Source organism: Balaenoptera ricei, chromosome 2 (genome assembly GCF_028023285.1).
Source record: "Balaenoptera ricei isolate mBalRic1 chromosome 2, mBalRic1.hap2, whole genome shotgun sequence".
In the NCBI taxonomy this organism is placed as follows: Eukaryota; Metazoa; Chordata; class Mammalia; order Artiodactyla; family Balaenopteridae; genus Balaenoptera; species Balaenoptera ricei.
The window spans coordinates 129,143,145-129,287,323 of record NC_082640.1 but is presented as its reverse complement, the minus strand read 5'-3'; positions in this window follow the sequence as shown (position 1 = coordinate 129,287,323).

Below are 144,179 nucleotides of genomic sequence, written 5' to 3'. Positions count from 1 at the left end.
CAATCCAAAAATGGGCAGAAGACCTAAAGAGACATTTCTCCAAAGAAGATGTACAGATTGCCAACAAGCACATGAAAGGATGCTCAACATCACCAGTTTTTCGAGAAATGCAAATCAAAACTACAATGAGGTATCACCTAACACCAGTCAGAATGGCCATCATCAAAAAATCTATGAACAATAAATGCTGGAGAGGGTGTGGACAAAAGGGAACCCTCTTGCACTGTTGGTGGGAACGTAAATTGATACAGCCACTATGGAGAACAGTATGGAGGTTCCTTAAAAAACTAAAAATAGAATTACCATATGACCCAGCAATCCCACTATTGGGCATATACCCTGAGAAAACCATAATTCAAAAAGAGTCATGTACGACAATGTTCATTGCAGCTGTATTTACAATAGCCAGGATGTGGAAGCAACATAAGTGTCCATCAACAGATGAATGGATAAAGAAGATGCGGCACATATATACAGTGGAATGTTACTCAGCCATAAGAAGAAACAAAATTGAGTTATTTGTAGTGAGGTGGATGGAGTTAGAGTCTGTCATACAGAGTGAAGTAAGTCAGAAAGAGAAAAATACCGTATGCTAACACATATATACGGCATCTAAAAAATATATAAAAATTAAAAAATGGTTCTGAAGAACCTAGGGGCAGGACAGGAATAAAGACGCAGACCTAGAAAATGCACTTGAGGACACGGTGGGGGGAAGGGTAAGCTGAGACGAAGTGAGAGAGTGGCATGGACATATATACACTACCAAATATAAAATAGCTAGCTAGTGGGAAGCAGCCACATAGCACAGGGAGATCAGCTTGGTGCACTGTGACCACCTAGAGGGGTGGGATAGGGAGGGTGGGAGGGAAACGCTAGATGGAGGAGATATGGGGAAATATGTATATGTATAGCTGATTCAGTTTGTTATAAAGCAGAAACTAACACACCATTGTAAAGTAATTATACTCCAATAAAGATGTTTAAAAAAATTTACTTGTTCATTTTCATTCCTTTTTTCTCACTTTAAAAAGAATCCTGTCCTTCATGACTTTTTTTGTATTTTCCACAAATATTTGTCTTTGTATTTGCAACTGCCAGTGGTAACTTTATTTCTGTAATTTTTTTATCTTCTAAGTATTCCCTGGCTTCTGTTTTTCACGCTACTTCTGCATCTGTGGTCTCACCCTATACTCCTGAGCTTTTATTTCTCAGCCATGAGTTTATGCTTGTTTTATTAAGTTATGCTCATTCATACTGGTGTTTTAAATCAGTTTATCTGATCATTGACAAGTTTTGGGGGTGAGTTTTCTTTATCCGTCTTGCCCTTTTCTTCTTTTTCCATGTAATATATTTACACTGACTGTTTTTTTTACCTTTTTTATTACCTTTATTGTCTTCAAATGAAATGAAATGTTTCTCTATCAGCATTTCTAGGGTACTTATTAGATTGACACTAGAGTAGGCTTACAAACTAGCAAGAATTTTCCCTGGGTTATGACATACATTGTCTTCATGCCCAGGTTGTTTTAACTTTATTTCTTCTCATTAAAAAGAGATCTCCAGCTACAGTGCTGCATATAACATCTTGCTATGACACATTTCCAATGCACTTATTTTTCCCTGTTACTCCATGGGGTCAGGGAGATGAAACATCCTGCCTGTGTAACCCATGCCCATTTCACAAAACAAAGATTGTTGTTTTGCTCCACAGAGTAAGAACTTCAGTCAGAGTGATTGAAGGCCACTTTTAGGGGCAGGACCAAGATGGCGGAGGAGGACAAAGGAGCTCACATTCTCCCACAGACACATTAAAAGTACATCTACAAGTGGAATGATTCACACAGAACATCTACTGAGCACCAGCAAAAGACCTGAGACTTCTGAAAGGGCAAGAAAACCTCCACGTAACCACGTAGGGCAAAAGGAAAAAGAAAAAGAGGGGAACCGGGATGGGGCCTGCACTCCAGGGAGGGTACTGTAAAGGAGGTAAAGTCCCTGCACCCTGGGAAGTCCCCTCACCAGCAGGGAGATCAGCCTGGATGGAGGGGGAGCTTTGGAGCCTAGGAGGAGAGCGCAGCAACCAATTTGCAGAAGGTGAAATGAAGAGTAACCTACACGGAAGGTCAGCATAACTGTCCTGCATTCCCCAGCCTGAGATGCTTGTCCATTGGTGCAGGTGGGGGTTGGGTGCTGAAGCTTAGGCTTCAGAGGTCAGACCCAGGGAGAGGACCAGGGTTGCCTGCACAGAGACAGCCTGAAGAGGCTGCACTGTGGCAACTGAGGGTGTACTCAGAAGAAGCCTGAGCCCACAGAGAGGAAAGGTGCCATTATTGGGGGGGTGCATGAAGAGAGGGGTGGGAACACCATAAGAGCTTCTTTCCCTGTGAGCACTCCTAGGCAACAGGACACTGCTTACAGGAGCTCCAGAGGTGGGCGCAGTCACTGCCGCCATTGTGGGCTCAAGGCAGGCACAGGCCCCCACTGCTATGAGACCTGCAAGCAGGCGCCAAACTCTGCCCCCACCATCCCAGGAGCACACAAGGGACGCCGCACCTGCACACTCCATATCAAGGGAATAACGAACAGCACACACTGAGGAAAGAAGCAGCAGGCATCCAAACTAAAAGCAGCCCCTTGATTCTGGACAAGATGGCAGAGTAGAAGGACTTGAGCTCACCTATCACAAAAACACCAAAATCACAACTAACTAACTGCTGAATAACCGTTGACAAAAAAAGACTAGAACTTACCAAAAAAGACATTTTACATTCAAAGACAAAGAAGAAGCCACAACAAGATGGAAGGAGGGGCACTTTTGCAACATAATCAAACCCCACACCTGCCAGGTAGGCAACCAACAAACTGGAAAATAATTATATCACAGGGATTCTCCCACAAGAGTGAGAGTCCTGAGCCCCACGTCATGCTCCCCAGGATGAGGGTCTGGCATCAGGAGGAGGAACCCCCAGAGCATTTGGCTATGAAGCCCAGCAGGGCTTGAGCGCAGGAGCGCCAAAGGACTGGGAGAAACAGAGATTCCACTCTTGGAGGGTGCACACAGGGTTTCATGTACACTGGGACCCAGAGCAGAGCAGTGACTACATAGGCAGTTGGGCTGGACCTGCCTGTGAGTTTTGGAGGGTCCTCTGGGGAGGCAGGGGTTGGCTGTGGCTCACTGGAGGTGCAAGGACACTGGTGGCAGAGGCCTCAGGGAATACTGATCAGCGTGAGCTCTCCTGGAGGTTGCCATTTTGGCATCAAGACGTGGCCCTACCCAACAGCCTACAGGCGCCTGTGCTGGAACACCTCAGGCCAAACAACCAGCAGGATATGAACAGAGACCCACCCATAAGCAGACAAGCTGCCTAAAGCCATACTGAGCTCACAAACACACTCCTGACACAGCCTTGCCCACCAGAGGGACAAGACCTAGCTCCACCCACCAGTGGGCAGGCACCAGTCCCTCTAAAAAGGAAGTCTGCCCAAGCCCCAGGACCAACCTCATCCACCAGGGGGCAGACACCAGAAGCAAGAGGAGTTATGATCCTGTACCCTGGGGAAAGGAAACCAGAAACACAGAAAGTTAGACAAAATGAGATGATGGCAGAGAAATATGTTCCAGATGAAGGAAAAATATAAAAATTCACAAGAACAACTAAGTGAAGTTGAGATAGGCAATCTACCTGAAAAATAAATTAGAGTAATAATGGTAAAGGTGATCCAAGAACTCGAAAAAAAGAATGGAGGCATAGACCAAGAAGATACAAGAAATGTTTAAAAAAGGGCTAGAAGATTTAAACAACAAACACACAGAGATGAACAATACAATAACTGAAATGAAAAATACACAAGAAGGAATCAATAGCAGAATAAATGAGACAGAAAAATGAATAAATGAGCTATAACACAGTGGTAAAAATCACTGCCATGGAACAGAATAAAGAAAAAGGAATGAAAAGAAATGAGGACAATCTCAAACTTCTGGGACAACATTAAACGTACCAACATTTCCATTATAGGAATCCCAGAAGGAGAAGAGAGAAAGGGCCTGAGAAAATATTTGAAGAGATTATAGCCAAAACTTCCCAAACATGAGAAAGAAAACACTCACTCAAGTCCAGGAAGCACAGAGAGTCCCCTACAAGATAAACCCACAGAAGAACATGCGAATACACATATTAATCAAACTGACAAAAATTAAAGACAGAGAAAAAATATTAAAAGCAAAAAAAACATACAAGGGAATCCCCATAAGGTTATCAGCTGATTTTTCAGCAGAAACTCTGCAGGCCAGAAGGGAGTGGCATGATATGTTTAAATTGATGAAACGAAAAAACCTACAACCAAGAATACTCCACCCAACAAGGCTCTCATTCAGAGTTGGTGGAGAAGTCAAAAGCTTTACAGACAAGGAAAAGCTAAAAGAATTCAGCACCACCAAACCAGCTTTACAACAAATCCTAAAGGAGCTTCTCTAGGCAGAAAAGAAAAGGCTACAACTAGATTCAAGAAAATTCTGAATGAGAAAGCTCAGTGGTAAAGGCAAACATAAAGTAAGGTAATAAATCATCAACACACGAATATATCAAAACTGGCAACTGTGAGAACAGGAGAGTACAAGTGCAGGATATTGGAAACACATTGGAAATTAAGAGACCAGCAACTTAAAACAATCTTATATATACATATAGACTTCTATATCAAAACCTCATGGGAACCACAAACTAAAAATCTGCAATAGATACACACACAAAAAAAGAAAAAGGAATCCAAACACAACACTAAAGATGGTCATCAAATCACAAGAGAAGAGAACAAAAGATGAAGGAAAGACATAAGACCTACAAAAACAAATTCAAAACAATTAACAAAATGGCAATAAGAACAGACATATTGATAATTACCTTAAGTGTAAACAGATTAAATGCTCCAATCAAAAGACACAGACTGGCTGAATGGATACAAAAACAAGACCTATATATATGCTGTCTACAAGAGACCCACATCAGATGTAGGGACATATACAGACTGAAAGTGAGGGGATGGAAAAAATATGCCATGCAAAGAGAAATCAAAAGAAAGCTGGAGTAGCAATACTCACATCAGACAAAAGAGACTGTAAAATAAAGACTGTTACAAGAGACAAGGAAGGACCCTACATAATGATCAAGGGATCAATCCAAGAAGATATAACAATTGTAAATATATATGCACCCAACATAGGAGCACCTCAACAAATAAGGCAAATACTAACAGCCATAAAAGGAGAAATTGACAGTAACACAGTAATAATGGGGAACTTTAACATCCCACTTTCATCAATGGACAGATCATCCAGAAAGAAAATCAATAAGGAATCACAGGCCTAAAAGACACATTAGACCAGATGGACTTAATTGATATTTATAAAACATTCCATCCAAAAGCAGCAGAATACACTTTCTTCCCAAGTGTACATGGAAAATTCCCCAGGATAGATCACATCTTGGGCCACAAATCAAGCCTCAGTAAATTTTAAAAAATTGAAATCGTATCAGGCATCTTTGCTGAGCACAATGCTATGTGATTAGAAATCATTTACAGGGGAAAAAAAACGTAAAAAAACACAAACACATGGAGACAAACAATACATTACTAAGCAAGCAATGGATCACTGAAGAAATCAAAGGGGAAACCAAAAAATACCTAGAGACGAATGACAAAACATAACAGTCCAAAACCAATGTGTTGCAGCAAAAACAGTTGTAAGAGGGAAATTTATAGCAATACAATCTTACCTCAGGAAACAAGAAAAATCTCAAATAAACAAACTAACCTTACACCTAAAGCAACTAGAGAAAGAAGAACAAACAAAACCCAAAGTTAGAGAAGGAAAGAAATCATAAAAATCAGAGCAGAAATAAATGAAATAGAAATGAAGAAAACAATAGAAAAGATCAATGAAACTAAAAGCTGTTTTTTGAAAAGATAAACAAAATTGATAAAACTTTAGTCAGACTCATCAAGAAAAAAAGGGAGAGGACTCAAATCAATAAAATGAGAAATGAAAAAGGAGAAGTTACAACTGACACTACAGAAATACAAAGGACCATAAGAGACTACTACAAGCAACTATACACCAGTAAACTGGACAACCTAGATGAAATGGACAAATTCTTTTAAAGGTACACCCTTCCAAGACTGAACCAGGAAGAAATAGCAAATATGAACAGGCCAATCACAAGTACTGAAATTCAAAGAGTCATTTAAAAAAATTCCAACAAATAAAAGTCCAGGACCAGATGGCTTCACAGGCGAATTCTATCAAACATTTAGAGAAGAGTTAACACTTACCCTTCTGAAACTATTTCAAAAAATTACAGAGGAAGGAACACTTCCAAATTCATTCTATGAGACCACTGTCACCCTGATATCAAAACCAGAAAAAAATAACACAAAAAAGAAAATTACAGGTCAATATCATTGATGAACATAGATGCAAAAGTCCTAAACAAAATACTACCAAATTGAATCCAACAACACATTAAAAGAATCATACACCATGACCAAGTGGGATTTATCCCAGGAATGCAAGTATTTTTTAATATCCACAAATCAATCAGTATGATACAGCACATCAGCAATTTGAAAAATAAAAAGCTTATGATCATCTCAACAGATGCAGAAAAGCTTTTTACAAAATTCAACATTTATGAAAAAAACTCTCCAGAAAGTGGGCATAGAGGGAACATACCTCAGGCCACATACAACAAACCCACAGCAAACATCATTCTCAATGGTGAAAAACTGAAAGCATTTCCTGTAAGATCAGGAGTAAGACAAGGATGTCCACTCTCACCACTATTATTCAACATAGTTTTAAAAAACCAGAACAAAGCATAATTTTGGAAGTCCTAGCCAAAGCAATAAGAGAACAAAAAGAAAGAAAAAGAATCCAAACTGGAAAAGAGGAAGTAAAACTGTCACTGTTTGCAGATGACATGATACTATAATAGAGAATCCTAAAGATGTTACCAGAAAACTACTAGGATTGATCAGTGAATTCGGTAAAGTTTCAGGATACAAGATTAATACACAGAAATCTCTTGCATTCCAGTACAATAACAGCAAAAAGTCAAAAAGAGAAATTAAGGAAACAATCCCATTTACCATTACAACAAAAAGAATAAAATACCTAGGAATAAATCTACCTAAGGAGGCAAAAGACCTGTAGTCAGAAAATTATAAGATACTGATGAAAGAAATAATAGATGACACAAACAGATGGAGAGATATACTACATTCTTGGATTGGACAAATCAATATTGTGAAAAGGACTCTACTACCCAAAGCAATCTGCAGATTAATGCAATCCGTATGAAATTACCAATTGCATTTTTCACAGAAGTTGAACAAAATGATTTTACACTTTGTATGAAAACACAAAGTACCGCAAATAGCCAAAGCAATCCTGAGAAAGATGAACAGAGCTGGAGGAACCACGCTTCCAGATTTCAGACTGTACTACAAAGCTACAGTCATACTAAGGCAGTATGGTACTGGCACAAAAACAGAAATTTAGATCAATGGAACAGCATAGAAAACCCAGAAATAAACCCATGCACCTATGGTCAATTAATCTATGGCAAAGGAGGCAAGACTATACAATGGAGAAAAGACAGTCTTTTCAATAAGTCGTGCTGGGAAAACTGGACAGCTACATGTAAAAGAATGAAATTAGAACACTCCCTAACACCAAACACGAAAATAAACTCAAAATGGATCAGCATCCTAAATGTAAATTCATACACTGTAAAACTCTTAGAGGAAAACAGGCAGAACTCTCTTTGACGTAAATCACAGCAAGATGTTTTATGATCCACCTCCTACAGTAATGAAAGTAAAAACAAAAATAAACAAATGGGACCTAATTAAACTTACAAGCTTTTACATAGCAAAGGAAACCATTAACAATACGAAAACATAACCCACAGAATGAGAGAAAAATTTGCAAATGAAGCAACTGACAAGGGATTAATTTCTAAAATATACAAACAGTTCAGGCAGCTCTATGTCAAAAAAAGACAACCCAATCAAAAAATGGGCAGAAGCTCTAAATAGACGTTTCTCCAGAGAAGACATACAGATGGCCAAAAAGCCCATGAAAAAGTGCTCAACATCACTAATTATCAGAGAAATGCAAGTCAAAACTACATGAAGTATCACATCACACCAGTCAGAATGGCCATTATCAACAAAATCTACAAACAATAAATGCTGGAGAGGGTGTGGAGAAAAGGGACCCTTTTACACTGTTGGTGGGAATGTAAATTGGTACAACCACTATGGAGAACAGAATGGATGTTCCTTAAAAAACTAAAAATAGAACTCCCATATGATGCAGCAATCCCACTCCTGGGCATATATCCAGAGAAAATCATAATTCGAAAAGATACATGCACCCCAGTGTTCATTGCAGCACTATTTACAATAGCCAGGACACGGAAGCAACCTAAATGTCCATCAACAGAGGAATGGATAAAGAAGATGTGGTACACATATACAACAGAATATTACTCAGATATATAAAAGAATGAAATAATGCCACTTGCAGTAACATGGATGGACCTAGAGATTATTATACTAAGTGAAGTGAGTCAGATAGAGAAAGTCAAATATCATATGATATCACTCATGTGGAATCTGATTTTTTTAAATGATACAAATGAACTTATTTACAAAACAGAAACAACCTCACAGATATTGAAAATAAACTTATGGTTACCAAAGGGGATACATCATGGGGAGGGATAAATCGGGAGCTTGGGATTAACATACACACACTACTATATATAAAATAGATAACCAACAGGGACCTACTGTATAGCACAGGGAACTCAATATTCTGTAATAACCTATATGGGAAAAGAATCTGAAACAGAAAAAATATATATGTATGTATTACTGATTCACTTCGCTGTACACCTGAAACTAACACAAAATTGTAAATCAAGTATACTCCAATAAATTTTTTTTTAAAACACCTTTCAGCATTTTTCCTACACCTGTAACAGCCCTTTTGGATATCTGATTGTTAAGGATACAGATGTCCTTAGTTTAATCAAATATAGAGCTTGCATTTCTTCTTCTTGTGCATTTTTGCTTGCTTGTTTCTAAAAAAAGAGAAGATGTTATAAAACCCTGTGTCTGTAAGCTCACGTTATTCAGGAGTGGCCTCAAACATAGTTTAGTATGATCTATAAAAGCACTAAACCAAGTTGTCCATATCTGAACATTTGTGTTTAGTTTAATTACCCGCTTCCATACCTAAGAAAACTTTAAGTAATAGAGTACTTTATATAGTACTGTTTTTACTAACCTTAGTCTATGACTCCACAATAAGCAAGCTTTTATAAGAATTCTGTAAGAATTCAAAGGTCAGTATGTCAACAGTAACCCTTAGAGAACCCTCTTGTTCAGTGCAGCACAGTACATCCTGGCTAAGAATATTAATGAGTAATCCCCATGAATTCAGTGGTTACTACATACCAAACATTAGGCTACCTACTAATGTTCACAGCTTTGTTTAAAATTGCCATGTGAAGTTATTATTATTATTATCACTTTATAAGAGTAGGAAATCAAGGATCAGAGTTTTCTAGTAATGTTATCAAGACCAGGTAGAAAGCAAGTGGCCTAGCCAGAATTAGATCTCTGCTATTTTCCAAAGCCTGTAATCCCTATCACTTCGTCTATGGAATATCCAAATACATTTTAACCATTTTCAAAGTTACTTCCATTATTCCAGTTTTGTGGAATCATAATATATAGACTCAGGACACATAGTAGATTTCTGGGGGACTTAATCTCATAATATTAGTTTCACTAAATAGTTATTCAGTGTAAAATTTATGGCCTGCAATGATGAGCTCAACATTTCCCAAAGTGCCCTAATCCAACTTTGAGAAATTTGTATATTTTTTCCCTTAGAGTAAACTAAAATCTATCATCCTGTGTTTCCCACACAGTGGTTTATTTTTAATCTTAGTGTCTATAATGGGAAAAGACTGCACACATGTGCATACACACATACACACACACAAACACACACACACAGGTAATATATGTAAGCAAGAATTTCTTTCCTCTAGTTTGAACATTTCTAGTTCCTTCAAATATTCCTCATATATGTGGTAACCATATAACTTACTATATGAGGAAACTTTTGAGAATGAAAGAGGACATTAACCAGCCAGTACATTGGGAAGACAGGAGCAAATTGAGACAGTCCTAGACACACTCATATGTCCTACCTATGTATATATGTAGTGGGTTTGGGGAATTTTTGGTTTTACAGGCCACAAACTCAGGTGTACAAATGTACAAACTGATTTGCAATTTAGGTAATAAAGAACTCTTACCTATAATATACAAAGAACTCCTAATAATTGACAACAACAGAAAAAGTATAAAATGCTATGAATTGGTAATTCACAGAAAAAATACACCAAATGATAAGATAAATTTAAAAATGCTCAAAATTTTCTAGTAGTCAGGAAAGTACACAATAAAATAGTTATGAGCAGCCATTTTACACCCACCAAAATAATGAAAGTTATATAAGAATGATAATTGTTGTTGGCATGAATGTAAGACACTCCACTTTATGAGTGAAAATATACATCATTACCACTAAAAAATAAATCTAGCAACATCTATTAAAATTACTTTATACATAATTATCAATCATGCTTTTAGTATTCTATACCATAGAACTGTGTCAGTATCTTAAAATATACACACAAGAATAGTTATCACAGAATTGTTTGTAGTTGTACATACATAGAAACAAAGTGATTTCACTTCACTTAAGAGAATGGCTAAGTAAATTGTGATAGATTCACACTATGTAATATAAGGCTATTAAAAAATATATTTACAAAAGTTGTTCTGGTGTACTTTCCACAAGGTATTGTTGATTAAGGTGGGTCTAGAGGAATATTTATTCCTTTATATTGAGGATCTGGTGACTCTACAGAGGTCACAGCTGAAAAATCAACATCAGGATAACCCAGACATACATACTGCAGAATTCTGTTTCTGGATATAAAGGGGTGAAGAAGAACTTTATCTCTGTGGTAACACCAAGAAAAATCTAGAAAACATGAAAACCATACTCATCTGTAGGATTATCAAAGAGTGGTAGATGTGAGAAAGCCTTGATAAACTGATCTCCATAGGGGTCTCCATCAGCAGCTTCCTTCAACAGCTTCTGGGAAAACACTAGGTCTGGGTTTAGACAGACCTACCAGAGATCCAGTGACTCTACCCATGGGGGAAGAAGTCTGGCAAGATACTGGCAACTGTTGAGCAGGCAGAAATGACTGGAGTCTGAGAAACCCCAAATACAGCAAAAATTTTCTTGGTATAATAATCATCCTGATCTCACTCTTTCCCAATTTTGCTGAGATAAAGACAGTGCAGTCAAGAGTGAAAAACAGAAATAACTTACAGTTTCAGAAATAACTTATTTGAAAAGCTCTATCAGCCATTCTAATAGTAGCTGGAGCCAGTAAATACAAAGGGGATACCTCTATCTAACTCTCTCCTGATTCCTCATTTGAATTCTGATAAAACAAAGAAAGCAGCTTCTCCACATTAATGTCAGTGGCAGCAGCCACAGATTGGATGTTTGGGGTTGGGCTAAATAGAAATGAGCTTAATCATAAAGCTATAACTCAGTTAATATAAGTTATTCAACAGTTGGTAAAATTTGAATGATCACTTTCTCATTTTAGCTACCAGACACAGAAAAGCTTGCATTCTCTGAGAAAACAAAACAGTAGTGTATCCCAATATCCCTGGCTCTTCTACATGAAGTGGCTGGCATGCAACAAAAGAATATCAAGAAAAAAGCTGGACCCTACAGTCAAGAAAAAAGCTTAAAAGAATCCAGTTTACAGATAACCTAGATATTGTAATAGTAAACATGAACTTTAAAATAACTATCCCCTTAAATAAGTACTAGGGATTAAAAAAAAAAAAACCTCCTTTTTTCCCCTTGTGCCTTTTAAATTTCTCTCTCCTGATTACAAAATTAGCAAACACAAATCTATTTTAGAGAGGAGCAAAAAATGTAAAGGAACAGAGAAATACTTGGTTTGTATGCAGTTACGCAGACTTAGCTATTATTTTGTCACATTATATTTCAACAGTACCATCAGTAATCCTGCTGAAACGAGCATAAATGGGTTTATAGAAACATATTTTATATGTATGAAATTTCTGGAAAATATAAGTAAATTACTATTTATACTGCTCATTTAAAAAATAAAAAATAAAAGAAATAAAATCACTATACCTTAAAGAAGATGTGGTGCACATATAGAATGACATACTACTCAGCCATAAAAAAGAATGAAATAATGCCATTTGCAGCAGCATGGATGGACCTAGAAATTATCATAATAAGTGAAGTAAGTCAGAAAATATGACACAAATGAACTTATCTATGAAACAGAAACAGACTCACAGACATAGAATTGTGGTTGCCAAGGAGGAGGGAGGGTGAGGGAGGGATGGGCAGGGAGTTTGGGATTAGCAAATGCAAACTATTATATATAGAATGGATAAACAACAAGGTCCTACTGTGTAGCACAGGGAACTATATTCAATATTCTGTGATAAACCATAATAGAAAAGAATGTATACATATATAAACTGAATCACTTTGCTGTACAGCAGAAATTAATACATTATAAATCAACTACACTTCAATAAAATAAATTTAAAAAAATAACTATCCTTCATAAGTACAAAGATTTATAGGACAGATATAAAATATGGATTAACAGATCTCAGCAGAGAAAAGAAAACTACTAAAGTATAGAATTCTAGAATCTGCAATACAAAATGGGCCTAACACTCAAACACTAGAATTAAATTCATTGCAGAAGAAATGATCAGTGAATTTAAAGACAGGTTGATAGGGCTTCCCTGGTGGCACAGTGGTTGAGAATCTGCCTGCTAATGCAGAGGACACGGGTTCGAGCCCTGGTCTGGGAAGATCCTACATGCCACGGAGCAACTAGGCCCGTGAGCCACAACTACTGAGCCTGCGCGTCTGGAGCCTGTGCTCCGCAACAAGAGAGGCCGCGACAGTGAGAGGCCCGCGCACCGCGATGAAGGGTGGCCCCCGCTTGCCGCAACTAGAGAAAGCCCTCGCACAGAAACGAAGACCCAACATAGCAATCAATCAATCAATAAATCTTTAAAAAATAAAATAAAATAAAGACAGGTTGATAAAGTTTACGCCAAAGGAATTAGAGAGGAAAAAATATGTAAAAACAACTGATCAGAATGATAATTACCTGTGGGAAGATTTCAGGCAATCTAAAATATGTGTAATTAGAAAATATATAATGGCTAAGTAGAGTTTATGCAGGAATTCAAGGTTATATTAACATTCAAAAATCAATGAATGTAATTCATTAAAAAGAATAAAGGAGATAAGTCATATGGTTATCTTAACAGGCCAAAAAAAAAAAAGTATTAGATAAAATCTAACACTCATTAATGATTAAAAAACCTCTCAGTATCTAGAAATAGAAGAAAATGCCTTCAATCTGAAAAAGAAAAAATATCTGTGGAAAACTTTCAGCTAACATCAGATTTATTGATGAAATATTAGACATGCCTCACCACCACTAAGATTGGGAAGAAGGAAAGGCTCTGAATTTTTCACCATTTTTATTCAACACTGTATTTTGGGATGGCAGTCTTAGTACATCTAAGGAAAAAGGGAGTGAGAGAGAAGGAGGGAGAAAGAAAAAAGTAACCTCTTTTTTCATAGACAGTAAAACATCCTAGATGTAATAGGTGAATTCAGCAAGGTCTTGGGATTCAGGATCAATATAAAAATCAATTATATTCTACAAAGTGGCAGCAAACAATTGGAAAATAAAATTTAAAAATCAATGGCATTCACAATATCATAAAAAATAAAACACCTAGGGATATATGTAATGAAAGCCGAGCAAGACCTCTACTCTGAAAACTACAAAACTTTGAGAGAAGTTTGAGCGGGCCCATATAAATATTGTAAAGACATCAATTTTCTCCAAATTAATCAAAGATAGAATACAATTTCAATCAATATCCTAACAGGCTTTCCTGTGATTACTGACAAACTAATACTAAAATATATATGGAAATGCAAAGGATCTATATAGAAGAGTCAAACATTATTGAAAAAGAAAATTTGAGGATTTATACTTCTTGACTTCAAGATTTACCATAAAGCTACTGTAACCAAGTCTATGGTGTGGGCATAATAAAATAGACAAGTAGATCAATGGAACAAAAGAGATTCCAGAAATAGCTCTACATAATTACAATCAAAAAATTTTTGACAGGCAACAAAGTAATTCACCGGGGAAAGAAAAACCTTTTCAGCAAGTGGTGTATTTAAGCAATGGAATAACGAATAGGGGACAAAATAAGTATTCACCCCTTCACACATCAGGCACAAAAACTGATTTGAGATGGATCAAAAACCTAAACATGGAATCTACAATTACAAAACATCTAAAAGAAATCAGAAGAGAGTTATAGTTGAGCAAGATCATGAATTATGAATGAGTTTATCAGCCATAGTGAGGAAACAAAGATCCAAATTAGAGAAAAATAATCCATGCAAAGATATGAAAAATGTATATTCATTGTTTGTTCTAGGAATGATGAGTAATCTAGTGTCCTTTCCTTATTAAGCACTGTCCTGTGCAAGTTGTTTTGCTAAGTGCAAAGGGTAAAAAATACCATGCAGTCCTTTTGTATCAGTAACTCCCATTATGAAGGGAGGAAAAGATATGAGGGGAATGATACATAATTCAATGAAATAAATTCTATTAAAGTTAACTACAATTTTTATGAAAACAGTGAGAACATAGCAATTAATACCATATCAATTTCTTGCAAGTTTGTGAAGATTTTGTAAGGTGAACAGGTTGAGTCTGGTGGCAGGGAAGATCACTCCATTCAGAAGAAATTAGTTGACCCTTGAACAGCACGGGTTTGAACTGCACAGGTCCACAATGCATGACTTTTTTTCAGTAAATATACAGTTGGACCTCAATATCCACGTATGCCAAACCAGCAGATATGGAGGGTCAACTGTATTCATTGCACTATGGCCATTTTATATAAAGGACTTGAGCATACATGGATTTCGGTATACAGTGTGGCTCCAGGAACCAATCCCCTGTGAATGCTGAAGGACACCTGCACAGGTGAAAAGCAAATACCTGAACAAGAGTGTGGGTTTATTCATGAAACCACTGGAAATCTGCGTGGCTGCAGGAAGCAGGCTTAGGGAAGAGTAGTAGTAATTGGGAGTGGAAATGAAAGTGGGGGCAGACTGTCGATGGCAAGTATACTACACTAAGAAACAATAAGATACATTGACCACTGAGTAGTCATTTTACATATTTTCTAATATTACAAAATTCTTTAATGGGTGTTTCCTGCTTTACATATGCAGGAACAGGCTTGGGAAGTTTTGGTGCACACTATTAAGGGTGGTTATGTCTTCTTGGAGAATTAACTCTGTTACCATTATGAAATGCCCTTCTTTATCCCTAATACATTTCCTGTTCTGAAGCCTGTTTTGTCTGAAAAGAACATAGCTTCTCCAGCTCCCTTTCACTTTAGTATATCGACACCCATCCCTTTACTTCTAACCTGTGTCTTTATATTTAAAGTGAGTTTCTTGTAGATAACATATTTGGTGTTGTTTTTTTTCCACTCTGACAATCTAATATATTTTCTAATATATTTAGAAAATTTACATTTTACTGACCTGGGTCATCTTTATTTTCTGTGAACAACTTTAACATTTCTTGCAGGGCAGGTTCAGTGGCAATAAACACCCTGTTGTTTTTGTCTCAGAAAGTCTTTAATCTCCTGCAATTTTGAAGAATAATGTCACTAAATTAGACTCCTGGATTGCTGAGTTTTTTCCTTTCAACATTTTAAATATTTTACTCCTCTCTCTTCTTGCTCACATAGTTTCTGTTGAGAAATTTGCTGTTAAACTTGTTTCTCCATAGGTAAAATGATCTTTTTTCCTTTGGCTTTTTTCAAGATGTTCTTTTAAATTGACTCACAGGTCTTGAATGTTCTGGGGAGTTTTTCTTTTTTTCTCTTTGCATTTCAGTTTGGTGACTTCTTATGGATCTATCTTCAGGCTCATTGATTCTTTCCTCATTTGTGTCCAGTCTACTGATAAACTCCTCAAAGGTATTCTTAATTTCAATTATTGTATTTTTTATTTCTAGCATTTAAAACTTCTTGCTTAGAGTTTCCATTTCTCTGTTCACATTACTTATCTTTTTTTGTTGTCTACATTTTCCATGGAAACTTATAACATTAATCATAGTTATTTAAAATTTTTACCATCTAATAATTCTAATATCTGTGTCATATCTGATTCTGGTTCTGATGATTGCTTTATCTCTTCAGACCATGTGTTTTCTTTCTTTTTAGCATGACTTTTAATTTTTTGTTGAATGATGGACATGAAGTATTGGATAATAGGAACAGAGGTAAATAGGCCTTTAGTTTGAGGATTTCTGTTAATCTGGCTAGGAGTTGGGCTGTGTTTGATGTTACTGTAGGTGCCATTGGCTTGAAATTCCTCTAGTTTCCTTGTTTTTGTTTCTCCTGTTGCCTTTAGGTTCCTGTAAGAACTCCTCTTTAGATAGTCTGTATTTCTCAGTTTTTTCATCTGTAATCCAAAGTTATTATACTGGAGCCCTGCTGATGCAGTGGTAAGATGTGGAAGAAGGAAAGCTTCCTATGGTCTTATAATTAAAATCAGTCTTTTCAGGGGACCTGTATCCGTGGGCCGTGTCCTTCACAAGTGTTACATAACTTCTCCCCACCTTGGTAAGACAGGAAAACTAGAGAGGGATGGAATTAGGAAAATACCTTTCCCTCAGGTGGAACAAGTGTCTGGTAGCCCTGACAGCAAGCCTTTGTTATGGAGACTGCTCTAAGCATAGTTCCCTAGGTTACTCTTCCCCTCTCCATCCCAGAGTCACTAGGGAATCTTAATCAGATCTTCACAGTGAGAACCTTGTAGGGTTCTTGGAATTAAAACACACAAAATTATAGAGTCTCCTAAGGCTGTGGTCCCTAAGTGTTTCTTACTCTCCTGCAAGTCCACACTCAGCCTCTGGCCATTTGTCTCAATTACCACTTAAGCGTCACTATCAGTTTATTTTTCCAGGGATTTCTGCTCCATCCAGGAAAGCATATCTCAGCCATGACCTTCTGGATTTGCCTGTCTCTCCATATTTCCTGGTGGTGATTTGCCCTGTGATCTCAGTTTTGTGATGGGTCCAAGAAAAGTAGTTAACTTTTGTCTAATTCAGCTATTTTCTTGTTGTAATAAGCTCTTTACATGTTGGAGTTGAAACCAGAAGTCTCCAGCTTAGGGAGTTTAAATACCCACAAAATTACCATTAAATTTATTATATTTTTCTCCAAAACCATGATATGAAACATTACTGTAGAACTCTCAAAATGTTTGACTATGACAGTCACATGATAACTTATTTTTTGATTACTCTGGTAACAGAGCATGGAATAGACTGACATATTTGAAAAAAGGAAATGATAGGAAGCTATTGGAAAAATAACCTCTGCAAGACTATGCAGTAGGCTTGAATTGAGGTAGAAACAAAGACACTGGAAATTAAGAGAGGGAGTTTAAATAAATAAAAAATATGAAGTAAAAGTAATAGGATTATTTGGTTATAGATCATGAGAAGGGAGGAATCGAAGCTAATTATGAGCATTCTCATTTGGACATGATGGTTACTTGAAGATTCTCCAAAACAAGGTAATAACATATTCTTATATAACATACATTACAGTTGTTCCAGAATATCCTCTTTGGGAAAATAACTGCTACTGAAAAATAATAAAGGTATTGAACTCATCATGCAGTTTCTCTATCAATTATTCTTTCCTGAATTACCTTTGATATGTCTTAGGTAGAGATTCTAAAATTAATTCTTTGAGCTCAGCAGTCTCGGGAATCTCATCAACGTGTCTTGACACAACCCAGCTGTCATTGCAAGTAGAGCATTTATTACATGAATCAGACAATAGCCTTTTTATTTGAGTAAATTATGAGATTAGAATCCGTGACAGAGACATATTCAAAAGCTTGGTATTAAAATTATCAATAGACCTTGAGAACTGCTCTTCTTTACCTATTCTGAAGAAAAATAAATAAGTTTTTAAAACTTCCTCTTATCACCAGAAAATACACTGTTTCAGGTAGTGGCAATAAACCCTGTAGAGCCCCAGTAAGAAACATAATAAAAAAAAAACCACCACTTTCAAACTCACTGTATTAGACTTTAAAGCCTAGCAGAGTAAAGGTGGAAAAGCACAATCATTATGCTTGTGCATGCTTAACATCTTTTTTCTTTAGTTCTGGCTGGAAAGCTTGCTTTAAAATATATAACTACTCTCAAAATCTTAAAATAATTTTAGAAAGGCCATCGTCAAAAACTTCCCTTTATCCTTACAGAAATATTTAGCACAATTGTTTTGTTTTTGATATTTTTGGTTTTGTCAAAAATTGGACGAATTTTGACCATCACACTCTCACATACTCACCAGTGATTCAAAAAAGGTAATGCTTCTGCAGTTCACTAGTCCCATGCCTGGAATTATCATCAAGCACAAGATTTCCAAGTAAATTTTGATACGATGTTATAGCTCTATAACTATCACCTTCTATGAATAACTTACATATCAAAACTTAGAAAAACATGTAATGTAAAATTTAAATTTGAAAGTCAGTTTTGATCTTATAAATAGTATAAGTGAAAATTTTTCTTTGAAAACTGAGAACTGTGAGGTCTGTCATTTTACAAATTGCATTGTAACTATAACCTTTTAAAAACAGCATTATTATCTAGAAGAAAAGAACTAAAGTAAAAACCAAAGTATACAATCTACTGCCTTTCACCAAAGTTCAAAAAACTGTAAACTGTAATAAAAGACAGTTTGCTCTATTTAGTGAAGCAGGAGGTTCTGGCTTATTAGAAGCGCATCTATTCTATGCTTAGAGAGTTTCTAACTATAGTTTCTAAGTGACTCTAGACAAGCCAAAAAAAAAAAAAAAAAAAAAAAAAAGGCCAGAGCAGATGTCAAACAAACCTATCCTTATTAGAAACTAATTGCCTGTTTGGTTGCCTTTATCATATGAAACGCATGGGAAATGAATATTGAGGATATGTGCATCAGCACTATAGAGTCTAAAACCAGTTTTCCAGTAGTTACTCTGAAAATCATCCAAAACCAACTGAAGACCAAAAAACCATTGCAAAATTTGATTCTAAAGGAAATTTTTTGATAAAGCTTATGAATTTGCATCATCAAATAACTTTAATGAAAGGTAGATAGATAGGCAATCTGAAACACTAAAAACTTTAAACTTAATCTTCCTTTAACCTATTAGGTAAGTATGTTTTAATTATTTAGATATCTGAATATTTAGATATCTGATCTGATGTGAAATTTTTAAAATATGAAAACAGGCTCACATTCATTAAATTCAATTTTATAGTACACCAGAGAGGAAAGCTCTAGTCTTCCTTAGTTATTTATTCCAAAATATTTCAGTGTTGACTGAATATACCCTAGCATTTTTTCACTTACTTAGCATTTATGACCTAAATTGTTTTTTTAATAGTCTTCTTATCTGTATTTATATGTGTTTTTTCCTAAATGGTAACCTCTGTAAGAGCAGTGACCACATCTTCATTTATTGATTGATTGATTCAATCATTCATCTATATAAACAAGTATTTAATAAATGTCTAATATGTACCAGGCATGGAGCTAGAAATTGTATTAACAGAATGAGCAAGAGAAAGAATGCCTGAGAGATGGGAGGGTTTATTTTACACTTAGTTGTACCCACTAATCTAATAAAATTAGAAGGAACTTTTTAATGTTTATTTTTAAATCTCAAGTCCCACATACTTTAACATTTTTTCTGATATTAAATTTAAAAGAATTCCTTTTCAAATATTAATACATTAAAGAAATGGACAAAATTGATTTACAATAATTAGTATGAATTCTTACAATTGCCATAAAGACTAAAGACTAAAGTCTAGTTTGAATTTTCTGAAAATATTTTTTCTGTCCTTCTTATAACAGTAGAGATTAATTTTGAATTTTAATATTTAAGTAGAAGAGATTTGGGGTGGTCAGTAGGCCATTTATATGCCTGAATAAATTCAGATTTTATCTACTCCATTGTTGTTGTTGTCTTATTAATTATCTTATTATTTAATCTCTGGAACTACCATCTTCAAATTACAACCTATCTAATGAAAAAGGAAAAAAATGTGACTTTTTAAACAAAATTTTGGGAGAGGACTCTTCCCTTTTATATCTAGGTAAAGCAACAAAAATGACCTGGGGTAAGGTAATAGGAACTGGTTGAATAACAAGAACAAGACTGGGTCCTTTTGAGAGAAGAGCAACACAGAAACACTACTACTCAGTTGATTGATAACTATTTGGTTAATAGGATAAAATTTTTAAAAAGAACTATATACAGACTTAAAAATTTTACTATAACCTAAAACATATTAATGAGCATTCATTCATTGATTCTTTGCAGTGGGATCAAGGCCTTTTCTTTGGTTATGACTCCCTAGAGTGGGATTTTGCATTGCCTTTCTTGTACAAAAAACACTTATTCTAATTCCTCATAGTTTATCTAATATTGGTTGCAAAGCAGTTTGAAAAAAGAACACCTATGGAATATCATGAATTTTTTCCCAAAACTGTTACAATTCCCTGACCAGACTCTGATGTGTGTGTGTGTGTGTGTGTGTGTGTGTGTGTGATATTTATCTCTTTGGAATGATTCCAAAGGATTTGACTTAATTTCTACAGATGTAACAACTTCTTTGCATAATCAAATTTCATCAGTTTATACACTAGTCAATTAAATTACATGATTACAATTAGTTAACACTTAAGTGTTTTTACTTATTGCCAATTTTTCATAATTCTCTTTATACTGTTCTAAGAGATTTATTTATATTTACACAAACAGTCCTCACAAGAGCCCGATGACATAGTTACTATTATTATCCCCATTTAATAAATGAGGAAGTACTACATAACAGAAGTAACCTTCCCAAGACCATACAGCTGGCACATAGCAGGCCAGGACTTAAACACGAATTGTCTACTCCAGAGTAGGTGCTTTACACCAGTGTATTATGTGGCTCCTAACTGGCATAGACAGGTTTAGAAACAGGTATAAGTGACTCTTGTTAAGATTGCAGCCCAAATGGTGGTACATCAGCATCATCAAAAATTCAGCATACAATAAATCTTAGTCATCATGCTTGCAAAGAAAACAGAATGTCCATTAATTCAACAAGCCTGTTAGGTGGAGGTTAGTTATACTAGATCTTCACTGTAATCACTCTGTGAGGATAGTTTCTTTAAAATAAAAAAAAATTGAGTAAAGATCCCATAAAATCTTGGGTATATGGTGTAACTTAGAAGTGCTCGAGGACAATTCAGTCCTAGTCACTTGCAGAGTTGCTAGGTGAAGGACTTTTCTTTCTATTTAATGTTAGATAAGCAAGAACTATGGCAAAAACTCCTAAGAGAATAAATATTTTTCTACCTATCTCCAAAATTAAGTACATGACTGTTTTAAGATCAGTCCTGGGGAAGTTGCCTTGATGAGAAGGATGCAGGGTGGTTCTTGCAGATGAGTAATATCTGCAAATAGAATGAACTTCTGCTCAGTCCCACAAAAGAAGCAACACAGATAGACAAAGTCTCCAGTGCACTCCCAGATATGCCAGTTAGAGAACAGGCTAAGCTGAAGTAAAAAGATTTCTTCCTCATGTCCAAAGGTATGTAAGCAGTCCAAGAAGAATACGGGGAATGACTCCATAAAGTTTTCCAAGGTTCCTTCTACATGTTCTACCTTTTCTAGAATGATGTCCCTTCATGAAAGTTACATCTGGCTCATCAGCATATCTGCTTTCTAGCCTGCAGCAAGGAGAAAGAGAAAATGAAGAGTTTCCATTTTCAGAAATTTAATTTCACACTATAATTGTATCCAACATTTCCACCGCTTCCCACTGTTTGGAATGTCTTCATACGCCCATACCTAGCTAAAAAGGAGACTGACAACATCACCTGGACCTGGATGGCTAAGGGCACAGCTTAACACTGAAGAAGGTGTAAGAGGGAAATAGATATCAGGACCACAAAGCCAATTCATTCAAAAATATTCCTTGTTAATTACTGCATGTTAGCCAAGGAACCAAGCATAGAGAATATAGAGATGGAAGATATAATTCCTGCTGTTGTGGAGTTCACAGACTAGTGACGGAGAAAAACAAGTAAAGGCAATAAAATGCAGATGCTGCTATGGTGAAATACGATATCCTAACTAAGATAGGATAGACCAGACCTATCAAGACCAGTGGGAAATGGACTAAAGGAAGCTCTTCCTGAAGGAGAAGATGTGGAAATGAGAAAGAAGGAAGGGGTGGGATGCTGGAAAGCCCTGGATATCCTACAAAATAGTTTGGATTTTATCCTGCAAGTCACTATTAGTTATTGAAGAATTTTTAAGTTAGGAAATGAGATTATTAAATATGCTTTTGGAGAGAGATCACTTTGTTGCTCTCCCCTCCCTAGGGAGAACAATTTAAAGGATGTGACATTGGAAACAGGAAAATTTGATTCAGGTAATTTGATATTTAAAAACAGATTACCTAGTAATTACCTGATGTCAAGAAGCCTACACCCTTAATGTTTCATTATATGAGCAAAGTGTACATCCCTCCCTTTCCAGAATAAGCTTCTTCAAGTACATGTGAGGGGAAGAGATTGGGAGGGTCTCAGTTACATATCGAACACACCAGTGAGTAAGTCCACACAGTCACCTGCTCCCCAAATGAAGCATGACTTCTACCCAAAATAATATTGCTGGTTCCATACAGCCTGGAGCTGACTTTAATGCCTTGCTTATAATAGTTTCTGAATATTTCCTAACACCACACATTTTTTTTTAAAACATCTTTATTGGAGTATAATTGCTTTACAATGGTGTGTTAGTTTCTGCTTTATAACAAAGTGAATCAGTTATACATATACATATGTTCCCATATCTCTTCCCTCTTGCATCTCCCTCCCTCCCACCCTCCCTATCCCACCCCTCTAGGTGGTCGCACAGCACCGAGCTGATCTCCCTGTGCTATGCAGCTGCTTCCCACTAGCAATCTATTTTACATTTGGTAGTGTATATATGTCTATGCCACTCTCTCACCCTGTCACATCTTACCCCTCCCCCTCCCCATATCCTCAAGTCCATTCTCTAGTAGGTCCGTGTCTTTATTCCCGTCTTGCCACTAGGTTCTCTTCATGACCTTTATTTTCCCGTAGATTCCATATATATGTGTTAGCATACTGTATTTGTTTTTCTCTTTCTGACTTACTTCACTCTGTATGACAGACTCTAACTCCATCCACCTCACTACAAATACCTCCATTTCATTTCTTTTCATGGCTGAGTAATATTCCATTGTATATATGTGCCACATCTTCTTTATCCATTCATCTGTTGATGGACACTTAGGTTGCTTCCATATCCTGGCTATTGTAAATAGAGCTGCAATGAACATTGTGGTACATGACTCTTTTTGAATTATGGTTTTCTCAGGGTATATGCCCAGTAGTGGGATTGCTGGGTCGTATAGTAGTTCTATTTTTAGATTTTTAAGGAACCTCCATACTGTTCTCCATAGTGGCTGTATCAACTTACATTCCCACCAACAGTGCAAGAGGGTTCCCTTTTCTCCACACCCTCTCCAGCATTTATTGTTTCTAGATTTTTTGATGATGGCCATTCTGACCAGTGTGAGATGATATCTCATTTTAGTTTTGATTTGCATTTCTCTAATGATTAATGATGTTGACCATTCTTTCATGTGTCTGTTGGCAATCTGTATATCTTCTTTGGAGAAATGTCTATTTAGGTCTTCTGCCCAATTTTGGATTGGGGTGTTTGTTTTTTTGATATTGAGCTGCATGAGCTGCTTGTAAATCTTGGAGATTAATCCTTTGTCAGTTGCTTCATTTGCAAATATTTTCTCCCATTCTGAGGGTTGTCTTTTGGTCTTGTTTATGGTTTCCTTTGCTGTGCAAAAGCTTTTACGTTTCATTAGGTCCCATTTGTTTATTTGTGTTTTTATTTCCATTTCTCTAGGAGGAGGGTCAAAAAGGATCTTGCTGTGATTTATGTTATAGAGTGTTCTGCCTATGTTTTCCTCTAAGGGTTTTATAGTGTCTGGCCTTACACTTAGGTCTTTAATCCATTTTGAGTTTATTTTTGTGTAAGGTGTCAGGGAGTGTTCTAATTTCATACTTTTACATGTACCTGTCCAATTTTCCCAGCACCACTTATTGAAGAGGCTGTCTTTTCTCCACTGTATATGCTTGCCTCCTTTATCAAAGATAAGGTGACCATATGTGCGAGGGTTTATCTCTGGGCTTTCTATCCTGTTCCATGGATCTATATTTCTATTTTTGTGCCAGTACCATACTGTCTTGATTACTGTAGCTTTGTAATATAGTCTGAAGTCAGGGAGCCTGATTCCTCCAGCTCCATTTTTCGTTCTCAATATTGCTTTGGCTATTCGGGGTCTTTTGTGTTTCCATACAAATTGTGAAATTTTTTGTTCTAATTCTGTGAAAAATGCCAGTGGTAGTTTGATAGGGATTGCATGGAATCTGTAGATTGCTTTGGGTAGTAGAGTCATTTTCACAATGTTGATTCTTCCAATCCAAGAACATGGTATATCTCTCCATCTATTTGTATCATCTTTAATTTCTTTCATCAGTGTCTTATAATTTTCTGCATACAGGTCTTTTGTCTCCTTAGGTAGGTTTATTCCTAGATATTTTATTCTTTTTGTTGCAATGGTAAACGGGACTGTTTTCTTAATTTCATTTTCAGATTTTTCGTCATTAGTGTATAGAAATGCAAGAGATTTCTGTGCATTAATTTTGTATCCTGCTACTTTACCAAATTCATTGATTAGCTCTAGGAGTTTTCTGGTAGCATCTTTAGGATTCTCTATGTATAGTATCATGTCATCTGCAAACAGTGACAGCTTTACTTCTTCTTTTCCGATTTGGATTCCTTTTATTTCTTTATCTTCTCTGATTGCTGTGGCTAACCCTTCCAAAACTATGTTGAATAACAGTGGTGAGAGTGGGCAACCTTGTCTTGTTCCTGATCTTAGTGGAAATGGTTTCAGTTTTTCACCATTGAGGACAATGTTGGCTGTGGGTTTGTCATATATGGCCTTTATTATGTTGAGGAAAGTTCCCTCTATGCCTACTTTCTGCAGGGCTTTTATCATAAATGGGTGTTGAATTTTGTCGAAAGCTTTCTCTGCATCTATTGAGATGATCATATGGTTTTTCTCCTTCAATTTGTTAATATGATGTATCACGTTGATTGATTTGCGTATATTGAAGAATCCTTGCATTCCTGGGATAAACCCCACTTGATCATGGTGTATGATGCTTTTAACGTGCTGTTGGATTCTGTTTGCTAGTATTTTGTTGAGGATTTTTGCATCTATGTTCATCAGTGATATTGGCCTGTAGTTTTCTTTCTTTGTGACATCTTTGTCTGGTTTTGGCATCAGGGTGATGGTGGCCTCGTAGAATGAGTTTGGGAGTGTTCCTCCCTCTGCAATATTTTGGAAGAGTTTGAGAAGGAAAGGTGTTAGCTCTTCTCTAAATGTTTGATAGAATTCGCCTGTGAAGCCATCTGGTCCTCGGCTTTTGTTTGTTGGAAGATTTTTAATCACAGTTTCAATTTCACTGCTTGTGATTGGTCTGTTCATATTTTCTATTTCTTCCTGGTTCAGTCTCGGCAGGTTGTGCATTTCTAAGAATCTGTCCATTTCTTCCAGGTTGTCCATTTTATTGGCATAGAGTTGCTTGTAGTAATCTCTCATGATCGTTTGTATTTCTACAGTGTCAGTGGTTACTTCTCCTTTTTCATTTCTAATTCTATTGATTTGAGTCTTCTCCCTTTTTCTCTTCATGAGTCTGGCTAATGGTTTATCAATTTTGTTTATCTTCTCAAAGAACCAGCTTTTAGTTTTATTGATCTTCGCTATTGTCTCCTTCATTTCTTTTTCATTTATTTCTGATCTGATCTTTATGATTTCTTTCCTTCTGCTAGCTTTGCGGTTTTTTTGTTCTTCTTTCTCTAATTGCTTTAGGTGCAAGGTTAGGTTGTTTATTCGAGATGTTTCCTGTTTCTTGAGGTAGGCTTGTATTGCTATAAACTTCCCTCTTAGCACTGCTTTTGCTGCATCCCATAGGTTTTGCGTCATCGTGTCTCCATTGTCATTTGTTTCTAGGTATTTTTGATTTCCCCTTTGATTTCTTCAATGATCACTTCGTTATTAAGTAGTGTATTGTGTAGCCTCCATGTGTTTGTATTTTTTACAGATCTTTTCCTGTAATTGATATCTAGTCTCATAGCATTGTGGTCGGAAAAGATACTTGATATGATTTCAATTTTCTTAAATTTACCAAGGCTTGATTTGTGACCCAAGATACGATCTATCCTGGAGAATGTTCCATGAGCACTTGAGAAAAATGTGTATTCTGTTGTTTTTGGGTGGAATGTCCTATAAATATCAATTAAGTCCATCTTGTTTAATGTATCATTTAAAGCTTGTGTTTCCTTATTTATTTTCATTTTGGATGATCTGTCCATTGGTGAAAGTGGGGTGTTAAAGTCCCCTACTATGATTGTGTTACTGTCGATTTCCCCTTTTGTGGCTGTTAGTATTTGCCTTATGTATTGAGGTGCTCCTATGTTGGGTGCATAAATATTTACAATTGTTATACCTTCCTCTTGGATCGATCCCTTGATCATTATGTAGTGTCCTTCTTTGTCTCTTGTAATAGTCTTTATTTTAAAGTCTATTTTGTCTGATATGAGAATTGCTACTCCAGCTTTCTTTTGATTTCCATTTGCATGGAATATCTTTTTCCATCCCCTCACTTTCAGTCTGTATGTGTCTCTAGGTCTGAAGTGGGTCTCTTGTAGACAGCATATATATGGGTCTTGTTTTGGTATCCAGCCAGTCTGTGTCTTTTGGTGGGAGCATTTAATCTATTTACATTTAAGGTAATTATCGATATGTATGTTCCTATTCCCATTTTCTTAAATGTTTTGGGTTTGTTATTGTAGGTGTTTTCCTTCTTTTGTGTTTCTTGCCTAGAGAAGTTCCTTTAGCATTTGTTGTAAAGCTGGTTTGGTGGTGCTGAACTCTCTCAGCTTTTGCTTGTCTGTAAAGGTTTTAATTTCTCCATCAAGTCTGAACGAGATCCTTGCTGGGTAGAGTAATCTTGGTTGTAGGTTTTTCTCCTTCATCACTTTAAGTATATCCTGCCACTCCCTTCTGGCTTGCAGAATTTCTGCTGAAAGATCAGCTGTTAACCTTATGGGGATTCCCTTGTGTGTTATTTGTTGTTTTTCCCTTGCTGCTTTTAATATGTTTTCTTTATATTTAATTTTTGATAGTTTGATTCATATGTGTCTTGGTGTGTTTCTCCTTGGATTTATCCTGTATGGGACTCTCTGTGCTTCCAGGACTTGATTAACTATTTCGTTTCCCATATTAGGGAAGTTTTCAACTATAATCTCTTCAAATATTTTCTCAGTCCCTTTCTTTTTCTCTTCTTCTTCTGGGACCCCTATAATTCGAATGTTGGTGCATGTAATGTTGTCCCAGAGGTCTCTGAGACTGTCCTCAGTTCTTTTCATTCTTTTTTCTTTATTCTGCTCTGCAGTAGTTATTTCCACCATTTTATCTTCCAAGTCACTTATCCGTTCTTCTGCCTCCATTTTTCTGCTATTGATCCCATCTAGAATATTTTTAATTTCATTTATTGTGTTTTTCATCGTTGCTTGGTTCCTCTTTAGTTCTTCTACGTCCTTGTTAAATGTTTCTTGCATTTTGTCTATTCTATTTCCACGATTTTGGATCATCCTTACTATCATTATTCTGAATTCTTTTTCAGGTAGACTACCTATTTCCTCTTCATTTGTTAGGTCTTGTGTGTTTTGACCCTGCTCCTTCATCTGCTGTGTGTTTTTCTTTCTTCTCATTTTGCTTATCTTACTGTGTTTGGGGTCTCCTTTTCACAGGCTGCAGGTGCGTAGTTCCCGTTGTTTTTGGTATCTGTCCCCAGTGGCTAAGGTTGGTTCAGAGGGTTGTGTAGGCTTCCTGGTGGAGGGGACTAGTGCCTGTGTTCTGGTGGATGAGGCTGGATCTTGTCTTTCTGGTGGTCACGTCCCCGTCTGGTGGTGTGTTTTGGGGTGTCTGTGTCCTTATTATGATTTTAGGCAGCCTCTCTGCTAATGGATGGGGCTGTGTTCCTGTCTTGCTAGTTGTTTGGCATAGGGTGCCCAGCACTGTAGCTTGCTGGTCTTTGAGTGAAGCTGGGTCTTGATGTTAAGATGGAGATCTCTGAGAGATTTTCGCCATTTGGTATTACGTGGAGCTGGGAGGTCTCTTGTGGACCAGTGTCCTGAAGTTGGCTCTCCCACCTCAGAGGCACAGCCCTGATGCCTGGCTGGAGCACCAAGAGCCTTTCATCCACACGGCGGGAAAGTTTCCAGCTCCTCGGTGCTGTTCCCCACCGCTAGGGCCGGGCCTCAGGGCACGGCCAGCTCTGCGCTCCGCGGCTGCCTCTCCGCCAGCTCCCAAGGCGGCCGCTGCTCCCCACATTTTTTTTTTTAATTAGAAATTTGAGAATATCTCAAAATGCAGTGATGAAAAAGTATCCTTGCAACTACATTATAAATAGTCAGTCAACAAAGGCCAAGGAAAATTTTGGAATAATGTTAAACCCTTTGCAGCCCCTCTCCAGTTCCTAGAGTGGCTTCCTCTGATGAGTTCTGTTTTCCTTTTTTTTTCCCTCCTTGGAGTTCTGCACCCCCTTTTCAATCCTCCACTTTCCTTGTTAGTGAAACTTCACTATACCAATTACCAACCTTTTCTTAAAGCAACTTCCTCCCAACCTGTATATGCATAGTATGTGAATATACAACAATATGTTAATCAGAGTTAAAGCTATTCTCTCTAGAAGAATATCACCATGAAGGTGCTTCAGCAAACCAACTGAGTATGGACCTTTGGTACATTATGAGGATAAAATAAGATTCCTCCCTATTTCTACCATATTTTGGTCTCTACTGTGTAACCTTAGCATAAGACACACACACATACACACACAGATTTTCTGAAATAAAAGAGTATAAAACCATAATAAGAAAAATGAATTTCTTTCTAAAGGCAAAAAAACATAATCTGGAAATGTTACACCTGCTCACAGTGTGGATAATCTTTTATAACATTTTCGTTGAGCAGTTTAGCTTCCCAGAAAAGGCACTAACATTTACATCCTTATAAGCAGGAAAAATCATTCAAGTTTGCTCTTAAACAAGAGAATCATCTACTCACAGTCTCTGTTCTTTACAAAATACATTCAGAAGCCTTGAAATTTTCTTTTTAACATAACTTCTTTTAGATAGGATTCCCTCTTCTGTTCTCTGTTAGAAGAAGGGAAAGACAGAAAATCAGTCACCCTCCTGCTGATAGTTCAAAGCTAGACTGTGGATCAAGTTAGGTTCCTCTTTTATCAAATACTTACATGTTACAAAATATTTTAGTTATTTTAACACCATACTATAAGGTTATTCTACAGTACTGCAAAGAATTATATTTTTGTGTAGGGAGTAAGAATAAAGCCCACTTTCTTATAGTAAATATCCCAGGTATTTCATATAGCAAAAAAATGTAGATGTTTATACGATGCATGTGTTTGTTTCTTCATAAGAGCAGTAAGGCTCACAGAGGCTTCAAAAGTAAACAATTGGTATTTTAGCAGATTCAAGTTGCAATGAAGCCTCTTTGCAAAATAAGGTGTGGGACAACTAAATATCCATATCCAAAAGAACAAAGTTGGACTCATACTTCATACCATACACAAAATTTAGCTCAAAATGAATCATAGAGCTAAATGTCAGAGCCAAAACTATAAAACTCTTGGGAAAAAAAGGATTAAATCTTCATGACCTTGGGTTAGGCAATCATTTCTTAGGTAAGACATGAAAAGTACAGTGATAAAACAAAAATAATTATAAACTATGTTCATAAAATTGGAATCTTTTAAACTTCAAATAACACCATCAAGAAAATGAAAAGATAACCCATGGAATGGGAGAAAATACTTCATAAAAGATTTTATCCAGAATATATAAAGAACTCAATGATATTAAATGCTAAGAAATTCAATGATAAAAAGACAACCCAATTAAAAATAGGCAAAGGTTTTGAATAAATATTTCTCCAAAGAAGACATGCAAATTACGTGAATAAGTCATTTGACTTATGTAAGTCAATAAGTACATGAATATGCTCAATAAGTACATGAAATATGCTCAAAATTATTAGGTATTAGTAAAATGCAAATCAGAACCACAATGAGATAACATTTCATACTCACTAGGATAACTATCATAAAAAAAAAAAAAGACAAGCATGTGGAGATATTTGAATTTTCATACATTTTTTTTTTAATTAATTAATTTATTTATTTATTTTTGGGTGTGTTGGGTCTTCGCTTCTGTGCGAGGGCTTTCTCTAGTTGCGGCAAGCGGGGGCCACTCTCATTGCGGTGCGCGGGCCTCTCACTGTTGCGGCCTCTCTTGTTGCGGAGCACAGGCTGCAGACGCGCAGGCTCAGTAGTTGTGGCTCACGGCCTAGTTGCTCCACGGCATGTGGGATCTTCCCAGACCAGGGCTCGAACCCGTGTCCCCTGCATTGGCAGGCAGATTCTCAACCACTGCACCACCAGGGAAGCCCCGTGAATTTTCATACATTTTTGATAGGAATATAAAATGACTCAACTGAATTGGTAAACTGTTTGTCAATTTCTAAGAAATGTTAAACGTAGACCTAGAAATTCCACTCCTGGTTATCTACCCAAGTGAAGTGAAAACAGATTTATACACACAGATTAGTATGCAAATGTTCATAGCAGTTTTATTAGTAACAGCCAGAAAATGGAAGCAACCTAAATATTCATCAACTGATGAATGAATAAGCAAATGTGGTATATCCATACAATGGAGTGATACTCAGCAATAAGATGAAATAGTGATACATGCTATATATAACATGGATGGTCCTCAAAATCATTATGATAAGAAGCCAGTCACAAAAGATCACATATTATTGAATGATTCAATTTATAAAAAAACTCTAGAATAAGCAAATCCTAGAGACAAAAAGTAGATCAGGGGTTAGTGCTAGGGGGAAGGGGAATAAGAAGTGATTTCTAGGGAATATGAGGTTTCTTTTGAAGATGAAAATTAGGATATGATGATGGTTGCACAACTCTGAGAAATACACTAATAAACATTAAATTGTACACTTAAACTGGTGAATTTATAATACGTAAATTATATCTCAAGAATGCTGATTAAAAAATGAAATACTGCTATTCCTCTCGATACATTATAAAATTCCTTTCCCTCCTTCCTTATGTATATTTGTCCCTGACCCCTTGCTTTTCTTAGTGCATCTTTGTTCCCACTAAATGACCGTACAGATAGAAATATCCATTTATTTTAATGACTTTTGGCATTGGTATTCTGAAAAAGTGTCAAGTAGGCCAAAATCACCACAAAAAATATCAATCAAGTACAAGAAATAATGCCAAGGTAACTACATAAGAGAATTCCCTTCTTTCCAAGAGATTGTTTTGTTCTAGTCCTCTGTACTACCATCCCATCACCACCAGCACCACCACCAGCATGCATGCCCTTACCAGTGATGTTCAAGGAAGAATGCTCATTAGTTATCAGATACTTCCTCTTTTTCTTTTAATATTTATTTATTTATTTTGACTGTGCCAGGTCTTAGTTGCAGCATGCAGGATCTTCTTTGCTGCATGTGGGATCTTTAGTTGCAGCATGCAGGATCTTTAATTGCAGCATGCGGGATCTATTTCCCCAAGCAGGGATCAAACCCAGGCCTCCTGCACTGGGAGCACAGAGTCTTAACAACTGGACCACCAGGGAAGTCCCTTGATGCTTACATAAAATATTTTATATTCATCTTTTAAAAACGGAGAAAAAAACCTGAGGTAGTACGAAGCTAATAGACTTAGGAGAGCACATGAAATCGAACTACATTCCTGTCTCCTGAGGTAATGCAAAACCCTCAAACTGAAAGACAGGGGGCAACATGTGCAATGTAGAAATTGAAATTCTTCTTACGCCAATTAAAATTCAAATTAATACCCCCCATAAGGCGCCAGGGAGCATCTCATTTTTCTGCCTTATAATTCTGCTACAGTTCACCTGATGGAATATATTTATAGTTTATAAAAGAAATGAAAGAAACCCCATAGGCTTTCTTTTATTTTTAAGTTTTGTTTTGGCTCATTAATTCTTTCCATCTCATTTCTTACTTTGCACTGGAAAATTTTGCCCAAAGCAATTTTCGGCAATAAATAAATAAAGTTGAACAGAGCTCATTTGCTTATATCATTTTTTAATGAAATTAAAACAGACATTTGTAGGGATCGCAAATTTAGAAAATTCCTATGATGACATACTTGTGATTTACTAAGTTAACATATTTCATCCACAGCTATATTTATGAGATAAGCAGAATATTTAGTAAATTACTATTGCTATTGTCTCTTCCATGAAGAATATAATTTACAGAGTTTCTAAGGATAATACATTTTCACAATTCTTTTAATAGCAAATATCTGATTAATTAGCAAACAGTTGAATTTTAAAATTCATGTGTCAATCTTTCAATCTTTGAGTACAGAATCATAAAAAATATTGTTGTGGGTCTAGAGCAGTGAAAGGAAACATTGATGTCTTGTTTTCTTTTTAAATCAGAATCTGAATGCTGTCTTCACATCTTACCTAACAAAACGTTGTCTTGAATCTTCCTTTTCTTTACCTCATTCTCCTACTTTATTATCAGCATACCTCATCTTTGGTACAGTTTTAAAAACTGTGTATTCACTAATATTCCTTGAATTAATTTTATGTGGTTTTATACTGTCTCTACAATAAGATTTCAAAAACTGAAAGAATCTGTAATCCTCCAAAGTCATACTCTGCCTCCAAAGAAACAGCAAAGTAATGCCTAGCACATAGGCGTTCAGTAAGTAAGCTTTTATCAAATCACTATGTTATGTATTGAATAGTTGAGATGTGCCATATTTCAGATTTGGTTTAGCATTTCAATTAATCTTTTAAACAGTACTTAAAATCTTATTATCACCATTACATAAGGAGTTATTTGAAGTTTAGAGAATTCAACTAATTAGCTCAAAGGATGTGGCTTCTAAGTCATCTGACTTCTGTGCATTTTATTATGCTTCATTGTTTCCCCACATTGATCTCAAGACTATTACATATACTGTTGATTTAATCACACCCCCAGTAATGTCCAAAAATTCGGTATCCCATTCAGAACAGAGATATAATTATTGGAAATAATAATACCAAATTATTAAACATTACTTTTTTCATATATATCATATATTTATCTCATATAAATTAAATTTACTGATAATTACATATTATCATTTTAAATTATACTTTGCATGTAAGAATTCTGGATGATAATTTGCATGACAGGATGGTAGAGCAGATACTCGAAGAGCCCTCCTGGTAAAGTACAACTGTATCTTTGGTGAAATAAAAAAATATAACATTGCATTATTGAGTTCACTAGAAAATAATCTAAATCTCTAGGGTCAAACTCTTATACATATGCAGATACACAAATATAACAGTTGAGACAAGGGAGGGAGCAGTAAGCAAGCAACTGAGCAGGGATCAATAAGATGGGGTGTCTCCAAAGGTAAGTGCCAATATTAGCTCTGCAGTGATCAGGGTTCTGGTACTCACCAGAAAATCACCACAAAAAATATCAATCAAGTACAAGAGATAATGCCAAGGTAACTACATAAGAGAATTCCCTTCTTTCCAAGAGATTGTTTTGTTCTAGTCCTCTGTACTACCATCCCATCACCACCAGCACCGCGACCAGCATGCATGCACTTACCTGGAACTTGTGAGTTAAGAAACTGATCTGAGAATCCCACATCATGCCAAGGTCCTGAAGGTAGGACAACATGGCTCTTAGACTATAATGACTCCTAGCTTCTGATGGAATCTAACATACAAATCCTCTATGGAGAAAGTTAAAAGCTCCTCAAGATTTCCAGGGATAGAATTTCGAATAATATAAGCTTACAATAATTACTAAACAACTAGTAAAATCATGAGTGACAGTCAACTGAAAGAACAAACTACACATTTTTATATATAATGTATATAACTTAGTACAAAATGCTTTTAAAAAGTAAAAAACTAAATAAACATTGATACCAGAGCAAGAGACTGCCAAAAATGTTCAGGAAAATATGAGAAAGGACTTTCAGGAATAAAATATAAAAGTGTTGAAATTAAAAACTGAATGGATGGTTTAAAGAGCTGATTAGAGAAAATGAATAAATCTGAAGATAAATTTAAGGGGTTATCCAGAATGCAATATATTGAGCAAGGAAATGAAAAATATGAAGAAATTAAGAGATTCAGAGAATGAAATGAGAAAGTATATATCTAATTGGCAATGAGATGTCAATTCAGTACATAGAAATAGGTGACTAGAATGAAGAAGCAAGGGCTGGAAATTGCCTAGGACTAATGAAATGGCAAATCCACAGAAACATAAAGTACAAACAGGATAAATTAAAAAGAAATACATTCCCGTATATTCCACTGAAGCTACGAAATACAAAAGCAACTAAAAGATTTTAAAGAAGCTCCAGAGAAAAGACTTACAAAAGAATGACAATTAAACATGTCAATAATGAAATCCAGATAACACTGAAAATTTTCTTAGAAATGGAGAGATGACAACATGGAATGGAGTTCCCAGAAAAATCTCCCTTTTTTAAAATGGTTGCAAAATTTCAGATAAAACCTTCAAAGTTCACAAAACAAAACAAAGAAAATTTCACTAAAGGAAATTCTAATTTCTGTATTTGAGAACTAAAGATTATTATCCTAGGGGCTTCCCTGGTGGCACAGTGGTTAAGAATCCACCTGCCATTGCAGGGGGCACGGGTTCAATCCCTGGTCTGGGAAGATCTCACATGCCGCAGAGCAACTAAGCCGGTGCGCCACAACTGCTGAGCCTGTGCTCTAGAGCCTGCGAGCCACAACTACTGAAGACTGCGTGCCTAGAGCCTGTGCTCCGCAACGAGAGGCCACCACAATGAGACACCCGCGTACCACAACAAAGAGTAGCCCCCGCTCACCGCAACTAGAGAAAGCCCATGCAGCAACGAAGATCCAAGACAGCCAAAAATAAATAAATAAATTTTAAAAATAAAATAATAAAGATAATTATCCTAAAGTATGATTTGAGATGGAAGAAAGAATAAGCAGAGGAATTCTTTTAAAAATGCAGATAAATATAAACAAATGTTTTCAATACTAAAAATAATGCTAGACTAAAATGTTGAGTTCTTCACCCCTCTCTGTATCTTTGCCCTTTGCAATGTGATTTTCACGTTACTCTTATTAAAAGATGGAGAGTATTCTCCAACTCCGTGAATCAAATCTTTTGTGGTGGCTTTAGTCAATAGAATATAGCAGAAGTGATGGGCCAGTTCCAAGCCTAGGCCACAAAAGATTTTGTGTGCTTTTGCTCTCTCTCTTAGAATTCTACCAACTCCCTGTGAACAGGTCAAGTCTGGCCTGCTGGAAGACGAGAGCCCACGTAAACGAGAACCTACACCCCTCTGCCAATAGCCAGCCAACCCCAGGTACAGAGGCACCTAGCTGAGTCCACAGATTGTGGACACTTGGGGATATCCAGCTGAGACCAGCATCAATTTCAAAACCATGAACTGTGAGCTAAATAAATGTTTGTTTTTAGCCACTAGGTTTTAGGGTGATTAGTTATTCATAGTAGCTAATGAGTACATTCATATTAAAATATGACAGAAGTAAAACACTAAACAATAGCATGGAAATCATGAGACGATCCTATACATTAAGGTGTTCTAAACTTCTAGTATCTTAAGTGGACTAAAAATTCAGTAAATGAAAGGAAATTATTTTTTAAAAATCATGCCATGAAATTTGAAAGGTGAAATGGTAAAATTCCTAGAATAATATAATTTACAAAAATTGATATGAGAAGAATAATTACTCTCCTAAAGAAACTTTAATATTATTTTTCACACAAAGAAAATTCCAGGCTCAGAATTTTAAAGGCAAGTTCTAATCTTTCAAGGAACAAATCACTCCAGTCTTACAGAGCCTACAAAATGAGGAAACATTCTCCAAACCATTCTATGATATAGTGGCTGTGAGATTATGGAACCATAAAAGGACTATGGAAAGGGAGATATACACATCAATCTCACTTATGTACACAGATGCTAAAACTTCCCAAATATTAGCAAACCAATCTAGCAACTTGAAAAAATAATACATTATGATTAAATTAGTAGACCTCTTGTAGACAAAATGTTTTATATATTTATAAACATAAAAAGAATCTATATGCACATTAAACCTAACGTTCTCTCAATAAATGTAGTCTTTTTATCTGTGTTCTTTAACAATGGATCATTTTTTCACATTTTTCTTATTGACTGATGTTTACCATTACTATTATGTTAATACCCTCTAAAAATAGTAATATTATAGAAAATTTTGAGGTGTCTAAATGTTTGCCTTTATATTAAATGACTGAAAACTTCTACATGCATATGTGCTTGTGAGTGTGTGTTAACATCTCCCTCCTCTTAGAGTTCCACAAATTAAAATTGCTATCAATTTTCCAGCCTCTAATTGGTATACTTCTTTGTCTTTACAATTTGCTGGTTGCAATTTGCAGTAAGCTAGAAAAACACGTAACCAAACACGTTTAAATGTGTGTTTAAAGGTGAGCAAATTGCCTGTGAGAGAAGGATTTAAGTGGTTTTGTTTGTACGTAAAGTTTATATATTTTAACATGAACGTGGTGACATTATTTGGCCACTCAATATATCTCAATTCCTTTAAAAATACTTTTTCAGATTGCAATGTAATGTGTTTTCATTATACATAATCCACACAGTAGAGCAAATACAATGTAGAAAGCAAAAGCCAGAGTCCTTAATATTGTTAAGAGCTGAATTGTGTACCCACAAAATTCATGTGTTGAAGTCCTAACCCTCAGTATCTCACAATGTGACTACATTTGGAGTTAACATATTTTAGAAAAACTATTTTGTATAAAGTAAGCTACAAGGATATATTGTACAACACAGGGAATATAGTCAACATTTTATAATAACTATAAAATGAGTATAACCTTTAAAAATTGTGAATCACTATATTGTACACCTGTAACAAATAATATTGTACATCAACTATACCTCAATTTTAAAAAAATAAGAATTTCTTTTAAGAAAAAGAGGTAATTAAGGCTAAATGAGGTCATTAGGATGGGCCCTAATCCAGTAGGACTGGTGTTCTTATAAAACATTAGGATACAGATTTGCTCAGGGGAAAAATCATGTAAAGCCATATGGAGAAGATGGCCATCTACAAGACCCATAAAGAAACCTTCAGATGAAACGAGTCCTGTTGACACCTTGATCTTGGACTGCTAGCCTCCAGCACTATAAGGAAATAAATGTTGCTTGTGTAAGCCACCCAGTCTATGGTACTCTATTATGGCAGACCTAGCGGACTAATACAGAGAGCAACCTTCCACCACTGTATTTTCCAAATGAGTGGAATGTTACTGTATCACAAAAAAATGTAGCAAGCATTAAAATTTCAAAATAATATTACAGATTTAATTCATTTCTTGTGATTGTTTAATTTATAAGTCAAACAAAAGTCATATTAAAAAGTCCACAAAACTTGTTAAAAAGCAGATCCTTTTACTCTGAACTTTTATTTGACTTAAATCCACAGATAAATTTCTCAGTCTCTTTGACCTACAGTTTTAGTTGATACATTGCAGATAACTATGCCTGACAAACAAGGGTGTTGTGAAAAAATTATTAATGAAATAGAATGGCAAATAATATACAGGTAGTAACTACAGATGATATCTTTAGGAAGAAACTCTCTTAGGTTAATACTATTTCAAATAAAGTTACAACTTACTAAGTTAATTGATATTTGGATTCTTTTTTATGATTTTTAGACTTGAGATATGTAAAACAAAGTATGTAACTGTAAGTTTAACATAACAGCAATTGAATTGTATTTTTAATTAATATAATCAGGTAAGATACCTAATAAGGTAGTAAATATGTAGGTGTTTAAAATATAACAAATATTGGAATAGCATACCAACATTGATTAAATTCATTTAAGCTTGACATATTAATTCAATAAATATTAATATGTGAAGATGAAATAGATTTAATTTAGATGAAGTTCTGGGTTCACTCAGTTTGACTCATGCATCTTCTAATGAACTCTCCGAATATCAAGTTCTTTTAACAGCTGGACACAAACATCAGATTTTATTGGTAGAATATTTTGCTTGGTGCTAAAGTACACAGAGTGTACTTTTGAAGGAGGCATGATTTTTATTTTTTATAAAACTCTTGTGTGGAATGTGCTTTCACTGATATAAAAATAAAAACAGAAAATAGGAAAGCACAAGGCAACAATAGGAATATTATTTTGCAACCTCTCCCCTGAGCTGTAACTAATCTAGTTGGTTCAGCCTAGAAGGATCATTTTATTGTATGCAATATTCATCTCAAAAAATATTTAAGTAGCTTAAATTCAAATCATAAAACAGAAGACAAAGAATATGAGAATGGGCAGTTTGCTATCACCTGGATACAGCTTAATGTTTAAATCTATTTTACGCAAAGCAGAAATGTCAAATTATATTAATCAACTGTAAAGACTATTTTAGTTATGAGACTAGTGAAAATGTATAGTTTGGAAATCTTGTTTATTTTTCTCTTATAAAAATATAATTACTAAAATAATATCCTATAAAAATTTATGTAATTTATAAAAATTATACCTCACCATTGTTATCCAGTTTTAACCAAATTTTTCAGACAGGAGAATTTTTTGACTTAGATATCCAGTTTTATGCATAATAACTTATTACAATAATTCTTTTCCTAGTTGCTTGCTATGCTAAAATATTTTCCATTTTGAAAAGTATAAACTCTCACTATGAAATACTTGAAAAGTGGAAGAAAAATCTTTCCTTGAGAGTATAATTTGTATCTTACTAAGAAATTATATAATGATTCTTTACATAATAAATTATGTGATAATCTTTTAATATTAAAGTACGATTAAAGCAAAATATTTATATTGATAATGCTTTAATCTTTCACTTGCTCAACACTATTCTAGAAATATCAGCTGGATGGCAGGCAAAAATACAGACCCGAGCAAGCATGGATTGTATCAGCAAACTATTTAAAATCATGGGAAAAATAAAATAAAATGCAAAGTTTACATCATTTCATTACAAAATAATGCATCCCCCTGTATTTCTGTATTAGGTTCATGCCTTTAGAACCCAATAATGACAGATGATACTACTTACTTACTTAGAAAAGCAGCGAGATGACTTTTTATCATTTCTTTGAAATCAGTGTTAAAATGAGGCTTAATCTGCTAGGAATATTTTTCTGCTAGGAATATTTTAAATTATATAGTGAAAAGGGCCAAATATAAATGGTTAAATAAAATGAATTTATGTGATAGAAAACTACCACAAATATTATATATTAAATCTTCAGATATCCTGACCAATAATTAAAGAATGAAATATAGTTTCTCACAGGAAATAATTAATCCAGATAAAGGAAAGACTATGATCTTTTTTCAAGAAGCAATTATTTACTGTGTAAGTCTTTTCATATATCTATTGGTAAAACAAATCAGTCCTAGATCCAAATATGGGATGTTTTTAAATATATTAAGGTTTACTGACCTTAATTTCAAATATAATACTTGTAAAATATAAAAATTGAATTAACATAATCATCAGTTATTAAATATAAATCCATAACCTCAAATCGCAACCAAAGAATTAAATATTACCAATAATGACTCTACCCAGTACCTTCGTATACATCTCAATTACCATTTTTGTCATTTTAGAAAATCATTTTTATAGTTTTTATTTTAAAAAATATATATTAATCATTAAAAACAGTGCTTAAGTTGAGGGTTTTATTTAATGATACCTTCAGAAAAAAAAATTCACTTGACATATTTTTTTAATTTCTTCTAAATTATTGCAGATAATGGTTCATTGAGTTTTCATTGTTCTACATCCCACTGTGTGCATTCTACTGTCAAAACAATGAGTCATTTCCTATCTTTTATAACAAAGTTACTGTTAGTTGTGAACATTTTTGCTTGTATCCCCAGTACCCCTATGCAAGAATGTATCTGTATAATAGTCCTAGAAGTGAAATTGCTCTAACAGATGACCATATTCAGCTTCACAAGATAATTCCCAATTGATCTCCAGTGTAGCTGTACCAATTATATGCCAACATCACTACATGAGTTTTCTTTCATTCACATGCTTCAGAAGCTTTTGTTAATTTTTGTCATCCTAGATTGTATAAACTGCTATGTCACTCTGGCTATAATTGGTATTTTCCTAATACTAATGAAATAAAAAAATATTTCTTATATTTATTTGTTCCTATTTTCTCTTTTATATACTGATTATTATTGTGTTTTGATCATTTTTCTACTGGCTCATTTTATAATTGATTTGTAGTTTTTATATATTTTTATATAAATATAAAATATATAAAAACTATAATATATAAAACCCTTTTATAGAGGGTTATATAACCCTCTGAGGGTTACATGTGTGAAAAAGATCTTCCCCCCCGGTTGTAGCTTATTTTTTTTTTACTTTTTCCATCATGTGTTTTGATGTGCAGTATTCTTAAGAAAATATAGTATAATTTATCAATCATGTTTATTATTTAATGGTTGGTACTTTTATGGCTTGTGTATGAAATCCTTCCCCACCTTGAATTCATGAAAAAATATTTTTTATGTTTTCTTTCTAAAATTGTTTGTTTTGCTTTTCAAATGTCTTCTATTTTTTTTAAGTGGACCATTTTTCTTAATTTAAGATGGAATCCATAGTGGCCATGTTGTAGCATGCAAATAATTATTTTGACATCCATTCAAAACACAAGGGGAAATTCACAGAAATGCATAAAAGAGTAGCCAACAGATCCTTATACAGATTTCCATTGTCTATCAACAGACTATGCTTTCTTTTAATTTCCAGGTACCATGTGCAAAATCCATCAGAAGAAGGGGCTCTGAATCTTGTTGTTAATCATTTAAAGAAACAAATTATTCAAAGCAATCTACTTAAAATCACTTCATATAATTAACTGTCACTGTCTGATGTCATTAGTCAACACTGTTAAATAGAATTATACACCTGACAAGAGGACCATCGTATTTTGCCTAAGACCTGTCTGTCCTTTTGTGTACCTGTGGGCTCTTCCATTATAAGCTCCTAAAACACAGAAGACTGGGAATAATTTGCAACATATTCAGAAGCCATTATGCATTTGTGAAAAGTGTGGTTGATGTGGTTTCACTTATATGTGGAATCTAAAAGGCCAAACAAATGAACAAACATAACAAAACAGAAACAGACTCATAGAGAACAAACTGGTGGCTGACAGAGGGGAGGAGGATGGGGGGATGAGTGAAATAAGTGAAACAGAAATTAAGAGGTACAAACTTTTAGTTATAAATAAGTCACAGGAATATACAGCGTAGGGAATATAGTCCATAATATTGTAATAACTTTGTATGGTGACTACACTTATCATGGTGATCATTTTGTAGTGTATAAAAATAAGGAATCACTATGTTGTACATCTTAAAAGTAAAACAATATTGTAAGTCTATTATTATTATTAAAGTAATAAAAAAGGTGGTTGATGGGACTTATTTGTCAAATGCTTCACATCAAATTTCCAAGTTCCTTACTTTTTAAAAGATACATAATATACGGTTCAATTCCTGAGCTGCAGACACTGGGTTTCTGAAAATCCATAGGCCCAGGTAACATCTTATTTTTTTCTTCCATTTTTATTGAGATATAATTGACATACAGCACTGTACAGGTTTAAGGTGTACAGCATCATGATTTGACTTACATACACCATGAAATGATCACCGCAGTAAATTCAGTGAACATCCATTATCTCATACAGATACAACATTAAAGAAATAGAAAAATATTTTATCCTTGTGATGAGAACTCTTAGGATTTACTCTCTTATCAACTGTCATATATAACATACAGAAATGTTCATTATATTTATCATGTTGTACCTTACATCCCTAGTACTTATAACTAAAAGTTTGTAGATCTTTCGACCACCTTCATCCAATTCCCCCTCCCCCACCCCCTTGCCTCTGGAAAAAACAAATCTAATCTATTTTTCTATTAGTGTGTTTGTTTGTTTGTAAAATATAATTGCCTACAACACTATGTTAGTTCCTGTTACACTAACACAATGATTCAATATTTCCATACATTTCAAAATGATCACCATGGTAAGTCTAGTTGTCATCTGTCACCATACAAAGATATTACATAATTATTTAACTATATTCTCCACTGTACATTTCATACTGTGACATTTATTTTGTAACTGAATGTTTGTACCTCTTAATCTCCCTCATCTATTTCTCTCTTCTCTTCACCCCGGCCCCTCTGGCAACAACCTGCTTGTTCTCTGTACCTATGACTCTGTTTCTGTTTTGTTATGTTTGTTCATTTGTTTTGTTTTTTAGATTCCACATATAAGTGAAATCATACAGTATTTGTCTTTCTCTGTCTGACTTGTTCCACTTAGCATAATATCCTCTAGGTCCATCTATGTTGCCCCAAATGGCAAGATTTCATTCTTTTTTATGGCTAATATTCTGTGTGTCTATGTATGTGTGTGTATTTATATGTATATATATTGCACATCTTCTTTATCCATTCATCTATCAGTGGGCACTTAGGTTACTTCCATATCTTGGCTATTGTAAATAATGCTGCAATGAACATAGGGGTGCATATATCTTTTTGAACTAGTGTTTTCATTTTCTTCTGATAAATACCCAGGAGTTGAATTGCTGAATCGTATGGCAGCTATATTTTTAATATTTTGAGGAGTCTCCATACTGTCTACAATAGTGGCTGCACCAATTTACATTCCCATCAACAGCGCCCCAGGGTTCCCTTTCCTCCACGTCCTTGCCTACACTAGTTATTTCTTGTCTTTTTGATAACAGCCATTCTGACAGGGGTGAGGTGATATCTCGTTGTGGTTTTGATGTGCATTTCCCTGACGATTAGTGTTGTTGAATATCTTTTCTTGTGCCTGTTGACCATCTGTATGTCTTCTTAGGGAAAATGTACATTCAGGTCCTCTGCCAATTTTTTAATTGTTTTTTTTTTATGTCAACTTGTATGAGTTTTTGTTTTTTTTTAATATTTTTGGATATTAACCACTGTTGGCTATATCTTTTACAAATATCTTCTCCCATTCAGTAGGCAGCATTTTTGTTTTGTTAATAGTTTCCTTCACTGTGTAAAAGATTTTTAGTTTGATGTAGTCACATTTGTTTTTGTTTTCATTGCCTGAGGAGACATATACAAAAATTATTGCTAAGACTAATATCAAAGAGTGTACTGCCTATGTTTTCTTCTAGAACTTTTATGGTTTCAGCTGTTACATTTAAATCTTTAATCCATTTTGAGTTTATTTTTGTATATGGTATGAGAAAGTAGTGCAGTTTTCCCAACTGAAGAGGCTGTCTTTTCCCCATTGTGTATTCTTGCCTGCTTCGTCATAGAGTAATTGCCCATGTAAGTGTGGGTTTATTTCTGTGTTCTCTATTCTGTTCCATTGATCTATGTGTCTGTTTTTGTGCCAGTACCATATTGTTTTGGTCACTGTAGTTTTGTAGTATTGTTTGAAATCAGGGAGTGTGATACCGCCAGGTTTGTTCTTCTCCTTATTCTTCTTTCTTAAGATTGTTTTGGCTATTCAGGGCTTTTTGTGTTCCCATACAAATTTTAGAGTTATTTGTCTTAGTTCTGTGAAAAATGCCTTTGATATTTTGATAGGGATTTCACTGAATCTGTCGATTGCCTTGGGTAGTATGGACATTTTAACAATATTACTTCTTCCACTCCATGGTATATCTTCCAATTTGTTTGTGTCTTCTTTAATTTCTTTCATCAGTATCTTACAGTTTTCTGAGTACAGATCTTTTACCTCCTGAGTTAGATTTATTCCCAGGTATTTTACTCTTTTTGATGAAATTGTAAATAGGATTGTTTTCTTAATTTCTCTGATAGTTTGTTGTTAGTGTATAGGAATAAAACAGATTTCTGCATATTAATTTTGTATCCTGCCACTTTACTGAATTCATTCGTAAGTTCTAGTAGTTTTTTGGTCGCATCTTTAACATTTTCTATGTATAGGATCATGTCATCTGCAAACAGTGACAGTTTTACTTCTTCCTTTCCAGTTTTGGATTACTTTTATTTCTTTTCTTGTCTGTTTGCTGTGGTTAGGACGTCCAATACTATGTTGAATAAAAGTGGTGAGAGTGGGGATATTTTGTCTTATTCCTGAACTTAGAAGAAATGCTTTCAGATTTTCACTCTTGGGTATGAGTCATCTCTGAGCTTGTCATATATGGCCTTTATTCTGTTGAGGTATGTTCCCTCTATAGCCACACTGTAGAGAGTTTTTATCATAAAGAGATGTTAAATTTTGTCAAAAGCTCTTTTTGCATCTATTGAAATGATCATATGATTTTTATTCTTCAATTTGCTAATGTGGTGTATAACATTGATTTGCAGATATAGAACCATCCTTGTATCCCTGGGATAAATCCCACTTGGTCATGGTGTATGATCCTTCTAGTGTATTGTTGAATTCAGTATGCTAACATTTTGTTGAGGATTTTTGCATCTATATTCATCTGTGATATTGGCCTGTAATTTTCTTTTTTTGTGATAGCTTTCTCTGGTTTTGGTATCAAGAGAGATTCTGGCCTTGTAGAATGAGTTCAGAAGAATTCCTTCCAAGAAGGACAGGTGTTAACTCTCTGTAAATGTTTTGTAGAAATCACCTGTGATGCCATCTGGTCCTGGACTTCTTTTCTTTTTGGGAATTTATTACTGATTCCATTTCATTACGAGTAATTTTTCTACTTGTACTTTCTATTTCTTCCTGATTCAGTCTTAGGAGATAGTACATTTCTATGAATTTGTCCGTTTCTTCTAGGTTGTCCAATTTATTAGTGTATAACTGATTGTAGTAACCTCTTAGGATCTTTGTATATCTGGTGTGGATTTTAACTTTTCTTTTTTATTTCTGATTTTATTGATTGGGCCCTCTCTTTTTTTTTCATGATGATTATGGATAAAGATTTACCAATTTTGTTTATTTTTTCAAAGAGCCAGCTCTTATCTTCATTGATCTTTTCTATTGTTTTGTATGTCTCTATTTCATTTATTTCTGCTCTGATCTTTATGATTTCTTTTCTTCTACTAACTTTGGGTTTTGTTTATTATTCTTTTTCTAGTTCGTTTAGGTGTAAGGTTAGGTTGTTTGAGATTTTTCTTGTTTCCTGAGGTAGGCTTGTATGGTCATAAACTTCCCTCTTAGAACTGCCTTTGCTGATTCACATAAATTTTGGATCATTGTGTTTTCATTTTCGTTTGTCTCCAGGTATATTTTAATTTCCTCTTTGATTTCTTCAGTGACCCATTAATTGTTTAATAGCACACTGTTTAGCCTCTACCTGTGTGTTTTGCAGTGTTTTTCTTTTTCTTGTAATCGATTTCTAGTCTCATACCAGAGTGTTCAGAAAAAATGCTTGATATGATTTTAGTCTTAAATTTACTGAGACCTGTTTTGTGGCCTAGTATGTAATCTATCATGGAGAATGTTCCATGAGCACTTGAAAAAAATGTATTCTGCTGCTCTTGGATGAAATATTCTACATAATATACGTCTATTAAATTCATCTAGTCTAATGTGCCACTTAGGACTAGTATTTCCTTATTGATCTTCTGTCTGGATGGTCTGTCCATTGCTATAAGTGGGATGTTAAAGCCCCCTACTATTATTGTGTTACTATCAATTTGTTCCTGTTAATATTTGCTTTATGTATCAAGATACTCTTATGTTGGATGCATAGATTAATATTTACAATTTTTATATCTTCTTGGATTGATCCCTTGATCATTATGTAATGTCCTTCTTTGTCTCTTGTTACAGTCTTCATTTTAAAGTCTATTTTGTCTGATATAAGTATTGCTTCCTCAGCTTTGTTTCTATTTCCCTTTGTGTGGAATACCTTTTTCCATCCCCTCACTTTCAGTCTGTGTCTCTAGATCTGAAGTGAGTCTTTTGTAGACAATATGTATGTGGGTCTTGCTTTCTTTCTATTCAGCTATTCTGTATCTTTTGATTGGAGCATTTAGTTCATTTATATTTAAAGTAATTATTTATAGATATGTACTTATTGCCATTTCATTTGCTTTCTGGTTGTTTTTGCAGTTCTTTTTTGTACCTTTCTTCTTCTTTTGCTCTTGTGATTTGATGCCTACCTTTAGTGTCATGTTTGGACTCCTTTCTCTTTTGTTTGTGTGTATTATAGATTTTTGGTGTTTACCATATCACTTAAATATAGCTCTCTCTCTCTCTCTCTATATATATATATAGCTATATATATCTACATATAGCTATACATATATGTAAATACACACGATTATTTAAGTTACTGATCTCTTAAGTTTGAATGCATTTTAACAACCCTGTTTTCACTACCTTCGCCCCATGTTTACTGTTTTTCACATCATATTTTATTTTACATCCTTTTGTTTTGTGTATCCCTTAACTACTTATTGTGCATATAGATGATTTTACTGCTTTTATCTTTTAACCTTCCTACCAGCTTTGTAAGTGGTTGATCTTCTACCTTTACTGGATATTTGCCTTTACCAATGAGATTTTTCATTTCATAATTTTTATATTTCTTGTTGTGGTCTTTTGCTTTCCACTTAGAAAAGTCCCTTTAACATTTCTTGTAAAGTTGGTTTGGTGGTGCTGAACTCTTTTAGCTTTTGTCTGTCTGTAAAAATTTTGGATCTCTCCTTCAAATCTGAATGAAAGCCTTGTCAAATACAGTATTCTTGGTTTTAGGTTTTTCCCTTTCATCACTTTACATATATTGTGCCACTCTCTTATATCATGCAGAGTTTTAGCTGAAAAGTCACTGACGGTCTCATGGGCATTCCCTTGTATGTAACTTGTTGCTTTTCCCTTGTTGCTTTTCATATTCTCTCTTTAATTTTTGCCATTTTAAATATAATATGTCTTGATGTGATCCTCGTTGGATTGGTCTTGTCTGGGACTCTCTGTGCTTCCTGGATATGGATGTTTGTTTCCTATCCCAGGTTAGGGAAGTTTTCTGTTATTTTGTCTACAAATATATTCTCTGCCCCTTTTCAGTCTCTTGTCTTCTGGGACCCCTATAATGTGAATGTAAGTATGCTTGATGTTGTCTCAGAGGTCTCAAACTGTTCTCATCTTGTTAAATTCTTTTTTCCTTTTTTTGTTCAGCATGAGTGATTTCCACTACTCTGTCTTTCAGTTTACTTATCCATTCCTCTGTATCATCTAATCTACTGCTGATTCCTTCTAGTGTATTTCATATTTCAGTCATTGACTATACTTGTGTGATTCAAATCCCTTAGCTAACCAGGTCCTGTTAGACCTTATCATTTTAGAATTTCAGTTTTCATGTTTGTCAAAATTTTAAATATTGGACAAAAATGAAAGTAGAAATAATAAAATACACCTTGTAATCTTATAGATTCTTGAACAGCCCAAGGAATTTTCAATATTAGACACAAATGTCTAGATGGGTATAAAAATTAAAGAAGCTGGTAATATCATACTATTAACTCTTCAACTTCTATCATCAAATATTAAAATTATAATATCATGAGAAGGAATTAATAGTCATTCTTACACTGTAAATATACTGTGTAAATAGGTACAGTATATTGAAAAAGCATTTAGATTATACATAAATAACAATATGTTATTTTTAATATTATTTGATCTGTTAATTATGCTTTGGAAAACCATAATAAAGTGGTAGCCCTATATGTTTATTAGATATAAAAACTATCCCAAAGGATTTCATCTCAGTATTATATGTCACAGTTAATACTAAGAAACAATTTGAATATTCAACAAGAGGTAAGTAGCTAAGTCACCTGTGTAAATTCATTCAGTGTTTTATTTTGTGATCATTTTACTGAGTTGAATAATACTATAATATAGAAGGTATAAAATATAAATTATATATATATATATATATACAGTGGTGTGATTTTAACTGTAAAAAGATACTAATTTTTTTTTTAAGATATTAAACTGAGAATATATGAAAACTGTGATTGGGTAGTTTGATTATGAATGAACATTTTCCATCTTTCTTTCACTTACTAAATTTTCTTTATCATAAACATGTTATTTTTACACTGAATACATGGTTTAAGGGACAAAACATGTATTTTTTCCTGCTATTTTAAGTGGTGCTTAATGTGCTTATTTAAAACAATTTCAACACTTACTAAAAATGTTAGCATTTGGGTAACTTTCCCCTGTGCAAACCAAAGGACTGTCACAGTATAGGTATTTTTCTTTGTCTTATTTTGGTCATCAATTCACTTGACAAGTTTCATTAAGGTACTTTACCTCCAGGCAACAGTGAGTGCAATGAGTATTACTTGATTTGAAATCAATGTTATTACACAGAGAAACTTTATAACAAATGTTGTCTAATTTGTTTACAGGACATTTTATTTTTTTTCCCAACCTGCATGTTCTATGGTAATCTCAGTCTCTTATGATACAGGTAAAAACTGGTAAATGAACACTCCAAGTTACTAAACATCTAAATGTGTGGGTAACATTAATTGATCTTTGTGGATTTTTTTAAATTCCCCTACCTTTATACCTAATAATTTTACAAATTGAAAACTGTTAGCTTCTTCCTAGAGATTTAATTCCATCCCATGACCTAGAAATAACCTTAACTCTAGTCATAGGTAATCTAAGGAATTTGAGGAGTATCCCAATTTCAAATACACTTGTTTCTGTAGCAATCTGACATAATTTCCCACTTTTAATCATAGAGATTTTCCTGTGGGATTAGGTTTACGCCTTGTATAATAAGTGATCCAGGGAGAATTTCCCTTATAACCATGTAGTGACTGTTTTTCCATTTGTTAGGTAGAAGTAAAATGGCACTTATCATCAGGATGCCTCTTACTAAAAGTAACAGAAAATCTCAACTCTTATGTATCTCAATAGTAAGGCTACCTATTGTCTCACATAACAATACTTGGTGTTTAACCAGCTTTATGATTAGTTAATTCATGGTAGCTCAATGACATCATCAAGGAACCAGATTCTTTCCTTATTATTATTAATTTTTGTTTTTGTTTTTGTTTTTCCCATTCTTTCAGTGTCAGCTTTTTCTTTGGCTTTAACAACCAACATGGTTTCAGGTTGGTTTAGTTCTGACTCAAATTCATACACTTAAGTATCCAGAGAAGAAAATATCTGTGGATAAAAAGTGCTGTTTTTCATTATGCCTACTTATGAGGTAGGAAACTAGTCTAAAGACCCTTTGGCATATTCTCTCTCATATCTTACTGATTTTAACTGGTAACATGCTACTCCTAAACCAAATGAATCAATCCATGGGTCAGTGTAGCCTGAGAGAATCTTTCATGGAGGTTAGAAGGTCAAACCCATTTTGACTAGCATACTAAAGTAATGGTGTGTAAAACTACCAGCACCTTAGCACAAATCAAGGCAGTGCTTCCAAACTATACTAGTGGTTATCATATTCTTCACTGCCATGCACTTGCTGATAAAAAAAACAAACAAAAAACAAAACCAGTTTCACTCAAGACTGTCCTTGGTGAAACAGAAAAAAAACTAATTTATTCGACTTTAACCATTCAGTATATAACTTTTTAACATTCTGTGTAAGTGGGAAACAGGCATAAAACACTTCTGCTGCATAATGAAGTACAATGGTTGTCTCAAGGAAAAGCTCTTGTTGAATCCGTCATAAGCTGAACTAGTACATTTTCGTTGGAACCCCATTTTTACTTGAAAGAATGGCAGAAAAGACATGGGAATTCAGATTGGGATATTTGGTGGACATTTTCAAAAAACAAAGTTAGCCTGTCACTTCAAAGAAAACTGACAGTATGTGTTGCTAAAGATAAAATTTGAACTTTCAAGTGAAAATTAGAATTTTGGAAAATTTGTGTCTGCCTGCATGAGCTTGACAATTTCCCATACTTAAAGATATTCCTGATGATTTGATGGTGATATTTACAAATTATATTAATGAATGTAAAATTTTAAACTATCATAATAAAGTATGCTAATATTTTTCAAGTTCTATGGACTCAATGAATCAATATTTGTTCCAATGGCCAAAACTTGATATTATGGAATTATTCAAACTGCAAGAAGACCAATGGATTTTAATGCAATAGGGTATGAAATATTCATTGATAAGTATTCAGATTCCACATTGCAACTAATCTCTAAGAAAATACCACTTGATGCATATTGGTATAATATCAAAGAAGAATTGCCACAATTTTCTACATAGATGATTAAAATAGTTCTCCTATTTCCAACTACACATCTCTATGAGACTGGATTTTCTTCATATGCATAAATTAAAACCATATACTACAATAGACTGAGTGCAGAAGTAGTTATGAAGATGTCTATTAAAGACAAATATTAAGAGATTTGCAAAAGTATAAAACAATTTCACGCCTCACAAATTTGATTTGAGATAGTTATTTTTTGTTAAAATGTTATTTATATTGATGTGGCATACACATTGTTATTTTCAAGTAAATTAATTAAAAATAATTTTTAAATTTCACAGGTTTTAATTTATAATACAGTAAATGTTGATTTATTTAACCCACATCAACAAAAACTGAGAACAAAATGTTTGATAACCATGCATCAGACTAATGGAAATGATTATTTATCCCTAAGTTAAGAATGTAAGTGTCCTTCTCTTAAGGGTGGCTACCTGAAAATGGGGTTTAGTTAACCAAAAAGAAGGGGGAAATAAATGCATAGTCAGTCAGCAACATCTGATACAAGGATTCTGTATATATCGTGGTTATTGACACTCCAAAAAAGGAGAAAAGTTATTCACCAAATCTCTTGCTTAAACCTCTTTTTTGAGATCATATCTTTGCTTTCTGTTCTTCTTTTACAAATTAAAGAAAAACTTAGCAATTGGGATAGGGAACTATATTCAATATCCTGTAGTAAACCATAACGGAAAAGAATATGAAAAAGAATATACATATATATACCAGAAACTTACATAACATTGTAAATCAACTGTACTTCAATAAAAAAGTAAATTTTTTAAAAAAATGAGCTAAATGTCAGCATTCAACATCCCTTGAATGATGAAATTGAGTTGTGATTTCATGTTAAAAAGAGTTGCATGTTTTGTCTCAGAGTTGCTAATGAAAAAACAGTTGCCTGTTTCCTCCACAGTCTAGCTTTGGGATGTGGCAAACATCTCCTTGTCTCCTCAAAGCTAATGAGCCCCACATATTGGGGTTCTGGATAAACCAGCCTTGGGCACAGTGTGTTGTTGATAATATTTGAACCCTGCTTAGCACTGTAATTGAAAGAGGACTTTAAGACATTTTGACTTTTCTTTTTTTCTTAGTAGCCTGAACCTCCAGTTTAATTGTAATGGAAGGAACGTTGTTGGGATCTAGCCTAAGAAGGCAAGCAAACCTTCATGGGGCAGGCCCAGTGCTGTGTTCATTGTTCTTTCTACAACGTCCGTCACAGTACTAAGCACATAGGAGAGAATTAATACATTTATATTAAATTAACTCACTGTTTCATAATTCCCTTTCTCAAAAAATGGAGCTCTAATTTCCAAATCCTTTTTCCCAGTCCTTGTCTCTGTATAACTAAGGTCATGTACCAGGGGTCAACTACTTCTACCTAGAAGCCAGTCAAGAGACTGTTAATTCAATAGGTCTACCTGTATTCTCATATTTCTCTCTCAAACAACAACCAAATTCACTTTTTAACCAAGATTTGAACATGGTAGAAACACTAAATAGAGTTGACCCCTGAACAACATGGGTTGCAACAGCACAGGTCCACTTATACATGAATTTCTTTCATTAAATACATATTACAGATTACATATTACAATTTCATATTAAATACATATTTCATTAAATATATACTGCACAGTCCTCAGTTGACTGAATCCGCAAATATAGGATGGCATATATGAGGACCAAATGTAAGTTAAGGCAAATTTTTGACTGCACAGAGGGTTAGACTGCCTTAACCCCCACGTTGTTCAAGGGTCAACTGTATTTCAGTATATATAATAAAATAAATGTGATCATATTTACTAAAGATCAAATTAAAACAGTATTAGTATTTAACTAATTAACATTATCTCTATAAAAATATTATTAACTCTTAGAGGAGTGAGTTGAATTTTCTACCACCAATCTCTCTTTATTACAAAGAATAACCGTTGTCATGTTTCAATTCATTTCATTTATATACAAGAATGTGTGTGTATATAAATATAAGTAGAAGTAATAATTTAGACATGGACATACATTTTCTTTATACCAATAGTACCATTATACATACCTAGCAACTTCTTCCATTTAACACTATATCTTAGAGATATATAATTATAATAATAATTCCATATTATTCCATTTATATCTGCATTATTTTTATCAACTATTCAGAATTTCATTTTATAGATAAACTAACATTTATAAAATTTTTCCTAATTTAGTTGTTTTGCTACTAAAAACAAAACCATCATGACTATTTTGACACATAACTCCTTATGTTAGTACCGTATTTGTTGTTGTGGGATCTATTTCTACTAATAGAATTGCAGAGTTGAAGATTATGTGTATTTTAAATTATATATATACAATTAATAAATCAGGCATTCTAAGTCCTTAGAATATGGGGCTGGTACTGGCAATGCAGGCAGGGCGGCAGGGAAAGCAAACCTATAGCCACAGTAGCTGTCAATTCCATTAAGGACAAACCACCTCCATGGTAAAAGGTGTCCATTTGCAGCTGGGTGGTCTCTTGACATCCACAGAACAAGTCATACTATCTATTTGGTTATTCAAGTCTTATTTTGCCGTTGATGTACTCTAGGAAGCATTAATGAGACACCTTTCCATTAATCCATACAAATGACTCCTCCCCTAATATTCTTACTTCAGTTTTCCTATTTTGCTCTTTTCAAGCTCCTGATCAACAAGCTAAGCTGTTCATCTCTGCCCAGTAGCCTATGTATACCCATGCCATTTCTCCCTCCATAAAAAGTAAATGAATAAATTCCTTACTCACAGATACGTCTGCAGGAAGAATTTCCTTTCACTATTACCTTTCAGGGTCAGCTATGGGTGCGGCTGTAATGCAGATGTAGTTTAGCTAAGCACTAAATACTGAGCTGACTTTGACAGAGGAAACTACTGAAGATATCCTGCTGATGTCAGTCAGCCTCCCTCTTCTGGAACAATTGACACATGAATGAAATGACATCAGTCCATGAACATGGGCTGCATCTCACTTAACCTATCTGTTAGTATAGCGCCCAATACAGGACGCTTATCATCAAAGTACTTACTGCTTCCACGACAGTATTTCATATTGAGGGCGTGCTTTCTATGGTCACTATGAGAAGCAATCGTCTTAGTCTAGTGTCCCCGCTGAAAAGCCGAACCTGAGAACAGGGCTTGCATGAAGGTAGTTTATTTTTGGAAGCGATTCTAATAGGATTGAGGAAAGTAAAACAGGAAACCAATTCTAGGATGCATTATCAAGTTGATCATTGTTGTGGAAAAGTATCATTCGATATGGCTAAGACCTTCTAATAATGATTTAGAATGGTCCTCTCAAGGGATGAAATCAGGGGGAATTTTATCCGTCAGCGCCTATGTCCCATTAGTGAAGGGATGCCCCGTCAGGCATAACCTTTCCCATTCAGCGTGAAGGCTGAATGGATTTCTACAGGCACCTTCCAATAGGGGCTTCAGAGGAATCTGCAGCAGAACACTGGAAGTACAGAGGGGAGAGAAGGACAGAATGCCACTAACGGACGATTTTAGTATTAGTTTGAGTGAAAGTCCAATTGAATGTGAAAAAAAATTGTTCTTGTCTCTGAATCTCAAACTTTAAATTACAATGTAAATCACTTCAATTCACCCTCTGATAAAAGAAAATCTCATTTCCCTAATAGATAAAGTGATCTCAATTGCTATTAGCGTTTATCTTGGGCAGTGAAATTTGGAGAGCCCATCTTAACAAACTGCAGGAGAATTCAGAATATAATTCCTTAAGTAAATATGGTTCTTCAAAGAAATTTCTTCATCATAAAAATTGTGAGTTAAAATCCCCTCCTGGATAATATAGATCTATGCTTTGTGATCAGTATTATGTAGACCTAAACTCACTAAACTGACAGGTAAATCTCCTTACAAACTTAACCAGGCCTGGAATGGGTTTTTCCTTCCTTCCTTCCTTCCTTCCTTCCTTCCTTCCTTCCTTCCTTCCTTCCTTCCTCCCTCCCTCCTTCCCTTTCTCCCTCCCTCCCTCCCTCCCTTCCTTCCCTTTCTCCCTCCCTCCCTCCCTTCCTTCCCCCCTCCCTCCCTTCCTTCTCCTTTTGTAATGTCCCAATATAAATGTCCCTTTCTCAGTAAGTATTCTCCATTTCTCTATATTAGATTATGTCCCACTCTCATAGCTCCCTCCACATGTCCCATTACTTATCATAATTATAATTGAAGGTTATTTATGTAATTAATTGTCAGGAATCTGTTTCCCTACTAGATCCCAAGTTTATTAGGCAAGATTCAAGTGTGGTTTGTTCACTGCTATATAATTCAGCAACTTAACATGTTGTCTGGTAGATGTTAAGTCTTTGATAAATTTGTATTAAGTAAATGTTGAACAAAACTGTGCCTCACTTTGCAGTGTTTTATCAAAGCACAGTGAATCGTGGATATGATGGCAAAAGAAAAAAGAGTAGCCTAGGAAAATGTATTGAAATGAGAGATTTTTTGCTGGATTTTCAAAGTATTTAAGGATAATATGAAAGCTTAGGATCATCATTTTAAAGAATTGTTTGAAAATCAGATAACATTTTGTATTAAAATTATAGTCATAAATCTAGACGCAAGAGGAATTACACATTATCTTGACATTGTGTATCCTCCCCAAAATAAAGCAATAAAATTAGAAAATATATTTTACATCTCCTATCAGTGTACCTGTGTTTTAGGATAAACAATTTAGAAAACTTTAACCAATAAAGTCCTGACATGCCAAAATTCATATCACAAATGTGACAATTTAGGGATGGTCAACGTTTTTTAAAATAGAAAGTAAGGCGGCATATTAGTTAAGATATGCTAACTTCTATTTTAAAAACTAACCTAAAATCTCAGTGGATTGAGACAATAAAAGTGTATGCCTCATTCATGCAAATTATAGAATGGATATTGCTGGCTGACTGGCTCTCCTACTAGCAGTATTTCAGTAATCAAGGGTCCTTACAGTTTATGTTGCTATAGTACCCTAGTATAGGGCTATAGAGTCCTATGCTGAATCTTCTTCATCCAGCTGGGACACAAGAGGAAAAAGAATGTAGAAAATCTCATGGGAGATCTAGGACTACAAATGGTGTTCACCACTTCTGCCAATATTCTATTAGCCATAATCAGTCATATTCTCCCCTTGCAACTGCAAGGAAGGCTGGGAAGAGGAAATGGCTATGGTGACCACATGGCCCGTGTTTACCACAAAGGGATTGTAAATTTTGGGAATAGATAAAAGGTTATTTCAAAATGCTAAAAAAAAAAAATGTTATGGTGAAAACAAAATGCATGGTTTATAAAGGGCACATATTACAGATAAACCAATAAGCATGGCTGTGAGCTAACTCATACTCTTTCTATTTTAAAGTTTTCTATCCAAATGTTCCTTTAAAGCATAGCATTATTTCAAGATGATTTTATAGTTTTTGATTCAACAAATAATAGCCTCTTATTAGATAATTTAAATCTGTGTTCAAATGAAAAAAAGCAGCAGAGTAACAATGTCATTTTCTAAATATGCAGCTTAGCAACAAATTTAAGTGGATTCATTTTAGGATCAAAACACTTTGATCCCAAAATGTTATATAAACTTAATTGCCAAGCACCCTGAGACTCTGAATCCATTACGTTTTGTGTTACCAACCCATACACCAAGGTCACAGCCATCACTTCCAATTCCCATGGTAATGAAATAGCATAACCATTTTGAGTTATTAATGCTTCAAGGATTGATTGTTGAGCAAGAGATCAATGATGACATGACTTTGCCTTAAAGTTCATCTTAGGAATTTTCTTGCTGTGTGAAAATCATCTAATAAATGCAGCATATTAACAGAGAGTAAATTTCTAGGAAGTATTCCTTCTAGACTTTGTGGGTAAATGGAAAAAGTAATTCATTTTCAATTATTTAACAGAAGCAAAGTTTAAAAATTTATTTGACAATTAGAGTTACAGAAGTTATAGTAAAATATAATCCCATGCTACTATTTAAGAAAAAGAAGAGAGACTTACATTTAAAAACTAATATATCATGGCCTTAAAAGTTTATATGACATACAGAAGTTAAGAAGTGATCTAAATATAGCCAAATCATTTCATAATAATGAAAATCTGATTTCCAGCCTGTCCTTCTGAAAGTCTTTAATTATTTTACTGATGTTTCAAAAGAATGAGAAAAAAATGAGAAGTCTGAAGTTTATTACAGCAGATAGTCTGTGAAAATATTATCTATTTTTTTCTAATTAAGCATTATAAAAAGTTATGGTATAAAATTATAAATTAAAACTGAAAATAGATAATTTATTCCTTGAAAGAAAACATAAATACTATATCAATTATACAGTACAAGTGGAAGAATTCACAAGACTCTATAGATTACATGCATACATTATACCTTTAACAAAGGTAAAAGATCTGGCACATCAACAGAAAGAAAGCACAGTCAAGACTGGGGAGCCCAAGAGATTTCCAGGCACAGCTCCCTGGGATCCATTCTTATTAGCACAGGATGTGCTGCATGTTATAATTGTGAATCACCAAGATATGTGTGAGGAATCTTGGTTTCATGAGATTTTGGACATGTTTACAGCAGGGTCTTCTAACAAAGCCAGGGTATATGACCTATTAAACCTGGGGTATGCCATTCATCAATACATCCCTAAAAAAAATGTAAACAAACTAGCTCTGGGTATCTCCAGGAGAGTTTTGAAATTCACTAGCTACCTGCCTCCTCCTTATCTTAGACAAGGGTCTGTATTAGTCATCCATGCTTTCCTGGAGATAAGCATAGAGCTACCTGCCTTAGCTGAATTCAAAGATAACTCTATCTTGCACAAACACAAAGTAGATGCTTATACAACACACTGGCTTCTTGATATGCCACACTTAGACTGTGAAGTAAATAAATTTGAAGAAACATGTAAAGTTTAAACCAGAATTATTAATGTTTGGAAATATAATAAACTCTACTAAGCAATAAAGAGGTTTAAAGAAATAGTTCTTTAGACTACTAATTTGTAGGAGATAATCAAAACCCTCATATACATCAAATCACAAGTAGTCGGCATTTGTCAGTGAACGATGAGGTGGTTGCTACATCCCTTGTTCTTGCTCACCCAAATATTATAAGCTTTTACTTATTTTACTGGACTTCCTAGACAAAGATAGTAAAGTAATATAGTTGAGGGGAAGGGGAAGACAATGTTTCAGATCTCCTTTTCACCCCTTTATTTTTATTTATTCATTCGTTTAGTAAATATTTATTACATGTACTTAATCAGGTTCTTAAGATGTATTAGTGAAAAATATGTAAATATTTGTACCCTTATAGCACATATATTCCAGCAGGGAGACAGAAAATAAAATAACTAAAACAATGAATAAGTCAACTGTATAATATATTACAGTGTTTAGGTGCTATAAAAATGACAAAGAATAGCAGAGTAAAGAGAATCAAGATATACCTGCATAAAAAGAACAGCTGCAGGATTAAACAGGGTAGGAGAGAAAGTGGCCTCATTGTGGAGGTGAAATCAGAGCAATCACTTGAAAACTGTTAGGGAGTTAGCCATGTGGCTATGTGGAGAAGACAGACCCTGCAGTACAAAAGCAATACAATGGGTGCTTTCCAATAATGTTCAAAATATGGCAAGGAGACCAATGTGACTAAAGTGTAAACAAAAAAAAAAAGAGAGAAGAAGAAAACCAACAGTGGAAGAGATCAGAAACATGACTTGGCTAGGTAGGGGGAAGAAGGGAGAAGAGATAAGGATTCACAGATAATTTTAAGGACTTTGAATAAAATGATAATGATCTGAGTAGAGAGGTAATGTGATCTGACCTACATTTTTCAGTGGTCAAGGGTAGAAGCAGGACTACCAGTTCGGAGGCTATTGTAGAAATTCACGCAAGAATTTCTGATGAGAGATTGCACCAAGTGGTAACATTGGATAGGATGAGAAGAAGTCAATGTCTAGATATGTTTTAAAGGCAGGAGCAGGAGACTTTCAAGATGGCAGAGCAGTAAGACATGGAGATCACCTTCCTCCCAACAAATACATCAGAAATACATCTACATGTATTTAGATACGGAACAACTCCTACAGAACACCTACTGAATGCTGGCAGAAGATCTCAGACTTCCCAAAAGACATACATATTTTTTCCCATTTTCTCTTTTTGTGAGTGTGTATGTGTGTGCTTCTTTGTGTGATTTTGTCTGTATAGCTTTGCTTTTACCATTTGTCCTAGGGTTCTGTCTGGTTTTTTTCGTTTTTTATTTTTTGTATAGTTTTTAGCACTTGCTATCATTGGTGGATTTGTTTTTTAGTTTGATTTCTTTCTTTTTTTTCTTTTATTGCTTTTTAATCTTTTTTATTTTTAATAATTTTTAAATTATTTATTTTAATACCTTTATTGTATCTTTTTCTGTCTTTCTTTTTTTTTATCTCCCTTTTCTTCTGAGCCGTGTGGCTGACAGTGTCTGGGTGCTCCGGACACATGTCAGGCCTATGCCTCTAAGGACAGAGAGCTGAGATCAGGACATTGGTCCACCAGAGACCTCCCGGCTCCATGTAATATCAAATGTCAAAAGCTCTCCCAGAGATATCCATCTCAAGGCTAAGACCCATCTCCACTCAACGACCAGCAAGCTACAGTGCAGGACACCTGATGCTGAACAACTAGCAAGACAAGAACACACTCCACCCATTAGCAGAGAGGCTGCCTAAAATCATAATAAGGTTACAGACACCCAAAAACACACCACCAGGTGTGGTCCTGCCAACCAGAAAGACAAAATCCAGCCTCACCCACCAGAACACAGGCACCAGGCCCCTGCAGCAGGAAGCCTACACAACCCACTGAACCAAACTTAGCCACTGGGCCAGACATGAAAAACAACGGGAACTACGAACCTGCGGCCTGTGAAAAGAAGACCCCAAAAACAGTAAGTTAAGCAAACTGAGAAGAAAAACACACAGCAGATGAAGGAGCAAGGTAAAAACCCACCAGAACAAGCAAATGAAGAGGAAATAGGCAGTCTACCTGAAAAAGAATTCAGAGTAATGATAGTAAACATGATCCAAAATCTTGGAAATAGAATCCAGAAAATACAAGAAATGTTTAACAAGGACCTAGAAGAACTAAAGAGCAAACCAACAATGATGAGCAACACAATAAATGAAATTAAAAATTCTCTAAAAGGAATCAATAGAAGAATAACTGAGGCAGAAGAACAGACTAGTGACCTGGAAGATAAAATAGTGGAAAAAACTACTGCAGAGCAGAATAAACAAAAAAGAATGAAAAGAATTGAGGACAGTCTCAGAGACCTCTGGGACAACACTGAACACACCAACATTCGAATTACAGGGGTCCCAGAAGAAAAAGAGAAAAAGAAAGGGACTGAGAAAATATTTGAAGAGATTATAACTTGAAAACTTCCCTAATATGGGAAAGGAAATAGTTAATCAAGTCCAGGAAGCACAGAGAGTCCCATACAGGATAAATCCAAGGAGAAACACGCCAAGACACATATTAATCAAACTATCAAAAATTAAATACAAAGAAAAAACATTAAGAGCAGCAAGGGAAAAACAACAAATAACACAAAAGGGAATCCCCATAAGGTTAACAGCTGATCTTTCAGCAAAAACTCTGCAGGCCAGAAGGGAGTGGCAGGACATATTTAAAGTGATGAAAGGGAAAAACTTACAACCAAGATTACTCTACACAGTAAGGATCTCATTCAGATTTGATGGAGAAATTAAAACCTTTACAGAAAAGAAAAAGCTAAGAGAATTCAGAACCACCAAACCAGCTTTACAACAAACGCTAAAGGAACTTCTCTAGGCAGGAAGCACAAGAGAAGGAAAAGACCTACAATGACAAACCCAAAACAATTAAGAAAATGGTAATAGGAACATACATATCAATAACTCCCTTACATGTAAATGGAGAAAATGCTCTAACCAAAAGACATAGACTGGCTGAATGGATACAAAAACAAGACCCGTATATATGCTGTCTACAAGAGACCCACTTCAGGCTTAGGGACACATACAGACTGAAAGTGAGGGGATGGAAAAAGATATTCCATGCAAATGGAAATCAAAAGAAAGCTGGAGTAGCAATTCTCATATCAGACAAAATAGATTTTAAAATAAAGACTATTACCAGAGACAGAGAAGGACACTACATAATGATCAAGGGATCAATCCAAGAAGAAGATATAACAATTGTAAATATTTATGCACCCAACATAGGAGCACCTCAATACACAAGGGAAATTCTAACAGCCATAAAAGGGGAAATCGACAGTAACACAATCATAGTAGGGGACTTTAACACCCCACTTTCACCAATGGATAGATCATCCAAAATGAAAATAAATAAGGAAACACAAGCTTTAAATGATACATTAAACAAGATGGACTTATCTGATATTTATAGGACATTTCATCCAAAAACAACAGAATGCACTTTCTTCTCAAGTGCTCATGGAACATTCTCCAGAACAGATCATATCTTGGGTCACAAATCAAGCCTCGGTAAATTTAAGAAAACTGAAATCATATCAAGTATCTTTTCTGACAACAACACTATGAGACTAGATATCAATCACAGGGGAAAAAAAGGTAAAACATACAAACACATGGAGGCAAAACAATATACACTACTAAATAACCAAGAGATCACTGAGGAAATCAAAAAATACCTAGAAACAAATGACAATGAAAACACGACAACCCAAAACCTATAGGATGCAGCAAAAGCAGTTCTAAGAGGGAAGTTTATACCAATACAATCCTATCTCAAGAAACAAAAAACATCTCAAATAAACAACCTAACTTTGCACCCAAAACAATTAGAGAAAGAAGAACAAAAAACCCCAAAGTTAGCAGAAGGAAAGAAATCATAAAGCTCAGATCAGAAATAAATGAAAAAGAAATGAAGTAAACAATAGCAAACATCAATAAAACTAAAAGCTGGTTCTTTGAGAAGACAAACAAAATTGATAAACCATTAGCCAGACTCATAAAAATAAAAAAGGAGAAGACCCAAATCAATACAATTAGAAATGAAAAAGGAGAAGTAACAACTGACACTGCAGAAATACAAACGGTCATGAGAGATTACTACAAGCAACTATATGCCAATAAAATGGACAACCTGGAAGAAATGGACAAACTCTTAGAAAAGCACAATGTTCCGAGACTGAACAAGAAAGAAATAGAAAATATAAACAGACCAATCACAAGCACTGAAATTGAGACTGTGATTAACAATCTTCCAACAAACAAAAGCTCAGGACCAGATGGCTTCACAGGTGAATTCTGTCAAACATTTAGAGAAAAGCTAACACCTATCCTTCTCAAATGCTTCCAAAATATAGCAGAGGGAGGAACACTACCCAACTCATTCTATGAGGCCACCATCACCCTGATACCAAAACCAGACAAAGGTGTCACAAAGAAAGAAAACCACAGCCCAGTAACACTGATGAATATAAATGCAAAAATCCTCAACAAAATACTAGCAAACAGAATCCAACAGCACATTGAAAGGATTATACACCATGATCAGTGGGGTTTATCCCAGGAATGCAAGGATACTTCAATATACGCAAGTCAATCAATGTGATAAACCATATTAAAAAATTGGAGAAAAACCATATGATAATCTCAATAGATGCAGAAAAAGCTTTTGACAAAATTCAACACAAATTTATGATAAAAACCCTCCAGAAAGTAGGCATAGAGGGAACTTACCTCAACATAATAAAGACCATAAATGACAAACCCACAGCCAACATCATTCTCAATGGTGAAAAACTGAAACCATTTCCACTAAGATCAGGAACAAGACAAGGTTGCCCACTCTCACCACAATTATTCAACATAGTTTTGGAGGTTTTAACCACAGCAATCAGAGATGAAAAAGAGATAAAAGGAATCCAAATCGGAGAAGAAGAAGTAAAAGTGTCACTGTTTGCAGATGACATGACACTATACATAGGGAATCCTAAAGACTCTACCAGAAAACTACTAGAGCTAATCAATGAATTTGGTAAAGTAGCAGGATACAAAATTAATGCACAGAAATCTCTTGCATTCCTATACGCTAACAATGAAAAATCAGAAAGAGAAATTAAGGTAACACTCCCATTTACCATTGCAAAAAAAGAATAAAATACCAAGGAATAAACCTACCTAAGGAGACAAAAGACCTATATGCAGAAAACTATAAGACACTGATTAAGGAAATTAAAGATGATACACACAAATGGAGAGATATACCATGTTCTTTGATTGGAAGAATCAACATTGTGAAAATGACTGTACTACCCAAAGCAATCTACAGATTCAGTGCAATCCCTATCAAACTACCAATGGCACTTTTCACAGAACTAGAACAAAAAAATTTCACAATTTGTAAGGAAACACAAAACACCCTGAATAGCTAAAGCAATTTTGAGAAAGAAAACCAGAGCTGGAGGAATCAGGCTCCCTGAATTCAGGCTATACTACAAAGCTACAGTAATCAAGACATTATGGTACTGGCACGAAAAGAGAAATATAGATCAATGCAACAGGATAGAAAGCCCAGAGATAAACCCACATACATATGGTCACCTTATCTTTGATAAAGGAGGCAAAAATATACAGTGGAGAAAAGACAGCTTCTTCAATGAGTGGTGCTGGGAAAGCTGGACAGCTACATGTAAACGAATGAAATTAGAACACTCCCTAACACCATATACAAAAATAAACTCCAAATGGATTAAAGACCTAAATATAAGGCCAGACACTCTAAAACTCTTAGAGGAAATCATAGACAGAACACTCTATGACATAAATCACAGCAAGATCCTTTTTGACCCACCTCGTAGAGAAATGGAAATAAAAACAAAATAAACAAATTGGACCTAGTGAAACTTAAAAGCTTTTTCACAGCAAAGGAAAACATAAACAAGACAAAAAAAAAAAAAACAACCCTCAGAATGGGAGGAAATATTTGTAAATGAGGCAACTAACAAAGGATTAATATCTAAAATTTACAAGCAGCTCATGCAGCTCAATAACAAAAAAACAAACAACCCAATCCAAAAATGGGCAGAAGACCTAAATAGACATTTCTCCAAAGAAGATATACATATTGCCAACAAACACATGAAAGGATGCTCAACATCACTAATCATTAGAGAAATGCAAATCAAAACTACAATGAGGTATCACCTCACACCAGTCAGAATGGCCATCGTCAAAAAATCTACAAACAATAAATGCTGCAGAGGGTGTGGAGAAAAGGGAACCCTCTTGCACTGTTGGTGGGAATGTAAATTGATACAGCCACTATGGAGAACAGTATGGAGGTTCCTTAAAAAACTAAACACAGAACTACCATATGACCCCGCAATCCCACTACTGGGCATATACCCTAAGAAAACCATAATTCAAAAAGAGTCATGTACCACAATGTTCACTGCAGCACTATTTACAATAGCCAGGACAGGGAAGCAACCTAAGTGTCCATCGACAAATGGATAAGGAAGATGTGGCACATACATACAATGGAATATTACTCAGCCATTAAAAGAAACAAAATTGAGTTACGTGTATTGAGGTGGATGGACCTAGAGTCTGTCATACAGAATGAAGTAAGTCAGAAAGAGAAAAGCAAATACTGTATGCTAACACATATATATGGAATCTAAAAAAATTTAAAAAAGGTTCTAAAGAACCTTGGGGCAGGACAGGTATAAAGATGCAGATGTAGAGAATGGACTTGAGGACATGGGGAGGGGGAAGGGGAAGCTGTGACGAAGTGAGAGAGTGGCATGGACATATATACACTACCAAATATAAAATAGATGGCTAGTGGGGGGCAGCCACATAGCACAGGGAGATCAGCTCGGTGCTTTGTGACCACCTAAAGGGGTGGGATAGGGAGGGTGGGAGGGAGACGCAAGAGGGAGGGGATAAGGTGATATATGTATATGTATAGCTGATTCACTTTGTTATACAGCAGAAACTAGCACACCATTGTAAAGTAATTATACTCCAATAAAGGTGTTAAAAAGAAAAAAAGTCTGGAACAACAGGATTTGATATGGGGTATGAGAGAAAGAAAGGAGTCAAGGGTAACACCAAGTTATCCTGAACAACTCGAAGTATAGAGAACAACTAAAATTGGGGGTGGGAGGAGTAACTGGCTGAGCATATCTGGTCAGGGAAGATCAGGATATTGAGGTCCAAGTATTTTGAATTGGGGGTGTCAGGAGGGTATTGGTCTATTATTATCCTACACTTTGGGAGATGGGTTTGGGCAAAAATGCATATTTAAGAGGCACTGGCTTGTGATGATATTAAAAGTCACTGGAAGATACGAGCTCACCAAGAGAGTGAGGACACTTAGAGAAAGGGACCAATGATGAGGCCTTGGCACTCACCAATATTAAAAAGCCAGGGAGAAAGGAAAGAACTATAAAAAGGGACCAATGAGATGGCAGAAGTTTATGGAGTACTTGAAGCCAAGTAAAGAAAGGATATCTAAGAGAGGGGAGAAATTAACTCTATAACTATACACAACACTAATAGTGCAAGTAAAATAAAAATTGAGAATTAACCATTATGTTTACAAAATGGGCAGGGGGTGATTTGTAACTTTGAAAAGACCAAATTCAGAGGCATGATGGGGGCAAAAACCTGAGACAGGGAGAAAAGGATTTAGAGACAAGGAGTAGAGTTAACTCTCCAGGAATTTGGCTGTAAAGGAGATTTTTAAAATGGGGCAGTTGCTAGAGGAGAAAGCAGAATTAAGAGAAGGTTATTTTTTAAATAAGAGAGAAAATAAAGAAGTATGTTTTGTATTAATGGAAATGATCTAACAGAGAATGAAATTTGATGATGCAGAGAGATGTATTAAAGTCATTATCATGCTAACAATCAGCAAAGCCCTCTTATAAATCACTTACAAAAAATAACTTATTTATTCTTCACAATACTATGATGTATTATTAATATCCTTATATTTAAAAGATGTAAAAATTGAGACAAGACACAGAGAAGGTAACTAAGTTACTCCAGATCATACAAAGAGTGGCAGAGCTGGTATATAAATCCAGGAAATCTAGCTGTAAAGTCCACGCTGATACCAGCTGTTCTGTGCTAGTCCTTAGGGGAGACTTGCTGGAATAATGGTTTTGAGTAGGCTACAGTGAATGTGTTCTAGTGCACAAAATGGGGCATTAGTGTTAGACTGAAACATATATAATAAGTTGGAAGTTGTTAGTGTCAATGTTAGAACAGAGTTAGATGTGATGTGTTGGTGGGAGTTTTGAAGGTTCTCCCTCTCTCTTTCTCTCTTCAGAAACAGAATCTTGAAACTATCACTAACCACAGATGCCTTCCTTCCAGCTAACAAATTGGGTTTACTACTCATTGCTATGAGGAATAATGTACACCATGGGGATCTGTGTGGAATCTTAGTAGGAAGGTGTTAGAAATTACTTATTGTAGGGTTTGGATTTTAGGGTGATTTGGGGGAAGGTCTAGAAAGCAGAGGTTTGTTTTCAGTGTAAAAGAATACAGAGACAATTCTATGATTTGGTATCTTAATAAATCTTACCTATAGGGAGGTCTAGATGATTTTGAGCATCTTTTTATGTGCTTATTTGTCATCAGTATATCTTCTTTTGTTAAGTAAGTGTTGGAATTATGGCACATTTTTATCGGGTTATTTGTCTTATTGAGTCGTAAGAGTTTTTATATATTCTAGACACGTCCTTTCTCAGATATATGTTTTACAAATATTTATGCCCAGTCTGGAGATTGTCTTTTCATTTTCAAAATGGTGTTTTTTGAGAGCAAAATTTTTTTTGTTTAATGAATTTATTTATTTATTTATTTATTTTTGGCTGCATTGGGTTTTCGTTCCTGCGTGCAGGCTTTCTCTAGTTGCGGTGAGCGGGGGCTACTCTTCGTTGCAGTGCGTGGGCTTCTCACTGCCGTGGCTTCTCTTGTTGTGCAGCACCGGCTCTAGGCACACGGGGGTCAGTAGTTGTGGCGTGTGAGTTCAGTAGCAGTGGCTCACAGGCTCTAGAGTGCAGGCTCAGTAGTTGCGGCACACAGGCTTAGTTACTCCGCAGCATGTGAGATCTTCCCGGACCAGGGCTCGAACCCGTGTCCCCTGCCTTGGCAGGCGGATTCTTAACCACTGTGCCACCAGGGAAGCCCAAGAGCAGAAGTTTTTAATTTTGAAGAAGTCCAATTTATTGATTTTTTTTAATACCTCATGAGTTTTTGTCATATTTAGGAATCTGTCATATTTAGGAAATCTTTCTTAAAGTTGCATAGTTTTAACTCTCATATTTAACTCAATGATCCATGGTAAGTTAAACATGTTATAAGGTATCAGGTAAAGAGATCTTCCTTCTTTTCATTCTTCCCACTTTCCGTCCTTCCTTTGAGTGGCTGGCTAGATGGCTGGCCAGCTAGCTAGCTAGTTTATGGCTCTCCAATAGTTTTAGGACTATATGCTGAAAATATTAATAGCCCATTGAATTGCCTTAGCATCTAGATAGGCTGACTAGTGACCCCCAGAGATATCCAGGTCCTAATCCCTGGGACCTGTGAATGTCACCTTATATGACAAAGGGACTTTCCAGATTAATTTAAGAATTTTGAGATGGGAAAATTATCTCAGATTATCCAGATGGACTCTAAGTATGATCACAAGAGTTCTTATAAGAAGGGAGGGTGAGATTTTACTACAGAATAAAAGGTGGCCATGTACTGGGGACAAAAAGTAGAGTCCAAAAGAGAATATGCTATGCCACTGGCTTTGAAGATAGAGGAAAAGGCCACAAACCAAGCAATACAGGTAGTCACTGGAAACAGGAAAAGGCAGGGAAACCAATCCTTCTCTAGAGTCCTGGAGAGAGTGCAACCCTGACAACACCCTGATTTTGGCCCAGTGAAACCCAGTTTGGACTTCTGGCCTCCAGAACTGTAACAGAATACATTTTTTTAAGCCACAAAGGTTGTGATAATTTGTTACAAGAGCTATAGGAAACTACTATAGAATCTTTATTGAAAACAGATTTACTATGTAACTGAGAGTCTATATCTGGACTCTATTCTGTTCCATTTATCAGTTACCCTATTTTTTTTAATCAATATTATACTCTCTTCATTACTGTAACTTTAAAATAACTCTTGAAGTTAAGGAGTAGCACAAAGAAGTTAAAGACTGGACTAAAAAACAAAGCAAGCAAACAAACAACACCCTCAGACAGTAAAAACAGTCCTACAAGAGAACAGAGTTCTCATACATGGACTCAAAATAATCTATGATTAACATGTCAAGGAATTAAATACGATGAGAGAAATTTTATCCCATAAAAGGAATAAAATGGAAGGTTTTAGAACTGAAAACACAATAATTGAAATAAGACACTCAATGAACTGGAATACACAGTTGAGGAGAGAGTTAATGAACTGAAAAATTTGTTTGGGATAAAATATATAGACTAATCACAAAAACACACAAAAAAGATGGAAAATTCAGAAAAGAGTGACCCAGAAGGACTGAAGGATAAAATAGTGCAAAAACGCTGAATAAAATGTAAACACTGAGAAACTTCTCAAACTGAGTAAAGATATCAAGCCATATATTAAATAAGTTTTTTAAATACCATGTTGGATAAATAGAAATAACAACACACTTAGGCATTTAAGAATAAAGCTGATGAAAAAAACAATGAAAAAGAAAAAATCTTAGAAAGCTTCAAGGGAAAAAGTCATTACCTCTAAAGGAATAACAGAAAAACCAACAACAGATTACTCAAAAGACATAAGGAATGTCAAAATAAAATATAATGAGAACTCTAAATGAATGAGAGAAAAAATGTTTCAACATAGAATTCTCTATTAACAAAATATTCTTTAGAAATGAAGGCAACCTAAAGGAATATTCAGACAAACAAAAAGTGAGAGAAATCATTACCAGCAGATCTGCACTGAAGAGAATGCTAATAAGTGTTTCCCAGGCACAAGAAAATCACCCCAGATGAAAGCTAAGAAAGACAACAAAGGAATAAAGGCCAATAAAAGAGTAGCTGTGTGGGTAAATGTATGAAGTAAAGAAATGAAGAACAAAACTGATTATAGAGGAAAATTGATCACATTTCTTCTGTAAAAGTAATAAAATCAAACTCTTATATAGCATGGCCAGGCAATTTTCTCAAGAAACTTACAAATACAAACTTACTATTATATAAATTACCAAGCTAACCATGTGGTGTTTAATATGTATACAGATTTAAATACACACACACACACAAAAATAAGACATAACTCAAAAGAGGGAGTTAAAGGGTTGAAAGCCCTTTCACTGTTTAACAAGCTGTAACATTTCAAACTTAAAATGCCAAGAATTCATATTTTATTTTCTAGGATAACAAATAAAATAGTAAAATATGATGTATCTAACAAGTTAATATAGGGTGGAAATGGAATAACACAAAGCACATAATATTAAAAGAAAAGGGAAAATAAATTGCAGATTTTGTTCAATTTAACCTATATATTTCAGTAATTTTATAAATGGACTAAAATTTCAAACTAAAGAATAAAAATAAATGAACAAAAAAAAGGAGACACACTGTATGCTACTTATGAGACAAATCTTCAATATAAGGACAGAGTACGGTCAAAAATATGGAAAATATGCACAATAAGAATAATGTTAAAAACTTGATGTAGCTAAATTATTATCATATACAATAGATTTTAAGACAAGAGTCCTAACAAGACATAAAGAAGGTATACCTGAAATACCTAACTCAGCAAGACTAGGTTACTCAAACCCTGCACATTCCAAAGAAATTTCTTTTGGAAAACATCTTTCCAAATAAAAAGTCTCCAGGACTGGCCCTTGGACAGCTCCTGAAAGATATCCTCTGAGCTGTTGGAATATTCTACCTGATAATGTGTTTTTTGTATGCCTGGGGCCTTGGGCCATACTAAGGCTAGTGTGACCAGATAAGTTTATCCTAACAAAGTGATTTATGGTGAATACCTGTTTTTGCTCAGGGGACTGGATGCTGCATGCCTACATGACTGACCCCTAATAAAAAACCTGGACACCAAAGCTCAGGTGAGCAGCTTCTCTGGTTAGCAGTACTTTGCCCTTGTTGTCACACATCACTGATATAAGAGTTAATTGTGTCCCTGTGTAACTCCATTGGAAAGAAAAACTTGGAAGCTTGTGTCTGGTTTGCCTTGGACTTTGCCCCATGTGTCCTTTCCCATTGCTGATTTTAATACATATCCTTTCACTGTAATAAACCATGGCTGAGTATAACAGCTTTTTCTGAGTCCTGTGAGTCCTTCTAGTGAATCATCAAGCCTGAGGGTAGTCTTGGGTACTCTAACACAGACTCCATCCAAAATTTAAGAATCCCATCTTTCCTAATAAATGCACTAACAGTATCAAATGGACCCTCTAAGTTTAGGGATTCAATTTGCATTGTAAATTAGCTATGCAGAGGATTAGTCTTTGTATTTGTTTTTCATAAATGTCTTATGAATTTCCAGCACAAACAAAATTTTCTTTGAAAGAAGGAAAATGTATTTGTGTCATCAGTGAATTCTATCACACATTTAAGGAAGAATTATTACCAATTTTAAACAAGCTTTGAGAACATGGAAAAGGTGATGATTTTCAACCCATGTTAGAAGGCCAAAATAGCCTAGACACCTAAGCATACCTAAGTAAGATAAGGGCATTACAAAAAGGAAAAAATAAGAATACAACATATCTCATAAATATAAATACTAAATCCACAGATATATAGATAAGGACAATTTGGCACTACTATCTTGTCTTTATATTACATTTATAATGCTTTTTTCCATATGAAACTCAAATTATGGAATTCACCACATTTAGAAAATAAGAAAAACTACAAGTTTCTCAATAGACATAGAAAAGGCATGTGATGGAATTCAACATCTAAACTTCCATTCATGAATAAGCTAGAAGGCACAATAGCCAGAACACGGAAACAACCTAAATGTCCAACAATAGATGAATAGATAAAGAAGATGTGGTACATATATACAATGGAATATTACTCAGCCATAAAAAGGAACGAAATTGGGTCATTTGTAGAGATGTGGATGGACCTAGAGTCTGTCATACAGAGTGAAGTAAGCCAGAAAGAGAAAAACAAATGTCGTATATTAACACATATATGTGGAATCTAGAAAAATGGTGCAGATGAACCTATTTGCAGGGCAGGAATAGAGACGTAGACATAGAGAACAGACATGTGGACATGGTGGGGGGAAGGGGGGGTAGGACGAATTGGGAGATTAGGTTTGACATAAATACACTACCACGTGTAAAATAGATAGCTAGTGGGAAGCTTCTGCATAGCACAGGGAGCTCACCTTGGTGCTCTGTGATGACCTGGAGGGGTGGGTTGGGGGGAGGCTCAAGAGGGAAGGGATATAGGTATACATATAGCTGATTCACTTCATTGTACAGCAGAAACTAACACATTATTGTAAAGCAATTTTACTCCAATTAAAAAAAATGAATAAGCTAGAAAGCTAGGAAGAGAGAAAAGTAAAGTTACTAAAAATAGTTGAATTATAATGTTTGAAATGTGTGAACTTTATGATATGAGAAATGTACTTCAATAAGATTGTTTATTTAAAAAGGAAAAAATGTAAACCTAGAAATAGAAGGAAACTTTCTAATATGATAAATGATATCTATTTTAAAAACTTACAACAATTGTATTTAATGATAAAATATCAAGAATTGGCATTGCCATAATAATGATGCATAACACCCCTCTCCCCAACCTATTGGCTTAAAATAACAATCATTTATTTGTATTTGAACAACTGTGGATCATCACCAAAAGAATTTGCCTTCAATCTGGGGTTCTGTCTAGGTCTATTCAACATGACGTACATCCTTCAAAAACCAGGAAGTTGCTTGAGTCATTTTTTTCTCATGATGATGGTAGAAGTACAAGTGGACAAGTTCCACTGAGAAAGCTCATCTAAAGCTTTTGCTTGTGTTATATCTACTAGTGTTGCATTTGTCAAAACAATTCATAGGACCAACCCCAACATTAATGGAGCAGAAAAGTATAATCATTTCATGTTTGGTAATTGCAATCATTGTTGCTTTTGTTGTGGTCATCCATGTACAATGCTTGGTGTCAGTCGATTTATCTCTTGTAAAAATAAAGTACAGTGTGTGTGTGAAAAAAAAAAAAAAAAAAAAGATTTCTTTAAATTTGACAAATTTTTTGCAAACATAAAAAAAAAAAAAAAAAAAAAAAGAAAAGTATAATCAATCCATAGCAGAAAGAGAGTAAAGGTTTGCTTTAAAAAAAACCAGTGCTTCATGTAATGCTACCTGTTCATAGCAGCATTAATCACAATAGCCAAAAAGGTGGAAATAACCAAAGGATCCATCAACAGATAAATGGATAAACAAAATGTGCTATATACATACAATGGAATATTATTCAGCCTTTAAAAAGAAGTAAATTCTGACACATGCTACAACATGCATGAACTTTGAAGACATTATGCTAAGTGAAATAAATCAGTCACAAAAAGACAAATCCTATTTGATTCCACTTATATAAGTAGGTTGAATTCATAGAGACAGAAAGTAGAATGGTGATTGCCAGGGGCTAAAGGGAGGAAGCAATGGAGAGTTATTGTTTAAGGGTACCGAGTTTCAGTTTTGCAAGATGAAATAGTTCTGAAGATTGATGGTGGCGATGGCTGCACAACAACTTAAATGCACTTATCACTACTGTACACTTCAAAAATTATTAATATGGTAAATTTTATGTTATGCATATTTCACTACAATTTTAAAAAACACCCAAGCTATCACAATCCATCTTCGCTACTTCTATTTAAGTACTACAGGTCTTTGCTAATGCAAATAGGCAAGAAAAACAGATTAAAGCCGAACAGATAGGAAAATAAGTCATAAAAACGTTACTCTAAGTAGATCATATGATTTGTTCATATAGAAAGTCCAAAAGAATCTACAGATAAACATTAGAATTAGAGTGGATTTTGGAAGATTGTTGAATCAAAGGTTGATATACAAAAACCAAATGAATTTCTATATATTAACCACAAAAGAAGATAAAATTGTAAAATATAGCATCAATAAATAACAAATATGTAGGAATATAGCTAATGAAAGGTATGTAAGACTTTTACATGGAAAATTATTAAGTGAGAGAAAAGTATAAAAATCTAAATAAATGAATGGATAAACTATTTTTATGGATTGGAAGTCTTATTACAGTAAAGATGTCAATTCTCCCCCAAATAATTTATAAATTCAGTGCAACCCCCTGCCAAATGCTAACAGTGTTTGTGTGTATATTTTTATGTATACATATGTATGAAAATGTATAATCTGATTCTAAAATTCATATAGAAATGCAAAGCACCACAAAGAGAAAAACACTCTTGGATAAGAACAAGGTTAGGAGATCCGCCATATCACACATCAAAATTTACTACAAAAGAACAATGATTAAGACTGTGATGTAGCCAAGGATAGAAATGAATGAACAGAACAGAGAAGAGCATTCAGAAACAGACCCAAATCCATATGTTCCCTTCAACTATAATAAAAGGGGTACGATAGAGAAAGTGGGAGAAGTGCAGTTTTTTCAAGAATTGGTGCTGGATCAATTTGAGGTCCACATAGGAAAAATGAAACTTTACTGCTACTTAATTTCACACAAAAATAAATTCCAGGTGGATTACAAATCCAAATGTAAAAGGTAAAATGTACAGACTTTAGAAGTTAACACTGGAGAATAACTTCATGACCTTAGAGTAGTAAAAAATTTATTAAACAGAACACAGGAAGCACTAAACAAAATGAAAAATATTAATAAATTAGAATGTATTTAAATTTTGAACTTCCTGTGACTGAAGTCTTTATAAAGAGAATGAAAAGGCAAGGAGAAGTTTTTTAGAATAAATATAACTGCCAAAGGGCTTATATCAAGAATTTACAGCAAATTTTTTCAAATCGATATGAAGAAGGTGACAACCCAATAGAAAAATGGACAAGAAAAGTGAATAGAAACTTCCTAAAATTGTATGAACAGGTGACCACAAATTATGTAACTCATAAATTACATAATCCACTCTGATCAACCAACACTAATATAGCTACGGAAGGACAAATTCATGAGATCCAATAGGTTTTACTCAGAACCCAAACCTCAAGAAAGAATACAGGACAACATGTACACTAACAACATACAGGAGGCTTATAACTCCCAGGTGTGATTCTTAAGGTCCCACTCCCCATTTGGGTTTCATGTAGTCAAGAGAGAAGAACAACTGGGCCTGGAGTACCTGTAAAGCTATCATTTCTAGACACATTGCTATCCCTTTAGCCCCTTTAGGAGTATATGACTAGCTGCCATTTTCCAGTTTATTTGTACCTCATCAATTACATGTCACTTGTCAGTAATCTATTATTCAATGAACAGTCTCAACAATGAGGTACAGGTGATTGGGTTGGTACATAACATCTATATTGGATGCTATATACACCCCATAAACTCACTGACTTCATGCTGCAAGGAGGATTCAATGAATAGTCAAATCCTCAGGTTATCCTTGAGGTGAGAGGAAAGGCTGTTAACATCACGTTCCATTAGTTATTAGGAAATGTAATTTAAACTACAATAAGATACTGTTACACACCCTTCAGAAAAGGTAATGAAAAAGTGATGGAAGATAAAAAAACAAGGTCCTACTGTATAGTAGAAGGAACTATATTCAATATCCTGTGAAAAACCATAATGGAAAAGAATATGAAAAAGAACATATATATGTATAACTGAATCACTCTGCTGTACAGCAGAAATGAACACAACATTGTAAATCAACTATACTTCAATAAAAAATTTTTTTAAAGTGTTGGAGAGGATATGGTACAACTGGAACTCTAACTACCAGTGAGATTTTAAATTTGTACAAGCATTTTGGAAAATTGTTTGGCAGTGTTCACTGAAGTTAAGCACACACACTGTCTATGAGACCTTATTTCCACTTCTAAAATATATTATCCAACAGAAACACATACCTAAGTATATGAGTGTTTATGCAAAATGGTACAGGTCTGGCATAATTGGGACAGAGGGGCTAAAAAAAGATACTGGCAGTCAGACTACAGAGGCATCCTTTTACTTATATATCTATGGTTATATAACCAACATATTCTGAAGAATCCTTAATCAACTGAAATTGGTTTCTTTGGTTATCATTTCAATGTCTAAAGACAGAAAAACATAACTGATCTCTTTACCTACTGCCAGCATCTTACTGAAGGAAAGTAAAGTAAAGTGTGCTATTTTAATTGTAGTTTTTCCTTCTTCATTTCTCTTCTTTCTTATATATAAATTCTGTTTTTGCATTTATTAGGAGAAACCAGTCCATAATTGTTCTTCTTGAATTCAAGGAAATAGCATGTAAATAATATATATGTATATGTTTGAGTTATATGCTGACATAAACCAACAGACGTATATAGGAGGCAAAATTCAGGAGAGGTTTCTTCTGGGAAGAGGATCAGAATTTATAATTTGGAAGAAACACACGGGATGCCTATGGGTAGTAGTAATGTTCTTTTTTCTTTTTTTTTTTTTTTTTTTTTGACCTGAGTAAAGATTACAAGAGTGTCAGTGTGGTGATAAATTATGGAATTGTACATGCTTCTCTATATGTATGTTATATTAAAACTAAAAAATTATGAATACAGAAAAATGTTTTAAAGATCAAGGAACTTTGTGGATATATTCATAATCTTAGAATGTTAAAAAATTCAAGAAGTGTTTATCTTTTGAAAATGTGTTCCTTATATTTTTTCCTTCTCTTGCTAGAGAAAATTGCCTCATTTACTAAATAATTAGGCAGATTTTTGCATGCCTAATTCGACTATTAAAGGGTAACATTGACTATCAAAGTGATGCTTTTTAAAATGTGTTTTTAGAAACAACTGGAAACTACAGATTCAATGCAATCCCCTATCAAACTACCAATGGCATTCTTCACAGAATTAGAACAAAACATTTTACAATTCGTATGGAAACACAAAAGACCCCAAATAGCCAAAGCAATCTTGAGAAAGAAAAATGGAGCTGGAGGAATCAGGCTCCCCAACTTCAAAATATACTACAAAGCTATAGTAATCAAGACAGTATTGTACAGGCACAAAAACAGAAATACAGATCAATGGTACAGGATAGAAAACCTAGAGATAAACCCATGCACATTTAGTCACCTAATTTATGACAAAGGAGGCAAGAATATACAATGGAGAAAAGATAGCCTCTTCAATAAGTGGTGTTGGGAAAACTGGACACTTACATCTAAAAGAATGAAATTAGAAACTCCCTAAGACCATACACAAAAATAAACTCAAAATGGATTAAAGACCTAAATGTAAGACCAGACACTATAAAACTCTTAGAGGAAAACATAGGAAAAAACACTCTTTGACATAAACAAGTGCAAAATATTTTTTGACTCGCCTCATAAAGTAATGAAAATAAAAATAAAAATAAACAAATGGGACCTAATGAAACTTAAAAGTTTTTGCACAGCAAAGGAAACCATAAACAAGACGAAAAGACAACCCTCAGAATGGGAGAAAATATTTGCAAATGAAACAATGGATAAAGGATTAATCTCCAAAATATACAAACAGCTTATGGAGCTCAATATCAAAAAAACAAACAATCCAATTAAAAAATGGGTGGAAGACCTAAATAGACATTTCACCAAAGAAGACATATAGATGGCCAAGAGGCACATGGAAAGATGTTCAACATCACCAATTATTGGAGAAATGCAAATCAAAACTACAATGAGCTATCACCTCACACCGGTCAGAATAGCCATTATCAAAACTCTAGAAACAATAAATGCTGGAAAGTGTGTGGTGAAAAGGGAACCCTCCTGCACTGTTGGTGGGAATGTAAGTTGATACAACCACTTTGGAGAACAGTATGGAGGTTCCTTAAAAAACTAAAAATAGAACTACCATATGACCCAGAAATCCCACTATTGGGCATATACCCTGAGAAAACCGTAATTCAAAAAGAGTCCTGTACCACAATGTTCATTGCAGCACTATTTACAATAGCCAGGACATGGAAGCAACATAAGTGTCCATCGACAGATGAATGGATAAAGAAGATGTGGCACATATATACAATAGAATATTACACAGCCATAAAAAGAAACGAAATTGAGTTATTTGTAGTGAGGTGGATGGACCTAGAGTCTGTAATACAGAGTGAAGTAAGTCAGAAAGAGAAAAACAAATACCGTATGCTAACGTATATATATATATGGAATTTAAAAAAAAAAAAAAAAAAGAAATGGTACTGATGAACCTAGTGGCAGGGCAGGAATAAAGATGTAGACATAGAGAATGGACTTGAGGACATAGATGGGGAGGCAGAAGCTTGGGTGAAGTGAAAGTAGCAGCGACATATATACATTACCAAATGTAAAATAGATATTTAGTGGGAAGCAGCAGCATAACACAAGGAGATGAGCTCGGTGCTTTGTGATGATCTAGAGCGTTGGGATTGGGAGGGTGGCAGGAGGCTCAAGAGGGAGGGGATATGGGGATATATGTATGCATGTGGCTGATTTGCTTTGTTGTACAACAGAAAGCAATACAGCATTGTGAAGCAATTATACTCCAATAAAGATGTATTAAAAATAAATAAACTGGAAAAATACAAGCAAATTCTTGATAGAAATAATAATGGTTTGAGATGAGTGTCAAATAATTGGATTTACAGACAGAGAAATAAAGGAAGAAGTACTTTCTTACACTTGAAGATTATTAAAATGCCAAGAACAAAATTCATGCAATGTTAATAATGATAGGTTCACACCCTTCTATATTTTAGACACACATTCATCTGATACAAATGAAATATCCATGTTCTGCATGTCTTGTTTGATTGCTTTTCATTACAAGTCCTTCACTTTTACAGAAACTTTGACTGCACAACAATATGGCTCAGTGGTGTAATGAAATGTTGCTACAGTACTATAGGAGCTATATCACAATTTCATAGGTTACACTACAACTGAAAAAATTTATAACGATACACTTAATGGGCATAAAGTATGATATATCTTACTTGTAGTTATTGTCAGCTAATACCGTTCTCTAACTTAACACATATATATCCATGCTGTATACCTGAGAAGATTTTTCTGTAAGATTTTTACATGTTACTGTTTGACAAGTAATGATGCATTCAATAAAAATCCCTAACATAGTTTTACAATACTGAGGAATTAATATATTAAAAAAAAATCAGCATCTTTAAAATCCTGAAATAAAGTGATAAAATATCCCAGACATAAATATATGTATCTCTCTATATAAATATATACTCTTTCAAGTTATGTTTCCCTGAAAAATATGCATGGAATTAATGCATAGATTTTTTTTCATATCACATTTTCCAGAAAACTTTGTACACTCTAAAAGAGTGGTTTTCCCACTTTAATGTGCATAAGAATCTTTCGATGTTGCTTATTGCAACACATATTCTTATGCCCTGCATGCAGAAATTCTCTTTCAGTTCATCAGCAGTTGGATCTAGAACTCCACCCTTTAATAAGCAGCTTAGGTGGTTGTGAACCATATTTTGAGAAACACTGTTCTAAGGATTCAGCCTGTATTCACAAGGAACACTGTCTCTTCAAAATATAATCCTAAAAATAGGGAGAAAACTTGAATTCTCATTAGCCTTTAGAAGAAGTGAAACAATATCACAAAAAGAAGCTCATTTTTCATTGGCCAGATTCTCAACCTGTGAAGCCAAATTAGAATTGGTTCATAATCATATATCCCTAAGAAAGATTCAAATAATTCTATGTAAATAAAAATACAGCTTACAAGAAAGTAAAGATTTTTCAAAAGTAAAGATTTAAATAAAACAGGATCATGAATGGAGCATTCTAATTTTTAAACTTGTCTTCAGTTAGCTCTTTGACTCAAAGGAATGTATAAATGACATAGAAATGAACAAAGAGGTATTTCTTCCTAGTTCTTCATTAGTTTTCCCTATGACTCTTAGAAGATTCCTTACTGTATTGGGTTATTCTTAAAAAGCAAAACAAACAAAAAAAAAACAAAACAAAAACACAACAAAACAAAAAAACAACCACCACCACCTATGTCACTAGGATGCTAAAAGGCTTACCTAAGTTTTATATAGCCAAAAAACCTGTAATTTATAATTTATCATAAATGATAATCAAAAAGACATGTTTCACTAACCTTACGATATGATCTATCTACTGCAACTAACAGAGGTCCTTCTCTTGACTCTCATCCATTATTCCAGGTATTCAGGTCAGTAAGGCTAGCACCTCATTCACCTAAGTTCAGGAGTTTAGAAGCATTGTTAATTTTATTTCACTTTATCCACATATTTGGAAACTATCGCCTGCTTCTTTCAATTATACGTATAGGTTCAGCCAGTGCAACCCCTGCAGGTCGTGTAATGCTGACAAGACTGCAAGAGTGCTAACTTCAGGTCCGTAGAGTAACTGTGATTATAGGCCATGACTGTTAAATAATATTTAGAAAACATATACATTGGTCTTTGCCCCTGGTTCCTGGCACAGAACTCCTAAAACCTGTGTAATTTCCTAAGTGATAAGAGCACTCGGAGCATCTTTTGTTCTAAGATTGGTCTTTGTCCCCAGGTGCTGACACAGAGCTCCTAAATTCCTCGGAATTTCCTGGGTAATAAGAATGTGTTTTGTTCTAAAGAGGTGGTATGGGCTCCTGGATGGAACCAGAAATAACAAACCATGATTAGAAGCTTGGAACTTTCAAGCCCTACTCCCCATTCTCCAGGAAAGGGAGAGCTGGAAATTGAGTTAATGATGGATCATGCCTACATGATGAAGCCTCCATAAAAATTCCAATAGTATTGGAGTTTGTTGAGTCTCCAGGTTGGGGAATACATTCACGTGCCAGAAGAGTGGTATACCTCAACTCCACAGGGACAGAAGCTCCTGTGCTTGGGACCCTCCCTGACCTCACCCTATGTATCTCTTCCTCTGACTCTTCATCTGTATTCTTTATCATACCCTTTATTATATAATAAATGGGTAAACATAAGTAAGTGTTTCCCTAAGTTCATGAGCCATTATAGCAAATAATCAAATCTAAGGGGGAGGAGGTCATAGAAACTTCTGATTTATAGCCAAGTTGGAAAAAGGTTGTGGGTAACCTGGGGATCTACTACTTGCAATTGGCATATGAAGTGGGAAGCAGTTTGGGGAGACTGAGCCCTTAACCTGTGGGATCTGACACTATCTCCAGGTAGATAGTGTCAGAATTTAGTTAAATTGTAGGACACCCTGCTGGTATAAAAGAGAACTGCTTGATGTGGGGGAAAAAACCTAGGCATTTGGTGTCAGAAGTGTTGTGAGTGTGGTAACAGTGTAAGAATAAAGGAGAGACAAACAGGAGAAGTGGGGTTTTCCTACTTAATAACCTATATAAATATGCTATAAACTTAACAAGTCATATAATATGATTTGCAGCCTCTCAGCTTCTGCAAGTATTTATATACCATAACCACTTCAGATAAAGCTTTTAATATTACAGTAAGTAGCTACAAAATCAATTCTGATATTGTACTATAGATTTAGTCTACAAGAGAAAAGTACGGTCATGTTAAAGGCAGTAAGAAATGCTTACAAGAAAATAAAAGTTTTATTTCCATAAGTTCCCATAAAGGCCCTTTTAGACACCCCTTGTATTCTGAGTATTGATTTCTGGCTTGGCAATCTCCAAAATGAAAATAAACCACGAATAAAAGAAGTTTAGGATTAACCCAAAGACGTATGGCAATTTATAAATCATTTACATAATACTACATTAATATATTAAGCTTATTTTAAAACATTCAAAGGTATTTTAATGATATGTTAAAAATACAGGCAGTTCTAATACCCCTCCAGCACAATATGCATCAGCACAGGCAAGAGCCACACCACTTTGGTGACCACCATTGTCACTACCATAAAGCTTCCTATTGAACTTCCCAGGTTTTTCTTTCTTGCTGTCCTAATCTAACTCTAAGAGATATCTTCTTGAAGCTCAAATCTTTAAAAATTATTCCCACACTTTAACATTGTCTATACTAGATGGTTCATGACAAACACTACGCATTTGGAAATATAAAATATTTCATGAATTTTAACATGCATTTATTGACCCTTCTCCAGTAATATTTAAGGTATATAATTTTTTGAAGTTTTTTCTAATTTAAGAGAGGGTTTTTTTTTTATTATAAGTGTTACATCTCATTGCCTTGTGACTCTTTTAAAGATTGAGTTCTGGAAACTGTAAGTGAATCAAGAAAAGACATGAAAAATAGGACATATAAATGATGCTGAAAGAATGACAGTAAATTTCCTTTGGAAAAATAAAGAGAAGAATACAAATAAACCCATTTAATATGGGGACCTCTGTGACACACATACAAATGGAACAAGGAAAAATGATACAGCACTACATCCCATCCAGTGGAATCCCATCTCATACAGGGTAAATGTTCTAAAATCAGTTAATTCCTAAGTCGTATGTAATCAAATCATACACAAGGGAGTAATCCCTTTGACCATCCCATGAAAATTTTGTAATAAGAGATCATACTGCAATAATGCTACCAAAGCTAGCTTTTCCTCTAACAATGGATCAGACAGATGTTTTGTCACCTGGCAACAGATGGAAGTTTTGACTGGTACTTAGAGTCATTAGTATCTCAATTATGAGTCCTCAAACACTAAAATTACACTCAGGCTACAAGACACTTAAACAATGAGAGGGCTTCTGAAACTGACATTAAGCCCGCACTCATCCCCAACAGCAAAAACCATACTTTCTTCCTTAGGTTCACCTTGGGGCATAAGGGCCTTGAGTACAAAAGCACTTGAATTTCTTTCATTATTTAATTTTTCTCCACAATCTCTTCCCCTTCTCTTTCTCTCCCTCCAAGAACACATTGTTCATTCTGAAATTCAAAGACTGTAAATACATGCATGATGTAATTTCACACTCCATTGTGAGGTATGCAAAAGACAAGTGTTTGAGGGCAAATTTGGAATGGAAACTATAGAAATGATGAAATACAGGAAAGTATTTAATGATTACAATCTGTTGGGCATTCTGCTTATATTTCTTAGGGATGCCTAAATATAGCTATATTTTTAAAATCTCTAAACAGCATTTAAATTTTTTATTTAATAAAGTTATTAATGCTAAAATCTTCACAATAATGTACACAGACCTGATTTGTTTTCAGTCACTTGCCTCCCTCTACTGTACTTTAGTCCCTACAGCTTTTCATTTGTATAATGCATATAATTAGGATATCAAGTAAGAATATTGAAAGTTCAAGCATGATGCCCCAGTTTCTAACAAAACCCACGCTTTTTAGATGTTAACTTATTAAAGAAAAGAAGACTACCTCTTGTTTTATGCAATTTCAGGAATTCAGAGTGAATCATAACTATAATGACTAGTAATTTTGTATACCTAGTGTCACTAGAAGAATTCAAATAGATGTTTAAGGGAAAATAATTGTCATACTTGTGTCACAGGATGAGGGAGACATTTATGTTTCTTTTGTTATTTTTTTATAGTTCAAATTTTATTTTGTTTCCATATACATGGAAACAAATAAGGAACACTGTGTATGTGTATGATTTTCATCTTCTGCTCAGGTTATTTACTTGTCTTATATGTTTGTGTAGGAGGGATGGGGGAGTGGGGAGCAAGATAAGAGAGCAGAGATAAAACTGGAAAAATGTTTTGATCTTTTTCTCCCACTTTAATGAATGAGGAAAATGCAAGTTTTTGATTAGCTACATAGATTCCTGTCCCCTTATTTGCTATTAGTATTTTAGGAGTTATTTTTGGAAAATAGACCTCTATTAAATTAAAATTTTCTCCATATTAGGAATACTAAATATCAATGTAAATTTGTTATTCATATTTGTCTTTATGCAAAGCATGTTTTTTCTCAGTTCTGTCATAAACTGGATTTCTCTTATTTATTAAAAGATGTTCAGAGAAATCTAGCAATATGCTTTATATCTACTTGGTTCATCATTTACAGAACTTAAACACTTAATAAATGCTAATTTCTCAAACTTCCAACACCAAAAATAAATTAAGAAGTAAGATTACTTCCAAAAGGTTTATTTCACCATACTCCTATGTAGAAAAAAATTATTATTTTCATACTGTATTCAATCAGTGTGTGAACTAGATTAGGTAGTTTTAAGGCCCATAAAATAAGAGTTTACATTAGCAAATGTGGCAGAAACCTGCAAACTGTCTGTCTAACCTCTTATTTCCAGGCCCACAGCTAGACTAAATTTCCCCAACTCCTTTATAGTTAGCTGAGTTCAGGTCAACCATACAACAAAGCACTAGCCAACAAAACGTGCGAACAAATAATGTATACCATTGCCTAAATAGTACCATTAAAATCTCCTTCATCTATGCTGCATGACCTTGGCCTTCTGGCTAGCTCAATGATGACCAAAGTAATTTCAGAAGCTGCATGTTGATTGACAGATCCACAAGGGGTCAGGAGCCTGGATCCCTGAATTACTGCATGGGCTTTTCACAAATTAGAAATAAACTGTTTTTTTTCTTCCCCAGCTTCATTGGGAAATAATAGTCAATACAATTGTATTTAAAGTGTACAACATGATGATATGATGATATAATATACATTGTGGAATGATTACCAAGATCAAGATAATTAATACATTCATCACCACCACACCACACACAGTTAATTCTTTTTATGTGTGTGGCGAGAACACTTAAGGTTTACTCTCAGCAAATTTTAAGTATACAATACCATATTATTAATCATTGTCACCATGCTATACATTAGAACCTCAGAACTTATTTATCTTACAACTGACAGTGTGTACACTTTGATGTACATCTCCCTATTTCCCACTCTTCCCAGCCCCAGGCAACCACCATTCTATTCACTATTTCTACAAAATCAGCTTTTCTTTTTTTTTAAAGATTTTACATGTAGGCGATACCAGTCAGTATTTCCTCTTCTCTATCTGGCTCACTTCACTTAGCATAATGCCCTCCAGCTTCATCCATGTTGTTGCAAGTGGCAGGATTCCCTCCCTTTTTATGGCTGAATGATATTCTATTATTCTATTTTATATAAAAATTATATATATATAAAATTATATATATATATCATACTTTATATATTTATATATATATATATCTCACATATTCTTTACCCATTCATCCTTTAAAGGACATTTAAGTTGCTTCCATATCTTGGATATTGTGAATAATGCTGCAATTATCATGGGAGTGCAGATATTTCTTAGAGATACTTATTTCATTTCTTTTAAATATATAACCATGAGTGGGATTGCTGGATCATATGGTAGTTCTATTTTTAATTTTTTGAGGAATTTACACACTGCTTTCCATAGTGGCTGCACCAACTTACATTCCCACCAACAATTCCCACAGGCTTCCCTTTTCTCTACAATCTCATCAGCATTTATTATCTCTTATCTTTTGATAATAGACATTGTAACAAATATGAGGTGATATCTTGCATTTCCCTGATGAGTAGTGTTGAGCAACTTTTCGGGTAACTACTGGCCATTCATATGTCTTCTTTGGAAAAATGTCTCTTCAGGTCCTTTGCCCATTTTTAATTGAACTAGTTGCTTTTTTTCCATTTAGTTGTATGAGTTTTGTTTATATATTTTGGATATTAACCCCTTCTGAGATATACGGTGTACAAGTAATTTCTCCCATTCTGTAGGCTGCCTTTTCAATTTATTGTTTCCTATGCAGAAGCTCTTTAGTTTGATGCAGTCCTAACTTACTTGTTTTAGCTTTGGTTGCCTGTGCCTTTGGCATCTTAGCCAAGAAATTATTGCAAAGACCAATGTCAAGGGGCTTTTTCCCTGTGATTTATTCTAGGAGTTTTATGGTTTTAGGTCTTACATTTAAGACTTTATATAATTTTTTGTGAGTGGTGTAAGATAGTGGTCTTGTTTCATTCTTTTGCATGTGGATATCCAGTTTTCCAAACACAATTTATTAGAGACTATCCTTAGCCTATCATATATTCTTGGTCCCTTGTTGAAAAGTAGTTGATTGTTAATATGTCAGTTTATTTCTGGGCTCTCTATTCTGTTCCTAAGTATCTTAGTCTATGTGAACGTTTGTATGCCCATAGCATATGGTTATGATAGCTTTGTAATGTAGTTTGAAGTCAGAAGTGTGATGCCTCCAACTTTGTTCTTCTTGCTCAGGATTACTTTAGCTAGTAAGGGTCTTCTGTGGTTCCACTTGAATTTTAGAGTTGTTTTTTCTATCTATGTGAGAAATGCCATTAGAATTTCAGTAGGGAATGCATTGAATCTATAGATCACTTTGGGTAGTATAGACATTAATTCTTCTAATCCAAGAACATGGAGGGCTATCTTTCCATTTATCTGTATCCTCAATTTCTTTTATCGATATCTTATCAGTGTACAGGTCTTTCACCTCCTTGTTTAAATTTATTGCTAATGCTATTATAAATAGAAGTGATTTCTTAATTTTTCTTTCAGATAGTTTGTTGTCAGTATATAAAAATGCAATATATTTTTATGTTGATTTCTTACCTACAACTTTACTGAAATAATTTGTCAGTTATAACCGTTTTTTAGTGGAGTCACTAGGGTTTTCCACATATAAGATGATGTCATCTACAAATAATCTTTCATCTTCCTTTCCAATTTGGATATTTTTATTTCTTTTTCTTGCCTAATTACTGTGGCTACCACTTCCAGTACTATGTTGAATAGAAGTAGTGAGAATGGGCATTCTTATCTTATTCCCAATCTTAGAGAAAAGGCATACAATTTTTCATTGAGTATGATGTTAGCTGTGGGCTTGTCATATATGGCCTTTGTTATATTGAGGTACATTCCTTCCACACCTAATTTGTTGAGAGTTTCTATCATGAAAGGATGTTGAATTTTGTCAAATGCTTGTCTGCATCTATTGAGATGACTCTATGATTTTTATCTTTCATTCTGTTAATGTGGTGTATCACATTGATTGACTTACGGATTTTGAAACATCCTTGCATCCCAGGAATAAATCCCACTGAATCATTGTGTATGATTCTGTTAATTTGCTCTTGAATTTGGTTTGCTGGTATTTTTTTTTTTTGAGGATTTTCACATCTATGTTCATCAAAAATATTGTCCTAGAATTTTCTTTTCTTATAGTGTCCTTATCTGGCTTTGGTATTGGGGTAACATTGGCCTCATAAAATGAGTTTGGAAGTGTTCCTTTCTCTAATTTTTAAGATAATTTTGAGAAGGATTGGTATTACCACAGGGGCAGTAAAGCTATCTGGTACAGGGCTTTTATTTGTCAGATTTTTGATTACTGATTCAATCCCCTTGCTTGCTATTGGTGTGTCCAGATTATCTATTAATTCATGATTCAGTCTTGGTAAGTTGTAAATGACTAAGAATTTATCCATTGCTTCTTTTTTTAAAATTTTTATTAGAGTTGATTTACCATGTTGTGTTAGTTTCTGCTGTACAGCAAAGTGAATCAGTTATATATATATATATCTCCACTCTTTTTTAGATTCTTTTCCCAAATAGGCCATTTCAGAGTACTGAGTAGAGGTCCCTGTGCTATACAATAGGTTCTTATTAGTTATCTATTTTACATATAGTAGTATGTACATGTCAATCCCAATCTCCCATTTTATCCCTCCCCCCGCTTATCCCCTGGTAACCATAAGTTTGTTTTCTACATCTGTTACTCTACTTCTGTTTTGTAAATAAGTTTATTTGTACCCTCTTTTTAGATTCCACATATAAGCAATATCATATGATATTTGTCTTTCTCTGTCTGACTTACTTCACTCAGTATAACAATCTCTAGATCCATCCATGTTGCTGCAAATGGCAGTATTTTGTTCTTTTTTATGGCTGAGTAATATTCCATGTATATATGTACCACATCTTCTTTATCCATTCCTCTGTTGATGGACATTTAGGTTGCTTCCATGTCCTGGCTATTGTAAATAGTGCTGCAGTGAACACTGGGGTGCATGTATCATTTTGAATTATGGTTTTCTCCAGGAATATGCCTAGGAGTGGGATTGCTGGGTCATATGGTAGGTCTATTTTTAGTTTTTTAAGGAACCTCCTTACTCTTCTCCATAGTGGCTGTACCAATTAACATTCCCACCAACAGTGTAGGAGGGTTCCCTTTTCTCCACACCCTCACCAGAATTTATAGTTTGTAGATTTTTTGATGATGGCCATTCTGACCATCCATTTCTTCTAAGTTATCTAGTTTGTTGGTATATAATTGTTTATAGTTGTCTGTTAGTATCCTTTGTGTTTCTGTGGTATCAGTTTAATGTCTCCTCTTTCATTTCTGGGTTTTTTGTTTTTGTTTTTTTTTTTGATTCATCATTCTTTTCTCCTTAGTCTAGCTAAAGCTTTGTCCATTTTATCTTTAAAAATGCAACTCTTAATTTCATTGATTATTTCTATTGTCATTCTAGCCTCTGTTTTATTTCTGCTCCAGTCTTTATTATATTCTTTCTTCTGTTAAATTTTGACTTAGTTTGTCCTTTTTCTAGTTCCTTGAGGTCTAATGTTAGATTGTTTATTTGAAGTCTTTATTTTTTCACGTAGGGCTTTATCATTATAAACTACCCTCCTAGAACTGTTTGTGCTTCATGCCATAAATTTTGGTTTCAATTTTTGTCTCAAATTATTTTTTATTTCTTCTTTGACTCTGTTCATAAGTGTATTGTTTAATTTCTATATATTTGTGACTTTTCCAGCCTTCCTCCTATTATGATTTCTAGTTTCATACCATTGTATTTGAAAAAGATACTTAATAAAATTTTAATCATCATAAATTTGTTTAGACATTTTGTGAACTAACATATGATTTATCCTGGGAAACATTCCATGTGCACTTGAAAAGAATGTGTATTCTGTTGAGGTTGGATGGAATATTTATATGTCTGTTAGATCCAACTGGTCTAAGTTATGGCTTAATTTCATTATTTACTTATTGATTTTCTACCTGGATGATCTTTCCATTGTTAATAGTGGGATATTATAGTCCCCTACTATTATTGCATTGCTGTATATTTCTGCCTTAAGATCTGTTAATAATTGTTTAGTATATTAAGATGCTTTGGGTACATATATAATTTTATATCCTCTTGATGAATTGATCTCTTTATAATTATATAATGACCTTTTTTGTCTTTTGTTACCCTCCTTTTGACTTAAAGTCTATTCTGTCTGACTTAAGTATAGCTACCCCTGTCCTTTTCTGGCCTCCAGTTGCATGGAATATCTTTTTCCATCACTTCACTTTCAGTCTGTGAGTATCCTTAAACCTTAAATGAGTCTCTGTGTGTAGCATATAGTTGAGTCTTTTTCAATCCATTTACACTATATGTCTTTTAATTGGAGAATTTAAACTCTATTTACATTTAGAGTATTTATTAATATGTAAAGGCTTGCTATTGTGATTTTAAAAATTGTTTTCTGATTGTTTTCTAGGTTCTTTGTTGTTTTCTTCCTCTCTTGCTGTCTTTCTTTGTGAACTGATGATTTTGAAGTGGTATGCTTTGAATTTTTCTCTTTATCATTTGTGTATCTATTATAGGATTTTGCTTTGTGATTACAATGAGGCTTTCATAATATATCTTATAACAGTCCATTTGAAGCTGATGACAACTTAATTGCAATTGCACATAAATGTTCTACACTTTTACTTGCCCCACACACATATTTTATGTTGCTGATGTCACAATTTATGTATTTTTATACTGTGTATCCATTAACAAAATATTGTAACTATAGTTATTTTTAACACTTTTACCAAGATTCAAACACATATACATTCAATTACCTAAAGTTTATCCCTATTTAGATATTCTACAAACACCTTAAATTCAAACCATTCATTTAAGAAAGGCATTAGTCAGAAGTGGGTGGTATACTGGCCTCTCTCAATGTTCTCAGTGTTCTAGAGCTATACCTATAGCAGGATAGAGCAAATGCATAGTTCCTCAGTAATCTTATTTTCCTTAACTACTGGCCTGAACAAGTCAGTGAAAATTATCCTCTCCAAAGCCATATTGTCTTTGAATGACTTACATCTCTTTCCAGATACCATGTAACCTGCTTATCTAATATTGTTAGATGTGGTATAAAGACCCTAACACCAACAGATCTTGCAAAGTTGGCATTTTCTTCACTTTTTAGAGTTTGATGATGGATGCTGAAGGTTATAAGATGACAAGACTTACCAAAAGAAAATAGGAATGAAATCCAAGGATAAATAGAAAAAAGTTATCCTTTTTCTCTAGTGAATCATCCCTCTACATCCCTTGTCACACAATATTGGTGGACTCAATATATGTTGTACAAAGCTAAATTTGGGAGGGAACATTGTGTAATGTGGTATTAGGAGAGAAATGGTATAATGAGCTATATAAGTCCTGGTAAAAAAAATAGAGATGTTTTATAAAGTCTTGAAATTCAAAGTATTAGCTAATGAGATTAATAAAAACTCACCAATAACTATCTGCCAAATTAATCTTTGCATTTTTTAAAGTCACACCATAATCCCAATAAATGCATCTACTCAAAAGAAAAAAAGATCAGAGATAAATGGGTGTCATTTTGGACATAAAAATCTAAAGTGTAAGTCACCATCTCCTCACACAAATATATCCCTTGCATCTGTGCCCTTATGGATAGACATCATCAGCATTAACACATTTATCTGAGCTATTCTTTGATAGGAACCACTAGGACACTTCTACACTAGATTATTACTATGCCCAATATGATATAATCTGCTGTATTAGTCTAACAAACAAAGAATATTTCCTAAGTAATTTTTGATACTATCAGAAAAGTCTTACTAGAGTAGCAATAAAAACAAAAAAAGAATGACCACTTTCTTATATTTTTAATATAGTTGAAAAAGTATTTGATGTATGGAGATAGTTTATAAATAAGACTTTATGAAAAGCATAAAATGAATAGCAGAGACTATAAACCATATGTGAGTTCAGAAGAGGGAAGGAGTCAAAATACAATATCATAAAGGTGATATTTGAGTTGGATACAAAAAATGCTTATGTTATGTCAGATGAGAGGAAAAGAAAGAATTTTCCAAGTAATAGAATAGAAGTAATAGAAGTCAAGTCATAAATAATGGATATGTAAGATTAGAGGAAAGGTTAATTTCAAATTAGGACACAGTTGTAAAGGATTATGAATGAACAATGAAGGTGTTTGGATTATATCTAATGCATAATTTTTTAAAAAATCACTCAAGGTTTTTGATCAGAGGAATTATATTAGAAAAGGAGCAGTTTAAAAGATACAATTTTGGGAAAGGTTTACAAGTCATATAAAGAGGGACTAAGATCCCTATATATCTACTTTAGTCCATTACCTTAGAACAGAATGAGGATCCCCAGATGGTAAGATATTTTCAACAAACAAGGGCAGTGAGCCATGTACAACTTAACCAAGAAAAAAGAAGTGTAATTAATTCAATTTACTATGCTATTTTCCATAACCATCTAAAAATAGGAAATCCTGAAGGAATAAATGGAGAGCAAAAAATAAAAAACAAAGTACAGAATAATAGATGGGAATTTAGTCAATTGACCAGAACAAAATGAAGCAAAAAATGCTCTGAAAGGACACAAAATGAAAAAAGAATTTAATTCACATGATAAGGCAAGGCAAGGCAGTGAAGGTGAGAACAACTGTGTTTAACAATTAAGTAAAACTCAGTTTCACCTTTTTTTTTTTTAATTCACTAACTGTAAACATGCTTGTATCTCTGGGCATTAGTATGTGTTGTTCCTTTCCAGGTAGATGAGTTATTTGTAAATGCATTCATTCTTAGGCATTTCTGTCAAGAATCGACTCTGGCTGATGCCAAAATATCACTGCTGCTAAAACGTTTTTGGTAGGCATGGCCAGAGCAGCTGAAGGATCAATGTGTTATCAAAAATATTAGAGTACCAGTTATGTAACTGTGGCTCAGCAACAATTGCCTTATTTGGTGGTGGATAGAGCCTAGAGTAATTGTCATATGCCCTTACTATCCATATAAAGGGCAAGACGTTTCTGGTTTCTTTCTACCTCCAATTTGTCTTTTTTTTTTTCCTTTCTAGGAACAGGCTGCAGTCGTTTTCTGATTAAGAACAACAGCACCTCCAAGAAGGACTAGGGAAGATAAAGAGTAACAAAAGAATGCAGGAGAGGTCAATCATTTTGTGTCTGCTCATTTATTGTTATGCAGTATGTATCTTTTATTCTGAGTATTTGCTTCCCATAGTAACCCAAAGGAAAATAAATCTTAAAAAGAGACAAGTCATCTTTCTTGCAAAACTGCAGTCAGACCAGTGCTTTGTGGTCTGACCTGCTTCACCTATATGTTCTACTCTGTCAGAGTGAAAGGAAGCACAGAGAAAGTGAATTCCAGAGTGATTTTCATTGCCAGTAAATAGACCACAAACTGGAGATTATCTAACAGCTGAATTGTTGCTGCGCTACTCATCTGCCTCTCAAAATAACTTTCTTACCAAATAGATTGGGCAAGATGCACTGGAACTGGTCATGACATAATCCACCAAGGTAAGAGTTAGCTTGAGCTAGCTTCAAAAATTTATTAGGCTTTTGAAACAAAGAAAAGATGAGAATGAACCAAAGAACATTACACATCAAAGAAAGAATATGAGGAGAGGCAGAGTAAGGCTCAAAGATCACCAAAGGCTAGCGAGACCTGTTTCTTGAGAAGAGTGGTAGTATCTAGGACTAAAAGATAAACATTATCCATGGTGTGAGAACCTTAGAATGTGAAGAGACCAATTCAGCTACTTTATATGTAGTACAAACTCTTCACTAAATCCTATGTGACTTGTGCAGATTAGGAAAGAAAAATGTATCCATAAGACCTCTTTCCCATCACCTACAGTACAATGAATCTTGGTACCCTATTTAATACTGGTCTATTTTTAATCTTATTGAGTCTTTAAGAGGTTTCGTATTTTATCATACATTTCAAAGAAGGAAATAAACTGGTGCTAGCTCTTTGGAAGAAAGGAATTAAATCTTGTGATGTATGAAAGAAGCAATTTATGTAACTACTGTAAAAGCACTCATATGAGGTTCCCTGACATCTGCTGTACCTGTTTTAACTCATACTTTGGGGGACTCTTTTCTCTTACTCCCCCATTCCATTTGCCTCTAAATTACCATATCAAACAAGTTGTAATTGGGGTAATTTAGCACCTTGTAGTAATATTGTTCACTTGGGAAAAGTAAAAACCACTTTCAACTTCATTATTTAGTAGAGTTAGTGAATAAATCATTTGGAGATTCTATTATTATAGGACTTTAAGCATTTTCTATCTTCTGCTTTATCTGATCTCTATTATATATGTTATTTTAAATATGACTCTACTGATATGTATTGATGCATGCTAACATTTTTTTTAAATCCCCTGATATTATGCCTAGCTAGTCAAATGACTACCTGTCAATATAACATGTTGATTTTCCCAAGGTCAAGGACAAATGGGCAATCATATATTTCACATTTAACAAAAGCCACCCTCCCATTTAGTGTTCACTTCTTTAGAATATCTCTGAGGGACCGATCTCTATTTAAGTGAATTGCTTAAACACGTTTCATTCAGGGCTGGAGACTCACATCTCGTAGTTCCAAAAATTTCTTTTAACAGTTCTTTCTGCAAATAACATCTTAGTTCCACTGGGTTTTTGGTAGAGCTACACAGTACGTAAGAGAAAACACATGATGTTGAGGGACTGTCAACCTAAAGGAAAGAAACCAAACTGGAAAGTTATGGATCAACTAAATATACTCTTTGATAAAGGCAAGTGGATATTTAACTAAGAATCTGAGGCTGGGGAACAAAAATCAGGCAGATTCTTGAGGTACTGAAAGGTTAGGCAGCATAGGTTAGGCTGAAACAGCTTTGTGTGATGGAAAGCTTCACAATAAAGTGGATTTGGAAAGTGACTAGGTTCAATATTAGTATATCTGGAGGAGAAATATATATTCCCCATGTCCCTGTTGACACATTTCTCTCAGCCCCTACTTACAATTTGTAGTCTTTTCTAAAAATGAAATAATCTTGATAAGTGCTTTACAAATGTTTTAGAAGCTCAGATTTGTTTCTAATTTTTTTCTACCATGTGTAATTTATTAGGAGGATATCAGTAAATTATACACATATCTCTATATTGTCACTTCTCCTCCCCGCAAAACATCATGTCAATGGTAAAAAAGGACAATATCTCAATTCCAGTTTGAACGATCATTCATGTTATTCTTTCCTTTCTGCTTCAAATGAGCCCTTGAATCAGCTGTTAGCCATTTGACTTTCCACAAATAAAAGTTTTTCTATTCTCAATTACTAAAATACAAAGCTACAATCTGAGGACATACTGTAAAATATTATGTATTATTTGTTGTTTAAAAATATTTCTAGAACTCTCTAAATTAAATTGGAAGAGTTTTTAGTTTATGAATGATTCCTTTTTTTCACTTTTCAGAAAGACAAATGAATTTTAATATCTTATAAAGCCACTATTTTTGTTTTGTTTTGGTTTGTTTTGTTGTGGAATGAGGGATGCGTACTAAGGAAATGAAAAGTTTGCTGGCTGATCTGCTCTGCTTAGGTTATAGGAATTATTTATTTCAAGAAAAGAAAGATATTGTTTCTTGCCTTGCATTCAACTTTGGGATGAAAAACTGCCCTCCATATAGTAATAACACCTAGCTTTCCAACATTAGCATGTTTCCTTTATTTAAATTCTATCCTTAGGCTTTGGATATATGAGAAGCTTCTCTTAGATCTATGATGTCCTATTGTACAATTTCTTAGCAGTACTTATCTTGGCTCTCAGAATGGGTCTCTCCATGTTAACTTGGAAGAACAGAAAGTCATTGAAAAGATAGAGAAGATGTGTCCATCTGAGGAAGTAACTAGCTCCAGCAAATAACACATTCTGAAATTTTTAGAAAGGTCCCCTCTCTATCAGATACTTATAAAATTTTCTTTGAAAATTACAAGAAAAATTCTGTGGGTTTTTTTTTTTTCCCTAGGTTTGACCCAGACCCAAGGCACCAATGTGGAATCATATTTCTTTAGGTTTTAACTTTCTGCAAAGTGAAAGTAATAAATAAAATGAAATCTGCTTTATTTGTCAAAGAATTCTTGGGACAAGAGATGCCTTAAAATTGTTCTCCTTCACTTTATTTTCCCATAGTAAAAAGAGGATAGGCTTGGCACCAGGCAGAACTTTATTTTCACTAAACCAATAACTATCCTAGCTACATAATCTTAGGCCAATTGTTTAAACTTGATGAGACTCATTCTTCTGAGCTTTAAAAACTATCATCATGACAGCTATTGTGGAGACTTCTTGTGACAATCGAGTAATATATTGGAAAGCACCTGTCTCTGAATCTAGCCTATGGGGAGATAAAATGCCCCTAGATTTCTCAGGGCTCTTGTGACAAGCCCTGACCTCCTGAGACAAGGAAGTGTATATAAGATAGGGAATGTGTGTTTTCAATTCCCCTAGAAGCATTTTATTCTTCACACACCATAAGAATTAGTTCTGCAGCCATTTGTGTAGTTAATTGCTTTGATCCAAAAGTGCCAGATGCTCTGGACTAGGTCCTTAGGTTAAACCCCAAGGTGCCAGAAAGACAGGAGCACTATCTCTGTAGGTATTTACATTTCAAGAGGTATGAAACCTACAACTTGGTGATATCTTTAGGTCTTAAAAGTAGGAGACCCATGGTTTATATGACTCTTAGAAAGACGCATTTATGGTTCAAAGATTAGAATGAAAACCTTAGATTCTTTCCATCCCATCTCAGGTTAAAGAAAGGGTCAGTTGTCTCTTTCCCATACATAAATGGAGAAAATCCAATGTTCTCTGTTCCTCAACTACTATGTACTTTGAAATTTGTATGCATAGATGTTTGACCTGTCTACATAGAGTTGCCCCTGGGGTAAGTACAAGAGTGTGGGGAACAGCATGATAATTATTTACTTTTTAAATAGATAATAATGTGACTCTGGTTCTGAATGCCTTGTGTGTGCACTCAACATAAAATTAATAAAAAATGAGTTTAAAAATCCAACAACATTGGGGGAGGAGAGAAGATGGCGGAAGAGTAAGACGCGGAGATCACCTTCCTTCCCACAGATACAGTAGAAATACATCTACACGTGGAACTGCTCCTACAGAACACCCACTGAACGCTGGCAGAAGATGTCAGACCTCCCAAAAGGCAAGAAACTCCCCCCGTACTTGGGTAGGGCAAAAGAAAAAAGAAATAACAGAGACAAAAGAATAGGGACGGCACCTGCACCAGTGGGAGGGAGCTGTGAAGGAGGAAAGATTTCCACGCACTAGGAAGCCCCTTCGCGGGCAGAGACTGCGGGTGGCAGAGGGGGGAAGCTTCGGAGCCACGGAGGAGAGCGCAGCCACAGGGGTGCGGAGAGCAAAGCGGAGAGATTCCCGCACTTCCCACACGGAGGCTCGGCGCCGAGCAGCGCTCACCAGCCCGAGAGGCTTGTCTGCTCCCCCGCCGGGGCGGGCGGGGCTGGGAGCGGAGGCTCGGGCTTCGGTCGGATCGCAGGGAGAGGACTGGGGTTGGCGGCGTGAACACAGCCTGAAGGGGTTAGCGCACCACAGCTGGCTGGGAGGGAGACCGGGAAAAAGTCTGCAGCTGCCGAAGAGGCAAGAGACTTTTTCTTGCCTCTTTGTTTCGCGGCGCGCAAGGAGAGGGGATTCAGAGCGCCGCCTAAACGAACTCCAGAGACTGGCGCGAGCCGCGGAGATCAGCGCGGACCCCAGAGACGGGCGTGAGACGCTGGGGCTGCTGCTGCCGCCTCCAAAAAGCCTGTGTGCGAGCACAGGTCACTCTCCACACCGCCCCTCCCGGGAGCCTGTGCAGCCCGCCACTGCCAGCGTCCCGTGACCCAGGGACAACTTCCCCGGGAGAACGCACTGTGCACCTCAGGCTGGTGCAACGTCACGCCGGCCTCTGACGCCGCAGGCTCGCCCCGCCTCCTCTGTACCCCTCCCTCCCCGTGGCCTGGGTGAGCCAGAGCCCCCGAAGCAGCTGCTCCTTTAACCCCGTCCTGTCTGGGCGGGGAACAGACGCCCTCAAGCGACCTACACGCAGAGGCGGGTCCAAATCCAAAGCTGATCCCCAGGAGCTGTGCGAACAGAGACGAGGAGGGGAAATCTCTCCCAGCAGGCTCAGAAGCAGCGGTTTAAAACTTCACAAACAACTTGATGTGCCTGCATCTGTTGAATACCTGAATAGATAACGAATCATCCCAAATCCAGGAGGTGGACTTTGGGAGCAGGATATATTAATTTTTCCCCTTTTCCTTTTTTTTTTCTGAGTGTATATGTATATGCTTCTGGGGGAGATTTTGTCTGTATAGCTTTGCTTTATAATAGCTTTATTTTACTTCACTATATTATAGCCTCTTTCTTTCTTTCTTTCTTTCTTTCTTTCTATTTTTTCTCCCTTTTACTCTGAGCCGTGTGGACGAAAGGCTCTTGGTGCTTCAGCCAGGCATCAGGGCCGTACCTCGGAGGTGGGAGAGCCAACTTCAGGACACTGGTCCACAAGAGACCTCCCAGCTCCACGTAATACCAAACGGCAAAAATCTCTCAGAGATCTCCATCTCAACATCAAGACCCAGCATCACTCAATGACCAGCAAGCTACAGTGCTGAACACCCTATGCCAAACAACTAGCAAGACAGGAACACAGCCCCATCCATTAGCAGAGAGGCTGCCTAAAATCATAATAAGGCCACAGACACCCCAAAATACACCACCAGACGTGGACGTGCCCACCAGAAAGACAAGATCCAGCCTCATCCACCAGAGCTCAGGCACTAGTTCCCTCCACCAGGAAGCCTACACAACCCACTGAACCAACCTTAGCCACTGGGGACAGATACCAAAAACAACGGGAACTACGAACCTGCAACCTGTGATAAGGAGACCCCAAACCCAGTAAGATAAGCAAAATGAGATGACAGAAAAACACACAGCAGATGAAGGAGCAGGGTCAAAACACACTAGACTTAACAAATGAAGAGGAAATAGGTAGTCTACCTGAAAAAGAATTCAGAATAATGATAGTAAGGATGATCCAAAATCTTGGAAATAGAATAGACAAAATGCAAGAAACATTTAACAAGGACGTAGAAGAACTAAAGAGGAACCAAGCAATGATGAAAAACACAATAAATGAAATTAAAAATACTGAGATGGGATCAATAGCAGAATAACTGAGGCAGAAGAAAGGATAAGTGACCTGGAAGATAAAATGGTGGAAATAACTACTGCAGAGCAGGATAAAGAAAAAAGAATGAAAAGAACTGAGGACAGTCTCAGAGACCTCTGGGACAATATTAAACGCAGCAACATTCGAATTATAGGGGTTCCAGAAGAAGAAGAGAAAAAGAAAGGGACTGAGAAAATATTTGAAGAGATTATAGTTGAACACTTCCCTAATATGGGAAAGGAAATAGTTAATCAAGTCCTGGAAGCACAGAGAGTCCCATACAGGATAAACCCAAGGAGAAACACGCCAAGACACATATTAATCAAACTGTCAAAAATTAAATATAAAGAAAACATATTAAAAGCAGCAAGGGAAAAACAACAAATAACACACAAGGGAATCCCCATAAGGTTAACATCTGATCTTTCAGCAGAAACTCTGCAAGCCAGAAGGGAGTGGCAGGATATACTTAAAGTGATGAAGGAGAAAAACCTACAACCAAGATTACTCTACCCAGCAAGGATCTCATTCAGATGTGATGGAGAAATTAAAACCTTTACAGACAAGCAAAAGCTGAGAGAGTTCAGCACCACCAAACCAGCTTTACAACAAATGCTAAAGGAACTTCTCTAGGCAAGAAACACAAGAGAAGGAAAACACCTACAATAACAAACCCAAAACATTTAAGAAAATGGGAATAGGAACATACATATCGATAATTACCTTGAATGTAAATGGATTAAATGCTCCCACCAAAAGACACAGGCTGGCTGAATGGATACAAAAACAAGACCCATATATATGCTGTCTACAAGAGACCCACTTCAGACCTAGGGACACATACAGACTGAAAGTGAGGGGATGGAAAAAGATATTCCATGCAAATGGAAATCAGAAGAAAGCTGGAGTAGCAATTCTCATATCAGACAAAATAAACTTTAAAATAAAGACTATTACAAGAGACAAAGAAGGACACTATATAATGATCAAGGGATCGATCCAAGAGGAAGGTATAACAATTGTAAATATTTATGCACCCAACATAGGAGCACCTCAATACATAAGGCAAATACTAACAGCCATAAAAGGGGAAATCGACAGCAACACAATCATAGTAGGGGACTTTAACACCCCACTTTCACCAATGGACAGATCATCCAAAATGAAAATAAATAAGGAAACACAAGCTTTAAATGATACATTAAACAAGATGGACTTAATTGATATTTATAGGACATTCCACCCAAAAACAACAGAATACACATTTTTCTCAAGTGCTCATGGAACATTCTCCAGGATAGATCATATCTTGGGTCACAAATCAAGCCTTGGTAAATTTAAGAAAATTGAAATCGTATCAAGTATCTTTTCCGACCACAACGCTATGAGACTAGATATCAATTACAGGAAAAGATCTGTAAAAAATACAAACACATGGAGGCTACACAATACACTACTTAATAATGAAGTGATCACTGAAGAAATCAAAGGGGAAATCAAAAAATACCTAGAAACAAATGACAATGGAGATACGACGACCCAAAACCTATGGGACGCAGCAAAAGCAGTGCTAAGAGGGAAGTTTATAGCAATACAAGCCTACCTCAAGAAACAGGAAACATCTCGAATAAACAACCTAACCTTGCACCTAAAGCAATTAGAGAAAGAAGAACAAAAAAACCCCAAAGCTAGCAGAAGGAAAGAAATCATAAAGATCAGGTCAGAAATAAATGAAAAAGAAATGAAGGAAACAATAGCAAAAATCAATGAAACTAAAAGCTGGTTCTTTGAGAAGATAAACAAAATTGATAAACCATTAGCCAGACTCATCAAGAGAAAAAGGGAGAAGACTCAAATCAATAGAATTAGAAATGAAAAAGGAGAAGTAACCACTGACACTGCAGAAATACAAAAGATCATGAGAGATTACTACAAGCAACTCTATGCCAATAAAATGGACAACCTGGAAGAAATGGACAGATTCTTAGAAATGCACAAACTGCCGAGACTGAACCAGGAAGAAATAGAAAATATGAACAGACCAATCACAAGCACTGAAATTGAAACTGTGATTAAAAACCTTCCAACAAACAAAAGCCCAGGACCAGATGGCTTCACAGGTGAATTCTATCAAACATTTAGAGAAGAGCTAACACCTATCCTTCTCAAACTCTTCCAAAATATTGCAGAGGGAGGAACACTCCCAAACTCATTCTACGAGGCCACCATCACCCTGATACCAAAACCAGACAAAGATGTCACAAAGAAAGAAAACTACAGGCCAATATCGCTGATGAACATAGATGCAAAAATCCTCAACAAAATACTAGCAAACAGAATCCAACAGCACGTTAAAAGCATCATACACCATGATCAAGTGGGGTTTATCCCAGGAATGCAAGGATTCTTCAATATACGCAAATCAATCAATGTGATACACCATATTAACAAATTGAAGGAGAAAAACCATATGATCATCTCAATAGATGCAGAGAAAGCTTTTGACAAAATTCAACACCCATTTATGATAAAAGCCCTGCAGAAAGTAGGCATAGAGGGAACCTTCCTCAACATAATAAAGGCCATATATGACAAACCCACAGCCAACATTGTCCTCAATGGTGAAAAACTGAAACCATTTCCACTAAGATCAGGAACAAGACAAGGTTGCCCACTCTCACCACTATTATTCAACATAGTTTTGGAAGTGTTAGCCACAGCAATCAGAGAAGACAAAGAAATAAAAGGAATCCAAATCGGAAAAGAAGAAGTAAAGTTGTCACTATTTGCAGATGACATGATACTATACATAGAGAATCCTAAAGATGCTACCAGAAAACTCCTAGAGCTAATCAATGAATTTGGTAAAGTAGCAGGATACAAAATTAATGCACAGAAATCTCTTGCATTTCTATACACTAATGACGAAAAATCTGAAAGTGAAATTAAGAAAACACTCCCGTTTACCATTGCAACAAAAAGAATAAAATATCTAGGAATAAACCTACCTAAGGAGACAAAAGACCTGTATGCAGAAAATTATAAGACACTGATGAAAGAAATTAAAGATGATACAAATAGATGGAGAGATATACCATGTTCCTGGATTGGAAGAATCAACATTGTGAAAATGACTTTACTACCCAAAGCAATCTACAGATTCAATGCAATCCCTATCAAACTACCACTGGCATTTTTCACAGAACTAGAACAAAAAATTTCACAATTTGTATGGAAACACAAAAGACCCCGAATAGCCAAAGCAATCTTGAGAACGAAAAATGGAGCTGGGGGAATCAGGCTCCCTGACTTCAGACTATATTACAAAGCTTCAGTAATCAAGACAGTTTGGTACTGGCACAAAAACAGAAATATAGATCAATGGAACAGGATAGAAAGCCCAGAGATAAACCCACACACATATGGTCACCTTATCTTTGATAAAGGAGGCAAGCATATACAGTGGAGAAAAGACAGCCTCTTCAATAAGTGGTGCTGGGAAAATTGGACAGCTACATGTAAAAGTATGAAATTAGAACACTCCCTGACACCATGCACAAAAATAAACTCAAAATGGATTAAAGACCTAAGTGTAAGGGCAGACACTATCAAACTCTTAGAGGAAAACATAGGCAGAACACTCTATGACATACATCACAGCAAGATTCTTTTTGACCCAGCTCCCAGAGAAATGGAAATAAGAACACAAATAAACAAATGGGACCTAATGAAACTTAAAAGCTTTTGCACAGCAAAGGAAACCATAAACAAGACCAAAAGACAACCATCAGAATGGGAGAAAATATTTGCAAATGAAGCAACTGACAAAGGATTAATCTCCAAGATTTACAAGCAGCTCATGCAGCTCAATAACAAAAAAACGAACACCCCAATCCAAAAATGGGCAGAAGACCTAAATAGACATTTCTCCAAAGAAGATATACAGATGGCCTACAGACACATGAAAGAATGCTCAACATCATTAATCATTAGAGAAATGCAAATCAAAACTACAATGAGATATCATCTCACACCGGTCAGAATGGCCATCATCAAAAAATCTAGAAACAATAAATGCTGGAGAGGGTGTGGAGGAAAGGGAACACTCTTGCACTGTTGGTGGGAATGCAAATTGATACAGCCACTATGGAGAACAGTATGGAGGTTCCTTAAAAAACTACAAATAGAACTACCATACGACCCAGCAATCCCACTACTGGGCATATACCCTGAGAAAACCATAGGTCAAAAAGAGTCATGTTCCAAAATGTTCATTGCAGCTCTATTTACAATAGCCAGGACATGGAAGCAACCTAAATGTCCATCGACAGATGAATGGATAAAGAAGATGTGGCACATATATACAATGGAATATTACTCAGCCATAAAAAGAAATGAAATGGAGGTATTTGTAATGAGGTGGATGGAGTTAGAGTCTGTCATACAGAGTGAAGTAAGTCAGAAAGAGAAAAACAAATACAGTATGCTAACACATATATACGGAATCTAAGGGAAAAAAAAAAAAAAGGCCATGAAGAACCTAGTGGCAAGAGGGGAATAAAGACACAGACCTACTAGAGAATGGACTTGAGGATATGGGGAGGGGGTGGGGTGAGATGTGACAGAGTAAGAGAGTGTCATGGACATATATCCACTACCAAATGTAAAATAGATAGCTAGTGGGAAGCAGCCGCATAGCACAGGGATATCAGCTCGGTGCTTTGTGACCACCTAGAGGGGTGGGATGGGGAGGGTGGGAGGGAGGGAGATGCAAGAGGGAAGAGAAATGGGAACATATTGTATATGTATAACTGATTCACTTTGTTATAAAGCAGAAGCTAACACACCATTGTAAGGCAATTATACTTCAATAAAGATGTTTAAAAAAAAAGCTACAATAATCAAGACAGTATGGTACTGGCACAAAAACAGAAATATAGATCAATGGAACAGGATAGAAAGCCCAGAGATAAACCCACGCACGTATGGTCACCTTATCTTTGATAAAGGAGGCAAGAATATACAGTGGAGAAAAGACAGCCTCTTCAGTAAGTGGTGCTGGGAAAACTGGACAGCTACATGTAAAAGAATGAAATTAGAAGGAAACCATAAACAAGACCAAAAGACAACCCTCAGAATGGGAGAAAATATTTGCAAATGAAGCAACTGACAAAGGATTGATCTCCAAAATTTACAAGCAGCTCATGCAGTTCAATATCAAAAAAACAAACAACCCAATCCAAAAATGGGCAGAAGACCTAAATAGACATTTCTCCAAAGAAGATATACAGATTGCCAACAAACACATGAAAGAATGCTCAACATCATTAATCATTAGAGAAATGCAAATCAAAACTACAATGAGATATCATCTCACACCGGTCAGAATGGCCATCATCAAAAAATCTAGAAACAATAAATGCTGGAGAGGGTGTGGAGAAAAGGGAACCCTCTTGCACTGTTGGTGGGAATGTAAATTGATACAGCCACTATGGAGAACAGTATGGAGGTTCCTTAAAAAACTACAAATAGAACTACCATATGACCCAGCAATCCCACTACTGGGCATATACCCTGAGAAAACCATAATTCAAAAAGAGTCATGCACCAAAATGTTCATTGGAGCTCTATTTACAATAGCCAGGATATGGAAGCAACCTATGTGTCCATCAACAGATGAATAGATAAAGAAGATGTGGCACATATATACAATGGAATATTACTCATCCATAAAAAGAAACGAAATGGAGTTATTTGTAGTGAGGTGGATGGACTTGGAGTCTGTCATACAGAGTGAAGTAAGTCAGAAAGAGATAAACAAATACCGTATGCAAACCCTTGTTTTATGCCGTATGCCACATATATATGGAATCTAAGAAGAAAAAAAAAAAGGTCATGAAGAACCTAGGGGCAAGACGGGAATAAAGACACAGACCTACTAGAGAATGGACTTGAGGATACAGGGAGGGGGAAGGGTAAGCTGTGACAAAGTGAGAGAGTGGCATGGACATATATACACTACCAAACGTAAAATAGATAGCTAGTGGGAAGCAGCCACATAGCACAGGGAGATCAGCTCAGTGCTTTGTGACCACCTAGAGGGGTGGGATAGGGAGGGTGGGAGGGAGGGTGATGCAAGAGGGAAGAGATATGGGGACATATGTATATGTATAACTGATTCACTTTGTTATAAAGCAGAAACTAACACACCACTGTAAAGCAATTATACTCCAATAAAGATGTTAAAATTTAAAAAAAAAAAAAATCCAACAACATTAATATCAGGGTTTCAAAACATTTTGCTTTAAAATGATTGGATTCAATCACCAGGTTGAGAGAAGGTCTCAAGCGAGGTTTGCAGTCATATGTTCCTAGAGGGGAGGAACCACATTTCTATTTCTAAAATGTCTAAAACATTGAGCAGGTGGTGAGCAGAGAACACAGGTTTCAACATCGTTACCACCAACACACATATACACAGAGATACAATAGTTCAATAATATTACATGGGTGGAGACAAAACCACTTAATTAGATACAAGATAAATTAATCAATATTAATTGATTTGACTTAGAGTGCCTAGTAAATGAAAGTCACATCTATCTATCCATAGGTTTCTGTCGCCTAGATATAGTTTTCAAACCATCAGTATTATACAGTGATGCACAATGTCATTGGCATCACTTCTTCTATGCTTCAGGAGGAAGCATATCATTTCCCAAGGTCATAAAATCTCACTGCTTTAAAAACTTAAGCAGTCTAGGAGGTGACATCATGATGTAGAATCATATTCCCAGAAGCCTTAGAAATGCAAATTGTGGGGCGTTGCAGTGACCTTTCAGCTACACCTGTAACTTCCATGATACTGACTGGGAAACAGACAAGCAGCATGTTTAGTCTGTTGCTGACCTTGAGCTATTTACTCATTCACCAAAGGTCTATTTGAATTCAGTGTTGGCATTCATACTTGAACTTAGAGTAGGAACAGAAACACTGCATGCATATAAAAATGATTCATTTCTGAATTCAATTAACTGATAAGCTGTTTCATGGTTCTTTTAGGTGTTTTTCTGTCTCTGGTTTTACAATTAAGTTCTTTTAAAATAATTTTTACTAAATTTGCTTAAATCAACCTTCTAAGAGAATTTTTCCTAATGGTATCTGTTTTTCTTAGCTTATAGCAAATTTCTGCCTATCCATTCAAAAAAATATATATATTGACTACATTTTGTGTTTATAACATGCTAGACACTGGTGGGAACAAGGAGGGAGAAAAACTATTGAGAATATTATAATTTCATTGGGAAAGAAAGTCAATGCCAAAAGGGTGTGGTTCTGAGTACAAATTCTACAGTTTCAGAAAAGGTGAGATGATTATGGACTTCCATGGTCCTGGAAGTGTTCATACTAATGCAGAAAAATATTTCGAGCATGTGGAAATGGATTAAAAAAACAAAGGGATTGCCACAGTGGGGATGGGGTGGGGGGTGAAATGGGTGAAGGGGGTCAAAACGTACAAACTTCCAGTTATAAGATAATCATGTGGGTGTAATGTCCAGGATGGTGACTATAGTTAATAATACTGTCTCGCATATTTGAAAGTTGCTAAGATATCAACACAGACCAAGGCAGGACCCATTGCCCCACATGGCCCTGAGAGAAGGCCCTCTCAATTCATGGTACCACTCACATTAAGAGTAGCCTAACTTCTGGGACCAGACTGTATAAACATAAGTAATGTACCAACCTTTTCAAAACACGCTGAAAACTATGCTCTAACATTTGAAACATGAAATTGTTTCCTCAATTAAGACACTGCATTGTAATGAAAGTGTACCATTCAGCTTTGTATTAAGCCTATAGGTAACAGAATTTCTTGTTCCTAAAAAATGGCTTAGACCTTTTATTTGTTTCTTTCTCTCTAACTGCTTGAAGCAGGGTTAATTAAATTAATAAGTTCACCTTTATAAATTGAGAGAATTTTAAAATATATGATCACATTTGAAAATCTTTTCCCACCAATTTTTATGATTACCTGCTATATACTAGGTACTGTTGTAGGTACTGAAGATTTTTCAGGCTTCTTTGAAACAAACCTTACTAATGCCATCTCTCTCAGTTTTTAGAACTTGAGTCAAAAAGAAAAAAAGATGAAGTAACTAATCCATAATCACACAGCAGGGAAGTAATGAAATTAGGACTTGGACACAGATCCTATGACATTAAATCTTGTGTTGTTTGAATTGCACAAGGCTCTTTTCCCAGCAAAAGTTCAATAAGTATATGCTAAACAGGAAAGTGATATTTGAAGAATATGAAATTAGAGGCTTCATAGCTTTTGGGGGGGGAGGGAAACTTGGAAGCAAGCCTGAGGAATTAAATGCCTGGACAGTCGATATGAGAGTAGAGAGAAGGTAAACTGATACATCCAGTCATTAAATCACTCATTCATTCAAAAAGCGTATGACAAACACCCACATGCTAGGCACTGAATAGGTAGGGTTACAGAAAGTATGAGGTTTGGGGGAGAATAACAGTGTCTGTGATGTCACATACATTGACAAAAATAAGAAATGAAGACAAGCAAGCTAGCTGAAAAGTAAAGTCAACAGTTCTCCTTTAGGTATTTAAACTGAGCCAAGAATGATTTATATAGAATGTGCATTTGTCAATTCAATACTGGAGTTCAGGAGTTATGTCTAGAAATAAATGATTGAGAAATTGGCATTGTAATGTCATTTAAAATCATGACTATAAAGCCAGTCACAAAGAACACCATATTGTGTGATCAATTAAAAGATATTCCCAGAATAGGCAAATATAGAGAAACAGAGTAGATTAGTGGTTCGTCTAGGACTGGGGGAAAAGAGGTGGGAAGATTGAAGGGCGATGGCTAAGGTGTACAGGGTTTCTTTACTGGGGAATGAAAATCTTATTAAAATAATTGTGGTGATAGATATATACTCTGTGACTATACTAAAAGCCATTGAATTGTACACGTTATTTTTTTTTCTTTTGAACTGTACACTTTAAATGGGTGAATTGTATGGCATGTGAATTATATCTTAATAAAGCTGCTAAAAACAAAAGCATAACTATAGTTGAGTTACCAGAGGGATAAGAAAGAAATAAAGAAAATTCAAAGGACCAAAGAGACTGACTTTCAAGGAACAGTTATAATTAAAGGGCAAGAGGAAGAAGAATTAAAGGGCAAGTGATAGATAAGAAGGCAACAAATATATTCAAAAATCTCACTGAGCAAATGTCCTAGATTTGAAAGCTCAAACATTATTGAGATAATTGATAGTGCCCATAAGAACACTTGTAGTGTCAGAAGCTAAGAGTTTCAGGCAAATAAGGCATGAATAAATAAAGGGGAAGTAAGTAAACTGAGTAAAAGGCATGTATTCAAGATTTTCCTAAGGGAAAAAGAGAATGGCAGTTCTAAGTAGCAACAAGGATCTGCCCAAATTCTGGAATTTTGGACTGGGTGAACTATCTAGTCTACAAGTTTTCAGAATAGAGTAGCAGAGGGAAAATGCAAATCAAGTCCTTAGAAGAGTGCACAGAGTCAAGAACCAGTGAGAACGGAAGAAAAAGCCACGACCAAAGGGTCAAAAGCAGGATCATAACGGATGGATGGAGTCAAGAGCTACAAACTCTCCAGAAAGCAGCTGAAAACGAATGCAAGGAAGCATTTATTAAGTCACAATACATAATTTCTTGAACATTAATTATATAATGATAAAGAACAAAAATCTTAATGTCTTTCTTGATTGAGCTGATAGTTGAGTAGCCAAGGTAGATATTTAATAATCACTAATAAAAATGCAAAGTTCTAACCAGAGGAAGTGCCAAAAAGAAGAGTCATCAGGCTCCTGAAAGACTATCATGGGGTGAATGATTCTAACATGGAGATAGGAAAGGCTACCTTAAGAAAGCAGTGCTTGAATTGCAATTTGAAATTAAAGAGTTAAATAAAGAGGTATTTGGGGAAAGTATTTTGGGTACAAAGGATTGAAGCGTGCAGTGTGATGGGAGTAAAGAAACCAAGAGTTTCTCTGGTGGTTACAGACCATGTAGGGTCTTACAGGTCATATCAATGCCTCTCTCTCTTTAGCCAGAGAACAATGAGAACAATGAGAAATTATCAAAGGATTTTAAGGATGGATGGCATAGTAACATGATCAAATTAACATTTGCAATACAGAGAACTAATTAAAGAAAGGCTGAGTGAATACAGATAAACAAGACACTGATATCATCCAGGCAACAGATCTTAATAGCTTGAATAAGAGTGGTGGAGACTGTAGTGGAGACAAAGAATAAAGGGACAAGTTCAAGTACTATTTAAGAGGAAATTCTGGCAGGATTTCTTAAAGCACTAAATAAGGATGAGAAGGGAAAGAGAAAAGGATGTCAGGCTTGTTCCTGTGCTTTTGCAACTGGATGGTGACACTTTTTAGTTAAGTAACAATAGGAGGGGTAGGTTTGGAAGAGAAAGATAATGAGTCCAGTCTTCATCTCCATATAGGTGGTAATCAGAGAACTGGATATGGATCAAATCAACAAGGGAATAGTGAGTGAAGAATGAGAAAGTAAGAAACCCCAGAACTGTGCCTTGAGATAACATGCAAAGAAGAAAGAGAAGGAATGGATACAGATTCAGATGAAAAAGTGGAGGGGAAGAAAAATGTTTTCACATGGAAACTCAGAAAAAGTAGTTTTCAAGGAGAAGGGTGGTGATCAGTTTCACATGATTCTGAAATGATGAATGAAATGTTACTGTAAATAGACATCAGGATAGGCAGCAGAGAGGTCATTGGTGAGCTTATTGAGTACTGTACCAGGGCGGCAAATGGGCAGGAAGCTAGACTGCAATGAGGCAGGAGTCAGATATAATGAATAACGAAATTCTGAGAAAATATAAATAATAATACTTTTTTTTCTTGTGGTAAAAACATTTTTTTTTTTTTACCCTTCTGGCAACTTTAACCAAGAAAATAATCAAGATAATATAGAGAATAATAAAACTATCTCTGCTCATTTAAAAACAAAAACAACTAGATAAGATAAATAATTTCTACGAATAAAGACACCAAAATTAATTCAACATGAAGCAGAAGATGTAAACAAAACAATGACAATAAGAAGACACTGGAAAAGTCACAGACATAAATTCACTGAAAGACATTTATGAGTGATTTATAGGCGATTTCTTTCAATTTTACAAGGAAGATACACTTTTCATGATATCTAAACCACTCAAGAGTGTAGAAAATGAAAGAAATCTAATATTCCCCAGTAGTTTTTTTTTTTTTTTTTTTTTTTTTTTTACTGGAGTATAATTGCTTTACATTGTTGTGTGAGTTTCTGCTGTATAACAAAGTGAATCAGATATATGTATGCATATATCCCCATATGCCCTCCCTCTTGTGTCTCCTTCCCACTCTCTCTTTCCCACCTTTCTAGGTGGTCACAAAGCACCGAGCTGATCTCCCTGTGCTATGTGGCTGCTACCCACTAGCTATCTATTTTACATTTGGTAGGGTATATGTGTCAATGCCACTCTCTCACTTTGTCCCAGCTTACACTTTCCCCACCCCGTGTCCTCAAGTCCATTCTCTACATCTGCGTCATTATTGCTGTCCTGCCCCTAGGTTCTTCAGAACCATTTTTTTACTTTTTTAGATTCCATATATATGTGTTAGCATATGGTATTTATTTTTCTCTTTCTGACTTACTTCACTCTGTATGGCAGACTCTAAGTCCATCTGCCTCACTACAAATAATTCAATTTCATTTCTTTTTATGGCTGAGTAATATTCCATTGTATATATGTGCCACATCTTCTTTATCCATTCATCTGTCTATGGACACTTAGGATACTTCCATGTCATGGCTATTGTAAATAGTGCTGCAATGAACATTGTGGCACATGTCTCTTTTTGAATTATGGTTTTCTCAGGGTACATGCCCAGTAGTGGGATGGCTGGTCATATGACAGTTCTATTTTTAGTTTTTTAAGGAACCTCCATACTGTTCTCCATAGTGGCTGTATCAATTTACATTCCCACCAACAGTGCAAGAGGGTTCCCTTTTCTCCACACCCTCTCCAGCATTTATTGTTTGTAGATTTTTTGATGATGGCCATTCTGACTGGTGTGAGGTGATACCTCACTGTAGTTTTACTTGCATTTTTATTTTGGTTGATCTATCCATTGGTAAAAGTCGGGTTTAAAGTTCCCTACTATTATTGTGTTAATGTCGATTTCCCCTTTTATGGCTGTTAGCATATTCCTTATGTATTGAGGTGCTCCTATGTTGGGTGCATAAATATTTACAATTGTTATATCTTCTCCTTGGATTGATCCCTTGATCATTATGTAGTGTCCTTCTTTGTCTCTTGTAATAGTCTTTATTTTGAATTCTATTTTGTCTGATATGAGAATTGCTACTCCAGCTTTCTTTTGATTTCCATTTGCATGGAATATCTTTTTCCATCCCCTCACTTTCAGTCTGTATGTGTCCCTAGGTCTGAAGTGGGTCTCTTGTAGACAGCATATATATGGGTCTTGTTTTTGTATCCATTCAGCCAGTCTATGTCTTTTGGTTGGAGCACTTAATCCATTTACATTTAAGGTAATTATCAATATGTATGTTCCTATTACCATTTTCTTAATTGTTTTGGGTTTGTTATTGTATGTCTTTTCCTTCTCTTGTGTTTCCTGCCTAGGGAAGTTCCTTTGGCATTTGTTGTAGAGCTGGTTTGGTGGTGCTGAATTCTCTTAGCTTTTGCTTGTCTGTAAAGCTTTTGATTTCTCCATCAAATCTGAATAAGATCCTTGGTGGGTAGAGTAATCTTGGTTGTAGGTTTTCCCTTTCATCACTTTAAATATGTCCTGCCACTCCCTTCTGGCTTGCAGAGTTTCTGCTGAAAGATCAGCTGTTAACCTTATGGAGATTTCCTCGTATGTTATTTGCTGGTTTTCCCTTGCTGCTTTTAATGTTTTTTCTTTGTATTTAATTTTTGATAGTTTGATTAATATGTGTCTTGGCGTGTCTCTCCTCGGATTTATCCTGTATGGGACTCTCTGTGCTTCCTGGACTTGATTGACTATTTCTTTTCCCATATTAAGGAAGTTTTGAACTATAATCTCTTCAAATATTTTCTCAGTCCCTTTCTTTTTCTCTTCTTCTTCTGGGACCCCTATAATTCGAATGTTGGTGCATTTAATGTTGTCCCAGAGGTCTCTCAGACTGTCTTCAGTTCTTTTCATTCTTTTTCTTTATTCTGCTCTGCAGTAGTTATTTCCACTATTTTATCTTCCAGGTCACTTATCCGTTCTTCTGCCTCAGTTATTCTGCTATTGATTCTTTCTGGAGAATTTTTGATTTGATTTATTGTGTTGTTCATCATTGTTTGTTTGCTCTTTCATTCTTCTTGATCCTTGTTAAGCATTTCTTGTATATTCTCTATTCTATTTCCAAGATTTTGGATCATCTTTACTATCATTAGTCTCAATTCTTTTTCAAGTAGACTGCCTATTTCCTCTTCATTTGTTTGTTCTGGTGGGTTTTTACCTTGCTCCTTCATCTGCTGTGTGTTTTTCTGTCTTCTCATTATGCTTAACTTATTGTGTTTGGGGTCTCCTTTTCGCAGGCTGTAGGTTCATAGTTCCCATTGTTTTTGGTGTTTGCCCCCAGTGGGTAAGGTTGTTTCAGTGGGTTGTGGAGGCTTCCTGGTGGAGTGGACTGGTGCATGTGTTCTGTTGGATGAGGCGGAATCTTGTCTTTCTGAAGGGCAGGACCGAGTCTGGTGATGTGTTTTGGGGTGTCTGTGAACTTATTATGATTTTAGGCAGCCTCTCTGCTGATGGGTGGGGTTGTATTCTTGTCTTGCTAGTTATTTGGCATGGGCTGTCCAGCACTGGGACTTGCTGGCCATTGAGTGGAGCTGGGTCTTATCCTTGAGATAGAGACCTCTGGGAGAGCTCTCGCTGATTGATATTACGTGGAGCCAGGAGGTCTCTGGTGGTCCAGTGTCCTGAACTTGGCTCTCCTACCTCAGAGGCTCAGGCTTGACACCCAGCTGGAGCACCAAGACCCTGTCAGCCACATGGTTCAGAAGAAAAGGGAGAAAAAATAGTAAAATAAAATAAAATAAAGTTATTAAAATAAAAAAATTAAATATTAAAATAATAAAATAAAAGATAAATACATTAATTTAAAAAAAAAAGAAGAGAGCAACCAAACCAATAAACAAATCTACCAATGATAACAAGCACTAAAAACTAAACTAAGATAAACATATAAATCAGAAACTAGACTGTTGCATATACCAAACCCCAAGTCTACAGTTACTCCCAAAGTCCAATGCCTCAATTTTGGGATGATTTGTTGTCTATTCAGGTATTCCACAGATGCAGGGTACATCAAGTTGATTGTGGAGATTTAATCCACTGCTCCTGAGGCTGCACAGAGAAATTTCCCTTTCTCTTCTTTGTTGGCAAAGTTCCTGCAGTCCACTTTGGATTTGGCCCCGCCTCTGCATGTAGGTCACCCTCTGGCGTCTGTTCTTTGCCCAGACAGTAGGGGGTTAAAGAGCTGCTGATTAGGGGGCTCTGGCTCACTCAGGCCAGTGGGAGGGAGGGGTACAGAATGCAGGGCGAGCCAGTGGTGGCAGAGGCTGGCATGACATTGCAACAGCCTGAGGCGCACCATTTGTTTTGCTGGGGAAGTTGTCCCTGGATCACAGGACCCTGGCAGTGGTGGGTCACAGAGGCTCCTGGGAGGGGAGGTGTGGATAGTGACCTGTGCTTGCACACAGGATTCTTGGTGGCTGCAGCAGCTGCCATTAACATTTCCTACCCGTCTCTGATGTCCATGCTGATAGCCACGGTTTGCTCCCATCTCTGAAGCTCGTTTAGGCGGTTCTCTGAATCCCCTCTCCTCCTGCACCCTAAAACAATCATCTCTTGCCTCTTCGGCAGGTCCAAACTTTTTCCTGGACTCCCTCCCGGCTAACTGTGGTCCACTAGCCCCCCTCAGGGTGTGTTCACGCAGCAAACCCCAGTCCTCTCCCTGGGATCTGACCTCCGAAGCCCGAGCTTCAGCCCCCCACTCCCACCCGCCCCAGCAGGTGAGCAGACAAGCGTCTCAGGCTGGTGAGTGTTGGTCAGCACCGATCCTCTGTACGGTAATCTCTCCACTTTGCCCTCTGCACCCCTGTTGCTGTGCTCTCCTCCGTGGCTCTGAAATATACACCCCCCGTCCACCCCGTCTCCACCAATGAAGGGGCTTCCTAGTGTGTGGAAACCTTTCCTCCTTCACAGCTCCCTCCCAGAGGTGCAGGTCCCATCCCTATTCTTTTTTCTCTCTTTTTTCTTTTTTTCTTTTGCCCTACCCATGAACATGGGGAGTTTCTTGCCTTTTGGGAAGTCTGAGGTCTTCTGCCAGCATTCAGTAAGGGTTCTGTAGGAGTTGTTCCACATGTAGGTGTATTTTTTATGTATTTGTGGGGAGGAAGGTGACCTCCACATCTTACTCCTCCGCCACCTTGAAGCTGAAACCTCCTTGTGGTAAAAACTTTTAAGATCTACTCTCTCAGCAACTTTCAAATATGCAATACAGTATTATTAACTATAGTTGCCATGCTGTGCTTTAATTCTCCATGACTTTATTTTGTAACTGGAAGTTTGTACCTTTTGACTCCCTGCATCCATTTGGCCCACCCTCCAACCCCTGCCTCTGGCAACCACCAAACTGTTCTCTGTATCTATGGGCTTAGCTTTGTTGTTGTTGTTTTATTTGTTTGTTTTTAGATTCCACATATAAGTGAGGTGATACAAGATTTGTCTTTCTCTGGATTATTTCATTTACATAATACCTTCCAGGTCCATCCATGCTACCTCAGATGGCATGTTTTCATTCTTTTTATGGCTGATTAATATTCCACAGTATATATATACACCACGTCTTCTTTATCCATTCATCCATTGATGGACACTTAGGTTGTTTCCATATCTTGGCAATTGTAAATAATGTCTGAGTGTCCATATATACTTTTGAATTAGTGTTTCCATTTTCTTCAAATAAGTGTCCAGAAGTGGAATTGCTGGATCATATGGTAGCTGTATTTTTAATTTTTTGAGTTACTTCCATATTTTTTTCCACAGTGGCTGCACCAATTTACATTCCCCCCAAGAGTGTACAAGGGTTCCCTCTTCTATACATCCTCTCCAACACTTGTTATTTCTTGTCTTTTTGATAGTAGCCATTCTGACAGGTGAGAGGTGATATCTCACTGTGGTTTTGATTTGCATATCCTTGATGATTAGTGATCTTGTTGGCCACCTGTATGTCTTCTGTGGAAAATATCTATTCAGATTCTCTGCTAACTTTTTAATTAAATTGTGTTTTGTTTTGTTTCTTTTGCTATTCAGTTGTATGAATTCTTTATATATTTTGGACATTAACCCCTTATCAGATATATGATTTGCAAATATTTTCTCTTATTTCGTAGGTTGTCTTTTCATTTTGTTGATGATTTCCTTTGCTATACAGAAGCTTTTTAGTTCGATGTAGTCCCACTTGTTTATTTTTGCTTTTGCTGCATTTGCTTTTCGTGTCAAATGCAAAAAAGCCGTCACCAGATCTGATATCAAGGAGCTTACAACCTATAATTTATGGTTTCAGGTCTTACATTTGAATCATTAATGCCTTTTGAGTTAATTTTTGTATATGGTGTAAGACAGTATTCCACTTTCATCCACACATTCATTTGTGTGTCCAGTTTTCCAAGTGTGATTTATTAATGAGACAAAAATGATAATTCTCAAAACATATTGATTCTTAAAGGAAGGAGATGATATAGTAGCTAGTAGTGATAGGGGGTTGGTAGTAAACTAAGGGAATTTTATTCATGTATAATTTGATTTTTTTTTAATTAAAGTACAGTTGATTTACAATACTGGCTTAGTTTCAGGTGTATAACATAGTAAGTCAATATTTTTATAGAATATACTCCATTTAAAGTTATTATAAAATATTGGCTATATTCCCTGTGCTGTACAATATATCCTGGTAGCTTATTTATTTTATATGTAGTAGTTTCTACCTCTTAATCCCCTATTCCAGTTGGGGAGAGGGCTGGGGGGAGGAGCACAATAGGGAAGGGGATTAAGATGTGTTGTTTGATTTTTAATGGGCACAAACATGAAAATATTTTTTTAAACTAGTGGGGGAAAAATTCCACTTAAAAAAAAAAAAAAAAAAGGATTGAGTACATAAGACAGAGAAAAGATAGTGACAATTCCTGAATGTGAAGATGGAAAGTGAGATCCAAAACACAGATGCAGGGTTTGACATTGTTTATTTAGCTTTGAATAGCCAGGGCTGTTTAAGACATTTATGAACCTGGGGGTGTGTGGTATATGAATGTAAAAGTTTTGTTTAATGACAGAGGCTGTAATATGCAAGATCAGGTAAAGGTTTCCTCATTTAAGATAAAGGATGTCTCTGAATGTTCCTAAGCAGGGGAAATGAATCAACCACAGAGAAAGGATGGAGGAGGTATGCAATGTCTGTAATTGCTACTCTGTGGAATAAGGTAAGCAATAAAGAAGAGAAGAAAGGGGAAGGGACTACTGAGCTACATAACCTAATTGAAGTTCTTTTCTATTATTTTGGGGTTTTGTATGTCTCATCTACCAAGTCCACAACTTTCTACATTTGTCTAGTTCGCAATTTGTTAAATAAGTATTAGGAAACCAATATCCCCAGATTAAGGTTTACTTACTTTGAAAAGTAAACATTAACAAGAATATTCAATTCATAATCCTAATTCAGATGTATTTATTTTTTTCCATAGAACTTAGAATAAAATCCTGGAAACCTAGACATATGGTGCTAGAAGATCTTTTTTCATAATCCTTTATAATTTCTTTCCTGACCAAAAAGTAGTAAAATTATATACTTCTAGTAACTGAACTGCTGCTTTATTACAAACCCATTCAGTATTCCACATAAAATCATTTAGACACAGTAGTTCTACAATGACCTTCTTATAATATTATACTGTGCAAGAATGAGGCATTTTCCCATTTTCTGTAATATGGATGGACCTAGAGATTGTGATACTGATTGAAGTCAGACAGAGAAAGACAAATATCATATGATATTGCCTATATGTGGAATCTAAAATAACAGTACAAATGAACTTATTTACAAAACAGAAATAGAGTCACAGAGGTAGAAAACAAACCTATGGTTACCAGGGGGGAAAGGTCGGGGAGGGATAAATTGGGAGATTGGGATTGACATATACACACTACTATATATAAAATAGATAAATAACAAGGACCTACTGTATAGCACAGGGAACTCCACTCAATACTTTTTAATGACCTATATGGTAAAAGAATCTAAAAAAGAGTGGATATATGTATATGTATAACTGATTCACTTTGCTATACATGTGAAACTAACACAACATTGTAAATCAACTATACTCCAATAAAAATTTTTAAAAAAAGGAATGAAGCATTTTCCTTCTCTATGAAAAATGGGTAAAATAACATAATTATGTGATTATACTATTTATTTTCTAAAGTTAAATTGATCTTTTTTGATAGTCAGACATAACATACTTTGTGGCATTTACATTGGACTCTGAGGTGTAAACAGGAATATGAAATACATTAGAATTAATGAATTACAAATGAGAGTAAAGAAATATAAATCTCTCTTGAACATAATTCTCAATATCTTTTACAAAGTGTTTTAGTCTGTTCAGGCTGCTATATTAAAATACTACATACTGGGTTGCCTATAAACAATAGAAATTTATTTCTCACAGCTCGGAAGGCTGGTAGATTCAGAGATCAGGGTGCCAGCATGGTCAGGTGAGATCCCTCTTCCAGGTCACAGACTTCTCATTGCATCTTCACACAGCAGAAATGGCAAGATAGTTGGCTCTCTGGACTTCTTTTATAAGGACACTAATCCCATTCATGAGAGTTCTGCCTTAGTGACTTAATCACCTCCCAAAGACCCCGCCTCCTAATACTATTGCATTGGGCAGTAGCTTTTCAACATATGAATTTGGGGGGATACAAACATTTAGTCCATAGCACACTATAACATGTCTTCACCTATACAAGTTCAAATGTAAAAGGCAGCTTCATTTCTTTATGCCAAATAAATAAATTTGTATATACTGAACTATACTATTTGCAAGAAACAGCAAAGCTGATGGAGTGTCTATTGTGCTAATTAGCTGGCAGACCTTCTCTTCCCTAATGGCGCATCTCTCTCCATTCAATATAACCAAAACAAGGTAGGAGTTAATCACATCTGTCAACTGTTAAGACTGTCATAATATTCTGGCTAAAAATGCCTTTGCAAGTGTTATTATATTCCCTGGACAGTTTAGAGAGGCAGAGACATGATATTTTCCTATCTAGTAGCTTTAAATGATTTCATAACTGACCATTATAATAAAATGAAAAAAATTCATGAGCCAATATGTACATACTGCATCTCTGTTATAGTTGGTCAAATAAGATGGAGGTTTAAACATAATATACTCCTTTCTTGCTTCTTAGAAATGGTATACTCAATTACTCCAGGAAGTTGTTTCAACTAGCTTTGATGCTTTCTATAAATTGTAAGGGTCTTTTGGAAACTCTATAAACTAAGGTAACTTCTAATATCACATATAATTTCTATTGCAACTTCTGGATGTAAACCTTTGTATAGAATTTTTTTGAAGTTCAACTATATAAAACTACTAGTAAAAATTTCTGAGATTTTCCTTGAAGGTGATAATGACTTGCCTTTTCCTACATAAACATCCTGGATTGCCCCTTAGACAGCAAGGAGAGGTGAAAAAACTATGGGAAGAATGAGACCTGAAATTTAACCCCCACTCAACCATTAACCTACTTAGAGAACTGGTCTAGTGGATCGTGGACTTCAATGATGAGAGCTATCCTTAAATATCTGACAGGCTGTCTTATGCAAAAGATATTAATCTATGTGCTTCCAAAGGTCTTTTAATTCAAGATGAAGATACTTTCTAGATATCAAGCCTAAAATAGCTTTTTAAAAGGTAATGAAATCTTTAATATTCAAAGAATGTCACATGAGGGTTCTGGTGACATAAACCAGGAGAGTAGTAGTCTAGATGACCTCTGTGTTCTATTCCAAATATGAGATTCTATGATTCTGTGAGGTTCTCTGAGCCTCAATTTCCTCATCTGAGAAAGAAGTCATTTTAGTTAAGGAGTAAGACAGTCAAGTTTAAAATTGAGATAAGGAGATGAAGAGAGAAAAAATATGAGCTCTGTCCAAGAAGCCCTACTAGGTACATCTACTATAAAACTTAATCTTCAAGTTTAACTATTGCTAACTCATGCTTTCCTTACTCTAGTAGCAAAAGGTACCTGGGTTCATTTCTGCAGCACTGTTAAATTAAAGAGGGGAAAGCACAATAATAATTTATTTCTTTTGGCTTGGTATCTGAATATTATTGTCATATGTCAGGAATTTGTTAAAATTTTTGTCACTGAATTTTTTCTTGCTGTGTCTTTTCTACAGATTTTACATTTAAATGATTCACAGTGCAATAAGAAATAGACGTATTTCAGGACTTCTCTGGTGGTGCAGTGGTTAAGAATCCTCCTGCCAACACAGGGGACACAAGTTCGAGCCCTGGTCCAGGAAGATCCCACATGCCATGGAGCAACTAAGCCCAGGTGCCACAACTACTGAGCCTGCACTCTGGAGCCTGTGAGCTACAACTACTGAAGCCTGTGCACCAAGAGCCCATGCTCCACAACAAGAGAAGCCACCATGATGAGAAGCCCATACACCACAACAAAGAGTATCCCCCATTCACTGCAACTAGAGAAAGCCTGCATGCAGCAACAAAGACCCAATGCAGGCAAAAATAAAATAAATAAAATAAATTAATTTAAAAAAAGAAATAGAAGTATTTCAAACTTCCTGTTTAATCTGAAATGACTTTCTTATGCATTATGATTAAGTAATGAATTCCCTTATAATTGACATGAAATGTGCAAATGTAGAATAATCTTATTATGGGTTATGATATGTTTTTTTTAATTTTTATTTTATACTGGAGTATAGTTGATTAACAATGTTCTGTTAGTTTCAGGTATATAGCAGAGTGATTCAGTTGCACATATACACATATCTATTCTTTTTCAAATTCCTTTTCCATTTAGGCTATTACAGAATATTAAGCAGAGTTCATTGTGCTATACAGTAGGTTCTTGTTATTTATCTATTTTATATAAAGTAGCATGTATATGTCAATCCCAAACTCCCAATTTATCCCTCCCCCTACAAATATGATATGATATCCACTTCCACACACAAATATGATATCAAAACCAGCAATCGTGAGAATAGGAGAGTACGAGTGCAGGATATTGGAAATGCATTTGAAATTTAAAAAACTGCAAAGTAAAACAATCTCATTTATATATAGACTGCTATAGCAAAATCTCACTGTAACCACAAACCAAAAATCTACAATAGATACACACACACAAAAGAAAAAGGAATCCCAACACAACATTAATGATAGTCATCAAGTCACAAGAGAAGAGAACAAAAGAGGAAAGGAAGAAAAAAGACCTATAAAAGCAAATCCAAAACAATTAACAAAATGACAATAAGAACATACATATTGATGATTACGTTAAATGTAAATGGATTAAATGCTCCAACCAAAAGACACAGACTGGCTGAATGGATACAAAAACAAGACCCATATATATGCTGTCTAAAAGAGGCCAACATCAGATCTAGAGACACATACAGACTGGAAATGAGGGGATGGAAAAAGGTATTCCATGCAAGTAGATATCAAAAGAAAGCTGGAGTAAAAATACTCACATCAGATAAAATAGACTTTAAAATAAAGACTGTTAGACAAGGAAGGACACTACATAATGATTAAGGGATCAATCCAAGAAGAAAATATAACACTTGTAAATATATATGCACCCATCATAGATGCACCTCAACAAATAAGGCAAATACTAACAGCCATAAAGGGAGAAACTGACAGTAACACAATAATGGGGGGGGGGGCCTTTAACATCCCACTTTCATCAATGGACAGATCACCCAGACAGAAAATCAATAAAGAAACACAGGCCTTAAATGACACATTAGACCAGATGGACTTAATTGATATTTATAGAAAAGTCCATCCAAAAGCAGCAGAATACACATTATTTTCAAGTGCACATGGAACATTCTCCAGGATTGATCACATTGGGGGCCAGAAAACAAGCCGTGATAAATTTGAGAAAATTGAAATCATATCAAGCATCTTTTCCAACCACAACCCTATGAGATTAGAAATCAATTATAAGAAAAAAAAAACTGTAAAAACACAAACACGTGGAGGCTAAACAATATGCTGCTAAATAATCAATGGATCACTAAAGAAATCAAAGTTGAAATCAAAAAATACTTAGAGACAAATGAAAATGAAAGCAAGATGATCCAAAACCTATGGGACGCAGCAAAAGCAGTTCTAAGAGGGAAGTTTATAGCAATACTATCTTACTTCAGGAAACAAGAAAAGTCCAAATAAACAACCTAAACTTCCACCTAAAGCAACTAGAGAAAGAAGAACAGACAAAACCCAAAGTTAGTAGAAGGAAAGAAATCATAAAGATCAGAGCAGATATCAAGGAAATAGAAAGGAAGAAAACAATAGAAAAGATCAATGAATCTAAAATCTGGTTCTTTGAAAAGGTAAACAAAATTGATAAACCTTTAGCCAGACTCATCAAGAAAAAAATGGGAGAGGGCTCAAATCAATAAAATTAGAAATGAGAAAGGAGAAGTTACAACAGACACCACAGAAATACAAAGGATCATAAGAGACTGCTATGAGAAACTGTATGCCATTAAAATCAACAACCTAGAAGAAATGGACAAATTCTTAGAAAGGTACAATCTCCTAAGACTGAACCAGGAAGAAATAGAAAATATGAACAGATCAATCACAAGTACTAAAATTGAAAATGTGATTTTAAAACTCGCAATAAAAAAAAGTCCAGGACCAGATGGCTTCACAGCCGAATTCTATCATTTAGAGAAGTGTTAACACATATCTTTCTGAAACGATTCCAAAAAATTGCAGAGGAACACTCCCAAGCTCATTCTATGAGGCCACCATTACCCTGATACCAAAACCAGACAAAGATACCACCAAAAAAAAGAAAATTACAGGCCAATATCACTGAGGAACATAGACGCAAACATCCTCAACAAAATACTAGCAAACCGAATCCAACAATACATTAAAAGGATCACACACCACCACGATCAAGCGGGATTTATCCCAGGAATGCAAAGATGTTTCAGTATCCACAAATCAATCAGTGTGATACACCACATCAACAAATTGAAGAATAAAAACCATATGATCATATCAATAGGTGCAGAAAAAAAGCTTTTGACAAAATTCAACACTCATTTATGATGAAAACTCTCCAGAAAGTGGGCATAGAGGGAATATACCTCAACATAATGAAAGCCATATATGACAAATCTACAGCCAACATCACACTCAACAGCTGAAAAGCTGAAAGCATTTCCTCTAAGATCAGGAAGAAGACAAGTATGTCCACTCTCACCACTTTTGTTCAACATAGCTTTGGAAGTCCTAACCACGGCAATCAGAGAAGATAAAGAAGTAAAAGGAATCCAAACTGGAAAAAAAGAAGTAAAACTGTCACTGTTTGCTGATGACATGATACTATACATACAAAATCCTAAAGATGGTACCAGAAAACTACTAGAGCTCATCAAAGAATCTGGTAAAGTTGCAGGATACAAAATTAATACACAGAAATCTGTTGCATTTCTAGACACTAATAACAAAAGATCAGAAAGAGAAATTAAGGAAACAATCCCATTTACCATCACATCAAAAAGAATAAAATACCTAGGAATAAAACTACCTATGGAGGCAAAAGACCTGTACTCAGAAAACTATAAGACACTGATGAAAGAAATAGAAGATGACACAAACAGATGGAAAGATATACCATATTCTTGGACTGGAAGAATCAATATTGTCAAAATGACTATACTACCCAATCTACAAATTCAATGCAATCCCTATCAAATTACCAATGGCATTTTTCACAGAATTAGAACAAAAAAATCTTAAAATTTTTATGGAGACACAAAAGACCCTGAATAGCCAAAGTAATCTTGAGAAAGAAAAACAGAGCTGGAGGAATCAGGCTCCCTGGCTTCAGACTATACTACAAAGCTACAGTCATCTAAACAGTATGGTAGTGGCACAAAAACAGAAATATAGATCAATGGAACAGGATAGAAATCCCAGAAATAAACCCACTCACCTATGGTCAGTTAATCTATGACAAAGGAGGCAAGACTATGCATTGGAGAAAAGATAGTCTCTTCAATAAATGGTGCTGGGAAAACTGGGCAGCTACATGTAAAAGAATGAAATTAGATCATTCTTTAACACCATACACAAAAATAAACTCAAAATGGATTAAAGGCCTAAATGTAAGACCTGATACTATAAAACTCTTGGAGGTAAACAGGCAGAACCCTCTTTGACATAAATTTCCACAATATCTTTTTCGATCCAGCGCCTAGAATAATGGAAATAAAAGCAAAAATAAACAAATGGACCTAATTAAACTCAAAAGCTTTTGCACAGCAAAGGATACCATAAACAAAACCAAAAGACAACCCACAGAATGGGAGAAAGTATTTGCAAACAATGTGACAGTCAAGAGATTAATGTCCAAAATTTACAAACAGTTCATGAGGCTCAATATTAAAAAAACAAACAACCCAATCAAAAATACAATATGTTTAAATAGACTATGTATAGTTTAATATTGACAACATAAAACATTTTAAACATAAAACAGTATATCCTATACCATAAATCTCATGATTTCTTATAAAACTTTTTAACGGTACAGCATATATATCTATATAAAATATGCAGCCCTTTAAAGTTGGATATAAATATCATTTGTATTAAGACTGTTCTCATAGCTGAGAAAATATTTATTACTTCTATTTCCAAATTCTTTAACCTGTCCCAGCTTGACACTTTAGGTGATATTAACTGGTAAGAAAGTCCAGAAACACAGAGATTGATTTTAATCTTTCCAAATGCTTTTTTTTTTTTCTGAAAGGTATCCACATTTTGAAAAGAAATTATTTTTATCCATAAAATCAAACAAAATATTGTATCCTCTAAAATTAGACTCTTTGTGGTAAAGGTAACTATACATTAAGATCACCTTAATGCTCAGTTTGTTTCTTCTCCATAATCCCAAGCATTTAACTTTTGCTCAGGGGAACAACTCATGCTGTTCATCCTAGAATGTCCTTTCCTCCTTTGTCAGCTTGGCCAGCTGTTACTCATCCTTCAAAGCCTAGTTCAAATGTCAACATGATGCAGCTTGCCTCAAAATCTTCAAGAATAAGCAATTGCTTCATCATCTGTGTTTTCAAAGATCATTATATTTATCCCTAAGAGTACTTCTGTTCTACTTTAGAAACATTTAGCACTTAAATAGTGAGTAACTATTTATGTGATAGTGCAATGAATTTTATAGTATACCATCATTCCACATTTCTTAACCATCATCCCATACAAAACCATAGCATAACAAAATATAAACCAAATGTATTATTTTTCTATTGATGTGTACCAAATTAAACAAATTTAGTGGCTTGAAGCAACACTCACTTGTTATCTCACAATATCTGTATGTCAGGCTCTCTTTTCAGGTGTCACCAAGCTTAAATCACATGGCCTTCACAGGCAATTCACAGCAGGAATGTATTTCTTCAAGGTGAGCAGAATTGCATCTCTCTGACTTCTGTCCAATTTCTAGATCCACTTTTCCTGTTTTAGGAGCTCATGTGATTAGATCAGCCCCGCTCAGGATATTACTTCTTTGAATAACTCAACTGATTAGAGACCTTAATTATATCTGCAAAATCACTTTTACCATATAACATAATCATGGGAGTAATGGAGTAGAATGCCCCACCAGAGAAGCATTTCCTCAGTGACATTGATTACAATTGCTGCTCAATGGTGATTAAATAGAGAATAAATTTTAGCTAGTTTCAGTATTATTTTTAAATTCTCCACAGACAATGTACTCCCTCATTGCCTACACTCCGGGTAGACTATTCTATTTCCCCCTTGGTACATTACTTGGTACTTTTGGTATCAAAAATTTACCTAATGAGATATTTGATATAGCTCAGGAGTTTGTTTTTTTTTTTTCTGGCAGAATATCACAAGTGTCAACTGGTTTATTTTATTTTAGCTGCGTATTGTTGGGGAGGAAGAAATTGTCCTCTACTCTTCTAAGTCCTTCTGGCTGGTCTAAGAATTAAATTGACAGGAGATAGAATAACAGGAGAAAATCAAACAAAAGTTTAATGACATATATATGGTTGACCCTTGAACAATGCAGGGGTTAGGGGTGCCTACCTTCCACAAAATCACAAATCTGCATACAATTTATAGTTGGCCCTCTGTATATGCGGTTCCTTTATATGCAATTCCTCTGCATCCATGGTTGTACATGCATGGATTCAAACAACACATATGGTGTAGTACTATAGTATTCTCTATTGAAAAATATCTATGTATAAGTGGACCCACACAATTCAAACCTGTGTTGTTCAAGGGTCAGCTGTACATGGGAGAGACTTAGGAAAACTGAGTAACTCACCAAAATGGTCAAAGCCCTCACCTTAAATATCATCTTCGGCTAAAGACAAAAGAGGATATTGGGGTAGTGGTTTGGGACTTCAGAGAGGGGGAAAACAATTAACATAGAGATGGAAAAGCAAATGTTTGGTAAAAAAATGTTTGCTAGGCCATACAGAAATGGTGAGACACAGAGAGAAATTTTAACAGACTTTTCTGGGCTCCTTCCTGTTTATCACACCTAGATCATATTTTACTAACACTTATCTATGGTTATAGCTCCCTTCCTGGAACAGGTCCTCAATCTAAATTCTTTTAGATGGTTGGAGGAAAGTCAAAGGTTCTTCCTGAGTCCTTTGGGCTTTAATTGTTTTCAGGTTGAAATAATCCACATGCCAAAGAGACATATTCTCGGATGGCAAATTTTACTCTCCTACAATATGAAAAAATAGAGAAAATGGAGCTTCAGAAGGCACTGTTAAATTTTTTATCAGAATTTAAAGGAAGTATAAGAAACAAGGACTTGCTTGCTTAAAATATAAAACTGTTTCTCAAACCTAGTCTTTCTAGACAGCAGAAGTTTCTCAAAGTAAGAAATGGCATCTGGGTAAAGATCAAATTCAGAGCTCTTTTTGTAAAATGTGGCCTCAGGATAAATTTAAGACTGAGAGAGCATCTGTAAGACCCTTTGTTGAGACTTCAGAAAGATTTAAGGCAGTTCCTTGTAGACCTTCTCAACTAGAAAAAATAGGACTTCTAAGAATAATAAGGGCATGCCTTCTAGACCCTCTCAGCTAGCTAAAATGTTTTCCAAAGATCTGGAGGGCATGCTTCTTAGATTTTTCTTGCCTAGGAAAAAAGATCTGCTATGAATCTGAGAGACTTGCCTTTTAGACCCTCTTTAGTAGACAGGGACTCTTAAAAATCATGAGGGTGATGCAGGATAGAGAAGAAACTATCTCCGAAAGAAATGTGGGTGTGAGTCTATCTAATGGAGCCAACTTATAAAAGTACATAATACTATGATATATAAAAACAAACAAAATATTCACATAATTGTACCAACTTTTACTGAAAGAGACAGTCAAAATGAAAAGATGTCTCGGGCCCTTCAAATTTCTATGAGCAGTAAGCAGACTGTGAAAGCTACTCAGCTAAGAGCCTGGGGCATGTCTTATGAAAAAGAAGGAATGACTCAGTTTGAAGCCAAGAGCCCAGGGCATAAAGCCAAAACCAGAGGTAAATAAATCCCAGGGAGCAGAACTGGGCCCAATCAGCCTATGTTACCTACATCCAAAGTAGGGTGAATTATCACCTGAGCCCAGCTGGATTTCAGAATTGCTGTACAACAATAACTTCTATGTGCCATCTATTTACTGTTTTAGATGGATATGCCCGTGGCATTAATCATGTCCCCCTATTCTGTGCTGGGTGTGTGGGAGGCAGATAAATTGTCTCTGATTTACAGACCTTCAGATTAAGAAGCATCTTATTGGACCAGTCTCATTCATACCTGCACCTGATGTAGATAATGAAATTCTAGACTTTAAACCTGATCCTGATAACCTGATAAGATAAAACTTTGGGAGTCTTGGGAAGGGCTGGGTATATTTTGCACTTGCTAAGGAAGAGAATCATTGGGATTCAAAGGGAGGCATATGAAAGTTAATCTCCAAGGAAGCCAGTCCCCCCAGTAAACCACACTTCCCAGTACATTCCCTACCCAATGTGATAGATACCTCCTACATTGGATTTTAGCTGATGCTATATATTCAATACACTGCAGCAGAAATTACACTCCATGACTTCCAAAAAACTTTGCAGTTTCTGCATAGATCTCTTAAAATATTTAGCAATGGGATGCTCCAATTAAGAATCCAGATGCCATGTTGTAAGAATATGAAGTACAAGCCACATAGAAAGGCCAAGTGTAAGTTTCGGTGTTTCCAGGTGACAGCACACATCATCTGAATGAAGAGTCAGTCAGTCAAGGTCGAGCGTGCAGCCCCAGTCAGGAGCTGACTGCTGCCACATGAAAGACTCAAAGCAAGAATCACTTATCTGAACTGTGAGAGGTAAATAAATGTTGCTTAAGCCAGGAGACAAAACATTTTTTTCTTTAAGAGGTCTATAATAAATATTTTAGTCTTTGTAAGCTACATACAGTCTGTCACATATTCTTCTTTCCTTTTTTTAAAATAAACAATTATTTAAATGTAAAGATGGTTCTTAACTCACAGGTCATACAAAAACAAGCCAGGGACCAGACTTGACCTATGGGTTATCATTTACGAACGCTGCTTTAATCTACTATTATAGAGTGTGTTATTACACAGCAAGAAATAAATGGATATTAAATGGTATGCTAAATTAGCCCATATGTTTTTCTATAGAGTCAGCTTCAGGGAAATAGGTATGATGTCTTAAATATCTATATAATCCCATTGTTTAAAGCAGAGAGGGTATACTATGAATATTTGTTACCTATGATTCCTTTTAATTATTAAGCATGACTCAGTTGTAGTTCAAAATCCTCTTAAATATTTCAAAGGTATTCTCTAAAATATTTCATATTCATAAAAAATAAATCTTCATGTAGTACACATATAATGTTTTGAAAATAAATTGACAAAAATATCCTGCTAGTGGTAACTATTAATTTTAGGTTGATTTAGAATGCACCCTAGAGCATTTAAAAGGAACAGACTATCAGTTATGCTACCATATGGGTAAACCTCAAAAATACCATACTAAATGAAAGAATTCAAATGTAGATGATTACATATTTTATGTTTTTATCTTTATGGAATATCCAGAAAAGTCAAATCTAGAGATAGAAACTAGATTAGGGGTTACCCAAGATTGGGGATGAGAGTAGAGCTAACTGCAAACTGGCATGAGAGAATTTAGAGGATAATGAAAGTGTTCTAAAATTAGAATGTAATGATGGTTGCACAACTCTATAAAGTTAGTAAAAATCGGTAAATTGGTCAATTAAAATGCATGAATTTTGTGGTATGTAAATCAAGTTATGCCTCAATAAATGTGTCAAAATATACAAAAGATCCATATTTTAATTTCAGCAATACAGTTAAAAAGGCCAAATTCCTTTGTGTCAACTTGAGAATAAAAAAAGGTTTTAAAAAAGATATTTTTAGTACAAAGACATGTTCTGTGAAACGCTGCCAAAATAGATTTAATATTCTTCACTGCAACCATTTTTTCAGTTAACAAATGACTTCCTTTAAGTTGATATGCCTTTCACGCTAACAAATATCACCACTATATCATCATTACTAGAGGAAAAGCATATTGCAGAGATTTTTTTTTCTAGTTACCTCCCCCTGAAAAATACTGAGATTTCAGAGAAGTAACAGAAACGTCTGATGAGGCTTGGGAATCCTAGTGAAAACTACAATTTCTAGTTATTTCTTGCCAGGCATTATTCCAAATCATTCTTTAAAATAATAGCAGGGATTACATTCTAATGGAAGTTTAAAAAAAAATTGTCATTATCCCTGAAGCCTTGAGTAAGATTAACAGGCCCTGAAAGCTGCAAATCATTTCTTTGTAATTACAAATTCTAAGTATATAGAACTTTTTTCAAAAAATCAAGCAGAGTAGAAAAGGAAAAGATAAAGTAAAATCAATAATTTCATCAAAAAAAATTTTAGTAGTTCCTTCAGATCAGAAATATGTGCATAAAAAATAGCTAGGTTATAATCTATAATCTCATTTGCAATTCCTAAAACTTTTTTTGTATCATTGGGTCCTGTACCATTACAGAAAAGTATAGAATATACATACACAAAATGTTCCATCAATTTGCAAGGCTCCAATTTGCAAGTAGCTCCAAAGACATCAATTTGCATGTAGCCCCAAAATGCATCTATGGACCATGTCCAGAATAAGAATCCATGGACTGTGTCCAGAATAAGAACCACTGACAAAATGTGAGTTGATGCTTGATTATTTAAAAAGGTCAACACTCTGCATCAAGAGAGGTGCACAGCACTAAGTAAGGCATAAATATTGAAACCAAAGACTTTTTCCTTTAAACATATTCAGGCAGGGGAAAAATAGCCTTTGACTTTTTTATATTGCTTAACCTCAGTAAGAACATATATAGAATTATGATGTCAGTCCTTGAAAGAGTCTCTGATAATAATCTGATATAAGTGTTTTCACTTGAGTTGTTCAGAATTTTCATTATTTTTCAAAATTAATAATCCTTTATCCCTGATACCATGATCTTTTTGGATATACAGCCTAGATCCTAGAAAGCAAAAAACATGGCATTAATTAAATAAGAAGAAAAACTAAGAATTGAATAGACTGTGAATTATCAATCACAGAAAATTTTAAATGGAGAATGATGACATAAGAAGGATTAAAGAAAAATGAAAGTTAATAGCAGAATTCAAATGGATTTTGGAGGACTTTTGCTTCCAACAAACTTAGAGGGACAGAAATTGGATTTACATTCCTACCTTAGACAACTAGAAAACTGGACAAATATATAAAACAATGATTTTTAAACATTAGACAATAAGCAATTAAGGAGTGTTTTCCCTGTGAGAAGGAAAATCAATAAGATAAGACCTAAAATTATACCAGTTTATTGCCCAGAGTTACTTTCCAGTCCTCAACAAAGGGAGGAAGAAACTAACATAGAGCCTGAGGTCTCATTGAGTGGAGGGGACAAAGATCTGATTTTGAGAGGTCAAACTATTTAGAATATGTGGTGCAGAGCACCAAAGAATAGGGAACTAGCTGCATAGAGAGAGTTCTGGAAATCTTCAGTCCACTCAAATCTTTGGCTGAGTACAAATTGCACATTCATAAGTGGAAACTACATAATCTGAGAAACAACCAAAAAGGAGACACTAATTCTCAGAGCTCACACAAAGCTGGGAGTAGTTTGCTTTCTCATAGGCCAGAATAGTGAGGCTTCATAAGACATGGGGCATCAAGTTAAGTTCACAGAAGGTTATTTCTTTGTAGTGGAGTTTAATGACACCACAAGCCAAGAGTAAAGTCTTTAAAGCAGACCACAACTGACCCAAGTAACTGCATGCCAGAACAATATCCAACATTACTTAAACATAACAAAATCCCTAACACACAAAACAAAAATTCCAACACCTTGGATCTGAGCAAATATTTTGAAACATGCAAGGAAGCAGAAAATATAATCCATAACCAGGAGATAAGTCAAGAAATAGAAACAGAGACACAAATGACTGAGGTAATGGTATTAGCAGGTAAGGATATTAAAACAACTATTACAAATATTCTTCACATGTTTAAGAATGTAGTATAGAAATGACCATGATGAAGAGAAAAATGGAAGATATTTAAAGAGACCCAAGTATAATCTAGGGATTTAAAAAATCAATATCTGAGATGAAAATACACTGGATGGGTTTAACCACAGATTGAAAGGTGTGGAAGAAAAAAATCAGTGAAGCAACAGAAATAGAAACTATACAAGATGAAATATGTACAGTAAAAATACCAAAACAAGAAAAAACAGAGACTAAGTAGACAATATCAAGCAGTCAACATACATACAATTTTAGTCCTGGAGGAATGGAAGGCAGATAAAAAATGAAGAAATAAAGGCCCCAAACTCCAAAAGTGTGAAAACTATAAGCCCATAGATTCCAAAGCAGGATAAACACAAAATAAAATATAATAAGGCTCACCATAATCAGAATGCTAAAAACCAGAGATAAAGAAAAAACTCCTCAGAGTAGACAGGGAAAAAATATTACATAGAACGGAACAAAGATGAGAATGATTACAGGATTTTCAGGAAACAATTCAAACTAAAAGGCAATGAATGCTACCTTTAATGTGCTAAATTTTCTTAATAAACCTGTTTACTCTGAGTTTTATATTCAGAGAAAAAAATCTTTCAAAAATGAACATGAAAAATAATTTCAGGAAAAAAAATTTAAGCTGAAAGTATTTGTTTCCAGAAGACCTGCACTGCAATACATGTTTTAAAAAGCTTTTAAGGCAGAAGAAAATGGATATTAGATGAAAATTTGGATTTATCCAAGGAAATGGAAAGCACAGGATACTGTAAATATTATATGCTAGTAGATGTAAATGTTTCTCATATTAAAATTATTTAAAAGATAACTGACATCTTGAAGCAAAAATAATAACAGTGAATTGTGTAGTTTGTAACATGTAAAAGAAAAATATATGACAGCAAAAGCAGAAGTATGAGGAGAGGTACAGGATATTACTGTAAGGCTCCTATAACATACAAAGTTGTATTATATTGTTTCAAAGTAGACTGCAATAAATTAAAAAATGGTAGTGTAAACTTTTAGAACAAACTCCAAAAACAAAGTTATTAAATAATAGATATAAAATGTAACATGAAATAATATTAAACTAATCAAAAAGAAGGCAGGAAACCCAATCACATCAATAATTACATTAAATGTAAATGATCCAAACACTCCAAAAAATGACAGCAATTGTCAGACCTGATAAAAAGCAGAACCCAGCTACATGCATTATATAAATAACTCACTTTAAAGTAAAAGAAAGAAAAAAATAAATGGATGGAAAAAGATGTACCAGACTAAGTAAAAGGAAGCTGAAATGACTATTTTAGTATCTAGTAAAATGGATTTCAGCAAAGAATATTAACAGGGATAATGAAGGAAATTAGTTAATGATTACAGAGTAAATTCATTAAGAAGACATGGCAATATTAAATGTGTATGCAGCCAATATCCGAGCTTCAAAATACATGAAGCGAAAATGGACAGACTTTGATGAAGAAAAACATAAAATTATAGTTGAAGATTTCAACACTGCTCTCTCCATAACTGATAGAAGTAGACAAAAAATTAGTGAGGATGTGGAATAAATAAACAACACTATATTAACGAACTTATCCTAACTGACATTTACAGAACACACCAGTAAAGCACACTTACCAAGCAAAGCACAGTAAACTTTCAAGTACACATGAACATTCACCAATATTGACCATATTTTGAACCATAACATAAAACTACATAATTTAAAAGAACTGAAGTCATAAAAAGTATAAAAATAAATACAAACACAAAAACATAAGTATAAAAACACAAAATTTTTAGAATGAAGCCAAAGCAGTCTTCAGAGTGAGATTTGTAACATTCAATGCTTATATCAGAAAATGAATAAAGCTCACAAATCAAAGATCTACATGTCCACCTTAAGAAATTAGTAAGTGAAAAGCAAATTAAACCCACTAGGAAGAAGAAATTAATAAAGATAAACATAGAAATCAATGAATTAAAATGATGAAACATCAATATAAATCCTACTGACATAAAAGGGACAACAAGAGAATATTATATACAACCTAATTCAGTAATTCAACAACTTAGATGAATGGAAAAACAACCCAAAATATGAAAATTACCAAAGAAAGTGTATCCATTGTCCTATTCCTTATGAAATACAAAGCAAACATAGATGTGGAATACTGTGTCCAGAAACTCCCTATCTGAAGCTATGCATTTGGGTTGAAACATCAAAGCTGTTTCTCTATGTCAAAGTGACTTAGAGGCTCCTGGCAAGAATATGTTTCCTTCATATTGATGTCATTTCAAACAGCAAAGTTTCTAACAGCTTAAGATTTTGGAGAACGACAGTTCTCAGTAAGAGTAATAGTCATTCAAAAAAGGAGTAGTTATGATACTTAATAGCTGTAGCATGTTCTTGGGAGAAATTGTCTCATACTAACTTTGCAGCCAGCTTTATCTATGTGTATTGCTCCAACTTATCAATAGGAAAGTTGATTTTTAGTTTCTCAGTTCCACCCTTTGAGCCAGCAGTATATAAATTCCACTATTCAGTCTATTATCCTGGCAAAGATAAAATAATTAAAGTCCAGCATTCATGAGAAAACTTTAAAGCCATAAGTCAAGGATTTTTCTAATGTATGTCCTGCACTCCAATTGCCTAATCCTCTCAAGACTAAAGATGGGACAGAAACTGGAGCCCAATCTAAAGTTTCCTTTAAACATCTTCAAATGGATTTGACCTCAGTAATAGAATATAAATATGTTTGAACATTATATGTCAATTTTCAGGATGGATTAAAGCTTGGGGAAAAAAAAGTTGCTTCACTTTGTGTTTCACATCTGAGTTATCCCTGTCTACCTAGTGATGGAGAAGATTACTCCATAAAATTGTTACTAAGGAGATTTGTAAACTACTACTCATTATTCAAAATGTCTATTGCCCATATTATTCTCAGTCTTCAGGTAAGATAAAAAGGACAAATAGAACTTTCAAACTCAAGTCACCTGAACTTATACATGGAAGGTCCTGGAGCTTTGTTAATTCCCCCACTGTTCAAACTGTACTCTTACTCCCAGGATAATGTTTTGCACTCTATCCTCACCAAAACTGAGCACTACCACTTTTTGTAAAATCTCTGCCAATAGATCAAAAATGTACTTACTTTCCTTATTTCTAACCAGTGAGGCTGAATTTTCATTTTCATTTTATCTTTTGTGAATAGCCTATTTGTGATTTTTCCAATTTTGCTATTGGTGAGTTGATTTCTATAATTTTTAACATATTATAGATACTAAAACTTTCTTCAAAGGCATTTTAACAAATTTTACTATTTCTACCAACATATAATAAAATCTCAAAATACAAAATAGTTTAAAATGGATACAACAATAACACTTCAGTTATTAAAATGAATTAAATTTTAAGCATTGGGATGTTTCTGCCTGATTATTTCCAACCAGAGTTACCATAAAAATCAATAATGATAAGCAATTACAAAAAACATAGTGCTGGATTTTATTTTACCTCTCAAATATGTTGAAACAGAACAGTTATTACTAGAGGCATAAAAAAGGAAAAGTATCCCCACCTATGTCTTGCTGACTGACCATTTCTAAATAATCATTCACAGCACTGAGCACAGCCAATAAGAATTCCCTAAATTTTTCTTCTTCTCTTTACCTCAAATTCCTAGAAATCTGAATCTACCCTTTATTCTTTTCCTCCAGGCTCAGGAGAAATTGGATGTCCTGCCTCAGACTGCTCCCCCATCCCCATCTCCACCCCAAAATAGCCTCTATCCAGACATTTTTTCCTCCTTGTCTTCTCCTGGATTTGTTCATATTTCCCTCCTGGTGTTCAATCACTCCCTTTTCACTGGGTTCTTAGACCTTACCTCCTAATTTTCACTTTCCCCCATTATCCCCCAAATTGCGGAACCTGCTCAAAATCCTGTCCATTCCCTTTCATTTTCCTCAATACACAACTTACAGTGCACACTGCATTTATAACTTCTGCTTCTTCTATTTCTCTTCTCTCTTCCACTCATGAACTTGAGTTCTGATCATACCTTTCTAAAAGTATTATCTCACCTCTACAGCATCACATACCTTCAGCAACCACGCATCATATTTCCCTTTTCTCTAGGCTTTTCTGAGTCATGGTTATCTTTCTTTAAATCTGGTTGCTTTTGCACAGACCTTTGTCCTGGCTCCTCCTACTCGGCTCATCATTTTCTTTTTTCTTCCCCGTCTTTCTATTTTTTTTTTAATTTATTTTTATTTATTTATTTTTGGCTGTGTTAGGTCTTAGTTTCTGTGCTAGGGCCTTCTCCAGTTGCGGCAAGCGGGGGCCACCCTTCATCGCGGTGCGCGGGCCTCTCACTATCGTGGCCTCTCTCGTTGCGGAGCACAGGCTCCAGACGCACAGGCTCAGTAGTTGTGGCTCATGGGCCTAGTTGCTCCGCGGCATGTGGGATCTTCCCAGACCAGGGCTCGAACCCGTGTCCCCTGCATTAGCAGGCAGATTCTCAACCACTGCGCCTCCAGGGAAGCCCTCCCCGTCTTTCTTATATTGAGGTACAGTTGATGTACATGCTCATCCTCTTCCGAATCTTAACAATCAGATCTCTCTTTCACCACTTAACTCCTTGCAAAATCACCAATCAGATGCAAGTCCTACATGATTGCTTCCCTCATTTTATACTTTTACCACTATCTTCTTTTCTGAGCTCTTAGTTTCTGGTTACATAATACTCTCAAATCCACTCAATGCATTATTGTCAGAGCTATGTTCTGTGTGCATATAGCATGAAGTTCAGACTCTCTTCCTGGTATTCAAAGTTATTTTCAGTGGAGGTATCTACATGCTTCATTAATATTCCCTAACTCTCATCCCTTCTTCTCTATACAGTTATTCCCACAATATATCTAGTGATCTTCAAGGTTTTGGCTTTGTTCACAGTCTTTTACTTTAAAGTTTTCCATAACATCCACCTCTCACCCTCTTATCTGTCAGTCAGTTCTTCAAAACTCAACCATAAATTTCTTTCTCTTAAGATGTCTGTCTAGTTTTCCCTAGTCAATTATAAAATGCTCCTTTCAAAACACTCTGTTAGTACTCTTTTTTATATCTGTGGAAACACCTGGTATTTCGTTGTACTTGAATTCTGTTTTAAAAGGTTTATTTCCTCTTTAATTTTAGCTCCCTGAAAGGCCAGTTCATGATGAACTGTTTATTTTTCCAGATTCCTGGATATGTTCTTTTGCATCATACAAGCACAATCAAATTTTAAGTGAGTTGAGTACTAATGCTGAAAACGTTGCTAAATGATCTTCTTTTATGTCATTTGGATGACCCTGGAAGTTATAACTAAATAATCATTTGGAGCAATTAAAGGTATCTAAAATGTAATCATTTATTAGAAAATCCGTAAAATCAGTGTGATTCTAGAAATAATAAAGATTTCAACTAGGGCAAATGTCTATAGAATTTGCCGGAAAATATATTTACATATTTTAAGAATTGAAAAAAAAATCAAATCACAGGAGTAATTTATATGAGTCTATGGGTAGACAAAAGAATTATGTAATTAATTTGCAACTTGAATGCAAATATGTGACCACCTTCATCTGGAAGTTGTAGAGTAACTTTAATAAGAATCCAGTCTTTGTCCTTGAATTTGCATTATCTCCAGAAAATTGAGAGGTTACCCCCAAAATGTATAAGGTACTCCCAACATTGGTTGAAATGATATATATATTGTCTATAGTGGTTAAGCATCCAGAGGAAGATTTATAATTAACTATAAAATCAAAGCAATAATGTTAATATTTGGGTAAAGAAATATATGAATATTTTGGTTTGTATATTAATAAAGTTTAAGAGAATTTTTAATATTAGAGTAATCATTTTAATAACTATAAGTTAAAATGCATAATTGAATTATTACTTTAAACTTGTGATTTTAAGTTGAAATTGAACCCATTATAGCTATTAGGATATTAAGTGAATTTTACCATAGCTATAGGTTCTATATATTAGAGTTATAAGAATTCTTTAGTGCTTTAGAGTTTATCAGTCAGAAAATTGAAATATTTAAAAGAGAAATTCAATATACTATATTTATACATGATATTTAAATTATTTGAAATTTTAAGGAACTAAGGTTTTGAGTGGAGCCAAATATTATTCAGCCAACTTTGGCAGTGGTTACTAGGATATGTTTCATTTTAGAAGTAGAATAATAAAAATTTTATCCAGTGGGAATGTAAATGGGTGCAGCCACTATGGAGAATGCTATGGAGATTCCTTAAAAAAACTAAAAATAGAGCTACCATATGATGCTGCAATCCCACCCCTGGGCATATATCCAGAAAAGACAAAAACTCTAATTTGAAAAGATACATGCACCCCAATGTTCATAGCAACACTATGTATAATAACCAAGACATGGAAGCAACATAAATGTCCATTGACAGATGAATGGATAAAGAAGATGTGGTATATATATATGTAAAATATATAATGGAATAATACTCAGCCATAAAAAAGACTAAAATAATGCCATTTGCAGCAACATGGATGGACCTAGAGATTATCATACTAAGTGAAGTAAGTCAGACAAAGACAAATATCATATGATATCACTTATATATGGAATCTAAAAAAACAATGCAAATTAACTTATTTAAAAAACAGAAACAGACTCACAGACTTAGAAAACAAACTTATGGTTACAAAAGAGGAAAGGGGGGAGAGGAAGGGATAAATTAAGAGTATGGGATTAACAGATATACATTACTATATATAAAATAAACAACAAGGACCTACTCTATAGTACAGGGAACTATATTCAATATCTTGTAATAACCTATAATGGAAAAGAATCTGAAAAAGAATATACATACATATGCATGTATAACTGAATTGCTCTGCTGTGCATCTGAAACTAATACATTATAAATCAAGTATACTTCAATTTAAAAAGTTTTTTTAAACAAAAAATTTTGTCCAAACTAGTTTAAGAATTAGCTTTTTGTTTAGAACTTCAATAATTGAAGATTGATTTGTTAAACCAAAATTAATTCCTACTTAGTAATTTTTACATGCAAGACCACCCTCAAGGACACATACACATACACATACACACAGGGCTTCACAATTAATATTTTACTAAAGATTTGAAAACACAGGCCACTAAATATGAAAAGATTTATTCCAGTTTACTCAAGCATCAGAGTCATAAGTGATACTTAGACCTAAGGAAGTCTATGTCAATATTAAAGTGAACTAATTTACAGAAGTTCTAAGTAACATGTAGAGCAATTTAAATGAGTTACCTCATTAATGAGAGAAACATCTCTAAGTGAGGTTACAGAATGAGGAACTGAAATTATTTATGATTTCATACACCTAACTTAGTGGACAAACACCTCCTCAGCTTCTGTGCATTATACCTCTTTTTGGCTTGTTTCAAATAGGGTGACCTGTTCTTGAGGAAAAGCAGCTGTTGTATTAAAGAAAATTTTTTCAGAACCAGAGGCACCACTTGAATGAATTATTTAATATATACTGACTGAAACCACATAGTGCTACTTCATAAAAAAATGGTCAGCATGACAGAAGCATTTCACCTGAAGGAAAGCAGAACTGTCTGCAAGTACTTGAAGAGTAATTTCAAGGGGACTCTGCTGCTATTTCCTAGACCCATAAAGCTCAGATTTAAAAGAAAACGGTCTAGCCTATAACATAGACTTTTAAAATATTAGATGCAAAGATGAAAATATACATACCTCACACATAAGGGTGATTAAGGTAATGAAATTACTATTGAAAATGATTATATATAAAATTTCTGTCCTAGAGATCTTGAAGGGAAAACAGTCATCTGTTTTGGAAATTGAATGTAAAACCCTCTTTATCTGCATAAGGGTGAATTAGATGACATTTCATGTCAGAGTGTCTTCTCTTCTGTATGAAAGAAAGGGGGTACAGAGAAATTAAAGGACTCACAAAAGTTTACAAAGAATGTTAATTAATGTATGGGGATATTTGGGAATGGTGTGAGAAACAGGACATTTTCACCTCGATCAATTTAAGTTGCTACTTTTAAATAGGAGAGACCTCAGATCTTATATATGACAAATACAATGCAAATCACTTTCATTTATACACATTTTTTATTAAATGTGTGACAAATTTTTCTTACTTTAATAATTTAGATTACCTCTAATTGGTTACTCATTCATATTTTTTCACAGCAAATGTATAGCTTCCCAAGAAAACCAATGAGTATATAGATGTTTTTGTTTTATGCCTTTAAAAACTATCTTGCCAATAAAAATGGACTGTGTGATTTCATCCACTGTGTATTCAGCTTTTCATTTCAGCTAAAATTGTTTCTTATCAAAATTTCACTAAACATCATCATGAAAGGCAGACATTTCCCTGTGACTGACCGTATATATTTTCAGTGAATTCTTCCAAGTCCTTCCATTCAGAGCACTAAATACTTTGGGTGCTTATCATGAAAAGACTTTCTTCTACAAAGTGAGAGACAGATTACTTCAGCATCTTTCAAGAGAATAGACACCCTTCTACCTGTCTACTAGAACTCTGTTTGCTTGTCTATTTGGAAATTTATATATGCATCTAAAATACAGCTGGCATTGGCTAGGTGTTAAATCTAACCTGTGAACAATTACATACTAAAATATCCAGAAAATATCAGATAAAATGGTCAATTTATAACATTTGAGAAATTAAACTATTTCCAAGTTATCTATTGGGCTTAAGCACGCTTTACAGTAATTACAATTCAAAGAACTTGCATCAAAAATCTTCTTAATTATCCAGAAAAGGTTAAAAAGCTACATATATCAATCTAAATAATAATTTTATTCAGAGCTGCAAGACTTTTAAGTCTCTCTTTTTTCAATCATAAAGTTGCCAATCTAACAGTTGGTAAATTTTGAATGTAATGTTGAGTCTCAGTTTGTATCTGCATGCAATCACAGCGTACTGCAGTGTAGCTTAGTAAAAAATCCTTTCATGGCTCATATTCTTCCCTCTCTAACTCTTATTACATCGTTTGACACTAATAGTCTTGGTTTCTTAGTCTATTTTTCTCTGAATTATGCTTGTATCTCATTAAGAAGCAGCTGGGAGCCTATGAGTAACAGAATGCACTATTATGCCAGCAGAACAAACTTATACCTCTCAAAAATGCTTACTTTTGACTCTAGAATATGGCAAATAAATGTTACAGACATTCAGACCTTATATAGTTTTAATATAGACTGAATGACTATTTAAATCTGTCCTGTTACCTTTAATGAAGTCTATTTCTGACATCAAACTTAAAACCCACTGTAAATTTTACTTACTGCTCTTTTAGCTTCTCAACAAATATTTCCTTTATATGAAGCATGGACTTAACTCTGGGCCAAAGCAAACAAGGAAAAGCATACATGTGAAATGAAGAGGCTCAAGAAACAACATTAGAAAGAGAAAACAAAAATACATTCATTAGCGATGTTAAACAGGAGAGATTTATATTAGGCTGTTTATTACAATAGCACTCTAAGCTCTTCTCCTTCTATGTGCAGTTAATTAGACCAAAAGTGTATAGCAGTCAAGACATTAACAATGAGTAGAGCAAAAGCCCTCTTTCCTTTCTTAAGAAATATCAAAAAGTTATTCAAAAGATGGTGAGAATAAACAGAGATCATCACTGTTTCAATCAAGAAGTTATGAGATGAGAAAAAAGCTGCTCCGAAAAAATATTAATTGCATATAAAGTAACTGTATTTCTCATGTACGTGGACTGCACAGCCTGCTACCATAGTTTCATGACTTTTTCATTGCTCTGTTTAATTCATGTAAATATGCTTTGTCTCACAACTAGATTGTATGCTTTATGAGGGACAGCAGAACCAATTATAAATTTGAACTTAATTTCATTTCTCCCAAGATGTAGTAAAAGAGATACTTAAGTAATATTTTTGAATGAAAAAAACATTCTGCATATTAAGTAGTAAATCCTTCTAAAATAATTGACTGTTTTGTATACAGGCCAAGTAACAACTTGCAGGTGTGCCAGATTTTAAACTTCCCTGAATAGTAGGAACTAGATTCCATTAACTTCTACTAGTACATTCTGTCCTTCCAAATTTTTATAACTAGTTTCCTTAAAATACCAGTATTGTCAAAAATCACATTTAAAAAACAATTATTTCAAATCATTTGTTGCAAAAGCAACATTAGCTCTGAGCTAACTCAGTATTTATAATTGATATAATTTGTTCAGGAAAGAATAACATGTTTACTATCACTGCAAGGACACCTCTTGTATACCCTTACAACCTCTTGTTGTTCTAAACAAAGCACAAAGCTACTTAAACAAGTGGCTGGGTTGTGAGAGCACCAGCATTTTTCATAAGAGGTGCTATTTCTAGATTGCCAAAATTGTAGCCTACATGGAATAAATGCTGTTTCTAAATCATCAATTGTCCTATATATTGCTTTCTTGATTCATGGAAATTCACTCTGCCAAACGTCTATAATCCTTCTGACCTAAAAATATCACAATTTACACGTCAGACAATAGCATTCACAAAGTTAGCCTCCTTCCCCTCACTCTCTTCCATGAGATTAAAATTAATCAAAAGAAAAAGAAAACGAAATTAGATGTCTCAACATTGATCTTTAGCAAGATTATTTAAGATGGAAGTTTCTTAATTTTTGCTAATTCTCTTGAAATGCAATCACGGTATCAGATCTGGGAGGCATTGCTTTCCTGTCCTTTCCTGCCTTATTAAATTCCTCCAAAATACCACATCATATTGTTACATATTTCCCATCACCTATACATACATGCTCTATCAGAACTGACTGTCTGTAGCTCTGTGCTCCAGGCAATACCATGACCCCAAGTGGCAGATGCAATAATGCAAAGTGTTCATCGAGGGGGTGGAACGCAGGACATTGCAAATTTGGCATCTCCAAAAGGTCCAGATGCAGATGCAGCGTGTGGACATTCTCCACTCACCCGTTAGCAGTCTATCATCATAACTCGTGAATGATTAGCAGTGTTATTTTCCAAAACTTACTTTATAAAAAAGCCAAATTTTCTCAGACAAAGCAATTAAGTGAGCCTACATTTGCACATAAACCTAATTCACTAATTGGCATGTTCATATGGATCTCCAAATAGCATCTACACCTGTTTCTCAGTGTGTGAGACAAATAATTACCTTTGCTTGCAAATCATTTTAATGAATTTTATGAGAAGAAAACTCATAACATAATTTATTTTCTTTGGAAAGTTCTAGATTATCAAGGCACTGACTTTCACTTAGTATGTCAGATGTGTTTAATTTTTTAAAAAGGTCTTCAATGTAGTTGAAATCTCACTGTCTTCTAGACCAGGGAAGAGGAAATGGAGAAAGAGGAGCAACAGGGAGAAGGAGGTAATATTTTACATCAAGAGAGGACTTCCAAAACGATGTCAAAAAGCTTTCTGAGAAAACGGATGTGAATTTACTGCCTGAATGAGTCTGATGCCATCCATCACTGTCCAATGAATGATAGATTGTTCAATACAAGATGTTTGCTTTTTCTATGTTTCCATATTTGATACTTAAAGGAGACAGAAAAACACAGAAACCCTTCAAAGACTAACCTTTTACTACAGCAATTGCTTCTGAAACATGAGTGACAGAAAGAAGGCTTAGAAGACTATTTTCTGAAAAACGTGTGGCATTTTATAAGGAAACTAGAGCATAAGGTGTTTCACATAGATAAATTATAAATCATTGGTACCATCTATACAACACACTGATTTAAATAACACAAATTACACTTTAAAAGTCATTGACAAGAAGTAGCACATAAAAATGTCTATAGGAAGTTACTTTTTATAATATCAGTGAGGTGGTCAAATAAATATCAATGCAATTATACAAATTCAATGGGGTTGGCATACATAATTTTTCCAGATAGAATGGTGGTGTCATAAATATACTTAGTACTATTAAATTAAAATTTGGCCTTTGATACTTGAACTCTGCAGTTTAGTTTCTATAATAGATGTTTCCAATGAGACTCAGTAGTTGAATTTCCTCCAGATTTTATGCCATATTTTAAGCATGTTTTGTTCTTTTTTTAATAAAGTATCTGAGGATCCCCATCTGGTAGTAAAATACAAGAAACATTATTTTTTGCTAAAGATCTAACAGATTCCAACAGGAATGCGATGTAAAATTGTTACTAAAAATTCAATGCTTAAAGCCGTTATCTTAGTTTGAATTCCTCTGATAGCGAAACCCGAGACAAGGACCGGGATGCAGGTGATTTCATTGGGAGATAATCTCAGAAAGCAAGAGTAAAGGAGTGGGAAGAGTGAGACAGGGAAACAAGAAAAATGAATTGTTCCTTATTAAGCTGGTGACCTGTGTAAACAGCTGGGTCTCAATACCCCAGGGCCTTCTGAGGAACCATAGGGAAGGTGGCCCAGAGCTGTCCCTCCAAGGAGAGAAGACTGGGGCCTTTATCCACCAGCCTACATCCTCCATTGGGTAAGGGTTACTTCAGAGGGTGTTATAACCCCCACAAACTCATCTCTGCTGAGAAAATCCCCATGGCTCCAGGGAAAGCCCAGAGGCAGACAAACGTGGTATGTTATTTGTGCTTGAAGTGCACTGGGGCTGGGCATCCAACTGCAGCTGAAATCAGAAGTGGTGAAGAGATGTGATGCAGGCCTCCAAGGGCATCAGTTAACAACCATTAAATTTCTTACATCTCCTTATATATGTATTTATGCAGCAGTAAGGAGCTAGTAAAGGAATCTGGGATAAAACGTATTATGAGCTTTGAAATCAGACCTGTATGTGAAAGCAGTCTCTACATGATTAGATGTTCAACATTGGGAAAATCCATCAGTCTTCCTAGGGGATGCTAGTACCCATCTTCTCAGGCTATGGTCATGATTAAATGAACTAAGGTATAAGAAACGTCTGACACACTGCAAGTGTTCATGAGTGATAGTTCCTATTGAGTTGCCCCACCTATTAGTGATAACATCACACTCATTTCATGATTTTTTTTATTCATCAGATTATCAGGTTTTTAAGATTCAGTTTAACTATTAGTTATTCAGGAAAGATTTCCTTAACTCAGTACACTAGGTTAAGCACCTTAAAAGAGACTACTGAATTTCTCCATAAGCCTTCTTTTGTAACCCTTAAGGCACTTGTTACTAATTATATGTATGTATGCTAAACTGTTAGCTCCATGATGGAGGGAAATGTCCGCCTTGTTTTTCTAGGGCTATCGACTAATATTTGTTGAATTGCATTAATCTCTCTTAATAATATACTAAGGTAATTCAATAAAGTTTTTACCCCTCAGCTTTATCTGATTGCAGAGATCATATGAAATCTTGGCTACTAAGAACACTTACAATATCATACATGTTAGCAATACAGTCTTTGTATTTTGACAACAATACAAGCTTGGCTGCCAAAAATAGATCTTGATGCAATTTTTATTTTGACTCTAGAGCACACAGTTGAAATTAAGCCTGAGATGATCCTTATTATTCTTCCATAAGCATCTGTCTATCTCACCACAGAGCCACTGCCCCTCTCCACTTTCATAGATAAAGATAAGAAAAAGTGGTCAAGAGCCCAAGTGAGGACAAGCACCAAAACATAGGTGGAGAAGGGCTGGTGGGTGGGAATTTCTGCCCTCCATTCTCTAGAATGATCTTTATCCACACCCCCAAATGAACTGGAGCAGATGGGACAAAGCCTAGTTCTTTTATGCTTAGATGATGGAATGGGTACAAACTTAGAGATTGCTTTTCTCAGGGGCCCATTTTCAGAAAGGAAAAAAATCATATGTATCAGTCTTGAATCTAAACTTCCTGAGGAATCCCTGAAGCCTGACATTTCTTTGCATTAATTTCTAAATGAAAACAACAGAGTAAACGCTAATGGTTTCTCCCACTCTAGGTCCCTCCTCTATCATTCAAACCACCACGTTAACTTTTGCTGATGTTGTTCTTGTCTCTAATGTTTATCTGGATTTTCTGATTTGGTTTCCCAGTCCTAACTTGGGTTCATGTCTTTATTCACTTGTTGATATTTATCAAATATCAAGTATGGTTTGATTTAGTTTTCAGTCACTGGACCATCTCCTTATCTGCATCATGACACATGGCCCCGTTCTAGTTCCCTCTACACCTGTACTCACTTAAGCACTCACCTCGCTGACACTGGATTTATCTTTTATGTTCTCTCCTGGGTTTTGGAAATGATGATCTTGGCTTAGATAAACTATTTTCTGTTTGGTTTTGATCTCTTAGTTTCTAATTCAATGGGAATTAATCTATAACTGCTGAAATTATTGGCGTAACTCCTCTGTCAGGATCCAACCCTGTCAAAACCACATGTCTG